At 40.3% G+C, this 121,896-nt stretch overlaps 5 protein-coding genes across 7 annotated transcripts; 4 read left to right on the top strand and 1 right to left on the bottom strand.

Annotated features, from left to right (window-relative positions):
* The first annotated feature begins 395 nt into the window (after positions 1-395).
* On the top strand, positions 396-3,051 carry htr1b (5-hydroxytryptamine (serotonin) receptor 1B). Its single transcript, XM_069152333.1, is given in 2 exon segments — positions 396-1,658; positions 1,660-3,051. Coding segments are annotated over 2 exon segments (1,134 nt in total). The 5' UTR covers positions 396-794; the 3' UTR covers positions 1,930-3,051.
* A 10,797-nt stretch (positions 3,052-13,848) lies between these two features.
* Positions 13,849-35,857, top strand: impg1b (interphotoreceptor matrix proteoglycan 1b). Its single transcript, XM_069152331.1, has 19 exons — positions 13,849-14,144; positions 14,336-14,639; positions 19,462-19,677; positions 20,890-21,056; positions 21,171-21,199; positions 21,430-21,464; positions 21,594-21,640; positions 21,757-21,906; positions 22,555-22,613; positions 22,931-23,130; positions 23,226-23,624; positions 26,043-26,650; positions 27,076-27,165; positions 31,774-31,993; positions 32,456-32,666; positions 33,510-33,695; positions 33,828-34,011; positions 34,570-34,653; positions 35,240-35,857. The coding sequence occupies exons 2-19, from the start codon at positions 14,573-14,575 to the stop codon at positions 35,321-35,323; spliced, it is 3,036 nt and encodes a 1,011-aa protein (XP_069008432.1). The 5' UTR covers positions 13,849-14,144; positions 14,336-14,572; the 3' UTR covers positions 35,324-35,857.
* Positions 35,858-36,543: 686 nt separating this feature from the next.
* myo6b (myosin VIb) lies at positions 36,544-71,771 on the bottom strand. Its single transcript, XM_069152330.1, has 33 exons — positions 71,694-71,771; positions 68,565-68,711; positions 65,922-65,991; positions 65,759-65,832; positions 65,192-65,321; positions 64,702-64,807; positions 64,282-64,337; positions 64,088-64,185; positions 63,838-64,002; positions 63,056-63,136; positions 61,107-61,287; positions 60,078-60,222; positions 58,564-58,721; positions 58,075-58,166; positions 57,511-57,583; positions 56,132-56,259; positions 55,240-55,335; positions 54,588-54,758; positions 52,684-52,722; positions 52,368-52,461; positions 51,751-51,881; positions 51,430-51,507; positions 51,190-51,319; positions 50,066-50,156; positions 49,282-49,432; positions 47,369-47,577; positions 47,158-47,236; positions 44,913-45,073; positions 44,736-44,798; positions 40,614-40,717; positions 39,141-39,275; positions 38,567-38,782; positions 36,544-37,954 (listed from the first exon to the last, which is right to left on the bottom strand). The coding sequence occupies exons 2-33, from the start codon at positions 68,679-68,681 to the stop codon at positions 37,755-37,757; spliced, it is 3,822 nt and encodes a 1,273-aa protein (XP_069008431.1). The 5' UTR covers positions 68,682-68,711; positions 71,694-71,771; the 3' UTR covers positions 36,544-37,754.
* A 2,517-nt stretch (positions 71,772-74,288) lies between these two features.
* Positions 74,289-77,857, top strand: colec11 (collectin sub-family member 11). 3 transcript variants are annotated; one of them, XM_069151806.1, is made up of 7 exons: positions 74,289-74,384; positions 75,022-75,181; positions 75,289-75,360; positions 75,890-75,961; positions 76,069-76,122; positions 76,252-76,347; positions 76,511-77,857. In XM_069151806.1, exons 2-7 carry the CDS (start codon positions 75,052-75,054, stop codon positions 76,918-76,920), a joined length of 834 nt encoding a protein of 277 aa, XP_069007907.1. In that variant the 5' UTR covers positions 74,289-74,384; positions 75,022-75,051; the 3' UTR covers positions 76,921-77,857. The 3 variants fall into 3 exon arrangements, with proteins under 3 accessions (XP_069007907.1, XP_069007909.1, XP_069007908.1); XM_069151808.1 differs by having other exon boundaries at positions 74,310-74,384; positions 76,529-77,857; XM_069151807.1 differs by having other exon boundaries at positions 74,340-74,384; positions 75,027-75,181.
* A 2,383-nt stretch (positions 77,858-80,240) lies between these two features.
* On the top strand, positions 80,241-89,959 carry LOC138199668 (doublecortin domain-containing protein 2). Its single transcript, XM_069151805.1, has 10 exons — positions 80,241-80,524; positions 81,284-81,332; positions 81,642-81,718; positions 81,835-81,966; positions 82,414-82,566; positions 82,710-82,758; positions 86,335-86,467; positions 88,176-88,276; positions 88,842-88,970; positions 89,938-89,959. The coding sequence occupies exons 1-10, from the start codon at positions 80,241-80,243 to the stop codon at positions 89,950-89,952; spliced, it is 1,122 nt and encodes a 373-aa protein (XP_069007906.1). The 3' UTR covers positions 89,953-89,959.
* The last annotated feature ends 31,937 nt before the right edge of the window (positions 89,960-121,896 follow it).

Here is a 121,896-nt window from a genome sequence, read left to right as displayed (position 1 = left end):
TTTATTTATGGTTGCTAAATCATTTTCTAATGCTTTATTGATCACTTAAAAGACCCTAATACTCATGAATAAATCAGATGGGATTTACAACACTCTGGAAAAAGTCCATATCAGTTCAACATCTCACTCCTCATCAAACAGCATCTGTATTTTATAGTGTCAGTAGTACAATTTGCATTTAAAAATGTTATTTTTCCCAATTGAAATAACAATATTTGTGATGCATTGCCTAGGTGACAGATAAGAAACACTGGGCACTATGACCCAGCAGATAGCCTAGTCTTTGAGAGAGAGGGGGGAAAACAAGGCTGTGATCAGTGGTGCTTGTTTGATGTCAGAGTGTGTATAAAACCCAGACTTTGGGTCTGCTCACCATTCAACCACATGGGGCCTGAGGAGGCACAGCTCTGGAGAACTTCTGCCCTACATGCGGATTATCTGTGACTTCTTCCCAGATGTGGGACATCAAGACTCAACGTTCAACCTTCACACAGAGAGCCTTTCTGTGTGATTTATTTACAGTTAAGAAGTTTTCTTTTATGGCTAAAACAACAGGAAAGTTTGAATTCCTGCGATGAATGGATATTTGCTTACATATTTTGGCATCCGCACATTAAAACCTGGTGTAAGACAAGGAAATGAGGAAGAAAGGAGCCCGTTTTTATGTTTCAGACTGATTGTGCCATTCTCTGACCAGATGGCACTGATATGGCGACGTCCATCAAGAGAAAGGGCGCCTTAAATGTAAGACATCAGAAGGTGAAATAAAATATGACAAGAAGTGAGTAAAAGTTATGGAGCAATCCGGTCAAGTCGAGCCAACTCAGCCGGTGAACACCACAAACGACAGTTTTATTGGAGATTCATACACTGTGGATGAGAGCGCAGAGAGTCTCGCTTATCAGATCAGCCTGGCTGTGATTCTCTCCGTTATCACACTCGCCACCACTCTGTCCAATGCCTTTGTCATCGCGACAATCTCCCAGTCGAAGAAACTGCAAATTCCTGCGAACTTCCTGATCGCCTCTTTGGCTGTCACCGACCTGCTGGTGTCCATTCTGGTGATGCCCATCTGCGTCCTGTACACGGTGATCCATACCTGGACGCTCGGGCAAATCGTCTGCGACATCTGGCTCTCCTCGGACATAACGTGCTGCACTGCGTCCATCCTCCACCTGTGCGTAATCGCTTTAGATAGGTACTGGGCCATCACGGATGCGGTGGAGTACTCCAAAAAGCGCACGCCAGGACGCGCGGCCGGAATGGTGGCCACAGCCTGGGTCATCGCTATCTCCATCTCCCTGCCGCCTCTCTTCTGGAGGCAGGTGAAGGCGGAGGAGCTGACCAGCTGCAGCGTCAACACGGATCACATTTTTTACACAATGTATTCCACTTTTGGGGCTTTTTACATCCCCACCTTGCTGCTCATTGTCCTTTACGGACGGATATACGTCGAGGCTCGGAAACGGATCCTGAAGCAGTCCCCCAAGAAGGTTGGAAAAAGACTCACCTCGGCGCACCTGGTCACCAACTCCCCTGGATCCGTGGCGTCCACAGCCTCTCTGCAGTGTGGTAGACACGACACTCCATCCAGCGACACCGGGTCTTCAACAAGCGAGAACCAGGTGAAAGTGACGGTCTCCGATGCGCTTTTGGAAAAAAAAACGGATTTCAGCTGCCCGAGAGAGAAAAGCGACAAAGACTTTGGGGATAATCCTCGGCGCTTATATCGTTTGCTGGCTTCCGTTTTTTATTTACACGTTGCTGGTGGCCACATGTGACACATGTTTCAACCCCGAGTTGTTTGACTTTTTCACCTGGTTGGGATATCTGAATTCCCTGATCAACCCGATCATATACACCATGTCCAATGAGGACTTCAAGAAAGCTTTTCATAAACTTGTGCGCTTCAGATGCTGCAGATCGTGAACTGTCTTCTCAGTTTCCGATAAGATTTGTCTGTTTAATTTTTATTATGAAGTTCTGAACATTTATGACATAATAGAGTTAAAAAAAAAAATAGCGCCATTTCTGAGACTCATAGGCATAATAAGATTAGAAATACCCGTTTTTATTAAACAAACAAAATTTGGAATGAAATTGCACCACAGAACATGAATTAATTTAGAGGTATTTCCCGGACTTCAGTTCATTCAGAATGCTTTCCTATCTGTGATGACACGATGAGAATTAAGCAACAATCTTTACAAAAAAAAGAAGCTTGTTTTATTTCAACAAAAATTACAAAGCATAATTATTTATGAATATGGAAATTTTTCCATTAATGGTGGTGGAGAAGTTAATATTTACCCACTACACTTGATTCCTCGAACCTGTCATATATCAAATGAGTGATGGGTTGTTCCGTATATGGATTTCTACTTGGATGACTTAACGCAGCTTTATATCCCCATTCTGTGACTGACGCATTAATGCAAGTAAGCAGCAGAGGTCATAAACATCCGACAGAAAAGTCATAAATACATTTGGGCCTAAATGAACTATAGTGACATTTTTACATTGTGTACAAACAAGGTAGTTTTGTTTTTCATAGGATAAGGTATATATTTTGATTATGGCCATGCTTGCTGCTAACCTGTATGGTTATCTTTGTGTAGATAGGCAAACTCATGCACTAGGAGATAAAGAGTCAAACGTCTGCATTCTGTACCAGGAACTAAGAGATTCATACCCTATCAGTGTCAAACAAAGAAACTGCAGCTGATATTCACCCAGCAGAGCTAAACACTCATGATAAGTTCAATTTTGCCGAACAAACATCACCTTGTTTTACTGTGTGTGTGTGTGTGTGTGTGTGTGTTTGGGTCTGTTTGCTGCTACATAAAAGCTGTATCTACAGTATGTTATGCTCATGTGTCACATGGGTTGCTGTCTTATGGCTGCAGAGACTGATTTGAATCAGAGTCTGGCCTACAAAATGAATGCAGATGATTTATCAGAATTAAATGGAATAAAAGTACATTGTTCTAAGATTTTTATCTGTTCGCATTCAGAGATGCTGTGCAATAAAGGCTTCAAGTATTTGGTTGGTATGATTGTTCCATGAGTTTTAATGCAGTTTTAAGTCAATATGACCAGTAAATGCAATCTATTTCTTTTCTTTTAGTTGGGATGCTGAAAGATTCACAGATAATGTGGCAAAGGACTTGCAGTTTTATCACTGTTGCAAAATGTTACCTTAAAATCGAATCAACTCATGATGGCCTGAGCACATCACAATGATGTCAAATAATCCAAAAACCTCGCGAGGCTATTGCAGATGTGGCAGAGCATTAAACATGATCAATTTGGAGCAATCCGTGTCATTTCACATCACTTCCTCCTGATTTTCTCAAATGGCTGCATACGATTGTGTTGCAGTTGAGATTCCCCTTATACCGTTTGAACTCCTCACCATCTTCCTGCCCTTTCAGTATCTCCGCTGCCTTCAGGCAAGGGAGGACACATCTATGTGGTCAATAAGTCATGAGAGTGAGAGTGGGTGAGGTTCTTCCGGCGTACTTCACACGCTCAGCGAGGGGGCACTCGTAGTGTCAACACATATGGAAACATGTACGCAGACTTGACTTACCATGAATTTCCATAACGTTCCTCATGCACGAAAAGGGATTGCAGTTGAACAGGCAGGCATTCAACTCATTTTAAAGACTCCTCCATGACAGTTACTGAAATGGTAAAGACGGACAAAAGTGACAACATATGCATTTAGTGACAGTGCCTCGAGTTGACATTTTCCCCTTGTATTTGTGTTTCTGTTCTGTTGGACATAAACAAATAAATCACTGCTGGAGAATGAGCAATGGCAAGTCCCTCTGTGCATATGCGAACTCCACACGCAGCATTCCTACATTTAAAAGGTTTTTTTTCTCCCTTAATCACACCACAAAATTAAAAAAAAAACATGGAAATTTGAAGAGTTTTGATATATTTACTGGGTTCAAAAGGGAATTAACAGAAAAATAACAATGGTAGCTGGGTGTCCTTAACTATAAAGAGTATTTTTTTTTCCCTTGCAATGATGCTGAGGTAGTGTGCACATCCAGGTTGCGCAATGAAATTGTCAATCTCAAAGATAACGCATGAGAAGCCACAAATCAGTGAATGGTGTAGCTGTTACCTCTGAGATACTTTATCTTGTATCCATTTGTATGCCTCTGTGCCCGTGACGGCCACGACCAGAGACATTATATTTTCAGATTGTAAAACGCAATATCCATTCAGATTTGGCACAAACGCTCGAGTAAACGAATTAGATTTTGATGGTCAAAGGCCACTGTGACCTCCGAAAACACGTTAGTGATCATAACTTAAGAATTCATACTTTTCACTGCAGGATTGTCTAAATAACTGATTACATTTTATATCCACAAGGTCAAAGGTCAACTTCACTGTGACATCATATTGTTCTGCAAAAACCCTTCTCGAGTCATTATCCATTAGAGCGCAGGGTAAAATCAATAATGGACGAGATAAACATTTCATGCGGGACGATTATTGATATTTAACAAGCAGAGTTTATGATATTCTGTATCCAAAAATGTATTGCATGACTCATGTAGGTAGCACGGCTGCTGCACACATAATCCATTGTTGACATGGGATGAGCACATTGTGCAAGCAAATGCATTAATTATACAACCACTTTTTTCTCTTGGCTGAATGTGCCGCATTGCTGATCTGCCACAGGTCCGCTGTGGAGTGAAGGACGCTGCTGATGTACCAGCTAGTGAGGCTGAACACTTGGATAATGAAGCCATAAAGTATTCCTCCACTTAATGTAGTTTTGTTAGCAGCTCTATTGTTTCGTCCTTTCTGACTTGCAGGATTCATCACCTGAAAAGTGAAGGCGCAATGGGACATCTGCTATTTATAAATTACCTCACCAAGGTGATAACAATTGACCTTGACAGGAAGGAAAACGAGTCAGCAAGTTACAGACTGTATTAAGCGACACGGAAAGGTAAGGAGATTGAGGGCGAATAACAGTCAGGAGGCAGGTGGTGGTGTTAGATTTCAGCAATCCTCATTCTGAGTCCTGTTACTGACAAACATGACTTCATATCAATTACATCTTTTCTTTAATTAAATTAAAATAAAAGAGCATTATGCCTTACTTTTAGATTTGCATACTCTCTCGGGAACCTCCCCAGTATGGTTAACCCATTGTAGACATGTTATCATATAAAAAAACAATGTAATCGAAACCTATCGGCAGTGCCATAAATCTGGCCTCATCAGTTTCTGGAGATAACAACATAATATTGAGCTAAAATTGGAGAGGGGAGTCAAAGGCGAAGTCATTTATGGCCGTATTCCTACCCAGAAACACTAAACATGTCTCACCTTGTTTAGATGAAGGTGTCACTGAGACACTGTGTGTTAGTGTGTGTGTGTATGTGTGTGTGTGTGTGTGTTAAATCACAGCCTTCGGTCATGTGTGTTCTTTCCTCGTTTCACAGCCGTGAATGGCTACAAGCAATTTCTCTGCCTTTCAACAAAGTGGGTTAGTTTAAAGGTTCATTGCACTTTTCATTAGTTCCCCCTCCAGCTACATGTCTAGTCTGTGTTTCTAAATTAGAAATTGAGATTCTACTGTGGTTCAAATTAGAAGTCAAACTGCATTTGGCTGCTTTTAGTATGAAAGTCTGGGTAATAGAGTAAAATATTCTCAACATACTGGTGATTCAATTGACTGACTGTGTTTACACTCGTGGGACTGTTACTTCTAGAATTTGGTGAATCTATCACACTTAACATCATTTCTGGCCTGACAAGCAATATATCACCAACTTGGGTAGTTAGTGGCAGAGGAAGTGTACTTGGTGCTGAGGATATGGTTGCTATGTGATCCGTCCATCTACACTGTGGGAGCATTACTGGTAATCGCCACTCAATTACCACCAGCAGGAGTGTGTCCTCTGGTTACCTGCATGCAAAAACCTTATAGGTCATGGTGTTTTTAAAAAAAAAAAAAAAAAAAAAAAAAAAAATTATGTTCAATCATGGGTTAATTTGATCTTGCAGTATAATACATTTTTACACAAATACCAGCAGTAGCATATGCATTTTTTGAGTGCCAAAAATATAGTGTAGGGTACAAAGGAAAAACGTGTACGTTCAATTCCTGGCAACTTTTCTCAGTCAGTGAATGATAAATGTACAAGTTTGTTATAAAATGCATATTTTTTTTATGTTTATATTTTAATGAACAAGTCAACATTTTTTGACAATATGCATTGTCACTTTTTTTTAATTTGGAATTAGAACATTAGTTTAGGGTGGATATTGGGATTGAGCCTTGGATATTCCCAAATGGTAACTTTCCCAATTAATGTGCTTGAACACACAATTACCACACCTGCCGTTTAAGAGTCCCCTCTCACTGCCCACATGTGTTTCCCATCGTGGTGATTGCCTCCCCACCCCGATTGGTTCCACCTGTGTCTCATTGTCTTCCCTCCCCTTGTGTATTTACTCTGGGTGCTCCCTGCCCTCTGTGCCAGTTCGTCTTTGCGCTTCAGACTTTTCTCTAGTGTTACTTACTGTACATGGTTTCTGGTATCTCGTTTTGTTTTCCTCAGACTTTGGAGTGTTTTCCCGTATCTTTCTGAACACTTTTGGACTGAACCGTCAAGTCTGCAAAGACCACTGTTTTCTGTGAGCTCTATTCTTCCGAGTAGTGCATTTGAATGAGTTATTTCACCTGTGTCGCATAACCAATCAATGCAGTCCTAAAACTTTTTCAAACAAACTTCTGTTTTACATTTATTAATTTTACCCCCTTTCTTGTAGTAACCTTTGGGTTATTTTAACACCACTGGAATCCCAAACTGAAGCAAATAAAACTAGTAAAATAAAAGAACTTTTAATCCATGATTATATATTACCAGACCTTTACTTTAATGGATAAAATCTTTCCTTGAATTAAGAAAATGTCCCCCCAAAAAAGTTCTGGTGGGCTATTTTTGTTTGTTGAGCTTTATGACCTTTAACAGATTTTGCCACCAATGTTTTTTTGTTTTGTTTTGTTTAGTGTGACTTTCAGGGCACACCGAATTAAAAGTAAGAGGGGAAAGTAAACTGTTGCCTGTTGAAGAACTGGTGTGGGTTTGATGTCTTGTTTTTGGCTGACATTTGTGCTGAACTTGAGATGCCCCTGCTCAGAGGTCAAACTTTATTCTGTCCTCGTTAAGAGGCAGAGAGCGCCACAACAGGGACGATGGCAGTTCATTTGTAAGAGGTTATTTCAATTCTCCTTACAGCCCTCATTCCCCTTTTCCAGCACTATGGTTAATTTATACTTGCATCTAGTGGTACATTAGTTTGGCATTAGAGTCTTCTATAGCATGTACAGTCACACACGAGTACTTTTTTTTGTCTTATACCTAATTGGCTGCATTAATGGATAATTTTGCAGTATAATAGAGAATCAAAATATCCCAAATAGATGGATTTCTGTTTCGTCGAGAGCTTTGAAGAATATAAATTAGGGTTTCCCCTGAGCTCTGGCAGAATTTACATATTGTCTATTAACCTTTTGATATTAAGTATGAGAAGGTGCATTGAGATGGAAACTTGTCTAGCATGTTTGTAATTTCCCATTTTCACAAGAAATAACGATACAAAATGTCACGAGAGCTATTAGCATAAAATTAACTTGACACAATTTCCCCCTTACTTTTTTTTACCTCGTCTATAACCCCCCCCAAGCTTCTTGTCACTCTACTAAGCAACTTTACTCTCATTCAGCCTTTTAAATCAAAGCTTCCTGCTCATGACAGACAGTTTAACACAAGCTCTCTATGTGAATTAAGGGATTTTTTTTCCCCCCCTGAATAAATCTATATTACCCAGAAACATTCATCAACAACCTTTTAGATCCTCTTTTCTGAAGCTGCTGCACAAATCCTTGGATGGCAGGGGAAGTGGGACATTTATGTATCTGAACGCTAGTGGAGGACAGCAAGCTGACCTTTTCCTAGTAATCCTACTCAGGACATCAAATTTTCCTTTGTCCATCATCTATTGGAGTTGGAATTACAATAATTCGAATTCTTACCAAATCATTTTGCAAAAAGGAAATGGTGAACACACTTTATGACTATGACGGGTATACATTTATTTGATATGACTGAAGAAGGAGAAAGATATAGGCAAATGATAAATGACCTCAAATCAAATCAAAGTATTGTTTGAGGTAAACATACTACTCCTTCAGTGATACCTGACTGAACGGTTGCAGTCATCATCCACAGCTAATGGCTGCCAGGATGACGAGGTCAATTTAGTCCAAAGCTATAGTTTAAAAAAAAGTCTTCTCTCACAAAGCTAAAGTCTCGGTGTGGAAAATTTGTACGCTGCAATGAAATGTGACTGTTCAGTTAGAGGTTAACATTTAGGTCACCTTATTTCTTTCTCTTTTGTTCTGCATGTTTTCTTACTTATCTGGAAATTTCCATAAATTAGGAATGCCACGTTGGCCATTTCACCACTCAGGACTCAAATGCAATGAGAAAGCAGAGCGTCTTCAGACAAAGCAGGAGCTCTTTACTTGTTGTAAAGCTTCGCTGACGTGATTAAAAATGTCTGATCCACTTAATCTCAAAGTAAACACGCTCGTGAGCGAATGCACTCACAAACAAGAGCACAAAGAACCTTCGTGGCATTCTCAGATCAGGCCCATGCGTCTGGATTGTGAACTTTGACTGGCATGAAAAGCTGAGAGCGTTGCATCAGTTTTTTTTAAATTTGTTTCATGTTTCTTTGACTTTTTATGCCGTAATCAAGCCTGTCAAACCCACAACACGACAGTGATGTATGTGCTACACTGCGGCTGATGCCATTTTGACAGGTTCATATTCAGTCGTGGACTGAGTGGTGGTTTCCATGCTGCCTCTGTCATGCTGCTGTGGGCTGCAAACGGGTATGGATTAATATGCCGCGACAGAAATGCCTCCTTGATGGGCTGTCAATAGACCCGACCTCCTTATCTGCTTCTACTTTTCCCCTCATTGTTCCCCCTGCCACACAGCGCTGATTCTCCTTAATCCCACTATTTTTCCATCTTCTCCTCCCTTTATGTCGGCTTCACACTCTGCCTCTTACTCCATCACGTCTTTCCTCATTTTCCTCTTTCTTTCTCCCATTTCCACTTCCATTTCTTTATGTCATCTGCCTCGCCATCACTGTCTCTCTCCTACCAGGTCAAATGAAACCTGCCAACAGAGAACATGACAAACAGGCTCCATTTTGCTAGATACCAGGAGTCACAGTTCCATCCTTCCTCTGCCAGCTTGGGATTGCAGCCTTTTAACTCCTTTTCAGCTTGGACAGCTGGAGGAAAGCCTCTTGGGCATCAACACTGGTATCGCTGACGGAGAACAAAGACGTGAGGGGTTTATCTCAAGACTTCCACCTGCCAACTTTAAAGAACATTGAGTAGAATCTCTCGGAAAGCCAGGAGCCCTTTCAAGCTCTCATTACACGTGACATTAATGGGTCTTTTATTTACTGATCTAACAGCGATCTCCCTCAGATATTTTGTCTTCTATGCAGACGTAGATGACTCAATCATTGCTCCTTCAGGAGAGCGTTCCCGGGTGGATGAACTGCCATCATTGTTGTCTTTTCAGACCTGCAGCATGCATCAATATTGAATGTAATCAGTGTTTGAAATAATTGTCTTCTTGCATGATTTGACCTTGTACAGCATTATCATTTAGTGAACAGGCTTTAAATGACTAATGAGGTGGGTCTCTAAAGCGCTTCCTCTGAAGTATTTTATGGTTTACAAGTGAGGTTCAGGTACAACTTGATGAAATTTGTGTTTTTTGAGGCAAAACCAAACTGACTTGAAATCTTAAACAATCAACACTGCATTTGTTCAAGCTCATACATTTAATTTATATCCCCCTCCTTCTTTTTCACTGATTTTGTTGCTCCCCCAAATGAAGACAGTCTTCTCTCTACTTTATTTGACATTTGTTTATGGGACACGTGTTGCAGACCTTACTGTGGACAACTCCAAAGTTTATTAGACTTTTAATCAAACCCGATTTGTTGTTCACCTTTGTTTTCTCTTCCAAATACAATCTTTTTTCTTTGCTGGTCCTTTTTTCTATTGATACTTCCACAATCTCAACAGTTAGTCCCAAAATATTAATAACCTGAGCTATATATATATTTCCAAAACACCAACTAACATAAGTTATAATAACATGTTTTTCATACTACACTACCATAAACTTTGATGCACCCGAGACCATTTTTATATAAGGAGATTACAGTAATTTTCTTTTCTCTGAAGCTGGTGAACATGTGTATTATTTTCCATCTTTTTGAACAATGAGGGCCTTATGTCACAACTGCACACGTTTATCTGTCTTCTCTTCAATTCTATTGAACTCGTCTATTGTAGTAAAAGCAAGAAATTCTCGTTACATGGCTGAAAAGCTCTTGCCATCGAGGTACACAAGTGCAGCCCAATTTTCACCTTGACAGCCACTATCCAAAGTTATTTTCAACTACTTTACATTTTTATAGCTTGAGCATTAAGAGTGAACTTTAATAAATTATTATTTACAAAAACAAATTAGGAGTTTTAAGGGCTAAACCGTGTCCCTGCTGGTTTTAGCCTGTTGGTACAGATAAAATACTCCTATTATTCTCATTTTCCAAATCAAAGCATGTCTTGTTTTACATATTTCAGGGAGAATCTGATTTCCATCTGTTTCTGGAAGAAAATGACTAGCCATTAAAGTTGCACACTTTGTATGCTATTACATTCATATTTCTTCACATTATGCTGTCATTGTTTGTTATTGAAAGTGCCATAATCACAGCAGAGTAATTTAAAATGTCCACAGGTCTCAAAAGATACGAATGTTCACTGTTGTGGGTGAATTAGCTCTAGCATGTTTCAGGTTTCTAAAAGTTAGTTTTTAACACTTTAAGATAATAATAATAAACCAGGAGAAACTTATTTGAAAATTAAACTGTGCCTAAAAATTGCTTTGAGCATCATTTGTGAGCATTATATCTGAATAGATGCTTTTTTTGGCCGTCATGGCAGCTTATGCTTGAAGACACTGACCATGTAATGTAATTGCGGTTTGAGTTGATATGTGGACCTTTGCTCATTTTCTGTCAGCTCTCCTTTTATGAGTGTATTGCTCCAGGTTCCTGATCATTTCAGCAGGTACGATACTTTATTTTCTTTCTTAAACATCACATAATCCATCCAGTTAAAATAATAATAAAAAAAACAACAGAAGTAATTGATTTTTCCACATTGTTCCAAAATATTTCCCTTATGAAGTGCTTAGAAACCAGAGTGGGTCACGATTTTTAAGTAAAAGTAGCTTGAGAAATAAGAGGTTTATTCCTGTATGAATTATTTGTGAATATGCAGAGCTTGAAAATACTTTTCCTTCTCACTAACTTAAAATAGTTGAGGTTTCTCCTCCTGCCAGGGCTGTTCAACATGCTGCCATGTTGGTGTTTCAGCAAACTGGGGCATACTGGTGAATAAAGTCACGAGTGGGAATGTGACATTTGTAGACTACAATATTCTTTCCTTATGAGCAGGGGAATAAGTAATATGCTACTGAGGTCACGAGGCCCCCTAATGCACCTTTAACCCACCTTCTATATTTTTGCAGTTCGTATATTTATTTCAATGATATTTAGCATTCAGTTGTAATTTTTGTAAAGTTTATTTCTCAAAATGAGAGTCAAAGCCTTGTCTCCGAACTGCCAGGAGCGATAGGTATCAAATCTTAATACTTTCTGAGTACTGTCCAAAACTGTGCCTGTACATGAGGTATCAAGTACAAAGTTGGTATGAAATACTTGGCAGATTAGGTAGGGTTGTTTAGCAATGCTTTAATCAGATTATATAGGCTTATTTCTCACTGATGTTTTGTTTTTTTGTGGTCTAAATGTAATCAGATTTAAGTAGAATGAGTAGAATTAAACATACCAAAATTAGTTGATGAAACATCCACAGACAAATTTCCAAAGACATAGAGTGGCCTATAATAGGTACAGCTCTGCTTGAGGATTTAAATGTACAAATGTGTCGGAGTAGAATCTGGAGTATCGAAATAAACATTTATTTCTACAAACAAAAAGGCCTGAAATATAACTTAAAGTAGATTTAAAACAATGTCAGTGTGATGGCAGCAACACATCATACATGCAGGTATATCATAGGTAGTCATATGATTCGAATGATGGATGTAACAGCAGAGGTGTCTTTTGCTGTGCCAGACTCTGCCAGCCAGAGACACCATGGCTCTCTCCCTAATGAAATAACCCCTTCTGACAGATGGCGAGTACCACTTTCCCTCTGCTGCATAATTTAAACTGACCTCTCTAATTGGACAATGATTCAAGTCATCAGCCAGTGGGAGAAGGTCAAGTTTGTCTGAATAAAATCCTGGTTGAGATCAACAAGTATTTGCTGATCTTGGAAAAAAATATTAAAGTGATTCATAAATACAGGTCAAAGCTGAAACTACATTATTTATCTACTGCTTATTCATCTGCTTTCATGCATAAATAATGCTTCAATTCAACACTAATGTTGCATTACTGTCAGTTTATTTTACACCTTCACTTCATCAAATATGTTAAATGAATTCTTAATCCTCACTTTGAACCTAAATTATTTGCCTTAAGCTTGACCAAGACCTGTTTTGTGACCCTGCTAGGAGTCCTGCCATCCACAGTGGGAATGCAGATAAATGTGTACGCAAGTTAAACGTTAAAACGTGGAAGGAAAAGTTCAACCAAACCGAACCAGGAGATTTAAAGCCAAGGAGAGAGAGAGAAAGACAATTAAAAACAAGGCTGGTATTTGTAGCACCGGTAGAGGCCTTCACAGGTACCACCACATTACCTTAACGACCCTCCAGAGGCCACTTGAGCAACAGCAAGCAGAACGGGAGGGGTTGTAGAAGGTGAGATTTAAAACATATAGAAATAAAAAAACAGTGCTTGTGAACGAGTTTGACTTTTGAAAATTGTTTGTCAAGTTTCCAGAGACACATCACCAAATGGGTGTTGTTCCATGTCAGCTGGATGTGTAAAAGGGCTGTTCTTTGCAAAGGCATTATTTATAACAGATGTACAAGGCAGTAACAATCTATAATGTTCATGTTTGCGTGATGTTTATGCTCCAAGCGTGCCCCCAAATGGCCAAAAAGCGGTTTAATACTGCTTTAAAATGTGTCTCATTAAGGTTCTACAACAATCATTAGTTCAGATTACAGTGTCAGAAAACCACCTTGATGGATTACGTGTCTTGAACAGTCTTGTTTACAGCCGAAAATTACTAGTGACCAACGAGGGCAGCTAATCCTCTTTGCAGAAAGAATGATGGGTGGTGCCTGATACACCCTAACGAGAGAGGCCACACATGCCTAACAACAATAACACTTAGAAGAGAAATGTATTTATTTTGCTTTGTGAAATCTTGAGATCAGAGAAGGAGAGAATTATTCACAGTACAAGTGGAATAACTGAGCGACAAAAAGGCACCTCAGGAGTTGATGTGAGGTTCATTTGTCATCTAGCTCACAGTTACCAGAGCAGATAATGGAGGAGGACGGTCAAACAAGTGGCTCTTCAGCAGCCAAAACACAGAAGGAAGGAAGGAAGGAAGGGGCAAGGCTAAATGTGGACACTTGTCTTCACAGCCAGGGGAGTCGCCTCAAAGGCTGAACTCAGCAGGCAAGCTAGAACAAGAATGGAGCACATTGTTTTACCGGTAGCTCAGTGTACAGTCCATGACAAAACTGAAATCCTGACCTCATTTGACACCTAAGTCATTGGTCTGAGAGACACAGATTTCCTGTGGGCACCCAGTGGAAAGGAATCTGGGCAGAGAGAGAGAGAGAAGAGTAAGGGTTCGGCAGACTGACAGTGACATGTACAGGCAGACAAGGACTCACGGAGGCTGGGAGTTAGTGATCAAGCCGCGGCGACTGCGGGGAGTAGTTATTTGGTATCGGCCAGTTGGCAGATCCCCAAGTTTGTTCAGCTGACAGATGAGGGTCCAGAAGGTGACTAACAGGATGAGGCCACGTGGCCCAGCAGGGATTACAAGCAGCAAGAAGAAGGTAAAGAGATTAGACTCAAAACAGAGCCTGCTTTTTTAACCTCGTCACTTTTGTCACACTGACAGCGAAAAAGGAAATTCCCGAGCCAAATATTCTATCCGTTCCCCAACTCTCCATCCACTACCTCTCCTCCCTCCCTCTCTGCTGGTGCTCATCCATCCATGCAGCCACCTCTGTTTTTTTTTTTACAGGGATCCAACAACATCCAGGAACTAACTACTGGGGGGACTGAGCTGGAGCCCAAACACAGGAGTGGACTGGACTCCCTGCTTTGGTGCATGCTAAGAGCTGATCAGCACCGATGAGGAGACTTGTGCACACTTTGCTGACGAACTCGAGATAAAGAGATTCTGGATTTTATTGTTGTTTGCAACAGTCTCTTCACAAATGTTAACTTCGGGCTTGAAAAACACATAAATTAGCCCATCATGCTTTTGAAGTCAGGACTATTCCTCATTTTGTGTCTGTTTACCCTCCAAGCAAGTCAAATCAAAGGTAAGAATCCTGTAGAGCAAGACTGGAATAATGATCGGAGATGTTTTTTGTTATCATAAAGCTGAATTTTGTAGTTGCATTGGTGAGTGCAAGTTCAAATATATTTGTTTTACTAAGCCAAATGTGTATGCACACAGCAGCTTTACAAATGACTTGGAATTTGAACATTTTGAAAATAAAAGAAAACCAAAATCATGGTACACATTACTTTAACTTTGGTTGATGACAAATTATCATTTGATGTGAAGACCTTTCTGCAGGTTATTTTTTTGTCAAATAAGTTCTGCTGTGTGACAGGAAACTTAAGTTTTCTACTTCTAAGTTAATATGACTTTACTTTCTGAAGAACTGAATGCAACCTTCGAAATGCCACCTCAGAAAGGACTATGAATCTTGGATGTCAAGCAAATGTCAAGCAGATAGCAATCCACTTTTAAGGTCATGAATATTCACAGCAAAATTAAATTGGCAATGACATGTAATAGATGTTGACTAAGAAAGATAACATAATTTCACCCGTGATAACATTTGCGTCCGCACTGGTTGTCTTGTTCAGTGTGATGTGCCCGGGTGAGCTCATTATCCTGAAGGAAACAAAAGCCATTCTGTTCCCAGTGTCGCAGGACACTAATCTTTTCTGGCTTGTAATTCTGCTGTGAGGCCTTTTTTTTGCGGCTGCTCCGGGCATTAAGGCCCGCTCTAACACTCCCTCCTCTCGTGCAGGCCCTCGTGTTCGTGCATGTGTGAGTCAGGCTTCGAGCTTACCCATTCAAATGTTGGGGTGTCACTCCTAATGTAAACACACGTTTTGGCAAAGTTTCTGGTCTCTCCCTGACCTTCTGAAATATTTGGAAATTATTGGATGAATGGGTCTTCCTGACAGTCACTAAACTGGGGAATTTTTGCCCACAAAGCAATGGGCTACAAAGTTGATGCCCACACATTCTTTGTTGTTGGTGGTCATGTTAGGCCAAGTTAGGATTTGAGGAAAACAATAATATTCATTGTGGAGGTTATTAGTTATGTGTAATAGATGTTTCTCTGAGGAATAATTGTTTTATTCCACTTCCTCAGTAATGATTAGTTGCACATTCCTACCTCACTTTTACTATGACAGCGTGTAGGAGACGGACACAATGTGAACTACATATACACACTTGCGCAATAACTACCAAAAACTATGACCTCAAAAAGTTAGCTTCTTATAAGTAGTTTTTTTAATATCTGCACTTATTCCATCACCACACATAGTATTCTACGTGAAGTTGTGATTATGATGCAAAGTAAAGCGTGCGAGATCCACAATAGTGTAACATGTTAAACCAGGCAAACATTAGAAAAGATGTATGATATATCATTGTTATTTTCCAGTAGGTCTGCACCCTGAATACAATTTATTTGCTCTGCTTCCCAGAGCTTAAAGTGACCTTTTCAAACTGCTTGATTTGTTAGACCAAGAGTCCAAAACCTGAAATGATCAAGTCTAATAATATATAACGAAGAATTTTTTATTTTGGCTCATTTCCTTTCATTCAACTAGTAATTAATTTGGTTACTATCCATGTAATCAGAACACAGAACATCCGGATCATCAACAGCAGGCTTCATGTTAAATTATGTTTTAAAGGATGATTAAGTGATATTCTGTTTAATATGTTGCAGCTTTTCTCGCTGGGTTTTTCTTCTGCATTGGAAGAAAAAAGTGTGCACTCAGAAAACGTTTCTGCAGGTTGTTGGGGAGTGAAAAATACCAGTACAATACCAAAAATACAATTAAACGAAAACAAGCAAATCTAGTAAATAACTGGGCCGTTCAAGGAGTTCAACAAATCAGAACTCGACCCAAAAATAAGGCCAACAAACCAAGATGTTAACTCAAACAGACATGAGATGCAAGAGAAAGATAGTTGATCGAACCAATAAAAACACAAAGGGAAAAATAACATAGGCAATAACCAAAAGTCAATGCAAAGAAACAGAATTCACCCCACTGCTCTCCCAGCTCATGGTGCAGTCTTTTTCCTGACCATTGGTATGTAACCAGTCTCTACCATCAGCTGTCTTTTGGCCAAACCAGGGAGAAGGAGTGAAGCAGCAAAAATGATGACTTTAAGTCAAATAACATTTAATTATTGCAACCTAGGAAACTAAACAAATGAAAATTATTTCAGATCATTGCAAAAATGTGCGCTTCATTTAGATAATTACAGTTTAGGTCAAATTGTGCTAATGTATGTATGTAGCTTAAGTGACTTCAAATAAAAATGACTAAAACTGTGGTAACGTATTGTTATGCCTCCACGTCAGCGACAGCAAGGAATGAAGGCATGATGTTTTCAGGTTGTCCAGTAGTCGTGACAGCGATATCTCTGGGACAACTTGAGGGAAATTCTTTTAATTTGGCACAACCATTCACTTGGATTCAAGGATGAGTTGATCAGATTTTGGGGTCATAGGTCGAGTTGTACTGGGAACCCCCCCAAAAATCACAAGACCATGATTTAAAACTTCATATAATTGTGACAACATTTGACACAAATGTCTAAAATGACACGTGTTTACATTTTATATCCAAGAGGTCAAAGGTAAACTTCACTGTGATTATAGCATCCTGCAATAACCCTTTTCTGGCCTTTATTCAGCACCATGACTCGGCATATTTCACATTTGGTCAGATACTAAACTGATGGCACTAATTTTGGGCATTAACTTTGAAACTGTGGGAACTGTATAGATCATCTAAATAATCTTTGCATCCATATTTGAAGCATTGTCTACTGTCATACCTACAACTTTAAGTCCTATCAAAATTAACTTCGTTGACCAAGCATGTGAACATACACAAGGACTTTGACTGTGTTTTGTTTTTCTCTTAATTCATTTACAGACAAATAGAATAGCAATACAGCAGTATAAGAACAAATCTTTATAAAGCCGAGACGAATTCTGTTTATTCATATATTCCTATAATACAAATCATGGATGTAAACATCGTGACTGGTTGGCGAAGGGAGGCATACAACTGTGAGGCGGTAATTGTAGTTAATTTATATGCTGAGTGTGGTGAGGCTGGACGAATTACCATATTTGTATTTCATTTGTGTGGCTGTGGATACAACCATCACACAGGTGCGGGACTTAAATAGAAAAATCTTCAAAGCAAGAAAAAGGCCAGAGAGTGCTCCCACAGTGTTACGTTAATAATTTCTGTGCCATATTCCGATCAATAGGACCTTCTTTTGGTACTTTTTTGAGGCCAAACGCTTATGTTCTGCACTTCATTCGCTTTCACATTAATTTATATTATTGTGTCACACACACACACACACACACACACACACACACACACACACACTTGCCACATACGTCAGCACTTAATGTGACTGTAGTGTGACAGTAGTTTAGTCCATATTGCATTGGTGCAACATGCAGATTATCAATTTTCAGCTCAGTTGTATGAAAACTAAAAACAATTACGTGTTGTTTATGTCATCAGAAATGCAACACCCTCAGCTAAATGAATACAATTGTAAGAGTTGTTTTATGTTACCCTGATTCTGTTTTCCTAATCCAGAGGAGTCCCAGTTTATTTGGGTCCAACGACCTCCAGTCTGTGTTTTGGGGCTCATAAATCCTGGCTTATTGTCTTAAGAAGGCCTCTGAGGTTTGCCACCTGGCATCACAATGACTGCCTTTCTTCTCAAATAGTTTTATTCAATAGGGTGACTGTGTTAGTGTTGACTTGCACACTGACTTTTGTAACGGTGCAGAAATACCTTTCTCTAATGATGCACCAGTGTGACTGAGCTTTACAACGTTGCCGCAGTAAGTTGATTGGAAAATTAGGGCAGCTTTCCTCATCCTATGTGCAACATGTCAGTGGTATAATTTATGGAAATAGGCATATCAGTGTTATTGCTCTAATGTTTTCATGTGGCAGGATTGTTTTTGCTCACCACTGAAATACGATGGGTTATCACCTGTATCTTGTTTTAATCTCTTTAAGGTTAAACTGTGCACGCACATCCTTAATCCACATGCGTGCATTTCGGGTCATTCACACCTGGGAGCTGTCCAATACAAACACACCTTTAAACAAATTTGGCCACTGAGCAGCTTCAGTGATGCAACGTGGGGACAAGGGCATCTCATGTTCCTTACAGACAGGAAAGTGTTGCTTGTTCACTTTCTCTACACAGCTTTTTCTAACATTCAAAACAACATCACAAACAGTCACAAAGCAGCACCTCTAAGCAGTGAGCTCCAGACATTTTCACAATACAGGGAACTTAAAAGCTCAAATAAAAAAAAATAAAAAAAACACACACAAACAAAAGCACAGAGAATTTGTTTGTTCCATGGTCCTGAAATAGACTTTCAGGGACCCTCCATGTATAATATACTTTTCACTGCAAATCTATACGCTGTTTATAAGCGGTGGCAAAGCAAGCAGTAGTTAATGCCAAGAAAGAGCTGGACACCTTGTTGAATTAAATATCTATCAAATGAAATACTCCTCAGTGGTCAGCTGCTTGTTTTTGTATCATTTCTGTAATAAGTAATTAAACTGTGAACCTGTAATACTGCACATGATGATGAAACAAGCTCCATTTTAGGATAAGTCCAGTTGGAGTGCAGCTTTGGCTTTGTGTTGTTACCCATCAATTGCTTATTATATACCAATCATTAACACAAACACTTGCTGCTGAATGAGAAATCTTATGCTATCATGACAATCCACAAAATGACAGCTATGTATAATGAAGTGTTTAATTATAAATGTTTACTCTATAAATGTTTAACCTTATAACTTTACTTGCAGACCTTCATGACCACAGTTTTTCGGGACTCAGGGATGTGAAGTACCGTCACTTTCTGGGAGCTTCCAGACAGATCAGACACATAACAAACGTCAAAACCGAGCAAGATGGACATCGAGCGAAGAGGTCGGCCGTCTTGACTACAGGGGTCAAAGTGTGTTCCCAAGAGACAATGACAGCAGTCATTGGCAACCACCGGGCATATTACAAGCTCAGAGGTAATAGGAAAGGATTACTGAGTTTAATGCCAACTTGTACTGTAAATGAACTTTTTAAATTGAAAATGTTATGCATAATCATGACTAAGCATCCTATAATGCAATGAATAAGCCTTTCCTAAAACACTGACATTGTGACAAATGAGACTAAAGCACTGAATCAAACAGGAATACCTTAGCAGTTGAATAAAATGCCGCCTGCTTTGATGGTTTTTGCAGTCAGAACGATTTGCAAAGATGAAAAAAAGCCTTTTAAATCCCCTCAAATATGTACATGCCTCTAAATCTTATAAATCAATGTTCAAACACTCACACATACTGTATTATATAAGGGTTTATTATGCGTTTTAATTGTTTAAAGCCTCCTGTCTTTAACATCATGCCACTGAATGATACACTAAAGATGCTTACTACTGACTGGGGGGTACACATAGGGAGACACCTGATATAATGGATTTAAATGCAAAACATCCCTTGTCCAGTGGAGACAGACTGTGGGTGATTGAAAATGCAAAACTTGTTGTCTTGGCTGACACAAATGGTTTGTAACACAAATAGTTCCACAACAGCTGCAGTTGCATACCATTTGAAAATGACGCAGATTAATTAGATGTGTTGGAGGTAATCGCACCGCTCAAGAAATGAGTTTGTCAGAGATTAAATTTCCCGCAGGCTTCAAGATTTTGGACAATGTGGTGCTCGTTTCACCCACAAAGGCAGATAAAATGTAGTGTAACTCCAGGGGGTCTTTGTGCTCAAGATTTTAATGTTCTCAAAAATGTCACGGACGCGCAATGACTTTTAAATATACAGTTTGACATTTATGAAACAAGAAGCAATACCACCTTTTTGTGCCGTCGTCATTATGTGACATAAAACACATTTTGTGACACATCTGAGGTATTGAAGGCTGTCATGTGCTCTGCATTCATATGTAAAGCTGCAGTTAAATTCTTCACAAAAGGACATAAACCGATTAAAATCTGTAACTCACACACATTCAGAGACGCCAAGATCAACAATCTTCCTGAAAGACCTGCAATCTTCTTTATCTTCAGTTAATTGATTTCTTTGTACTGTAATTTCCATATTTTCTGTCCTTGTTGCCAATTATTAAAACCTTTTTTTTTTTTTTTTCCACATGGATTTTATGGTGTTTCATACTTATTTGTGTTTTGGGTGCATTTTCTGTGTTGTGTGTTTTACCTTCAGTGTGTCAGGAAGCGATTTGGGAAGCGTTTCGGATCTTCTTGGACAGAGTTCCAAACTCCGAGGAGTACGCAGCCTGGGTTTACACCTGTCAGCATGAAAATCTCTGCATGGACGACCTGGCTCAGAATTTCAGCAGCTCTCAGGAGCACCTGGACATGGTGGCCAGAGTGAGTGCAGCACCACCGTCGCAGTACTTCTACAAGCCTGCATTACATAACAACATGTTTGTGCAGCATGGTTTTCTTCAGTGTCAAGATTAAATCTGTGTTTTTTATTACCAGAGAGTTGCCGAGATGGCTGAAAGTGAAGGGTAAGTGCAAACTTCCTTCTGAAATCTGGGTTCAAATGTGAGTTTTCTGTGTGCGTCTGTGTGTGTGTGAAGTCATTTCTTTTAAAAATTTGAATACACCAGCTGTTCATTGTTGTCTATCGGTACCCTGTTCCCTAAATTTTACAGTAAAACTGGCTTGGATTATTTCTGATAACTGGGTACCAGAGGAGAAACCAGATTTCTAACAAGTGATGTTCTTTCGTTTCCAGAATTTTGTCTGAAACCCCAACACCAGGCATCGACTGTGAGTTTGACACATGAACATCATTACTGTTGAATGAAAGTAATTAAACGACCGTATTAACTCAACAGGTGTCAAAACCTTTTCATACCAACGTCATATATCAACTGGTGAGTTGCTGTTTTGTCTCAGGCACCTGGACTCCCCCTCTGATTCTGCTTCCAACCGAGGCCGACGAAGTGAGTTTACTATCAAAGTTTCAACCTCATTTCTCAATACCGTATTCCAATTTTTATTTTACACGGTAAACACGCACACAATCAGCACTAATGCCATCTTGCTTTTTGTTTGACAGACCAAGGAGGACTCCAATTTGATACTAGAGAAGTACGAAGAGTACATTGTTGAGTTCAGCATCACCCTTGTGGACCAGACGTACAGCAAACTGCTCAGCGACCCCAATGCTCCACAGTACGATGACATCACACTAGAGCTTACAGACAAGGTGAGGTTACACACCCACAGCAAATGCTGACTCTCCTCTGAGCTGTCATCTTTCGTTTTTTAACAACACAAAACTGAGGAGGCCGGTGACATTATAACATTAGACACGTGATTGATTTAACAGCTTTAGGATGACAAGCAGGGGACTTAAGGTACAACTTCTAAATGACTGAGCCTGGAATAGTAAAATCGAATCATACAGATTATCTCTGATTTAGAGGGCACTGACTGAGACTCTAATACAGTTCTTAGGAATTGCTGTTCATGGTGAAATGCCACAGGCACAGAGTTTCTTTTGAAAGAAATATATGTTTGCTCTAAATCAGAAAAAATATACAGTCCCTGAATCAGCTCCCAGGAATATACACTGGACACTTTTCTTACTTTTTTTCACCTGCCTGTTGATGATGACCATGTGTTTGGGTCTATTACATGTCTTGACAGTAGCACATGTACAGTAAAAGTCCTATGTTGTTGTTTTTTTAGCAACTCTGTTTCCATTTAAAAAGTGAAGAAAAAAAAAAGAGGATAGCCCATAGTAAGGGATTAGAGGGTTTATAGGCTTATAGTCCTCTTAACCTATACAAAATACCCATATTTCTTTTTCATTTATTTTATCCAGACTTTTTTTTTTTTCTTCTTTCTGCAGATGCTTCATGTGTTTGAGAAAGTTCAAGGATTCAAAGAGATACGTGTTCTGGGATATCGGTGGGTTCAATGAGGTTTTGATAAAAGGTTCCTTTAAAGGTTTGGCACAATTTATTTGCTCTGTATGGTGATTGATTGTGAAACAAACACCAAAAAAGATGGCTCAAAACATACATTTCTTCTGTCTTTCCCCTGAAATGACTTACAGTACATTGCAGCCTTCCGTTGCTCATCACTCAAGAGAAACTAAAACACCCCCCAAAATATCCTCTTATTCTTTGGGATGTGGCTCAGAATTTTCTGCCTGAGCAAAGATCCATTAGCAGTGAAGTCTATCTGTTGTGAGGGGTTGACATGAATTTTGTTGTGTTGATCAGATCGGAGGACTTGTCCATGCGCTACGCTGTGGTCTTTAATGGAGGAACAGATCTCGGTGATGAATCTGAGGGTTTTGATAGGCCTGACACAAAGGCAGGTGAGGATGTCAATGCTCCTAAACTGAAGCGCATCATCATAAAAGCCTTAAAACAGGAGCCATCCCTACCGATGGACATACACACACTCAACTTTGAGACTGGTAAGCATTATATCGTACTCACATTAAAATGAATACAATTCTAAGTTTGTGCACACGAAAGAAGTTTAAAGCTGTTCAGGTGTTTTCCTTTTCAGTAACCACAGTTTATCCAGTTGCGGAGCTCAGCATGAATCCTTTTGACAATGTTGTATCTGGGGACGACATCCCAGAGCCGCCGACGGATACCAACATCCACACCCTAAGTTTCTTTCCCACTGTGGCAGTGACAGAAATCTTGCTAGAAGCTGCTGCTGTCAAACCGGAAACACACACCTTCGTGCCTTTCATGCCCGACGTCCTGCCAGAACCCACTTCTGCCCTCGCTACAGAGACTCCTTTAATGGTGGCAATAGAGGAGGAGTCACCAGAAGATGGTGCTGAGGAGGCCGGTGACATTATAACACCAGACGCTAAACTGGAAACTATCACGGAGCAGGAAGAGGAAACAGAGCCAGAGGTGGAGGAGATACCACAGACTGAACATGACGATGAAGGTGAGGCTGAATCTGAGGAGCAGGTAACAGATGGTGAGGTCTAAAGGTGGATGTTTAGAGGACACGAGTTTAAGAACTCGAACCTTTATTGATGAACCAAACATGTGGCGGGGGCTTCTCTTAGAGCTATGACAGATAACAGGAGGAATCACAGAGGTGAACAACTTAACCAACACATTGGCTATCTGCTTTCTACATCTTGATTCTGTTCTGAGCTGCTTTTATGGCCTTGAGACCCCTGACACATGAACAATTGAAGTGGGAACATGAAAATAACACATCCCACTGGTCCACTGCTGTTTACAGGTCTTGGGGAGTATTTCTGGTTTGGTATTACCAGACAAAAATTCACTCTGAATAGATTGGGTCTGGCCACACTCCATTGAGTTTCATACGAACCTGGCAACCAAGTAGTGATACATTGGTGCTGTGGTCCAAATGACATACTTCCCGCAGTACTCAAACAAATAGTGCTCTTCCATTTTTGGACTCTTACCTGTTTAGAACAGTAATTTTGACACAGTAGTTCAATCTGCCCACTGCAATTCTGCACTGACTGGAAATGACCTCAGCATGTGAACACATCACCCGCCAAAATATCTGCAGCTTTTAAATATTTTACTCAGAAATTAACATGTTGTCGTGCCCTCTGTTTAACACACTTAATAAACACACTGATTCTTCCGTCCAGCAGCAGTAGTGAAAAAGGAACACTGTTGTGTGGTGTTCAGGAACAGCTACAGCTTCCTAAGGGACTTAATTTGAAAATTCTTCATGCCGGCGGCCCTTCTTCTATGGAGACAAGATGGTGACCGTTTAGGGTGGAAAGTGTCCAGCTTTTCACACTTCTTTTTTGGACCGTTTTGATTGCATCATCCTGGTACTTGCAGTGCACTGCATGTTTCGACTTGACAGTGTGAGCGCACTTATGCACTCAAAATACTGAGTGTTAGTGTACGAGTACGCCATTTGGAACACAGCATGGGAGTGCATGTACTGACAGGGCTGGTTGGCAGAGTGGCTGCAGGTGAGTGGATATGATGGAACTGGGAGCAGGTGAGGTGGCTGTGGCAGAAAGGGCAAGAGACAAAGAAAACAAAAGCTAAATTGGGGAAAAGGATGAAATAACTAAGGTAATGAAAAGTATCCCCAACCCTAAGAATAACTTGAATTAGGCAATATAATAAAATTGGTCAGGTTAATTTTACACTGTTAGATGTGTCATGTAAAGCTTTTTTATTTTACTCGTATATCTGTAAAGAACTCTCAAATCTAGTGGGAAACAATACAATTAGATTTGGTGGTTTGGTTTTGAACATGGAGATGCTCCCTGCTGAGGCAATACGTCTATTAAACCCCATTAGCAAGCAGCAACCTGCGGGTGGTCAAATCATTACGAACTCATGCTGTGCAGACAATCTTTGTTAAACCAGCAGAACTATATATGAAATTTTAGTGGAGTTTCCAAAGATACAAAATATGTCAGGGGAGTCCTTGGGCATTGGGTGAAATGTTTGTAAAATTATGCACAACACGTCTACATTATTCAATATAAGTGGTGGAGGCTTCAACCCATGCTGTCTTGGGTTTCATATTTTACTCTGTCATCATCCAATAAAATGTTGCAGAGTAAGAAATTTATTTATTTTACCAACCCTAAAGCAACTGGAAGGAAAAGTTAGACATTTTTGGGGAATGTACCACTTTCTTTCCCCGAGTTTTATATTGATACGAACACATATGGCTGGAACACATTTCAACACGGGTACAGAACAACATATCTTGTTTGTTTAGTTTGTACACGTACAATAATATTAAAACAACAATTTGTGGTTTAAAAGGGATTGTGTGCTATAATGTAGATCTTTGCAGAATCTCAGCTTGTTATTTGGAAAGTAATTAATCTGCTACTGTTAGCCAAGAAAGAATTAAAGTATTTGACCTACCTCCTTGAAAAAACACAAGTTATTTTTACATCGTTGTTTGTGCGTGGATTGAACAAATAAGATATTACCATGCTAATTGGAGGTTGTTTCTCACTGCTTCCAGTCTTTAAGCTAAACTAATTGCTTCTTGACTTAAGCACGAGCTAAAAAGTGTTGGTCAGTCTTCTCACTTAACTCTTGGAAGGCGAAGAACAGTCATACTTTAAAAAGGGGCATGTCAAATGGTTAACATGGAGTGACTTGTAAAATGGGTAAATGAAGGAGGCCTTGGCCGACAAACAAAAACAGTGTATTGAATAAATTCATTCAACTTGCAGTTAAATAGCTTCAGGTAAGCTGCCTTATGGATGAAACAACATACCATGATGCATGAGAGTTCTGCCTGCATGCAACTGGATGTGCAGAAGTTTTTTTTTTTTTTTTTTTTCTCAAACACAAAATAACTCTTTCCTGTCATGTTTTATTTTACAAGAATCTGAACAAGCTGATGAGGAAAATCCAGAGCTACCGAGTGAGGACCTTTCTGTGGCAACTCCAGACTCCCAATCTGGGGAAGGGCTGATTGATGCACCTGCTGAGGTTAACCTTGACCTACAGCCTACAGATCCTACAGTTCCAGAGATACCTGTCACTGAAGCAGCAGCCTCAGTTCGCTCACCCTTATCTCCACAGGATATAGTCCAAGACATTGAACCAGAAACAGATGTGGAGTCCTTGTCACCCCCTGTGGAGAGCAACGGAGCCTCTGGTGATGGTGGAGTGGGTCTGGTCCCATTGGACCTTCCTGCTGAGAATCTAAATGTTCAAGAGGAAGCGGGACCCATTCAGAACGGAACAGAGGCGGAAGTGACAGAGGAAAATGGTAGTGGATTTGCCTCTGAGTCCGATGAACGCCCGTACGAATCCACGGCTGCACCGGCCATGAGACAAGCCATTACACCTCTGATGGCAGCAGTGGATAAGAGCAAAGAGTTAGTGGTTTTCTTTAGCTTGAGGGTCACTAACATGATGTTTTCTGATGACCTGTTCAACAAGAGCTCTCCTGAGTATAAGTCACTGGAGAATACGTTTCTTGAGCTGGTAGGTACACAAGCTTTTGTGCTGGATATCATGCTTCTTCATGCTTTTTTCTCATACTTACTGTCGTAGCTCCAAGAAGAAATCTGTGATGAAACTACATTTGTAAAGTATTTATTGTTAATTTTTAGTCTTAAAAACATTTTAGGGTAGCCCCAAGTTGTTGCTTAATCTGAATTTTGTTGTCATGCACCAGTGGGGATACACTGTGCAGCAAGCCTTATCCTCGCAGTATTTTTTTTACCCTAAAAAACAAAAAACAAACTGTTAAGAATTTATATTTTTTAATCAATACATTTAATTTTTTATAAAATTCTTATGAATAGCATTCAGGCTTTAAATGATCGCCAAATTCTTGGCCAAATCTGCAGTATTCTGATGCTTTAATTGCTGAGGAGCCATTGGTCAAATTATTCTGTTTCACTTAGACACAACACTCTGGGTCCAAGAACTCGCCAAACCCTGGAGCTTCCAGTAAATCTGGGCCTGGGAAACAGACGACTTTAGCCTCCATACCGGTATTTTTGTTTTCCATATTGGAACTACATCTCCAATGCCTCAGCGAGGGCACGACTTTTCTGTTTCTTAACTAATTTTTTTCAAATGCAGTATCTACAAATTCTAACAGCACCTGACATTTCTAACATTTCTTAATTGCACTTTGCTTTAGTTTTCAGCTTTGCTCTCGCTCCAACTTGTAGACTGTCCTGTTGCAGCTAATCATTACTTTTGTTTTTATCTCTGGCTCTAGTTCTAATATTGGCAAGGTTGTCTTTGTGCATTTTGCCTTAATGTTTTGAATTGTGCTATATTTCTGGTTCTGTTTGACTGGTATTCAGCATAGCCCGAGTTTGTGCTGCTAATGTGTTAGCATATGGTTAAAGATATAGCTATCAGTTTCTCTTAAAAATAACTATCTTGAAAGTGATTTTAAAATACTTAAAATGTTACTCTGAAGTTCTTTTCAGAATCCTCAAGACCCTTTTAACACAACTTGGTTGGCAGCCCACTGGCTAACGCTGGGAAGCGAAGTCATGTCTTGATAAAGGTTGAACCATTTTTTGAACTGAACTAAGCTGCTGCTTACGTCTGGGTGTCACGTTATATCAAATGGACAGATAGTGGAATTTTCTTTTTAGTCACAGCAAGAAAGCAAATAAGCATATTGTTTTTAAACTGTTGAACTCTTCCTTTCAAGAGAAACGTTGTAAGCATTTCTTTGTAGAGTCAAGCCCTCTGGTAGGATGTACCATAGATTTGCTGTTAGCAGAAGTTGCTTTGTATCATGATGTGGTGAGCACTGATAAATATGTGTGGGACCAAGTTCATATTTCTGTGCACAATGTATGCTTTTTTTTTTAGGTTTTCACTTTTAAAATGAGAAATTCATTATGCAGCAAAAGTCGAGTTTGTTATATATCAAAAATCGAGCAGTGCGTTTGCACATTTGTCGCCTTAAAGATAAAACTTCCAAAGTGAATGAATAAATCAATTAATTATTAGGGGGCAGAATAATAACATAATAGGCTTAATAAATATAACAGGAATGTTACGCTGCTTTTTGCATTTTTGTATATGAAACTGTATTGCTTTGTACATGGCCGAGAGCAAACTAGCCCAGGGTGTAGTCTGAATCATGGGACCTGGGTCTGCCTTAGTCATTGGTTTGTGACTCGAGGTAAGGAGCTTTATGTAATTCTGGTCAGTTCCAGCACCGCACACACTGTGCTATTAATGGTAAATAAGCTGCTTAGCGTGATGTCAGTGAAGTTTGTGTGGTCATCTGCATGCATGCTGCAGCAGTTTAAATGAACAGGTTACCTGGTAGGGTTAGCGACATGTATCTACGACTATACAGGCAACAAGACAATAGAATAAAATCACTTTTTTTTTTTTGTTTGCTTGTTTTGGAACAGTTGTGTGTTCAAAATACACGTTCCAAATTTATGCAAATGTGTCTTATTTTGTTGCATCTTTAGCGTCTGAAATTTGCATTAGCTGCTGGCATGCAGGTGAGGACGTTGTCTCTTTAAACCTGCACCTGTTAGCAAAGATCAAAGACAGAGGCATCACTTGACATCCCTATTTAGTTTCAAGGCTTTAGCACCAGGTTGACAGAGGTCTGTATTTTTAGGTTTGCTCAGAGGTGTCTTACACTCCGTGTTATGTAAAGACCTCGGCTTCAAACTGAAAAGATCCACCGATACTAATTGGATTATGTGTTTTCTGCAATACCAAGGAGCAGAGGGAAAGTGAGCTACTGGGGCAGGTGTTTTCTGATAGCCTTCAGGGTTTAGCTAAATGGGAAATGGTGCATTGTATTCTGATAATAGATGTTCCCTTATCTATCACAAGAACATGAAAAGTTGTAGGCTTGGTGATTCGTGTCGTGGCCAGGATCGTTTTTGATATGGTAATGCATGTCTGCATCATGGAGTGTATAAATGTGGGCCGCAATGGATCAGGGAATGAAATAGGAAGTGGAAAACTCAGATAAAGGTTACATGCAGAGATATATATTACTGACAAAAAAATGTTTAAGCAATGAAACAAAAATAACACTCCATCTCCAATCTTTAATGGTTGCCCAAACCATGCTTTCTGCAGTTCTCCATGTTAATTAATGCATTTAGCTTCCTGGCAAACTAATGTGGTCAGACGTTTGAACTGGTGAGTACTTACCGTTCTTTGTATTATCTATTGTCAGTAACACATTTGGAATTGTCAACATATCTTCCTTTAAATGGGCTATTTAAGTAAAGAAAGAACCCTCTGAAATACTTATTTCAACCATATCCAAAGTGGTTCACAAATCACTGAAAAATAGCAGAAACAATGAAGAAATGTCAAAAAAATATACATTATGAAGCCCATTTAAATGGACATAGTGTAATGTTTTGCTGGCTATTGGAGCCAATTTGTGACGCTGTATATTCGCTGTCTCATATATACCACTGTAGCTTGCAATTCTCCTGTTTTCATTTGCAACATTACTCCATTACTCCTGTACCTACTGGTTTGTGAAGCAACCACTAAAATTGGACATGGAGGTTGGAATTGCATTATTCACAACAGTAAATCAGAAAATAATATATATTTATGGCAGCATAATATTCCCTGTGACTTTTCATTTCTTGACATCCTCGAAAGGGATGTTTCACTGGGTTTTCCAAAACAAGAACCAGTAGATACATGTGTAACCTCTGAGAAGCAAATGTGTTTGTGTCCAAGTATGAAATTTAGCTTGTGCCATGTTGTTTGCAAAAGTTAAGTGTGTGTATATAGACAACACAGGAATCTTACAGTATCTCTCAGACTCCACTAAGTTTTGTTGTGGGAGAACTTGGCTTTGACCTTGTGTGAAAGGCAATAGGGCCAGATAGGTAATGTCCTGTACAGTGGACATGTATAACTCGCTGACATTGTACTTTGAGACAAATGGATGACCAAACACTGAGCTGTGTGTCCAGTTGTGCTGCAAGCTGCTGCCCATTTGTTCTGGATGTTGGACCTTCGAGTGGTTCCCCTCTTCTCTGAGAGACTATTAGCTACAAGGGAACTAACCCTCTGTGTCTGCCAGTGATAAGTGCAGTAACACGATCAGAGCAGAGCTCCTTAAGGCCTCTTATCTCTCGCTCAACAGCCAGGCCAGCTAAAGCATTGTAATCTCTTCCTCTCACACCGCGGTGGTTTGATGTTTGCCTCGCCTAGTGAACATGGAGAGGCTGGAAGCAGAGCGGTTTGGATCGATGAGCATTGATGCAGGTCCATTACTTGAGCTGGTTGACTTCCTCCTCGCCTTAATAACACCACCGTCACAAGTCCAAAGTCTTAATAGATGGATTTATCAGCCATCTGAGCTCCAAGAGGCTGTTTTTAAATGAAACAATGTGGAAGGTTAAATCAAAGTCAAAAACATGGCTGCATAGGTGTGTTTCTTAGTCTAATAGATTAATTTACTGTATGATTTAATACATTGACTATGTGATTTAAAGGAGGCATTAGGTTAACATGATAAATAATCTAACAATCCTTAGATGGTGCAGACATGGCACGTACTGTGGCTTATTTGGGGTAACTTTTTTCCTCCGTTATTTTTTTTTATTTTGATACTGCTTTTTTTTTTTAAATGGGGTTTAATCAATTACAAAGCTGTTAAGGCATGAACATCAATATATGAATTACAGGTAATATATATAAAAAGAAAAAATATAAAGGTGGGAAAAATAGCTTTAGCTGAAGCTATCTCCCCAGGTAACCTGGGCCTTTTACTCTTTTTTTTTCTCCCCCACTCTTTCACATTTCCACAGCATGTTAATTCTTCTAAAAGTGATGTCAAAAAGTCGAAGGCACTGGTCTGAAATCAGTTTTGACATTGACTTGCACTTTGGCTTTGTATGGCGTAGTAACTCAGAAGAAGTAGGCTGATGCACAGATACCTGATGCATGTTTATGTCACTATGAGCCACTTTAGATAAAAGCTTCCATCAAACAGCGTAGCTATATTTGAGATTTATTTTGGAATCGACATGTCCTGCAAGTCTTTTTTTTGAGCGCCTGATCTTTTCATCACGTGTCCTCTGACTCTCCCATGACTGCAGTGAGCGTGTTCTGCGTGTTCTTAATGCTTATAAACCTAACCCTAATTTTGTTCTGGATCTAATTACACAGTCAGCCCAGTAATGGCAGGATTTCATGCTTGCATCAAAATTTAATTATGAACTATTCATAGCATTCACACTGTAAAATGTGACCTGAATAATTACAAATCAGCCGTGAAATGACAACCTCAGTTCTCTCATGAGGGAGTCAAACCTCAGGATTTTATGTTGTCTCTGCTGCCCCGGTCGTCTTCTCGTGGGGACACACATCATTAATCTGGGATGATTTGATTTAACCTAAATATCAAAGTGAGAATCGTTCTCCTGCTTAGATCAAAAATGAAACTAGTCTTGGTTTTATAGCTGCTTATCAGGAATGCTAGATTCAATGTTCACTGACAAGTACAAGTACACTGATCACTAACTGCACTAATCTTTAAGAAAATAACGATAAAAGGGAGTCGTTGACTGATAAAATGTAAAATTCTTCACAAATGAATCTGCTTTTCCTCTTATTACCCACAGCTTTTGCCATATTTAGAGTCCAATTTGACTGGATTTAAGCAGCTGGAGATACTTAACTTCAGGAATGGAAGTGTTGTGGTAAACAGCAGGATGAAACTGGACAAGCCGGTACCTTATAACGTCACAGAGGCGGTGCACTGTGTGCTCGAGGACTTCTGTAACGCTGCATCTAAACGGCTTGACATCGAGATTGACAGTCGCTCCTTGGAAGTAGAGCCAGGTGAGCTGTCGGGTCCTAAAAACACTCCACTGTTTACATTTAGTTTTATGTTCAGTTTGTGTTTGACCACTTTAAATTTGTGTGTTTTCAAGCAAAAGTGGTCACAGTTTATTCCCCTGTTGTTTGAAGTAAAATACTGAAAGATTTGATCAAAGTATGCTGGCAATGCATGCAGGAAAAAAAAAAAAAAAAAAATCCATAGTCCGTACTTGTAGTGAATTATGCTCATTCATGCCACAAGGTCAGAGTGTCTGTCCGTCACGCATCCTCACTGCTGTCTGTTTGCAGTTAGTAGATAAGGTGCCGTCTAAATCTGATGCATCTTTCCTGGTTGGTCGAGTTCATGACTGCATGTGACCTCACCTTGCCCCTTACGTTTTCTCCCGAATCTGTGGACAGTGAATGATTGCATGTTAATGAGATGTTAACCTTTCTCCTCTTCGTGCTCTCCGGTGGCTTCAGCTGACCAAGCAGATCCGTGCAAGTTCCTGGCCTGCAATGAGTTTTCACGCTGCGTGGTGAACAGTTGGACCGACGAGGCGGAGTGTCTGTGTGATCCGGGCTACATCACAGTGGACGGCTCGCCCTGTCAGAACACCTGCAGTCTGCAGCCAAACTACTGCCTGAATGAAGGCCTGTGCGAAATAATCCCAGGTCATGGAGCAACCTGCAGGTACGCGCGAGCTGACGAATGAAAGGCAGCAAAAACAGCGTGACCTTACGGAAGACGTTATTGCTCACCATTTCAAAAGAAGGGAAGCCATTGCTTTCATTTCACTGTTAAAGCTCATAAACGACTTGAGATTGGAAAAAGCCATCATGTTTTTTGCTTTATCTTGTATTTTATGCAGGTTCAATCATGAGCCAGGATTTTTTGTCAAAATACAATTTGGTTTTTTTTCAGGGGCACTAACTGCTGAAAAACACTGCATTTTCAAACCACGTCATCACACCCAGAACATAAAAATGAAAGAAATGAGTCACAAATCAATGCTGTAAGGAGGAGCAGGTGTATGCATTAGGTTTTTGCTCTTATTGCTGTTAAGCAGCCAACTGTTCCTGGATGTCTTATCATCATTACATCTGTTATTCTGGTCAACATATTGACCCACAGAAATGATCTCAATGTAACTCTTTAAATTGCTTTGTAAATGCTGCCTCACATGCAGCTGATATATATTCATTTTAATATGTTGAATTAATAAATAAGGATGCTGGGGCAAAGCTTAATGCAAGCATCACTCAGCTATTTAATTAGGAACGTGGATTTATTTAAAATAGAAAGCTTAGAATTGTGAAAACAAATCTGTGAGGATGGAACATAATTCTATGCATATTTATGCCTCTGCTATGAGGTATTTATTGAGACACATTCATTTTTGCAGAAGGTGAAAGTAATAATGTAGTTTTTTTTGGGGTACTTCTTAAGAAAAACAAAGTGAAATAGTTGATTTCTTAAGTTTAAGGTATATGGGATGCTTCTCTCTGACGTGTGTATTTTTCACCTCTTTTTTAGATGCCCTGTTGGTAAATACTGGCACTACCATGGAGAACGCTGCAACGAGCTGGTGTCGATGCCGGTGGACCCTCCACTAATTATAATCTGCCTTGTGGGAAGTCTCTGCTTCGTTTGCGCCGTCGTGGGCATTTTAATACTTATCAACAAGAAATGTATAAAAACCAGAAAGGCCGTAACTTTGGTGTAAGTACCAATTTTTCCATTTCCATTTTTTTGGCAGATCATGACACATTATTTTTTTGTCCTTCATAGCACATTTCCTTCTGTTTTGAAGCATTTTTTTTTATTCATCACCTCATCTTCTTTACGTTGTAGGCACACCCTTGCTCCCTATGCGTTTGAGAATACATTGAGAGAGAACCCAGTGTTTGAGAATGATGATGGTGTCTTAACTCAAGTGTCCACATTACCATGTCCTTCAAGCTCTGCTTCTTCCCAATCCCAACTGTCTGAGCAAGAACATTTTGCCTCAATTGAAAATATACATCTGAGTATCGAGGTACACCGTGCTGTGGCACAAATGACTAACCCGATGAAACTACTACCCTTTAGCTAGCATAAGATAACACGCTCTAACAAACTTTGTGCTCATCAGCTTGTTTGTATTAAAGCAAAATGCTTCATCCTCCATTTGTTCATCATTTCTTATTCCGAACGTCATTATCACCACTAACTTGTCTGATATATCTTTAAAATATCCTTTAATATGAAACTACATTACCAAACAATGTTTGAAACTGTTCAGTGTGGCCAAACATCTTTGGGTATCTTCAGTAGTTGTTTAAAGGTGTTAATCCACAGAATCAAATTTAGTTTAAGACCGTTAATGCCCACGTGATCCACAACTCTGAACAGTCTTTGCCCAAATCCAACAAGGATACATGGTTTTAACACTGATATGTGCTGCAGTCGCTGTAGGTAGAGTCTCCTGGAGTAGATTTTTGTAAAGCGCTTGCTTTCATTTGCATTGCTTATCTTGAAGTACCTCCATTGTAATAATACATTAATGAAGCACACTGTAAACACTGAGCCTGTCATGTACTCTCGGTCTCCTCAGATCCCCAGACGACTCTACACAACAAGATCAGAAAAGTTAGTCTCAGAAATGGTAGACTTTCATCACTCTATACCACACAACGAGGTAAGGACCAAACTCGGCCTAGATTTTTTTTTTTTTTTTTTTTTTTTTTTTAAAGATACTCAGAAACTGCGAATGTGAATTTAAGTTTTTAAACTGCAAAACTGGAGGGATTTTAGGTGATAAAGTGAATTCATATTTTGGAAATGTGTAACAAAAAAAACAAAGTAATTGTGAGACAAAAAACACGTTTGAAGTCATTTCCTCTGATTTCACACTCATTGAGGTGTTGCTAATATTTAATAATCTTAACATCAAATGTTTTACAGCTCTATGACGCGTACAAAGGTAATACATCTGTTTATGCAGCTGTGGATGATTTTATACTCACAAACCAAATCATTGTTGAGCTTTGTGCATTGAGTTTAGTTAAGTTTCACTTTAACACCAGAAAAATGGCATCGTAACCTTGTATAAATAGTTTCCAGATAAAAATGGCGTTGATCAATGCTTCCACAATGTTCTTACAGATCTTGTCATAGACATGACGGTGATTTATACAATGCAGACGTACAAGAGTATCCTGTCATTTATCGTGTAACTCATCCTGAAACTTGCCCTTCCTCATTCTCATCCTTGTCTCTTCCAGACATGGCGACTGCCAAATGAATACAGAACGTGTTGTCTCTTGAGGGCATCGGACAACGAAGGTTTTGAAGTGACAGTTCTCTGATGACGCCTTGTTTGTCCGAGGAGCTGCCAGCAAAGCAACACACTGTGAAAATTAAGTACAAGAAAAAAAAAAAAGAAGACTGCCGTTGCTGTTACACTGTATATGGGTTGCAGGTACAGTAGAGCAGTGATTGAGTTTAATTGTTCATAGTGAAGAAAGTGTCTCGTTAGACAGAGCTATGGATATAAAGGTGGACTTAGGCTGTGTTCAAGTGGAATCTAATATTTATTTTAAATATTTAACGGTAGGAATATTTCCTCTATAGCCTTTGCAAAGGTTGGTCTTTCCTCACAATGAGGTATTTATTCTTTACAATCTGATACCCATGGCGGTATCTTCTGTTTAGACTGTATCATATTGTGTACTGAAATGTCATTCTTTAATGTTGTGGTGTCCCAAAAAGAGAATGAATGTATAAGCTGTTGACACATTGTTTATAGAAATATTTGGTGCTGTGCTGTATTCCCATCCATCCGTTCTGCTCATAATAACTTACACCACTAATCATTTGTCTATTAAGATTTGGAATTTTTTTTACACAAGAATAAAATGTTTTTTGCATTGAGAAAATACACGTGCTTGTTTTTGGCTTCTTAGATCTTATTAGATTTGTGTAAATGAGCCACATAATAATCAAATACTAAAATAATCAAAATATATTCATCAGACTAAAAGATGACATCAACCGTGTTGGTGGGAATGAAGTGCAAAAGTTGTTTTTGCACACAAATTAAGGGCAAATCGACTGACAGATTTGTCCTGTAAACTCACATTAATAGCTAAAAATATGAAGAAAATAAACATTGGAGAGGCTCTAAAACAAGTTTGTATCTCAAGTCACGTATACTTATGGCTCATTTGTGTTTTTAATAATATCTATAGCTTGTTGTTGGCATTAATTTAAAAACACAAACAGGAAAACCTAAAATATTGTGAATACTTAAACACTCTTAAGGTTCTGAAAGGAACCTTAAATCCTGCAGTTTTAATCAATTGGCCTCACAAACATTAGCTTTGCGATGGCATATGCACTACATTAGCCTTTGTTGTTAAATTAATCTTCACCCTAATCTTATTAGCCACTATTAGCATTGGGATTTCAGATCTATTTACAGAGCACTGACCACTGACAGCTGTGTTGTGAGTGAACTAAGTCACTCACAGTAACTTCCAAAGAAAGAACAATCAAGAACAATCTGGGAATACGTTTATTTTCTACAGTATTCCAGTGCGAAGGCCGACATACAACAGAGGATCAAAGAGGAAACATTTGATAGTGACGCAGGTACAGGTTTAAGTGAATAACAAGATTTTTCAGTAAATAAGAGTCTAAACAAAGGTTTGACTATCAAATGAGATGACGGATATGTTCCCGGCCAAACCAACAAAGTAGTCAAGTAGTCAACTCAATTAAATATTACATGAAGAAACACACACGACGCACACATAAATTGCATTATTGTCTGTAAAACAACCTCAAACCCACAAAACTGCAAACATGAAAACATTTCCCTTTCGCATAACAAATGAGCGTGCACAAACTTCGAGCGTCGACATAGCCGTATTACGCTGTGAGAAAATAACAAATGAGTAAAAAGACTTTCTTAAAAAGTGTTTCCGCAAGAAAAATGCACTAGACTTCATGAAGCTATTTTGCGAGTGAAAAAGATCTAATAATTAGCCATCACATGATTTTTGTTGCAACTGCCGCAGTCAAATTTGTAACATAAGATTAAAATAGGGTGTATTTTACATTAGACATCAAAGCTTACACCTATTCTTTCTCTTTATATGAACTTCTATTCACTCCATGTAAATCTGAGAAAAATCCGCAGTTTTTTTTTCTTGACATCTCATATAAACTGCCTCTGTGTAGAAATTCAATTATTTCCTAATCCCATCAGATATATTTATAGACACTAGATGGTAATTATAGTCTCAGTATTCAGAAAAACCCCAAAGCATGGAAATATAAGACAGTTGCACACCATTAAAAAGCGCCTCTACGCAGTTTGTCATGTTTCTCTGACTAATATATTGTTCCTTTTGCAGAGCATTAAGGTTTCAGGTTCATTGCTACAAAGGCTGTGCATCATTTAAGACTTAAGTGGTGTAATGATATTGCAATTTAAGGCCTCACAGTGGGAGACTCAACCCAAGCATGGATTGAGGAAAAACACTAAACACAAATGCTAACGCTACGCACGTGAGGTGTTACACTACAAAAGGTAAAGATATATATAAGAAAAATTAAAGACCATACAGGGAATAAAAAGAGAATGTTTACAGAGTGCCTACAGATTGTGTAGGGAGCATCTTTGACTGTGGCCGCATCCCACACACCACAAGTACGCTGTGCTCCTCTTGCATGTTTGTGTGTGTACCAGTGGTTCACAAGTTCGGTCTGCACCCTTATCTTGCTCGCTCTGGTTCACTTGAGGAGACTCTGAAGCATGGCGGTAGCGTGCGTTGGGCGCGCCTGCTTGTTCTCGATGGCTTTCTTCAGGTACTGAATTCCATCGCAGCGCTCCCAGATCTCCTCAAACTGCCTGGGCAGGATCTCGGCCCCTCTCTTCCTCGTCAAACCCGTCTCCTCCAGACTCAGCTCACACATCTCCATGTCGTCTTTGCCTGAGCGGTGGTGAAGCAAGAAGGTTTACTGGGAATACATACCCTTGTGTACAAGTACCTTGATCACAGACGTGGTTAGAGTCATCCATTTACTGTATATTGATTGACCAAACATCATTACATACAGCAAATTAAATAGTGCTAAAAATAATTCTTTGACAAAGTCTGCTTCCCATTTATTTATATCTTGATCAATTAGTTGATATCTTTGTGTTTTGAACTGTCTCTTAGAAAAAAAAACAGCATTAGAAGATTTCACTTTGAGCTTGGAGTAACTCAGAGGGCATTTCTTCTTCTTTTCTGACATTGTGTGGAGTAAATCAGCAGTGCCTAAAGATCAAGAACCCTTCCATGATGGATGGATTAAAGGATAATTTAAAAAACAAAACAAAACAAAAAACAATTCAGACTTTTCTCTGATTTTGTTCTGTTTGTGTGGCATACTGGATACTTTTACCAATGAAGCCTCCACAACTACTTAAACCTGAGCTGTAAGAGCCAAAAGGATTAACCCCATCTAGGGTTGGAGGGGATGAACCGTTGGGAGATAAGGGGCGGGTGAAGCGACCTGAGGGGGGCGGACAAAGCAAAATTAAAAAGCTGTTGACTCACCTGCGACCAGCACAATGGGCCGTTTGTCTGGGTGAAGCTCCATCTGTCTGGCTATCCAGGGCCCGTCAAAGTGAGCATACCACCAGCCCTTCTTTTTATTCTGGGGGTCCTTGTACTGGTCAGCAGGCCGGATAAAAGGAATGCGGAAGTATCGCTGTTGGCGGTTCATGGCCACCTCCTGATGCTGCGCCGTTATCGGAGCTGGGTTCTGTTCAGCTGCAGTGAAACAAAGTGTGAGTTGCTTATTTCCAGTGTTGGCAATATTTTAAATAAAGTAGCTGTCATTGCTGGCAGTCACCTGCTAATTGCAACAAATTGGCTGAATTTTTTAGGCTTGGGTGTTTTATCAGCGAATTGAATGTAGCCAAATACATTTGTGCAGATTACTAATTCCTGCCCATGAAAAGCGAGAGGTGAAAGTGGAGAAAACTTGTCACCTTTAACCTAATGTGTGCGCAATGAGGTATGCATGTGTTAATGTGCTGAATACTGTATGAGAGTGAGTGCTCATATTCACAGGTGTAACATTACAGTAAAGAAATGGATACTACAGGGAACACAGTTCTTTACTAACCATAGTCAGTGACAGATTTAGGAGCCCTCTGATCGCTCCCGTCGTCGTTACGTTTCTTGTTCTTGGACTTCCATGCATGATAGACCTTTAGACGACGGTGGAACTCCTCTCTGCAGGCAGCCAGGAGCTCAATGTCTGTCCACAAAGCTTTAAATTAGTGAGAACTCACAAAATCACAATTTTTGTTCTTGCTGAGCATTACATAAGAAGTTTGCCACCACTCTCACATCTTTATTTTGAATATGAAGCTACACAAAAAAACACTATAAAACCACAACTTAAAGTTTCCACACTACAAACAACATGTACCATGTTAAACAATGAGATTCATATTTGTATATTGGCAGAGTCTGGACAGAACCAGGCAACATGTCTATATGCTAAGCAAAGCTAACATAAAGAAATGAGAGTAACACCAAGCTTCTCTTGAGAATAAAGTAAGTGAGCGTGTTTCCCAAAATCTCATAATATACCTGATGAAATATTGTATGTAAGAGATATTTTGAATTTGATGAAATGCCATAAGTCTTCAATTTACTCGCTATTACCATTTGGAAGATAAATGAAACCCAGAACAACCTCCAATACCACCCAAATAAGGACAAAATAGCCAAAAACATTTCGAGAATAAAGTGCAACATATTGAATTGATGGAATGGATATTTTAATCTCTATTAAAGCTCAAAATATACAATGAAATATTATAAGGAGTTTGTGGGATTTTCTTCCCACTGCTGAAAAAAAGAACATTCACAACATTCAGTACTTTTTGTGAACATATGGCTGTAATCAGTTAGACTTCAAACACATTTTTTGGTAAGACCACCAACACTATCAAAGCAAATGGATTCCACAAATTAACCAGATGTCCTTGGAATCCCAAAGGGGATATCAGAGTGCTGATCAGAGTACTATATACAGTGGCAATTACGGAGGCATCGGTGGGGGAGCCAGCAGAAAGGCATCTGCCTTTCATGCTGACTGAGGAGAGGGTTGGCTGGGAATGACTAGGAAGAGCAAAAGTCAGCCATCTTCCATAATGGTTATAATTTCCTTTCTCCACCACTAAAACACAAGCTGATGAGCCATAGCAGCTGTGGGAACATCCTCACATGGGTCTTTTGATTTTTTTTTAGGCAAGACATCGTGTTTCCGTACTGTGTACAGCTGCAGTCTCAACTTTTTAACAGCCGCTCTGGCAACTCAAAAAAATTACTGAGTGAAATGTGGAGCTGAAAAGCTTGTGCAGAGAGATGTTTTCAGGCATCCAAAATGCCAAAACATGAGCTTGATGGTGAATGTTTTAATGTTGGGGCTGAAAACTGTAAATAAATTGGGATAAAAGGGAGGAAAGAGATGTATCATGAATTTTATTACGTGCTGTAACACCTAAATCTGTTTGTAATGGCTGCTTCAGAGCACACACACTCAGGGAGCATCATGCTGAAGCTGGGTGTGTTCAGGATCTCTCACCACAGGAAGTGTTGATGACATCTCGCAGCTCAGCATACTTCCACTTGCTGAGGTCATACTTTTTCACACCGGCAGCAGCTTTGGTCGCCTGCACCTGAGGACCTCTGTGGCAAGGAACAGATGCATGTGGGTGTGAGGGAGAGACAAAAGAAGGTAAGCGTGCCATAGGTAAGTGTGAAGAGGTGGGAGTAACACAGATGAAGGGCTTGACTTTCCTTTTTTTGAACTTTTTAACACTGACAATGATTCAAGTTTCAGGGAGGTGTCAGTTCCCAGAAGAACATCAGAAATCCGGAATTTACATAGTAAATTACTGTGAATTAAATTAACACTTGAAGAGGAATAATACTGGATGTATTCATTTTCAAGCATAGTGGGATATGGGATTTCAATGGCAGAAAATTAATATTGGATAAAAGTCAGATTTTTTAAATATACCTGCCACAAAAAGAAACCAACGCCTCACTTCTTTCAAGCCCTCTTCATTGTCTCAGCCAATGAAATTAATTAAAAGCCAGTCAGCAGGGGAGCTCAGGACCACAGTTTGTCCACATGCTTGCTGCTTTAAGTTTCAACTCCACTTAAAATAATACAAAGCTCTTCTAAAGCTACAACCTGCCGCTTACTTCTCTGAGTGTTTCTTTTTCAAGCTTATGTTAACAGTGACTGAAAAACAAGGTATAACCATGCAGTGTTTTATTATATAAATCATTAATTACAATTGATTGAGTTTCAATTGCTTAACAGTGTGCTGCAGAGCTCTGAGCTCCTGTCTTCTGCTTCCCTGCTGAGTCGAGGCTGCTAATTCAATAAGACACAGGATTTGCCTCTTCTATTTACAGTTGGCATCGCTGCTAATGTCTCTGAGTAGAGGGCGGCTGATCTACAAATCATTAGCGAGATTACAATTCATAATTCATACTGACTGCAAAGATTAAACTGATTCAGGATCATTGTCATTCTGGCTGAGACATGTGCCAGTGTGTGCTAGTGATAAAGCAGACACCAATCTTTTTTCTTTTGTTGCAGGAAGGGAATAAAGAAGTGGAAGCAAAGCAATGGCTGGGGCTTTGCTTCTGGCAGTAGGTAAAGGAGAAATGAAAGGCTGGAGGAAAATGAAAATGGAGGGTCGTCCTTTAGCTACTAGTACTGTATACTTCTACAGCACGAAAGCTTTCTCATGTTTAAGCTCTGCGTTGTGCACATGCAACACACGCAGCTTTCTTTCTTGCAACAGATCTTCTGCTGGCTTTCAGCTGAGTCAGAGTAATAGTTAGAGACACCTGCGACGAGGCCCCTGCAACCAACACTGACAAGATAACATTGGGTCAAATGTAATTTTGTGCCGACTGGACTTACAGATAAGGCCTCTATCAGCTTCGGGAGGACTTCTCTTGCCTTTAAACACAGAATGATTGTAGACATACTGCGTTTCAAATGTTATCTAAAATAGCTGAGTTCAAATTAGGACTAATGTTTAGTGGTATGAGGTGGGCCGACACTGAAAGTTCTGTGGTTTCAGTAAACTTTTTAAATACTGTTTTCAATCAGTGGCTCTGTCTGTCATCCCAGTCACTCCTGATTAGCTTCACAGTGCACTATATCTACCCACTGCCGTTTTTTTTTTTTTATTTTCCACAATGGAAGGAAAAAAGTATTGTCCATGGCATGTGCAATACTTTCTGCCAACAATCTGCCACAATACAATGAACTTCCAGTTCACGATAGAGAAAGCTACTGAGTGTCTATTACATAGGGAATAGTGAATGAGTAAATTAGTGAATGAGAGAAAGAATAAGTGATTTTGGAAACAGGATACTAAAGGTTCTTAGTAAGGAAATTACATTTTGAATACAGATATTCTGTCTCCAAGGTAAATGGTCATATCATTCATTTATAATGTACCCATTGGTGTCCTGAGGGGTGTAAGTTAAGACTCGTGAAATTAAATCATAAACTATACATGTATGGTGGTGCTTCACAGTTTGTGAAGCCTTTGTAATTTTCTATATTTCTTTATGAATTTGATCTAAAACAACATGTTTTCACACAATTCTTAAAATAAATGAAGAGCACCTAATTAAACACACGAGGCAAACATTGGTCATTTATTCATTGAGGAAAATGATCTACAAAATGTGTGGCAAAAGTATGTGAACCTGTAGGATTATCAGTTAATTTGAAGGTGAAATTAGAGTCAGGTGTTTTCAATCAATGGAATGACAATCAGGTGTGTGAGTGGGTGTCCTGTTTTATTTAAAGAACAGGGATCCATCAAAGTCTGAGCTTTACAGTTTATGTTTGTATATAATGGCACGAACAGAGGACATTTCCCAGAGAGCTCAGAAAAAGTTATTGATCGTCATCTAGCTTGAAAAGTGTTCAAAACCGTATCAAAAGACTTCCACCGATCCACAGTCAAATAGATTGTGTAGAAATGGAGGACATTCAAGACCACTGTTACCCTCCCTAAAGGTGATCAACCACAAAGCTCCCTCCAAGAGGAAGGCATGTAATAATCTGCAAGGTCATAAATAACTTCCTCCACCCAGCAGAGGTCCCTAGTGTCTCTGTGTGCCCAGTCTCCTGCCGGCCACGCCCACCACTTCCCCATTCTGTTCACCTGCAGCCACTCTGCAACCAGCCCAGTATATTTACTCCCAGTTGGCCAATACCAGGCTGCTGGATAATGCATTTCTGTCTGTCTGAGCTTACACCTTACTTTTCCCGAGACTTTGGTGTCTTTTTATTTTGTGAGCTCTCACCTGCCTGGCCCTTTGTAATTTCAACAAGCAAAGTTCTCCATTTGCTTCACAATCAGTTGTGTGTTTGGGTCCCTTGTGAAGATGTGATAACTGCTCGCCCAAAAGAACATTGCTTGCTGCCTGTCTGCAGTTTGCAAAAGGTCACATGGACAAGCCAGAAGGCTACTTGAATAATGATCTGTGGACAGGTGAGATCAACATATAACTTTTTGGTTTAAATCAGAAGTGTCATGTTTGAAGAAAGGAAAGCACAGTATTCAAGCATAAGAATTCCATCCCATCTGTGAAGCATGGTGGTGGTAGTATCATGGTTTACACCTGTTTCGCTTCCTCTGGGCCAGTTCGGCTAACTGTCATTACTGGCACAACGAATTCTGAATTATACGACAGAATTCTAAAGGAAAATATCTGTCAGCAAACTAAATTTGGACAAAAAAACCCAAAACATGCTGCTAGACCCAAACACAAGTCCCTTTATCAAAGAATGGTCAAAATTCAAAGTCCTGACCTTAATCCAATAGAAATGTTGTAGAAGGACTTGAAGCAAACAGCTTAGCTGTGGACACTCGGCAACATCACAAAGTTGAAGTTGTACTGTACAGAAGAATGGACTAAAATTCTTCCAAACTGAGGTGCATGAATGATGAACAGTTACCGGAAAGGTTTAGTTCCACTTATTGTTGCACAAGGGGGGTTACATCAGATAATGAAAGTCAAGGGTACCATACTTTGTCACTCCCAGATATGTAATTTTGGATCATTTTCCTCAATAAATAAATAAGTACAATATTTCTCATTGATTGAATTTAGTTCTCTTTGACTTAAGTCAAAATCTAATCTTTTAGGTGATATTTATGCAAAAATAGAATAGAAGAATAGAATTCCAAAGGGTTTGCACCTGGAGCTGGAGATCAATAACATTTGTCAAGTTATATAAAATATGTACATTTAAATTTTCAGTTTAGGAGACAGGGGAGACCAAGAGATAATAAAGCTGGAGTTTGTGCTGTGCACCAAAGGCTGCAGACACGGTTTTAACCACTGCAGACTCATGCAGAGCCAGTTAAGATCAGAGAAAGAACAAGACCACATACTGCACTTTATCATCCACCTCTTATTTATAGTTGGGTTTGGCATCTTTATGCTATAAATTATTTAGTATGCTACAAAAGATACAAAAACCTGATAGGGGATGTCTTGAGAAGGAGAATCAGAGACCTTGTGTTGGTATAATCTGACATCCATGTAGTTTGGAGATTAAGGACTACAATAGGGATTAAGACAGAGTGAGTTACTACTGTTGGTGTTGGGTATATTTGGAAATTGGCAGTTATAGAAGGCTCTACTGATATCTTACATGGCTCTGGCTGAGGATGAAGAGATAGGAAGATCTGAAAAAGAGTCATCACTGGAGAAAACACTGCAACAGGAGAAAGGCAGTTACACATGCACGCTGAGGTCAGCATTGCTCATTTACAACACACTGCACACAAGTATCATGCAAAGGTGTGCAACATATTTGCATATACTTTACCTGCGAAGGCCTGCATCCATCTGGCCTTCCTCAGTAATGAGCTCTGCCTCACTCTGAGCGATTCTCATGGCTAACTCCCTGTCTCGTCTCTCCTGCTCCAGGACGGTAGCCCGCTGGACCTGCTCCTCACGCTCTTGAGCCAACTGGATGTCCAGCTCCGCCTGTAAACACAGACACACACACACACACACACACACACACACACACACACACACACACACACACACACACACACACACACACACACACACACACACACGCCACATACGTTAGGACTTAATGTGACTGTATAAAGTCCACACAAACCTAGTTCCTATCAAAATACTAATGCCTTGTGTGCCAGACAATTCATAACAATTAGAGCTCTGCTGTGTGCCCAAGCCTGATTAGACCTATTTACCCAGTTTCTTGGGCTGCTAATACAGCTTTACTGGTTTATTTGTGTCGACACAATAGAGCATACACAAGCAGTATCAAAAATCAACAAATTAAAAAGACAAATCTCCCAATATATGCATTTATATATAATATATCGACCTGTCCAGGGTGTACCCTGCCTTGTGACCCTGTTCAGGATAAAGCGGGTATAGATAATGGATGGTTGGATGGATATAATGTATATCCATCTGCTATCTTATTATAGAAAGCCACTAATGAAGTCCACAATGTAAATTTTTCTCAGAGGAGCTTTAAATATGAAAACCTCTGCAGGTGAGAATACACTGCATTATTCATGCTGTGGGACAGTCTCATCAGCTGCTGTTACATGACCGGAGTGAAGTATGAGAACCTAAATTATGCTTAAAACAGCATATACTCTCTGTGGTACTGTCCTTGTGGTTTTGACAGTCTTTCCCATTAAATTTAACATACTGTTTGCAGAATAAGGCCCTCGACTGAATCCCTCAGTAACATTTCACCAGTTCCAGAAGTTAGAGATGTCCTTTGGTTATGCAAATGTTCGTCATACTCCTGTGAACTATAGGAATAACACACGGAAAGTTTTTATTTTGACACAGCAGAAAATAGAAGAGCGCATCAGGCAAATGCCATTAAAGCCCCAGCAGACACCCATAGAAAGTTTACTGGTGCAGTTTGAGCCTCAGAGCTGCGTAGAAACAAACTTTGCAATGGGTTTCCTGAGACATGTGGCGTTGTGACAGCCTGATGTCATCTGCCTCACGACTCAAAATAAAATAACAACATGCAAATATCCAACTAGTCTGAGGTGAATAAAAGGGGACGGTGGGGGGAGACTGTAGATATAAAGGGGACATGATGTGGTAGGAACAGGTGGATGAATGAATGGTAAGGTAAGGTGAGACAAATGCAGAACTGAGGAGGAACAGATGAGTGTCATGAAGAGGGCAGAGGAGAAAAATCAAAGAAGTAAATAGTAATGAAACAAAACAAGTGACAAATTAAAGTGAGTGAGTGAAACAGACAGAGCTGAACAAAAGTGACAAAGTGTAGATGTGATTAAAGGGGAGATAGTAAAAACACAGGACAGCGTCTGGAGGACTAAAGTAGTTTTGTTTGGAGAAACTTGGCAGGAAGTGGAGTCATCAATCAAGATGCAGTGGGTAGTCCACTGGGAGTATGACTAACGTCATGATCCAGCTGCTGCTGTGGGAGACCAAAGAGCAAACGGATGTCCCACTTGCAGGCAGAGTTTGCTTTTTTATGCTTGGAAGTATATCCTTCATTTGTCAGGTCAGAATGGTACTGCATAAAATTAACTTCAAAAACTTGTGGGTTCCAAGAAAACAAATGCTCAAGGGAAATTTACAATTCATGTTTGCTCATGGTTTACCATCTAAGATTGAAAGGTCGAAAGACGGTAAAAATGCCCATCAAAAGTTTAATGAGACGAAGGTGACGTTTTCAAAACTGCTTGATTTGTTGGACATAAACTTGAGTCCAAAACCTTGTGCGATTCAGTCAAAGCTACCAAATGTTCAAGAAGCTGGAACCACAACATTTTTGGTAGGTTTCTGTGGTCAACAAAATATTGCTCAGTTTATTGTATGCGTGTGAAATAGGGGAGACACCATGAATAAATGAAAACTAATTCAATGTACTTAACATAGAAATTTGTAACCACATCATGCACCTTTTCAAATTGAGACAAAGGTGTGGAAATTGTTAGTTTCCCCAAATTTCTGTCATGTGCTTCACAACTTTTCAACATACAAGTATAATAGCGTTAAATGGAAAAAATATCACATTTATTGGGGGTCCAAACCTGCATAACCTTCTCTTCCTCCTTTCTCTTTTTTCTGTCCTCCTCCTCCTGCTTCCTTTTCAGCTCCATCTCTGCTTTCCTGCATTTTGAAAAGACAAGGAAACAAGGATTCACAAAGAGCTTGACAGATGGCTCATTAGTCTCAAACCATTTGTCATTACAACTAATATTTAACAAATCCACGAGTAATGTTGCCCTCATTGTCACGTACAATCTTCTGTCCTCTTCCTCCTGTTGGCGTCGTTGCTCTTCCTTCTCCCTCCTCTTCCTCTCTTTATCCATCTCTTTCTCGATGTGTTTCAGCCTCTCACCCTCTTCTTCTTCCTGCTTCTTCTTTTGCATGGAGGAGAGCAGCTGCTCGGAGCGTTTCACCAGTCCCTGATACTCTGTGTCGATCTCCTTCCAGGTCATCACCGTGGCCTAGTGATCAAAGTACGAAGAGTGGCAAGCCGAGGTCAAAAAGGAGGAAGAAGTACATTTCTTCATCCAACTGTCCATGGGTTGCCTGAACCCCATTACTACTGGCAAAGTACAAAGATTTAGTTGTCATGCAGTTTAGACAGGGAGAGTGTAAACCAATTTGTTTTCTGTAGCTACAATTTACAGATGTTCCATGAATGCCTCACACGTAGACCATTAGTAGACACTACAATTAACATATGTCCCCTAAACGCTTCATGGTCAGGATATCAGTAGATGCTACAGGCAGGTATGAGAGCAAAAATTAGTTTGAAAAGACTGAAATAAGGCATTTCATGTCAGATTTATTAAGCTGAAACTGAGTGATATTATCTACATGCAAAAAACAAGTTATGCATTTTAAAACTAAACTATGTGGACGTAACCTTGGTATCCAAATTTGATATTGAATAAGCAGGCATTTTTCAATGCTATTAAAAATAATTTGGTTGGTTGCGTACAAGTTCAGTACCGTGCCCTACTCATTTCTCAAAGGTGTGTATTACCAATAAAAACTGATGAGATGCCCACACAAGATGCAACCATGCTATTCTGAGTTTGTTGGAAGAAAATTCTGCCCTGTGTTGACTTTGTCAGCGAAGAGTCAGGGAAATAGAAATGATCAGGAAGTGTCTCAGAGCACAGATACCCTGACTCGGCACACAGTTCTGTTCCCGTGGCACAACCTTCCCATGCGGCAACAAGTAAGACACTGACTGACACTGTGTCTGTCACCGGCACGCTGCACTCACAATGTTCAATTCTCCCCTCACTTGTCACATAATAAGCTGGGGGAGAGCAGGTCACTGTATTGTGAAGATTCATTACTGTGAGTCAACAGTGACACGGGGAGGGAAGATGACAAGGGCTTGTCCCCGACGTATAGAGGTCTGAATGACAGCCATTGGCATCTTATGCATTATTCATTCACAGATGCCATGCCAGGAGCAATTTCTAAGCACTCACGACGCCAAGAGTGTCGACGGTGGGGATGCTAATAGGCTAACAGATGAACATCGGGGAGGTGGAGATGCTGATTGGGGCAGAGGGTGGAGAAATGGCCAGGGGTCACTGCTTCTGTACAGTCAATCATAATACCTCGAGGAACATATGAGCACACTAATCATACTTGTTGATTGTGCACAGGTAACTGGAGGATAGAAAGAAAATCAACCCGACTGGAGAATTCAGGCTGCCTAGCATATGAATATGTTTGTGATGATTTTCTGTACCTAGAGGGTCTAATAAGATAGGTACTTATTGCTCAGGGAGAGCTGGGATTTCACTAAGAAAGTTTGATAACTTAGCAAAACAGCCTCACTAAATTGAATTATTGGAGAGGAAAGGATTCTTCTTCACTGAGGTCTTCTTTTTATCCTGAGTTAATGAAAATATTGATTCTGAGACAAAGAATGAGAAAAGGGAACAGCACACTTAGGAAAGGCCAGAGTGCGCAACGCAAGGAGAAGGTCACACAAGACTGGTTGTTGTGAAGAGCTGCAGGTGTGAACGCAGGTAACCATATAAATATGAGGCTTAAAGAAAAGTATGTTCTACAAATTATTCCCTGGATAAATACATATAAAACAGAGTGTAAACCTAATAACTGAATCTCTAAGTGAGCCATAATCCTTGGGTGATAAAAAAAAGAAGTGGACCCATCACCTTTATCTTTGCTAACAGAGCATCTATGGAGGCAGCCAGCTCCTGAACTTGTTTGGCCATCTCCTGTTTGCCCTCCTTCAGCCCGTTCACCACCTCGTTGAACCGTTCCATGTGTTTCTTCAGGTTTCGAACTTTCACCATGCCATCAATTCTACAAGGGAAGAGAAAAATGCAAACGCACACATGAACATGTAATAAATGCATTAGAGAATATGGAGAGCTCAATTCAAATAATAAAATAAGTAATATTGCCCTTGTAGACATTTTTATTCAGTTCAGAGACACCTCCACTTTTTTTTTTTTTCCATTTTTAGTTTTTTACTGAGAACAGATACTGTTCAGAAGAGCAATACTTGAACTACACGAGTGCTGGTATAACATATTTTAAGTGCACATATCACCACTCACAATCAAAATCTGCCTCTAAAACACAGTCTAAAAGATCCATCATTTGTATAACTGCTTATAATGGCACCATTTTTCCAAATGCAACTCACTACAGCAGGACATGCAGTATTTACCAAAGCACTACAGTGAGACTTTATTTCTCCACAGATGACTTTTTAGATTCATCGGTACTCATAAATGCATGATGGGGGGGAAAAAGCCATCAAAACCCACCAAGCGTAAATCCGTTTAAATAAAAACACAGAGAGAACAGGGATGAATAAAAAAAAAAAAGGAAGCAAAGGCCACAGACAAACAGGAAAATGGTCAAATGGATACATGAGAGAAAGTGTGCATGCGTTTCTGTGCTCGAGGGTCGGTTGAGTAGAAGACTCACCGTGGCTTGTGCTTCTTCTTACACAACCACATGCGGACAGTCTTTTGAATCTTAATGCAGGCCAAAGCTCTGTACCTCATCTTGTTCCTAACTGTTGTTGGGGAGAAGAATGTTGACGCAAACAAAGATGTACAAAAATACTGAATCATGAAGGGCAGATACACATTTGCACTACTTGAAATTATTACATTCCTCAATTCTAAATTATTTGTATATTTGTTTGTTGTTAAAGGCATAAAATCCTGCTCTGCAAATAGGTAGTACATGGACAAAGTTCAACAGTTCACAGTTAAGATATACATCAAATCAATCGAAATATGATACGAATGCTAATAAATCCATGCATGAACTGCTATTATGGGTACTATAGAAAAGGTATGTACTGAACTCTCTCTCTCTCTCTCTCTCTCTCTCTCTCTCTCTCTCTCACACACTTGCTCACACTAGTGAAACGGTGATAATAAGTTGAAGTGTTCAAATAACAGGAAGGAATATAATAAATGACCAGGGCCAGGGACATAAATTTCCTCGGGCCACTTATGCAAAGAATGTGTGGTCAAACCAGAGGCAGCGCTCTGTTATAACCGTAATGTAATTTCATTTCATGCTTCTACAGAAATAAGCAGAAGGCAGCCTGCACTTTGTTAAATGACGGAAACCAATAGCTTGGCACTGAGTGTAATGGTACAAGGAACTGCTTTTAGACGACTATTCCATATTGCTAGAGGCTGCTGCTTTCAATATTCAGAAAGAAGGGAAAAGTGTGACTCAGGCTGTGTGGCATATGGTGGCACAATGAAATGATACATATACTATATAAATAAAGAACTAAAACCTAAATAGGAAGTCGAACACTGGCTTTTTAGATAGTCTTTTTTTAAAACAGACATAACCTTAGTAAATACAGAAAGATGTTGGATAGTTATTCTTCTTTGCAAAAAGTGGTAAATTATTTAATCTAAAACGCATCAAAGGTAGACAAATAATGCCGTTAGAGGAATGACAAAACAGAAATCCTAATTAATTCAACTATATTATACAGTAGATAAATATTCATGTTGGTGTGTTTGAGGCTGCTTGATTTACTCGTTATGACTTCTGTTGTGATGGTGCATTTAACCTACGTTTGATGACAGACAGGCAGCACCACTGGACCTTCTTCCAGAGGCTGCACGACAACCACTTGTTGACTTTCTGGAGCAGCTCTGCGAGGTGGTCTGGATCAGACTTCATGATCTGGTCAAACTCTGCAAACTGATACAGAACACGCAAAACAAGCCATGAGCCTCGTACTGTAGTTTTAAGGTAATGGTATTCTGTGAAGCTGGAGTTACAGATGATGACCTTCTAGATTAACGTCTTACCTTACCAGGACGGAAAAACACTCTCGTCAATCCAAACTTGAAGTCTTTATCATTTAGTCCAAGAGCTTTGAACAATGCCTGCAGAGGATTCGTATACGGTGACACAGCAATCATGTATATGTGGTAAGCATTTACCACTAAACTGTGTATGTTCTTTAATCATTTCAATAAAATAGGGCAGTGTGGCTTTCGGCATTTTTTTGTTGTTGTGTTTTATTACACAACTAATTAGGCTTTATGTTCCAAAGATGAGCAGCACACAGCAGTACACACTGGATTTCTCCAGTAAAGGAGGAAACTATTCCAATTATATAAGTCTACCTTGCAGAAGAGTCGTGGATTCAGCCGTGTAAGTTTTTCTGGCATATACTGTTTATACATGTTGTAGAGCTCGTGGAACGGGGCCCTGGAGGGGAACCCCCCCTGCATCAGATCCAACACCGACACCATGCCTGATCAAGAAAAACACACACGGAAACAGAATGGTCTTGATGAATAACTGCTACTGGAAAGAAACATCCTCCCTCACAAGTGGCATATCGGTGTGTATTGTGTGCACACATAAATGTATGTGAGAGAGGGAAAGAACATTGTTTACTTTCATGTAATTACCAACACAAACCTTGCTCTAAGATCAAATTAACTTCTACATGAAGAGCAATGTAGAAAGAGCATTTATAAAACTATTCTATTTTACATGTTTTTGTAAGCAATCTGAAGTAAATACCAGTCTTTGGAAAAAAACATTTTATTGTCCGTGTCCAAAGTGGAGGTGCAGCAGCTACAAAATCATCAACATATTGTCATATTGACATATTAAAATATACAATAAGCTGTATCAGTATTGTGGTCTTTACTCTGTATTCGATATATTTACCTCAGTTTAAGTGAGTTCAACCTGTGTATTTACTATACTAACAATACTGTTTTGGTCATACCTGAGCATTGCAGCTGGGACAGAATCAGAGCCCCTTCGAACTGGTGGCTGACCATCTTCAGGTTGGGTTTAACACAGCGGATGAAACTTGAGCCCTGTAAACATGAAGATTAATCAGGAGAAAAATGGTCTGACTCAGCATGATACTTCTCAGTTTGAACCTGCCGTCTTTAAACATCTGAGAAGAAGTGCAGTGCAGTCATAATTCAACAAATTCAGTGCATACTTTTCTGTGATTTGTTTTGTATTGTTCCGATTCTGAATGAATATCTTTTGTGCAAAATACACAATGAAACTTGGATGTCAAATCTACTCACAGTGCTGCGAAGCTTCTCCAGCAGCAGGTTCAGTTGGGTCTGTGTGTGAGCAGACAAAGGGAACTATTTATTTATTTGTTTTAAACATAGATTGTAAATAAAAGGGTTTTAAATATTCGTGATGAAGCTGTTTGAAACGAGGTATGAGTTTTAGACATCCTGGTGGACATGTGAGGATTCTGGGAAAACAGTCAACAGTCATGCTAGAAAAAACGCAATGTATACAGAAAATACTGTGCCGGAGGACTTATTGAATAAATGATGAAACAAATCATGATTTACAGGCCTAAAGGAGCTTAATACTGCGAGAAAACACATCATACATCCCCATCTCCATAACGACAGCTGATTATGACAATATATTTAAATGAGTTTCAAACTATAGAAAATGAAGCCAAATAGTCACACGTTTCCTCTACTTAAACCTGCTGTAACGGGGTCTACTTTCTCCAATATGTCATTTTTTTTATTGACTGTGTTGTTCTGTATGCTGGACATTCCTCTCGCTCATTTGATCAACATTTGAATGAGTTTAGAACTTGTGATGTTTGTGAAATGCTTGTTAATGGTGTTTAGTCTTTTTACTCATAGAGGTTTTCTGAGGACTTCAATTCCCTGACCTGCCTGAGCTTTTAAGGAGGAGTACACTTTCCCCTTTTAAGAAGTCTATCTGGGTTTTTTGTTGTTGTTTTCTGTTGTCATGTTAATCACTTCCAAAGAAGGACATGTTTAAGTTTTGAGAATTCCTCTTGAGAAGGTAAATTTGATTGACAGATTGATTCTACCTTGGTCAAATTGGCACTTATCCCACAGATCCTCCCTGATTGGCCACAGAAAGAAGGTGACAGGGTATAAAAGGTTATGACAGACAGAAAACTGGTTGGGCTGTTTTGTATTGTTTACTCTCTGGAAAAAGAAGGAGAGCAATATTTTGTGCATCTGTGGCTTTTTTTTTTGTGGCCTGTCTGAAGACATTTGATTTACTAAAAAACAAAACAAAATCAATGTGGCATGCTGGTCCATTCTTCCAACTCATGTTTCCAACCATCTTCCAGTGCAGCACACACACAATCTTTGTACTTGAGTGCATGTCTGGAGAATCAGATATGACAGCAAAGAAGCTACATTAGTAAATAAGAAACCCCCGAAACTGTTGATAATGATGGTGCAGTTGATGGAAATGACAAAGTCCAACACAGAGGAAAAAGAGTCAGATTTCTTTGGCTCTGTTGATGCGTCAAACATGCAGCTGGCTTATTCAACGCACTTCTGTGAGAAAGCCTGAGTGTCTCATCCTTTCTTTTATGTTTTACTACCTCTGTTGTCCACCTCCTTTATGTTATACTTCAAGCTGACTTTATCCAGCTTTATCCACCAAGGAAAGGTTTCTCAGGGGAAAAAGGTGGGAGACTGGAGGAAATCTAAGAGAGGACGCTTGAATAAGGAAGGGAAGCAGGGATGGGAAGAAGAGTGGGGAGAAGAAAAGTCCCAGAGAACAGGTCTGGAGATTAAAGTTTACTTTTTACGATGAGGAGCTGAGAAATATAATGGAGCACTTAACAAAGTACTGCAGCCTAAAAATGTTAGAATTTAGTGGATGCTCATTAATATGAAAAAAAATACTATTTTATTTTCTGATTTCTTTTTGCCCGCCGTTTCATTCATTCATTCATTCATTCATTCCTCCCCAGATATCAGTTTGTATCAGTGTCCCATTGTTTTAATAATGACAGAGGAGCCAATTAAAACCTTGTACATGTGATCTCTGTTTATGTTCATGGTTCAACCTCAATTTGCAATAATGGTAAAAATGTTTCCAAATAAATATCAAATCTATTTTTGCCAGACGTGATGATCTCTGGTGAAGTTGTGTCCAAAAATGACAAGCTTTATCGGTTACTGACCTTGAACTTGTTGCCAACGCTGATGAAGCCAAGTTTGCCCGCCTTCTGTTTGGAGTCCTTGGAGGTGTTGGAGTTCTCAAACAGCTCTCGAACAAATTGGTCTTTTGATTCACACACTAAGCTCTCCAAGGACATGTGGAGGGCATCGTTATTCTTCTCCACGAAGCGAGTCTGTGAGCACACACATGCATACACGCACAGTTAATGCAGACTTTTATATATATTTGCAAAATGCAAAACCAAATAAAGAAGATGTCAGCCTTATACCCAACTTTTGTAACTTAAAAGTGATGTACTGTTGTAAAATTTGTACGAGGACAACAAATGAATGTGTTAAAGTTAAGAGTATAGTAAACTGATAATACTGAGGCTAATGCAACAACTGCTTGCTGGCCAAAGCAAACAATTTAAAGATGTAACCTTTCATTCATTTCATTTTTTTCAGTATTCTCTGAGTCTATAGATCAAACAAAGAAAAGATTGATCAAGAAATCAACTCAACAATGACAATTATCATGAGCTCAACATGATTTGCTTCACTCCTGACTGGCCAAAAATAGAAGTATTTGATGGAAGATTTTCTTCTACTGAATTCTACGAGTACCATTCAGCCCCAACAGCTCTGTGTAACGAGATCAGTGTTACGAATTACCGTTTCATAGCAGACTGCTCCCGCAAAGTGCCTGATGATAAAGCCTTCGTCATCCCGGAGATTCCTGTGAATGGTCAACTTCGACTTCCTGGGAACCTGAGTGGGAGAGTCAAAAAGAAAATCATAGTGTTAAAACACATATTGATTTCCCCCAAACCCTATCCATCATTTCTACAGTAGAATATTGTTTATCCATGCCACTATTGAATGAGGAGGGCTACTTTGGAGAATGAAATATACGGCCCATTGAGGTCCAGTGAGAGTCAACCAAAAAAAAAACCCCAGATATAATGTATTAATACAGGTAAAATCCTTTTAACATATTTATGTTGAGGTTTTTTGAAATGCCTTCTTGTGTTCCTCACATGTTATATCGGACCCCCATGAATCAATTATTCTTCAGAATAAATATATATATATAAAAGTTGAAGCTTCATTAGTTTGATCAGTGACTGTAAAGCAGACAAGTTAGCTCACAGCATATTAAAGCACTTTAGATGAATTTTTCACCCTATTAAACATATAGAAAAGTCTTTATTCGAGTGATACAGTACACCACAGTAAACTGTAGCTGCAGCCTGCTATACCATAAAGCCTGAACTGGTGCCAAGGCTACATTTCTAAAAGCATTCCATGCTTGCAGAGACGCAGGCAGAGTGATCAACAATAGTGACAAAAGCAGCGACAGGGGGCGGGACCGGGACTGTGCGTGGAAGAGTAAAAATGATCACAATGACGAACAAAAACAACAACAACGTGCTGTTACACATATCCAGGCTGACAAAAGAACTTAGTACACAAAGAAAGAGAATGATAGCAGAGAGAAGGTAAAGAAAGAAGGCGAGACGAAGAATAAGAAACAGTGAAAGGAGAGAGCGTTGAGAGGTCTGACCGTCAGTCTGAAGTGGTCTTTATGCTTGCTGTGAACAGCCAGTGCAAAGTGTTGGTCGCTGGGCTGAGGAAGACGGTTCTCTTCATCCAAAATGTCCAGGACTCCCACCAGCTTTGCTTCCACTAGATCTAGAAATGACAAACATTTATCCATCAGCCACCATATTATAATTTATGTTTAAGTCCAGCTCTCCAATGCTCAGTGAAGCACCTGTATGAATAATAATATCCTTATGCCTCTGACGCCAAATGTTGAAGTAATTTGTCCTAACACGTCCAAAGTGGAAATATCTATTCATCCAAAAGTTTCAAATGTTTACAGACGTTTGAGAAACAACAAAACAAATCATTTGCTCCTAAATGTTTTGTTTGTGAATATGAGATTTATTGGAAATTTCCACTGTTTAATGTTTCTGGATGTGAATATTCAACACACAAAACATGTTCATCAGGATGCTCATTTAGCCATATATCTGAATTATTCATACGACGTGCTGTGTTTGGAAAATAATCTGATAGCCAAGGACCTCAGAAAAGAATTTGCATGTACAAGCACCTGTGCATAAATCCTGAAGATTGATGAGTGAATTAATGGCCAACCCAAACGGTCATTTGCAAGTCATAAATGTTATTCACGGCTGTCAGTTAACCTCGCACCTGAATAATCACAGTTTTTGAAATACAAATCAAACTGCTTCACCTTGATGCACTGAGTACTTCATCCCATTAATTCGAGGATACATTTGAGGACGGAGACAAGCAAAACAAGGGGGTATCATTTCTACGGCTTCTCGCAGCACAATAGAGGCCATAAAACCCACATATACTCATTATGCTTGTTCCCTTCAGACACACAGATATGCCAGCCTCGAGGATAATAATGAGAAGTCGGTATTTTTGTCCCCCTGGCAGGTGCATTTTCGCTGCTCTGACGTGGAGCCCAGAGGAATGGGCCCAAATGAATGTTAGGCGGGTGAGCTGATATGACACTTGAACCAGCCTCAGTACGTTTGTGGCGTGTGGGTCTCCACACACAGCCACATCTCTGTCAGTAAATTTTGTATTTTACGGCACAAGCCTCTCAAAGGCAACACTTTATCATAATGATGAGAGTCAGTTCCTGGACCTGTTTTAACTGAGGAGGACCATCCAAGGTACAGACAGAAGATCAAAGATATCAGTACACCCCATACACATAAACCTTTGATCTTCATCATTTCAAACCAGGACAAGTCAGCCATTTTAACAGCATCAAAGTCCTGAGTCATGTTCTTTACTATTGAGCTGAGATATTCTTTTTTTTTTCATTGAGATGTCGCTGTGCGCACAGGGAAGTAGTAAAATCTGAAAAGAGTGTGAGATCTTGACACAGAGACTTACCTATGCAGTCCTGGTTGTCAACATAATGCACCTCATTCACTCCAAGCCCTTCCTTTTGATAGAGTTCTTGTTCCTGCAAAAATATCATCAAATATCACAAATCAACACCGACAACTTAGTTTTGAAAATGTCCTGATATAAAAGTTTGTTTTGATTTTTCTGGGTGGCCTCAGAGCATCATCCCCGGTTTAAAAAAAAAAAAAAAAACAAGCAAAAAATCCCATCAAACCGACAACATGCGACTCAGATAATGAGAAAGGGGCATAAACCCAGAATTGTGGCGCATTAATTGTAGACCTTGGAAGAGAATAGCATTGAGAGATCACAGGAGAGAAACAAGCCTCATCATGTCCCTTGAGAAATTAGCATTGTAATGAGAGCGCACGGGAGAGATGGAGGGAAAATATAAATGAGAAAACAGAGAAGCTTTGCATGCCAACCACTTCCTCCAGGCTCATGAAAGAGTCAGTACATTTGGGTTGTCTGTGACATGATGTGGCAGGTTTCCCAGGATCAAGAAGTAAACCACACCAAATCACCTTAATCCACACGCTGCTCACCCACCTCCTTGAGAATACGCTCGTTGAAGAACTGCTGCAGTTTCTCATTGCAGTAATTGATACAGAACTGCTCAAAGCTGTTATGCTCAAAATACTCTGAGAGGAGGAAAAAAAACAGTGGAGGAAGAAAAAAACATAAATTTCAATTAATTCCCAAAATGAATTTTTTTTTTTTTTTTTTTTTTTGCAAAGCCTGTATTAATTATTGCAGTGGGGGAAATCATTTTTCAAGCAGCAGCCTCGGTAATGAAGTGTATATGCATTAGGGTACTTAAATTAAGAGACATGCTGCACAGACAAGTGTCTCTTCATTAGACTGGATTTTTAACACAGCAATGAAATAAATCACACCTAGGCAAGAGCAAATTGCAATTAATCTGGGGAGCGGCACAAACACAGATTTACAGTATGTTTGTTATGTGATCAGTTGTAAAAAACTAAAGCTAATCTGAAACTTCCAACACTGTGTCGGACACTAACGGCATTTCATTACCAAACCCAGCGATGTCCAACACGCCAATAAAGTTGTTTGAAGTCTCAAAAGGGAAACATTGATTGACTCGTTTGACCACATGGTCAAAGAGGCGGCTGTACACCGCTTTAGCCAGGGCATCTCGGGCATTGTTTGCTTGTTCCACCTTTAGAGGCACCCTGGAGGGACACACAAAGTGGGACAGTGAGAGACAGCTTGAAACTGGGACGTTCTAGTCTCTTATTAAACCTCTCTCTTTTTTCCTTTTTTTTTTTCTAATTAACCTAATTATCATGTGGCAGCAAAAGTTTAGTTGTGTTGATGTGACACATTTTGCCAGATAGGGTCTTTTTTATCTCTACAGTCAAGCAAGGTGATTGTTTTAAGATGAGGGTTACTGAGCCAAAGGGAAGGTATTAAAACTGAAATGTGAACCTTGAACTCTACTAGGCTCTCTAATGGCGCTTCAACACCATTTATGTTTAAATTATTTAATGGGGTTGAAGAAGAGCAGCTCCACGGAGGCCAAGAGTTCAACTCAGCTGTCCCAGCTGGGAAACAGTGGAATTTAAAATGAAAAGGTCTCTCTTTCCCTGTAATATATCTTTACCTTCTATTTTCTTTTAATATTCAACCCATCCAACCCTTCAAAAACCTTCATCCATTACAAACAGTTAACAGTCCACCTATGCCGCGGCTAAGGCAGTCTATTCAGACAGAGAATTCCCGAACTTAAATGCATTGAAAACACGAGATTCTTGCAGTTTATCTCAGTGACAGGCATTTCTATATGTTGCAATGTTTCATATGCACACCAGTTAAGATAGTCAGTCATCCCTGATACCGCTGCATCCATGCACCCCCCCCCCCCCCCCCCCACACACACACACACACACACACACACACACACACACACATCCTCCCAGGGGTAGGGTGGATTTGTCTGGGGCTTAATGACAAAGCCAGAGTCCCCTCTGCTCCACCTGCTCCCCAGACACAGGGCCTTTACTGTACTGCAGCCATGCTCCCCTGCCTCCTCAGATACAGGCTGCATTATTTATGTGGAGAAAACACTTCCAGGCCCGGCCAGCATCTGGCCCTGTTGAAATATTAATCTACCAAACCTGGCCCCATCACTCAAACACCACATAACCACCACAGGAGCAGTGCCAATACCATATTCTCCTCTGAACATGTTTAACTTGCAAGAAATTATCATTCATGTCGAGGTAAAGGCAACATATTCCAAAAATACACCTGCATTTGTGTCGCTTTTACACTGAAATGCAGGATTGTACAAGCTGTGAGTCACCTAGCATTTGTAATCATAACACAAGTGCCTCGCCACAGACTGTGCCATATTTGAATTTGAATTGGTTGTCGATTTACTTCACTCAGTTCAGTGAGTTCACATGCCAGGTTGTTAGGCAGTTAACAATGATTGTAGCCTCTCTCATTCCTTCTTTCCTCCTTTAAAATAGTTTCAAAAGAAATTGCACAGATGTTTTGAGGCTCAGTGTTGCCGTTGTTCTTACTTGATAACTGTTCCTTTAGCGCCCCCTGCTGTAGTGAGCATGACCCTTGTTGTGAGGCTGACACGCAGGTCGTCCTGGTCCAGGCCCAAGAGATCAGCACAGTACTCCAAAGTCTGGTCCGACTGATTCTTAAGGATACAGCCACCTGAAACAAATAAAAACACAAACACAGGCCTTAAAAATTACATTGTACAACAAGCTGTGGTTCTGTTTGAGCCAGATACTCTTCTGTCAACATACTTCCTGCTAATTGATGTTAAGTATTCATCAAGTTTTAACGGAGGTTTTGCTATTGTGCCCGGCAGTGGAACACATGCAACGAGGTATTTGGAACGAACCAAAAGCAAGTGTTCTATAAGTAAGACGTGTAAAAGTAGGGGCACCTCCCAAAGTCAGACTGGGGGAATAAGTGGTCTAATAAGAGGTCTGTGTGATTGGGAGATTTGAAAACTTCCCCAAAGAAAAGTTTAAGGGTATACTTATTTCACAGAGGCTTTGATTAGAGACACAGTCAGAGAAAGAATGAGCAAGGAAAATAAAGGGAACAAGAGCTCATGGTTGCCAGGGTAACTGAGGTCCTTTATCAGCAATTCAGACTAAACTGTGGTCATACCCAAGGACATAGCTCTGCTCTGATGTTATATCCAATAGCACAAATATTGGATTCTATGTCCTACCCTTTTGTGGGAATTTTTTTTTCTTTAACTTGTTTTGTATTTTAATTAGGTGTATATTTAGTTAATAAAATATTCTACAAAAGGAAATATCTATTTTCTACTTTGAGGCAGCGGAACAGAAAGAAAAGATAGATGATCTCGTGGTTTGCATAAATAGTGAAAACCGCCGTGCGTAAAAAGTTTAAACAAAAAAAGCAAGCTCCAAAAAAGTACAGGTAAAAAGACGTCACATCATGGTGACATAATCAAAACAACCTTCACTGCATCATTCAACAATCCCCCTGTAATGAAAAATTCTCACAGATGATCTTAAAATGATAGCAAACATCTGTAATTATAACTTCTGTCAAACCGGAAGAGCTCCCCGTTTCTTCAAAGTCAATGTTGCCCAGATGCAGAACGCCAGCGACGACCCTGAACAGGTCCAGCTTCTCGGTGTCATTCAGACCGATCTTCTTCATGGCCACACACATCCTGTTGAAGTCACCCATGTCGTCAAGAAGAAGGTCCTTGAGAGCACCCGTCTTTAGATGCTGCAAATGAAACAAGGGAGTTTTACACGGTAAAGACAAAGGCAGTGTTTCAAAATTCACCAACACCTCCACCACCAGCACACAGCAAGCACGCCATCCTATGATATGAAGCTGTTCTGCTATAGTATTTGTGTCTCCAAAAGTCCTGACAACTACTGTATCTATACATTTTATAGGAGAGAGCCAATTTAATATTCAGAAATATGTGATGAAAGCATAAATGATGGAATCGGAAAGAACAGGAATACAGTGTGAAATGTCACTAGAACAGAACACTAATGAATCCATGAGGAGGCAAGATTGAAGATTGAAGATTAGAATACGCAATTACTGTTTAATATGTAAAGACAAAGTGATAATTTACGAGGGCTGCACAATTATGACTAAATTCATACTCTAAATTCATACATTCAAAGTGTCCTTAATAAACATTGATTGCACACTACGGAGAATATGCAATAATTATGCAGCCCTGCACTGTCTGGCTGAAAGAAAAGCTGAATAATCGAACAGTCTTTGGATGTTTCTATTCAAGAACCACGTACTTCCCCCCCCAAAAAACCAACCCTGACATGCACAATCAGACAAAGAGGAAGCATGCACTCTTTTTCCTGTTTGCACTACAAACAGAAGTCGTCAAACCCAGGAGTCCCAGTGTTTGGTTAAGGATAAAAAGTAGGGAGCACAGAGCCCTGAATAGAAAAGACACATCACCTTATTGTCCTATATATAAGACAGACATGTGGTGGGACAGATAGATGTACAACAACTTAACTTGCAGCATATTAGTGTCACACGCTTTTAATTACAGTAGCAGAGCTCACGGGGTTTCCATTATTTAATTACTACATGTTGGGAGCATAAACTACACTATGCATGTTAAATACAGACACTTTGACAAGTCATATATATTTGACACCTACATAATAAAATCCCTTTAATTTACTGAAATTCTAGTTTAAAATAAACTGGGGCACAAGAAAAAAAAAAATGTAATACGCAATTACTGTTTAATATGTAAAGACAAAATGATACATAGAGCCGTTCAAAAGCTGGACAGTTGGGTTGACACTGCTGCCCCTGAACTATTAGAAACAAAACATTTATTTTGATTACAATCGTTCAATTCAAGGGCATGAATAAGCATTTCATAACAACAACATATACATGTTGTGATTGGCCTTTTGTTTATTGTCCTTTCACCTGATTTTTCCTCAAACTTTGAATATCACAAAAGAAGATAGTATTCCATGTTACAAAGGAAGAAGTGAAATGAACGTGTATAATTAGTCCCTGAGAGAGCAACACGTCACACTCACTCTTCTAATTGTTTCATGATATTAATTACACGTCTCCTGCAGGCTTTGCTACTCAATAAGGTGTTGCTATTTAGTGTCATCCATAATTCATCAAATACACAAACCTGAATTAATTTCTGAGCAAAAAATATTGTTAATGAACAATTCCTGCATATCATTCCACCTTGGCAGCCGATCTCCTTGAATCTGATCTGGCTTTGTTTTTTAGTCTAGTGCTTCCTCGTTATTGTTAGGAAGACAATATTGAATATATCAATATCTGACTGCTTTTTGCACAATTCAAAGGTGTTACATTACAATAAATTGTCATATTGCATTACCACGTATAAGATACCCTGATGAAAGGTAAGCAAAGATCATTTTCAAAATTAAACTGTAACTAATAGCTGAAGTAAAATCCTCATGTATTTGGGTTAGAGGGATTAAACCAGAACAGAGCGGGACATTACCTCAGGACTCTTGCGGTTCTGCAGGATTTGTTTATCAGAGTCCTTAGTGGCAAAGTATCTGGTACATCCTCGGTTCAGGTACTGCAACAGAGGAAAAACAACCAAGAAACATTTTAACATATTTAATATTCTGATAAATTTAATTCACTCCTGCTGGCAAATCTCCTGGGGATGTTTGTATTGATTTTCATCATCGAAAAATATTAATATGTTGTCTTCTAATATTGCTCCACAGCTGACTAGTAGTCAGTTGCAGAAAGTAATTACCTCTGTTGATGTGGGTGTCACCTCAGGGACTTGATACCACGATAAACATCTAAAGGAACCGTTTGAGCTGCTTGTTGTTCTGTTAAGTGTTGTTTTTTAGAGCATGCAGTGGAAAATAAACGTTGGGGTAAACACCTTTATGCTCTCTGACTGTGCCCCCGCTGAGCTGATAATTGCATTCAAAAGAGACAGAATTCAATTAAGAAATATGTTGTGACTGATTTCACTTGGGAGAGTTTTGGATTTGTGTAAAGACATCACTAAAACGAAGCTCATGTGACATCTAGTGGGCGTCCAGAGAACTGCCAAGCCAAGCCAAGAAAAAAAAAAAAAAAATCCAGTTCAATGACATACAAAGTCAATTTAAATATATAAAAATGATCATTTCTGCTCTCTTACAAAAAGAAGATCACAACTTCTTTTCATTTGAGAATGGCAAAATTGAAATGATCCTAATTTCATTTCGGCTCAACATACAGAGAAATGCGTTCACTGCCGGTTCTAAGCCCACTGACCCTGAAACTGTCTGGAGAGTCAAGGTGTAATTTCTTCTTTAGATCCTCAGTCGCTCCGGCACACAGCCTGTAGAAGATGTGGTAGTTCCTCTCGTCGTTACTTTGCATGCAAATCCTCGACTTCTCCAACAAGTAATGGGAGACGAATCCACCCACAACTGCATTCTGGTGGCACCGGAGACAAATTAAGAATTAAATGAAGAAATATCATAAAATACAAATGAGATCATAATCAGGCATCGTTCCTTACTTTGTCATTGAAGTGGATTTCTACGAACTTCCCAAAACGACTGCTGTTATTATTCCGGACTGTTTTTGCATTTCCAAAGGCCTCAAGGAGGGGATTTGCTGGTTTGAAATGCAGAAAGAAAAACACACTGAAGATCACCCTGTCCCAAACATTGCATACACAGTTGATACATGTTTATTTTGTTCGTGTATTACCTTCTACAATTCTCTCATCGATATCTTGACCACTTCCATATGTTGTGGTCAGATATCTGCAGGATGTGGATGAAATGACAGTTTAAAAGAATCAAAACACAATCCACAGCTGACGTAACAATCAAAACAGAAGCGTTCCCTTCCAAAGCCGCTATAGTTGCTGGATATACAGCTGCAGAAACAATGATAAAGCACTTCACTTTGACTGTCCTACTCATTTTTACATTGTTTGGAATAGCCTTTTAAAAAAGTCATTAAAAACTTATAAGAGATCAGCAGCAGAAAGGAAATTATGTATACAGAGAACGAATACAGTATTTTGAATTTAACCGAATTATATCAAAGTGAAGCGGAAGGGAGAGGATCGAAGGTGAAGAGACGGTGGGGATGGGATGCAGAATGATTCATCTGTACTCATACCTGAGAACAAACTTGGTGTTTTCAGTCTTTCCAGCCCCAGATTCACCAGAAACGATGATGGACTGGCTCATCTTTAAAACCTTCATGTCCCTGTAGGCTTTGTCCGCTAAATAAAAATAAATTAAAAAAAAACATGGGTTGCTTAACTTTCTGGCATAATCATGAGTCAAATCATTACCATCAAAGTATAGCTATCAAGCTGTCTTAAGAAATATAATGAGGGGGTGGCGGCTTCCAAAGGAGGAGCATGAAAAGTACTGTACACTCCTTATTAAGTGTGTATTATGTGTATAGTATAATTACTTTCACAATTAGGATCATGAAACAACAAAAGATGCATTACAATGCATTCCCCCCTATGAACTATTCTGGTAAAGGGTAATGAGGTCATTTTAAGAAGTTACCTTCCAGTGTCTCACCAGTTTGAAAACGTAATGTATTTCAAACATACCCTCTTACTTAAAATTGACAAGCCGATGTGAGTTCTCACCTATTGCATAGACATGAGGTGGCAGAGTGCCCAGTGACTTCCCTCGGTACGACTTGATGGCATCTGGGCCGTACAGTTTTGGTATGTCATAGTAAGGGTTAACAGCTATCAAGATATTAGCCACATAAGTCTGCAAGAGAAATAAATACAAGCATGATGAGGGTCAGTGCATTTGAATAAGTTCCTAAATATCAAAAACGCATACAGCCTACATTACTGAACAATGAAAGACCACAGAGGTGAAAAGAATAAAAACAGCGAAGGCTGGTGAGACACACCTTAACTTGTTTCAGTGTCTCTCATCGAGCAGCTGTACCTCATTTCCTAAGTGAGTGACTGGGGTCAGGATTGGGTTTGCCAGTCTGACCCTTTTCTAGCTTCCCTTCCCTCTTTACCACCTGGTACTTCTCCCAAGGGAAACAAGGACAGGGATCCTTTCTTTCTGCCCTCCAACCTGCTGCTGTATCTCCTTATGATGCAACTGATAGTAATGTCTTCAGGGCATTGCAAGAGCATACGTGTAAATTATGCTAAGGCAGATAAATATGGAGATAAACAAAAACCTACATAGATGTGGTCTTTACTGTACCGCACTCTGACATTGTTGAGAAGAGTGGCTTCATTCAAGTACATAAGGGAACCTGAAAAAAGAAAATACAATTAGAGGTTAATTCTTAGAGAATAACTCCTGTTAATAATGATAATATTTTTTATTCCAGTAAAGACTTACAGTTGTCATCTACATATTTGTTGACATCATCCTCTGCTGGGAACACTTGGCTCATCGGAGCAAGAAAAGTCTGCAACACAGTTTTACTTATTGTAACATTTATATGATGTCATTTCCAGGGCAGACAGACATGCTACAAGTGGCACTGCCTCTACTCATCCCTGTCAACATTATTTACAATATTATTCATGATTTACTTCTTGTTGTTTGGCAAGCTTATGACACAAAACAAATGCTTATTAGGATCCTAAAACAGAGAGACATACTAAACATCATAAACTGCTCAGCAAGCATGCATAACATGAAACATTCATCATGCTTAAAGATCACAGTAATCATGTTTGGTGCGACATGCTCCCGGGCTAAATTAGTTACTGATATTTTCACTCTATTGTTTAAGAGTCTGAGTTAATGGAAATAAACTCAATAGAACAAGTCGGCTGTGAGAGAAACAAGGGAGACATGGCAGGATGATGAATAATTTGGTGGGAGAGCAACAGGATATGAACACCTGACTGAGTAAGTGAGCAGCGGGTATGTGGTAGAGAGGAGGTGATGCTAGAGCTCCGTGCTGCTATTGTAGAAGCCAATCAAGAAGCCTGATGATGCCACCAATAACAAAGCAACCGCACATGAGTCAGTAGCTTTGTTCCCGACAGTATATATCAATAAAATAAACTGTCCTCTTCTGCATTTACATTTAATGTTCATTACACACTCCCTGTATAAGTACCGCTGCTTGTCTGTGGGAGTAGATCCACTCTGTGCTATGATGCATGGTTTATTACCACAAACAGCCTGTAAGCATAAACAGAATGTGCTTTGTGTGTCCGCTCCGGGATCTTGGCACAAATCGGACAAGGTCCTCCGACAATGGCAGCCATGTGAGAAATGTCTAAGCAATAAAATTGACAGAGAAAAAGAGGCAGCCGGGCAGAGGGTCTATACAGGGCTGAGGCACTAACGAGCTCGACACTGCAGCAAAAAAAAAAAAAAAGAACTCAATGGGCCTTTCATTCACTCTCTGAGTGGGACAGAGTTTATGCTTTGCAATAAGGCATAAACGGAGGATGACCATTCAAAAGTCGCAGCTATTTAAAAAGGCATTCAATTTCAACTTCGTGAAATCTCCAGCTCCAAAATTTTCCTGGTGGTGCACAGAGTCAATCCTGTTTATGTCAACCAAACTCATTAATCCCAAATTTGCCTCAAATGGCAGTACAATCTGTGCAGCATACAACACATCCACAATCCTCAGGAAAAACTTCCAAAAAAAAAATGCAAGTGGTCAAAAATGCAGGCCAAGGACTTGGAGTACATTTTTTTTTTTTCATTGCAAGAAATTCATACTGATAATTTACCAAAGGAAGGGTTGCTTAAGCTATCAAACTTAGTAAAATACCCTTGTTATAGTGGACAGTTTGCATTAATAATAATCACATTCCAATCTGACAAGTCACAGTAAGAAAACCGCACATGCAAAAGATAAAATTGTCAAAGGCCAAGTTCCATTTAGCTGATTCATGGTCATGATATTGTGCATGCTGGTTCATAGCCACACTGTCATGGCTTTGTCGTGGAATATACGCTGCCTTCAAATGACCTTAGACCTTAGAATTTTGTTCACGAGTTGTGAGGCCATTGAAGATAATTTTTTGTTGGATGGTGGGTTAATAGTGTCATCTTAGTTGTAGTTTTTCTTCATCATTTAATAATATGCATAAGGAAAATGTTTACGTTTCAAATAGCCTATTTTTTTCCATCTGTTATTTGCCTTTGCTGCATTATGTTACACACCTGCTAGCTTGCTAAATTGTTAGCCTCTGTGGCTTCTAGACGCTGTCCATGTTGCTTAGCAACGGAGTACTCACTTCTTAACACCAAATATACTGTGCACATGAATTTTCATGCTGTAACCACAAGCTTATGAGTTCCATTTTAAGTGATTATTAATGCTCTTAAGAACATCAGTGACTTCCATACTATGTAGTCAAAATGTTCTGCAGTGCATGCTGGTACACTAACTAGCTCGTTGGCACACCTAAATGGAACAGAGCCATCAATAATGTTCGTTTACACGCTTGTACTAAGCCTGTAATAACAAGCCTGATTTGAGACCACTTCAAAAACACAAAAGCAGATACAGTACCGTACATGTGTTGTAAACATCAGAGGCCTGCTTGCTGGGGACACGTAATGGCTCAGGTGTAACAGGTGGCCTTTACCTCCTAATGAGCAGCGCTCCCTCCGGGCCACGCTATCAGCACACCTGCTGCTACTCTTTATTTATTCATGCCTCTGTACATGTGGTCTCTCGTGTTTCTCACATTTTACACATTGTTGTGCTAACGCCTCTCTCGCTGAAATCACACTTAAGACAGACTGAAACAAATTTACAAAATGTCTTCGACGTATGAATGTATGCATTTGTGTACATGGGGATTTGCCTCCTGGGATTGAGGTCTAAAACAACCCATGAATGTGCAATTCTCACCTCAATTTACAGAGCCACATGGAAGATAAACAAGCATCAATTTTTCCAAATGCAGCTCTTCACCCATTTTCCCACTTGGACCTACACTTTGCTTGTAATTGTAAAGTTTGTGTGTGTACGTACATGCTTGTGCTTGTGTGGTGACCCACCTTGCCCTTCTGGTTCAGTGGTTCTATGGTGAGCGTGTCGGCTCCTATGTCAACGATCATGCCCAGCTGGAACCCGTCGGTGGGGTGGGGTGCCCACACTGGCTTCCCATCCTCCATGGCTTACCTCCAGATGGAACAGTGACACAACTGTGAGAAGGAGAGAGTAGGAAAGGTGAAGAAAGGTGACATTGATGCAGAAGAGCACATTTGGGAAATAAAGTACAATACGCCATTTTTTAATTTCAAACAAACTGAGCGCCTCTAAGGTGCTCCCATTGCCTTTTGCCCAAATCTTGTATGTATGGCGACACAAAAAGCACTTTAACTTTTCTTTAAAGCTGCACAGCTTGCAAACAGAAGTTGATGTCATCATTGCTAATGTAAAGAGAGAACTGTAATCCCCTGCAATGGTAATTTCTCATTGTCACTGTACCATTTTTTTTTTTGTTTAAGTTCATTTGTCCCTTCAAATTGTCAGAGTCGTCGCTAAACCCCACAGTTCATGAAAAGCCTTGGCAACAGTAACATTTTGCAGTAACAGGATCATCTTTTACTAAACATGCGGACTATATTACAGTAGTTAGGCAGAACTAATACAACCTGAATGAATTACTGATCAAACTGATCTGTAGTGACATTCCTCAGTCATTTGCATTGTGAGACTGGGACCTGACCACCTGCTTTGCTTTCCACGAACAGGTAGTTCCTCCTACTGATCTTGTAAGAGAGGATTTCCCACTCTGAAATGACTGCAATCTCTTGTGAGGGACAACATTACCCCACAGGACCTGACGCACAGTAAGTGGCCAGACGACCAATCCTGTTTGGACTGTGTGGCGCCCAGGCTGAAGCAGCTACACATGAGACGATGTAATTCCATATTGAAGGCACTGCAGATTGAAAATGGAGGTTTTTTTGAAGTAACAATCTGTGGATTTGTACGCTATTTTGTGAATAACTGCGCACATAATCACAATAAGCCCATTTCAAAGGTTGAGCAACAAATATTTGAACATTCTGCTCAGTGGTTACTTTAAGAGCAGTTAGATCCTGTTGGATCATCTTCAGTTAAACGTGAAACCTTGGTTTTCGTAAGCGTGTCGTTAACCTCCGTTAATCTGACAATTGCAGAGTTCCTCTACGCAAAAGTGCTTTATGCTTGAGTATCCAATAAATTTCAGGGATTAAGGTCAAATGTCAGAGAGGGTAGGTGATAGAAACTGCTGATGCAGCCTCCGGCGAGGATTCGAAGTTCACCACGACTCAGCATTGAATTGGATCCAAGTAAAGTATCTGTTTCTTTTCTTTCTTTCTTTTTTACCTATATTTATCAAAATAACATGAATTGTACATTTATACAACACTTTTTTACATTACATTAATAATTCTGACACTGTTGTTACTCCTGCATCCATGTGAAAAGTACAGAAACAAGGGATGCAATCTGCTGGGTTCGGAGTAGCAAAAGATTCAATGGGATACTAGAAACTTAGGAACCAAGGTGGATGAATGTCTTCAAAAAGACAAAATCTGAGTTTCAATCATGTGAGGTCAGTACACAAATCTAAAACCAATGATTAAAGTTGAGTGCAACAAGTCAAAAGGCAAATCTGTAAATGTCACAGGTTGTATGTTCAGTACTCGTTGTCAGTTGCAAATTTGCAGCGTTAATCACTTGACTATTGAACATTTCAACTGTAATGTTACTGGTGAATTTACACAACACACACTTGAACTGAAACCACATTCAAACATAAGCAGGAGGAGAAAAAAAGCACCAGAAGGAAGGTCGGTAAGATTACATTCCCATTCTGTTATCTTCAACATTCAAGCGTGAGATCAAGGCCGGAGGGGATCCTTGAGACTGTATTTGTTAGATGACTGATAACTGCAAAGCTATTCCACAGTTCCCTACTGCACTCCAAGTTTCAAATACAGTTATTCAAAATTGGCAATACGTTCAAGACCTTCAGTGACTACACACATCTGCTATAAAGCAAATATTCCGCTGCATGATGCACACTGAAAACAAGATTTCTGCCTATTTGTCATGGCCGTCCGTGTTAGTCTGCTGGAAAGGCCGGTCCATACACAACACATCTGTCTTCATATGCAGCACCCCTAAATGTACCCAGAGCTCTGGAATTATCATGCTATCCTTTCAAAACGAACCTTCAAAATGATTCTGGTATATCACTTATTGTGATGACCAGCAACCTAAAAGTCTACATAACAAACCAAATGCGTCACTGACTGCTCTCAAAAAAACTGAGGCCTGTCCCTCGTGGGTAACTTTGACTCTGCGACCTTAAATCCTCTTAGCATTTGACCCTAATCCAAACAGAGAGGTGAGCCCGAGTGAGATCTAAGCCTTCCAAATAAAAGTCAGTGATCAGTTATGGGGCAATGCAAATCAGAAGGGTGTGATATGTCCAGTGAAACACAGAGACACGTACATCACGGGGCAGAGGACACATAAACACACAAACAGGCACACACACACATCAATGGACACTGGCTCACAGTTTAAGCAGGACACACAAAGGTACGCCTCTGGTTTCCTGCCTCCTGTTTCCTGTTCTCTACCAGGCAAAGGGGACATGGGAAATGCATTAGACATTTAACACAGGGCAGCAGGATGAGGGATGTACACAGAGGTAAAAAAAAAAAAAGAAAAAAAAAAAAAAAAATGTCCCGAAAAGACAGTAATGGGTTTAAGTGAGCTAGGAAAACTTGACCAAAGTGTGACAAAATGTTGGACACAGGAGAGGGGACGGTGTCATGGAAAATATATGAAAATAATAATAATCAAATACTTTAGTGATGTCACTCTTGTTGAAAAAAAAGCAGAGTGCTGCTGTGTCGTGACAGCTCAAGGCAACATTATAATTAAGAGAGTTTGTACTATCACTTTAAGTAACTGTTAGAAGAGACTATAACTTTACAAAGCCCCTTAGAAATAAGTCATAATGACTCCAGCACGAGAATAATGCAAGTAAGGCAAAATTGTAGACAGTCAGCACAGACAGAGGACTTCTGCAAATGCACTCACTCAATTACTGTTAATATAAAAAATAATACACCCTTGCTTATTCGGATAAAAAGTTAGACCAAACTCGGCACACTTACGACTTGTATCCTTCTATCAGTCAAATGTGCGTTCAGGGCGCCAGATCTGACTTTTATGCTCCTCATGCGGGTGTATGTCTGCAGCACTGGTCCAGCTTTCTCGCTCTTTCCTCCCGCTGCAGGACACAGGACGGATGAGGGAGCAGCAGGCTGTGCTCGGGCTCCGGTGAGCACCCGTGACGTCACCCTCGCTGTGAAGTGTTGAAGGTGCGTTGAGGTGTTGCTCGTAAGATCCTGTGTCAGGTAGCTTTTTCTGGTACTTGTGTTTTATCCATCTACAGAACCCCGCTGTATTCCACTGGAACAAAACAATAGCCTAAATGCAAAAAAAACCAGTCGAGTTCAGTGATCAAAATATTTCACTAGGTGATCAAAATAATTCGTTTTCTCTCAGAAACACTGCAGTTGGCTTCGTACAGAGTGAACTATGACTTCAACTGATCTTGCATGCTTTTTTCAAAACATGTTTTGAGTAAAATCTGGTAAATGAGATGGGGGGAAGAAAAGATATCAAAAGCAACATGTTGCTGACCGATGATCCTGGACAGATAGTCCTCCAGTTGTAGTTTGTAGCTGCTGCAGGTGGAGCTACTTTGAACCAGATAAATCTAAGGCCTCATCAGGTGAATATTGGGAGAGAAAAGAAGAAGAAACAAAGTTCTGATACACAAATGTGTTTTCAGTTTTTTCCCTAATCATTGATTTTTGGCACGATATTGAATCAGTTGAACATTTGAAGAAAGGACGTCAGAGGTTTTGAAAGCTTGTTATAACCTCCGTTGTGTTTAATCTTCTTTATAAAAGTAACTATAGCTTTCAGATAAATGTAGTGGAGAAAATACAATATTTCTCTCTGAAATGTAGCCGAGTGGAAGTATAAAGAAGCATCAAATAGAAATTCTTAAGTACAAGTACCAAAATTGCACAGTAACTCCTTGAGTAAACGTACTTAGTTACTTTCCATCACTGCTTGTTTTATTACTTGATATATTGATTGTTTTGCGTTTCATCATTATAAAACTGAACTGAGAGGACAAACAGAGAACACCTGACCACTTCGCTGGCTCCAGTGAAAAGACTGCAAATGTTGCCTTGAGAGTCATGAATATTTGAGAGGAAGGTGATCTAAAACCTTTGGGGGGATTTTTGAAGGAGACACCGAATCCACAATTGAAACACTGGCTGCCACTGGGTTTGCAAATCTAATTAGGACATCTGATAGGCATGTATTAGCCCGTATCAGATTACTGATACCAGATGACAGCATGTAAGCACTAACATGACATTTTTTGTTGAAGTTAAAAGTCCAAGTTAGTAATTGCAAGACATTCTCAATAATGCACAACAAAAGACAACCACTATATCACCATATGTATCAGGTGCTGACGTAATTTTTTTTTTTATGAGGATCCTCCTAAAAATTATTCGTAAAAATAATTAAACATTTTGATCATGTGCTGTGTGAGTCAATGTTTTACTTTTGAATTGCAAATAAATAAAGGTTGATACATTTTACATTTAATACCCAGACCAATAGTTTATCTGAAGAGTCCCTGTTGTGCTTGCATGGACAATAGCTCCCTCGTGTGGTCTCATAGGGAAGTTAGCATGTCTGAAACCAAAACCCAAACCAATTACTAAACAGTAGAAACTGACTTACAGGAAGAACGAGAAGTATTTAGTGCACAGAAAGGATGTTCTGGAGAGTTGATCATCAGAAGGAACCAATGCACTCTGGGAAATCACATGTGGCAAAGACAGTTCACGAGTAAACAATGAATTAGGCAAAACTTGCAATCATGCCAGGAAATATTAACATTGTAGATTCGAAATCTGTGACATGTTACAGAAGAAAGGTACATTAATTACACATTAAACATTTTTTTCCTTAGAAACACACCCCAGACGACAACTTAATCTTTACTGATAGAAAAAAAATAACTCCATGATTGAAGCCTCGGTGACGGTTTTGTATAAGTTTTGGGAACAACTTCTCATCAGAGAAAAAGCCGTGCTTTTATCTCTATATTGATGTCTACTGTATGATTAATCTCGTGCATTGTCTATTTGTGGGTATCTATGCTATATTAATTTTTGATTTGAAATAAATCATATGACATGGTGGACATGGTGGACATGGCAGGCACTCTACAAAACACAGAGTAAATTCATTTATAATCATATTACATTGGACCACAGAATACATTAAGTTAAGTAGACACTATTTAGCATCTACAATGAAATGCATTAGCCACCATCATACAATCCATTTCAAAATGTTGTTTTTATTAAAGAATTCAGGCACCCTAAACAAAGTGAAGCACATGTAATCCTACAGTCATTTGTTTTGATAAATGTTACATTGTTATTAAATTAATATTTGAACCAGAAATCTTTTGGAAATTCATTTACTCTTCTAATGATCTGATAGCAGTATGAAGTTGAGTAAGTGTATTTATCAGGCCCCTCTACTGTCAATCACTCCACTGCTTTCCCAGCCAATTATCTGCAGGGCCCCAACTGCTTTGGACTTTATCTGTGAACTGTTTATAAATGTCCTATCGCACACATTCTGTGGTGCCTGTGGAGGAACATGAAATGTTTCTGTAGGACATCCAGCGTTCAAAGCTGCTGCAAATCTGTACAAGTTGGCAGTTACTCTTTACCGCTGTCTGGAAAATACTTCAACAGGTAGGCAATTCAGATTTTGAAATACTATATATGTTTGATCTATAATGAAATTGATTTTTTTTTTTTTAAATGTAATATTGCAGAAATATATGCTGCCAGGTTTATTACAAAACTGAGTGTATCTGTTATTAATCCAAGGACAATTCTGGATGTGGCTTTAACGTCTTTATATTAAGCCTTATTTCATAAAAAGGAAATATATGAGTTGGTTCAAAACAATGTTGTCATCTTAATCTCATTAAACTAGTTACAGCTTCAAATGTGGTGAAAGTTTTTGGAACTTCAAATATTTCCAAGAATAAGAAAATGTTGGATCTGGTTCTTATTTGATATTTATGAAATAAATGAATACATGCTGTATGTACTGAATAGCTCCTTAGTAAAAGAGTAAGTTGACTAATAACAGGGAGTGGTTGCTCTCTCCAGAATTTAGGAGCCCACTTGCTTTAAAAAACTGGATGTTGACATGTTGAGAGTTGCAGGATAAACATTTAGAATTACTTTTTTGCTGTTAAAATGGCTCTTCTACATTGTAGTTGTTCTTAAACATTGTATTTCCTTGGATATATCAAACTGTATTTATACTGTAAATAATTCTTAATCATTCGTTTTCTCATGATTTGCTCTGTTTGTGCAGTATAGCCCACCAACCTGCCCATGCGGAAGAATGAGAGGAGAGAAACTATTCCTGCCAATGATACTGATGTCTGCCATGATGACTTTACTACAGACATCGTACGGACAACACTTAACAGAAGAGCCTTGCACTGTTCAGATCCTGGTCCCTGGACTCAAAGGCATCTCGATTTTTATGCTTTTTTTTTTTGCATGCACATCAAACACGTTTAAAGTGAACTAACTGAACAAAAAAAAAAATGTATCTTCTTTTCTTCTTTTGAAACAGGAGAACCAGGAGACAAAGGACAAAAAGGAGCCCCTGGGAGACCAGGACGAGTCGGCCCTCCAGGAGAGATTGGTACCGTTTTTTCGCTTGCAACAAAGACCCGGGATTGGGGACTGGTTTTGTTCAGTTTATTGATGTGTATTTCTTTAAAATGTTATTCTTTATGAAGAACATACTTAATGATGGTGGTAAAAACATTTGCCATGGGCCCAGATGTGTACATCTACTAATTTTCTCATGGCTAACACAACAAGAACAGGGGTAAAGATCACATTTCTTGAGCTGATAATGTGCTGTTACATCACTACCAGGCCGTCCAGAGATGACCAAGTGTTTACATTTGGGTGAGAGGTTGGAGGAGAAATGATTTGTGGAATCCAGTGCTGTGGACAAGTGTTTACTGAAGACCTTAATGAGGAGTGGATGATGTTCTCGAAAGCAGTTATTCATCATTGTAATGAATGTACCTTCAGAGTTTTTCTCATTTTTTCTTTAACTTGTGGTTTCTTTAGGTGCAGGGATTTTGTCTAGACTGAGACATGTGTGGATTTATAAACTATTTGCACATAAAAAAAAAAAATATCATTGACACTCTCTACAGGCCAACCCGGTTTTAAAGGACAGAAAGGCATTATGGGACGTTATGGAAAAGTTGGCCCGAGTGGAATGAAAGGTGCAACAATTAGCAGAGATGCACTTCATGCGTATTCGGTTGGAAATGCATTAATTATATGGATAAGTATGTTGTACGGTTGATGAGTAATTACATTTCTGTCTCAGGGGTCAAGGGAGACATGGGTGACCCTGGTCCAAAGGGCCCTAACGGAGAGCCAGGTGAGATATCAAATCATCTTATTCAGTTTGTCAAACAGATTATTGCAGGATTAGAGAGACACATTTGGTGGAATCTGTAAATTAATTAAGCCAGCCGTGTGGTAATCCTCTACATTTCTGCCTTAGCAGGTGTTCCATGTGAGTGCACACCAATGAGAAAGATGATTGGAGAAATGGACATCCTTGTGGCCCAGCTCTCCTCAGAACTGAAATTCATTAAAAATGGTATGATCTTAGCATTCATTACAGAAATATGTTTTGAAAACATTTTTACATTTCATTTTCCAAATTAGTATTTTTTTTAATCAATGCTATTTTCACTTATAATACTGCAAATGGTGGGCATGTCACTGTGAAATTTATAGAAATACAAGTGCTCATTTTTCAGCACTGCCCTCCCCTGCAGCTGTTGCTGGCATAAAAGAGACAGACAGTAAGGTCTATCTGTTGGTGAAGGAGGAGAAGCGCTACGCTGACGCCGAGGTCTACTGCCAGACGAGGGGAGGGCACCTGGCCATGCCCAAGGATGAGGGAGCCAACGCGGCCATTGCAGGGTACATAACGGAAGCAGGCCTGAGCAGAGTCTACATCGGCATACATGACCTCGACCGTGAGGGCGTGTTCACCTACGTGGATCGCTCTCCCATGACCACGTTCAGCAAATGGAGAAAAGGAGAGCCCAATAACGCCTACGATGATGAGGACTGTACTGAGATGGTGGGCACTGGAGAGTGGACAGACGTTGCCTGTCATCCCACCATGTTCTTCATTTGTGAATTTGACAAGGACAGTGCCTGAGTTCAGTCTGAACAGACCGCTAAAAGCATGGACAAACATATTGGAGCAACAGTTCATTTATTCGTATTGTTTGAGATGTATCTCCCATCTGTAAATATGATGACCAAATGGCATGGACGTTGTGCAACTATATTTTCCACTATTTTCATTTTCCTTATGAGTTTATAAGCTATTTATTTTCTGAACTCACAAAACAGCCAGACTTCTGTTGGAATTTTACTAACAGTGTGATTTTTTTTCATGTTATGCAAACTATGCAATTAGCTATGTTTCTAACAATGCCACAGACAATTACGGAAAATACAGAGGGTTGTAGATTGTGCAGAAACATATACAATAAAAATACAGATTCTGGTTCCAGTTGGGTGCTTTTAATCAGAGAAATAGAATACAGCATGCATTTTACATTCATATTAATGTAATAAGTAATGTGGTGGTTGCTGTACAATAAACATTCACAGAACATTTTTATAAAACAGAGATATTGTCTGGACATTATTTTCTGCCCCTGAGCTGTTTGCATTTATTTACTGCTGCAGTGGAATCAAATCCAGCAGTGAAAGACAGCCTCACCCGGTGGAGAAAATCTGTACTGCATTGTAAATATTACTGCTGCTCCAGCAGACATTTTGACTTGTCATGAATGCAAAAGATAAAGCATTAACACTATCATTAACAACACCTCTGATGAAACTGCAGCAGCTAAATGCAATTTCATTTCTTTTTTTTTTGTTAAAACTGTGCTTTTTCTATATTGACACATGTCGAAGCTGTTATGTGACACCACACAAATACTATCGAATGGTAGATCTGCTTAAGGATGTTAAATATGTACAGCATTGAAGTCAAAGCAGCTCTGAAAATATGCCTTTTTTTTTTTCCAAACACAAGCCCACCACCAACAGAAAAGGTGTCTGTCTGCAGTATTCAAATGTCCCTTGGCAATATATATAAAAAAAAATCATATGGATGAACAAAGTCTGTGTCTCGTGTTATCTTGGGAGCAGTGCAATTATATCCAAGTCACCTTACATCCTCCCAACAGTCACTCTCCAGCTTCATCTGGCTTTAAACACAGCATGCTCACAAGTATTATCTGAGGCACCACAGCAGTGTGATTACATAGCTACTGTAACACATGTGAGTTTTAAAAACTGTTATCACTGACTTTTAAGAGTGTCAAAGGCAACTCATAAAAAAAGCTTCTCCCTGTTTCTACACTTGACAAGGCTGTCATGGTTTGCATCTCCCCCCTTCTCTTACTTCCTTTGTACCTCGTGTCACTGTGTCACTCTACCCACCAGAGGTCTCTTCCTGGTCTCCTGCTGGCCACACCCACCTCACCTGCACACAGCTCCTCAATCAGCCCCAGCTGCACACTGCTGGATTGTGAATTTCAGAATTTCAGAAAAGTCTGGTTCCTTGTATCAAAGCACTTGTGTGTAGTCATGTATTTGGAACAAACATTTTTCTCTGGACTCTCAATTGCCCCGAGTGTTTTCAAGTTCCTGGACCATTCGTTTGTAAAACCTCTTTAGTAAGTAACGTTCTTTTGTTTGGCTCACCCTCGTGTCTTTGTGTCATGCCTTTTGGACCTCATTCCTGATTAAGATTGTGACAACAGCAGTCTTTGGCCAACCACAGTTTGTGTTATTGTTATATTGGAAGATCACCTGTGTTATACCTTAAGGGGTATTTACTTAAACTTTAAGGTTGGGCAGCTGTGGGGTTGCCATATTCATATTGCTTTGAATACAATTTTGAAATCTATGTTAGGGGCGTGATGGAGTGTAACACTGTCGACTAAACACACTGGAATAGTGTTGATTTTCATACTACATCAAATTAACACTGACAGTTTTCCTGTGACATGACTCTTATTCAAAGATAGTGTATTGTCTACACACAAGAGAGTTTGAAATAACAGATTACATTTAGTAAAAATGTGACAGCATAATTTTTGCTGAATGACAAAACAAAGACATTATATACCTTTAAATTACTTTGACATTTTCATTTTTGAAAGACCTCTGTGGTTTAGTAGTGTGATTAATAGAAGATGTCTTACAGTCCTGGCATCTATTGTTTTTAGGATGGGCATCCCAGCTGAGATGATATCCTATTGCGTCCCTCTAAGAAGAGGAATTTGAATATGCATGATGCATTTCCTAATAAAGCACAGCGCAGCACCAGTCCCTTAAGAAATGAATAATTAATGCTGAGATGAATTATGCATTTAATTGACCAGGAGTTGTCTGGCATAAACCAATTAGGTGCCATTGTTGGTGCAATCTCTGGTTACCTTTGTGGTAAACAGTTTGGACAGCTCTGTCTAACAGTGAATGGGCAGACGGTCTGTGGTGAAAAAAAGATATGCAAATGGGAGATATGTCTGCAGTGCATGAAATGGAAAAACACCCTGTACCTGATGTCATAGTCTCTTCTATGTCCTCCATGGAAATATAATTTGTACTGTAGTAATGAGTACGAGTTCGAGCTCGTAATAGATTAACTAGAATTTGGCTTAAAGCAACAATTTGGAAAGAAATACTTCTGTTTTTTGACAAATGTGCAAAACAAAGTATTGTCTATCATCCGCAATGAAAGATTGTAGAGGAGGGGATGGAAAAAGAGGATGGTGAAAAGTGTTGTTTAGGTGTAAGGTAGCCTAACTGGAACCATGTTAGTTCGGCTTTGTTGGTTAACATGGGTGTTTATTACCGGCTCTCATCAACATCTGCATTCATTATCCAGACAATAAAGCAAGGAAAGTTTTACTTCTAAAAAAAAAAATTCTATCCGAATTCTATATGAAGTTTTATATGTATTTCTACATTGGTGGGCCAAAACCAGGCTAAAGGTGAGCCAATAGAGTTGTTGCAGAATGTGCCCCACTTTATTTGAAGCAGGAAGCTGTTTACTTAATAGGACAGTAGTTGTTTGTAGCGTATCAAAGCTTTTACTGCAGAGTAGTTTTGAAGTCTTTCACTTTCCAAATGTGTCAAAATGATCTATTGCCACTTAAAAACGTAATACGTTTATGTTGCAATGTAATGTTGGCTAACTAAGGATATAACCATTTGGTTTCCCTCCACTGGTTGCCTGGTTGTTGGCTACACAAAAGAGCGACTTGGCAAACAACAACAACAGAGACGGTGGATACGTTTCTTGATGCTACTCCCCTCATGTGGAAGATTTGGTTTCCATATCAGATGCTATCTCCAGTTACGACTGTGGAGGCTCAACACAGCTCACCACGACACATTTTACTTTTGACACCAAATGACACCCCTCTTTGTTTTTAAAACAGCTTCCGCAGTATGCCGAGCCCAACGGGGAGAGGTGACCTGCCACCGACAAAAACAATAATCGTCTTCCGGAACGGAGACGCTTTCTCTCTCGGAAGAAAAATAGTTGTGAAACCGGGGCAGGTGTCGACCTTTGACATTTTCTTGACCTCTTTGACCGGAGGGATTCAGGCTCCGTTTGGCGCCGTGAGGAAGCTGTACACTCCCAGAGAGGGCCACAAAATTCAATGTCTGGAAGACTTGAAGCATGGGAGTGCTTATGTTGCAGCCGGAAATGAGCAGTTCAAAAGGCTGGAGTAAGTATCATGTTGAAAGATGTGTGTGTGTGCGTGTACATGTTTTTATATCCTGGTGTGGACTTAAACCTGAATGCACACCAACCCATGAGGACATGGGTCACTGTGGGGACAAAAAGTGAAGTCCCCAAAGAAGAGTCTGCTTTTTGAGACTGAAGACTTAGTTATTGGGTTAGGGTTAGAATTAGGTCAAGGTTAGGATGAGGGTTAAGGTTAGACTAAAGGGCTAGGGAAGGCATTATGTCAATGACAATCACAATGGGGATATTGAAACAAGTGTTAGTAATATAGCTTGGAGGTCAGCTCACTTTACCTGAGGACAAACTCCTCCCTGAGCCAAGACGGTGCATGAACAATCAACCTGTTTTAGTGCACACATACAGTGATTTTGTGACATGTTTTCTCCTTTTGTTACGTAGGCATTTGAATAAATTGGCACGCTATAGTGCATAAAATCTGTTTAGTATTTCAGCTTCTTTAATGTAAGTGCTTAAAGGTTGAATATCTCACTTTTACAGATAAGTCTAAATTCAAGATTACAGTGTACCGTAGTGGTTTAATGTGACCCAATATTTTACTACTCTAGTTAGAATAATAACGACCTGGAGCTGTAAAAGCAGTCTCTTATATTTTAATTAGTTTTAGCTGATCCATTGGTGGCTTCTGTATATATTCATCACCTTTCAGTAGCTGTCTAGGTTTCTTTTTTACATCTGAAGCCTGGTTTCAGTCACACATGATATTTTTAATGCTTTCCAGCTATTGTGAGATAACAACCAAGAGGCCAGAAAAGAAGAAAAAACAACAGGTAAGACCAGTGTTCATCCTGTTATGACACATTTTAAGATGAAATTAGTTAACCGATCAGCTGATTGACATTAAATTGCCCCTCAACTATTTTGATAATCCCATTGAGTTATTATTTTAATGAAAAAAAAAATGCAAAAATATGTTATTTCCAGCTTCTTAAATGTGCTTTTTTTTATGATTCCTTTAGTCCTCCATGCTGCATTGGACTTTGGGGAATCACTGGTCTACATTTTCCCCCATTTTCTAATATCAACTTGGAGAGACACGCTGAAAAAACACTTCATTCATTCTTTATGTGAATTTTCAGATTCGACCTGTTGTTCACAGCAGAATAATGGTTTCTGCTCGGTGGCAGATATATACTGATGAGTCCTGCACAATAAAGTGAGTATTGATTTCAAACACAATGTCAAACTAATAATGTTCTCTGACGTATTGTGCAATGACAGATACTATTTTATTTTTCCAGTGATCTCTGTGTCTCATGCATTGTCTCACAGTGTCTTCACCAACGGAGAAGTGCTGGTTCCTCCAGCTCGAGTGCGCATCCCAAAGTATACTCTGAGGAGCTGGGACAATGTTTTAGCCATGGTGACAGAGAAAGTGTGCCTTCGCACTGGTGCTGTTTTCAGGTAATGTCCTACATCAGTACATGAGGAGTTTTCAGCATCATGTGTACAGGAAAGATGATCAGATTCCAATGAATACATGTTTTTTATCCTTTTGATATAAAACATGATTCTTGATTCTCAGCAGAGTATCAGCTTCCCTCACATGGAGGGAAATATGATAAGTGGAGACTTTCAGGTCGATTTAAATGCAGCAAAATGTTGCGTGGGAAGGAGAGTGGAAGGATTTTTCTAATTAATTCGTGATTGGGACCGTGTCGGGTTGTGATGTATTCAGTGGAAATCATCCAGAACTGCTCATTATGCAGACGCTGCTTTGATGGATTTAAAAAATAAATAAATAAATAATAAAAGGCCCAAGTATTTACTTAGGCCTATATTAAGCACAGTTGAAACAATTGGTAAACATTGCTCCAGTTTGTGATATTTCTTTTTTTTTTGGCTTCTCAGGCTCTGCACATTAGATGGACGGCCTGTCTGCGGTCCCACTGAACTGCACAACAACCAGCACTACGTTGCGGTTGGTGCAGAGAAGTTTAAAGCTCTGCCATATGACCAATGTGTCCCCTGGAGGGACTTTGAGCGGAGACATATCATTAAAGAGTATGAGACATGTAATCTTTGGACAATCAAATATGTTTTTTTTTTTTTTTTTATATGAGAATAAGCTCTGGAACATTATTTTCTTGTGAAAAAGAAAGGGGAAAGGTGTTTGTCAATATCGGTTTTCCTTCTCTTCCCTGCAGCCTAGACATCTTGCCTGCCATTAGAAACAAAAGACGTGCAAAGGATACGGTGAGTACTATAGCTTTAGAGTTGGATGCAGTTTACCATCTGGTTGTTCACTTTCTTGCAGCCTGCTAAGTTGTTACACTTTTTTTCCTCCTAAATTCCCTCTGGTTTATTGCTGTAGAACCTCGCTAGAATCACAGTTGAAAAGCGTATCTTTGCACACACAGCATTTCAATTAACATTTCCCACGTGCGAGTCTTGTTGTGGGGGCGCAATTCGTTATGAAACAGCACTATCATCAATCACTGTCTGCAGGAGGCATTGAGTTACCGTTGCTTTCCACTTTGATGGGTAATCCCTACAGAGACAGACTGGCCCACTTGATCAAGTGCAGTGAGCCTCATAGACAGATCATATGCACCGGGGGGACTTCACTCACTGAAAACAACCCCAAAAAAATATCTCTTATTCAAACCAGAACCGGGACAATTTGTATTGTGATTAAGTAGACAGTGAAATGCTTTGAATCCATATGAGGATTGCGCTGCTGCGGGCTCGAGATGAACACCAAATCACATGGTGAAGATGAGAACATGCCCACTCAGCAGGTTGAGGTGGAGATGGGGGGGCTCCCCTGTGAGAAATGTGTCTGGCACCTGATTTTTCTAACCATGAAAGATGACAATACTGTGGCACATGCCAATTGTTTTAGATGGAGAAAAATGCCCTTCGCCTTACCTCTAGTATGTATGTGTGGTTGACTAACTTTATATTCATAACCAAGATGAATATTTATTAGTAATATATTAGTTTATAGGAGTTTATAAGATCTTTTCATCACATTAACACTCATCCAGGGCGACAACAATAGATACAAAAGATATTGTTATCAATCTTTGTATTAGTGATGCGTTAGGTAATGAATGAGGAGCTAAGACCGGAGCCTTTGCTATTTCACTTAGTACCATGAGGTGGAGACAGAGACAGAGCTATGGCTGTGTTTTGCATCCACCAGCTCGCTGTAGTTATAATCATTCACTAGACATGATGCTGCCGCATTTTACTTTTCTCGCCTCTCTCTCTCTGATCCCTCATGAATTTGTAAACATGATCTGACCAGTTAATAAGGACCTTTCAGAGAGGAAAGACACGCGACAAACAAATGACCAGCTCTCTTCTGATCTGTCAGCTGTTTAGCCTGCTGATTACACATACATTTATAGGGTCGTGTCCATCATTAATTTCAGTTTGACCTCACAAAACAACAGCAGTCTGGTTTGAAATGCCTGTAAAATAATCCTTTTAAACGTGCCCACTGAGGCTGTGTAAAATGTAACCTTGCTCGTGCAACCTCACTGTAAGAGACCGGTGTCTGTCCTGTCCTGTCTGCACCGGCGGTAGAGCGTTTCTTCGCTGCTGAATGGGACATCTGGTCTGAAGCAGCCACCGACTAAACTGACGGCTCTGCAGAGTGGGATACTGAAACTCTACTGCACACCGCACTCCCATTGGAAGCAAGCATATATGCTGAGTGTGATGTTTACAGACATGATGAGGTGGAAACTTTTGAGGTAGACATAGCATAAAGAGAAGATTAATGGGGGAGGGAGGATTGTAAAGACACAAAAGGAAAGGAGAATAATGGTGTGCATCAAGCAAAGCACTTTGATATAATAGTAATCATAATGAGCAAGTTAAGCTGTGCTTTACATGTCACACGATGCATCCTGTGAAAACAGCCCAGAAGGGCTGACTAGACCTTTAATCGCTGCGCTCCCTGACATCAGCGATGATTTGCTGCTGCTCACTATTTCGTTGCTTTCCATGTATGATGTCACTGGTTGTAGCAATGCCCCGAGGAAAACTCTACCCCCCCTCACTGCTGCCAGCATGTCTACTCACCGAGGAACTGGCCCTGGGAGTGGCTCCTACTGATACCGCAGTCAGTATGGCTGGAGGCCGGTCAGTCCGAGTGTTTGGGACCCCCGTTTTCCCCTGGCTATCATATCACAGTGTCCCCTTGTTGACTCCTGTTCTCTGCCATTTGAGAGGGCCACATATTACTCACAGCTCAGCCCCCACCCGAGACCCCTTCACACTAACTGTAGCACTCTCTTTCTCACTGTCTCTCTGTCTGGGGCCCCCCTGATACACACAGTTGTCTGCTCCCACAGGACACGGTACTGTAGATATGTAATGCAGAGCGAGAGGCTCGATGACCTCAGCTTTTCCACTGCCGTGTTTCCAGTTGTGCTGCTGCTTGTACTGTACTCTCCCGGCTCTGCAGCACCCCTCGTCCTCTGCCTTTTCCTCCCCCTGCGCCCTCCCCACCGCTCTCCCCGAGTGAGGCAGTCTTGATACAACTTTGTTGATTTAAATATCCTCTATTTACATCTCACCACTGGGGTGTCAACATGGAAAACAAGCCGTTACATTTTTGATTGGCCAGATGCAATTTGATTTTGAACTTTATTGCAAACTTGTTTCACATCACTCACAGATGAGTTGAGGCTACAAAACTGAATTAAGAGCTCACCACTGCGACAGTGCCACCGCTCTTTTTTTGTGTGTCTTTGATCTCGTGGTTGTGGACACCACAGCGCTGGAGTGTGAACTCTATTTCAACTCCCTTTCGCTGAATATACCAGGCAAACTTCACTCTCCTTTTGTTGCTTTATTTTTCTCCCTCGGCCCACTAACGGCTGTAGAAATTCAAAAGAATATCAACAGACTTTGTCTCTGTATTAAAGAAAGCAAACAAGTGAAGAAACAACGCTGCTATTCCCCAGACTCCATGTTAGTGAGCTTGCAAACACCACTGCCAGAAGTGTATTCTGGTGGAAGCCTGAGATCACTACACTATCCCCCGAGCCAGCCCAGGGATCCTGCAGTAAAGAGCACTGTAGCTGAAAAGAAACATTAAGTCTGCTCCCTCTCCTGCTCTGTGTCTCATTCTCTATAAGGGAGACATACCTCACCTTGCTACCTACAGAGGGGATGAGGAGCCTGTGAGGAGAAAATTGCCTTTTGTGGAAGCATTAATTCAGATGTGTACCCTGCTGTCTGAACATCACTCTGAACTCTCCCCACTGCTCTCTCTCTCTCTCTCTCTTTTTCTTCTTTTCCTCCTTCGCTCTCCCACCATGAGAGTCGCAGCCCTCTTTTTTTTTTTTCCCTCCCCTCTCCATCAATAACCTTCTGCTGTCTACTGCTGAAGAATAAGTTATTCCCTACGACTCCCTCCCTTTCCCTTTAAGCTTGTTTGGATTTTCATTGTTTGATCTGGCTTGATAAATAAGACAAATGCAGTTAGAAATTCATGGCTGCCCCCATTTCATCAATAAATGATTAGTTTACCACGCTCCCCAGTGATTGATAGGTTGTGCATGGGATGTATTGGAACCAGATGAATTCAATACAGTAGGAGTAACAGGGGAGCTGCAAAACGTATCAGCTCATGAAAAATTGAGGTCAATGGAACATGTAAAAAAGAGGAAAGAGAGGAGAAACAAGTTTCCCCATTTGTGTTTTGTCTTCTCTCCTCTTTGCACAACAAGCAAAAAGTCAATGATGAATCACAGACAAAATATGCCTTAATCTGTGCCCCTGTTTTGCTTTGCCTTTTGTCTCCCCGTGTAGTTTGCTCATGCAGGCTTTAGAGAGGACCTTGAGCACACAGCCAGGGGCCAGATGAAGAAGCACACAGCCAAGCCGGAGAGAACCAAACAGCAGAGGCAGGTTTCCAGAAACCCTGTTCTCTTCTCGACGGGGGGTAAGCAGAGCACTTCCATAGAAATGTCTCTCCCTCCAGCCTATCCTCTGAGTGGTTTTCCCCTTGAACACCTTCTCCATCACTATGATGACAGGAAGAAACCTGTTGGCTTTTGAAGACAGATTTAGATACAGTGTATGGGTGTGCATGTGAAAGGCTCCATTTGGGCACCCGTGCGGGGGAGTGCAGAATTCTGCATTCCTCTGTGCGTGTGCAAGTAAGGACATACGAGCCCAGTGAGTGTTGGGGATACAGAAAATCTCCCATTTGGCAGGTGAAGGAGCTTCTCTTTTGATTTTCAACCTGTTCTCAAAAGTCCAAACACAACACAGCTCCGTGCTCTTTGAAAGTAACGCGAGTCTTTTCGGTGAATATTAAACAGAACAAGACTTCAAACACCGTCCAGGAGGCTTAAATCATACATGAATTCAATCAGGCCATTTTGTTGAATATGTATCTAGAAAGCCTTGATAATATGTGGGGGCGAAACAAAATACTCTGACTTTCTCTTGATGTGGGAATCAAATTAAGTTATTAATCATATTGACAAATGATCATAAAGTGACAAAAACTCCTTGTGCTGTTTAAAAGTGATACTCAGCATGAGTAATAAATAAAAAAATGTAAAACTTAGTTGTTGTTTCAGGGGTGTTTGCGTTACCATCTGTGTACTTTTATTACAGTGGCTTGACTTGAAAAACACATCAAGTCCCACATAGCTTATAATATAACATGACATGTTTGAAACATGCCATCCTTTCATATGTTGCAACTAAGACAGCTGACATTGTTGAATTGAAGGGACTTTTTGACCTTCACCTGTTGACCTTGTGATGCTGTTGTTTGTAGAGTAGTGTAAGAGTGCAGATCCCCTGCCACATTTTAAACACGTGATCATATTTATACCATGGTTTCCTCCCATAAGCCATTATTCCAAAGTCCCCAGAGTTAAATAGGGCAATTTCAATTTTTTTTTTTAACTAAATCACCTCTTGGAACCCTTTGTAACTTTGATTAGTGCTCACAAGCATCATCTGATAAAGCACCACACTTTCCTTTCATCGTTTTTGCCTCTTTGTAACAGACGTGAATCTAGAAATAGATCCAAAAATAATGCTTGGCTGGAAAACAATAACAACTAAAGTCAACATAAAGCTGTGTAATTGCCTCTTTGAGTTAAACATATGAACCGAATGTATTTTTCTACATTGTCCCTTAATTCTTATCACTGATTAATCTGCTATGCGTGGTTATTTATTATTGAAATCAAATTACTGAAGGCAATTGAATGGATCCATGCTCAGTAGTGTGTTTCATTATTCACATTCCACCCCGTATCAGATCCCGCAGCTGCAGACAAAAAGGAATTTGTTTACAAGGAGAAAAAACAGTGTGACGTTGCCCTATGAGCTATTCCTCACATGCATCAAGGGGAAGCCTGTCACTGTCGACATCTAACCCCGGACTGAAAGTTCACGCTGGCTGGCCATATTTGTGGCAGGGCAGCTGTGGCTTTCTGTGGCCCTTTCGTCTGTGGGACCACTCTAAATAAATAAATGGCTTGACAGCAACATTGATCTCTTGTGAAGTTGAACAGGAGAGGAAAAGGCAGAGGGCAGTGAGGGATGGAGGGAGAAGGAGAGTGTGCAGAGGAATGAGATGGCGACTGCCAGCGGATGATGTAATTGTGATTAATCCCTTTTCGCAGAGGGCAGCGTGTTCAATGCACAAAACGAACGAAGCGAGATGGCAGGGGCAGCGGAAGTGCAGGAAGACCGCAAGTTGAAGGTGGATCTACCAATTGATCAGGTGAAACACAATCCCATACAGCACTGCAGCCTGAGGAGGTCTTTAGCATACAGCCTTTGAACAGCTGTTTATCAGACAGGATGTACAAACTGATTCCAATCTAAAAATGCAATATTACCATAGATAAACATGCAGGTCTCGGGAACACGAATAAGCATGACGGCCTCATGTGGATTCCATTTACTTTAACAGTATGCCGCTAACTATATTAATCAGTTCACACACTTTTTCCAGCTTGTCATTGGAAAGGAACAAACGTATAAAAGTTGATCATCACAACAAGGTGTTTGTTTACCTTTGATGTAAAATGAAAGTTTGCAGCAGCATCCTCTCCCCCTATTTTCCTCCCATCAAGCGTTACCTTTCTGTATGTTTTTTTTAAGCTTCAAACAGAATCTAGAATATACTTCTCGCACATCATAATATAATTTTCTGTTCACAATAAGCCTTGTGAATGCTCAGTAAAACAAGCTGCATAAATATATAAATATTGCAAAATCAATACAGCAGCTCAGTACAGTGCTAGCCAAGGGGGATCTTGTGTTTTTTTTCTCCCTCCCCGCAGGTTGAGGCCAAGATAGTTGAAGAGGAGTATGAAGATGGGAGTTGTTCTGTGAGTCCCCGCAAGGCCTTACTCCATGATTCAGATGACTCGTGCCTGCACAGGTCTTCGTCTGCAAGTTCCTGGAAGGATGTAAGCACCCTTATTATAAGTTTTCATGCAGTTAATATTTCACATTCAGTTCATTTTCACTTTATTATTATGTCCAATTTTCTCATTTGCTTCTGGATTAGGTCACATAAAAATGGTCTAACCAGCAATTATGGTAATCATCATCTCCATAATTGTAAGAGGGTCACATTAGACCTGTTTCCAGCCACTATACTTTCATCTAATGTGTGTGTAACCTGTTTCTATGTCTCTGTGTGTATTAAACTGGAGCCACACATTATAAAAAATATCCCGGTCTCAAACTTAAAGAAATCATAGAAGTGTTAAAAGTGGAGGCCCATAATAACGTGTGTTTGTATTTGATATCTGTCCTTTACTCAGGTTATTGTGCACGTTCACAGTGATGAAGTACGACTGAGCTGTGTATACAGATGTTCCCGCATGGATTTGTGGTTCCTAGAAATTACACTCATTTAAATACACTTATTTTGCTATAATAATCCTCGAGGGACAGCAATATGAAGCCGTGGAACTGTGATGAATGCACACAATAGTTGGGTGATATTACTATTCCAAGCAATTTCATTCGGCTTTGAAATGAGAAGATATTGAGTCTTATTTAAGCAATCAATAACCTTGAACATTTCGTTTTAATGAAAACTATAATTTCCAGCACTGGCAATTACACCATAGGGGAATGTTTTGGTGTGGGGATGATTTTGCTGCCGTATGCACTTTTGCAATAAAGATATTCTTATTGGGATAATTATTGACTTCTGGGGGCCAGTTGTGACCCTGGCTAAAGACCTCATCAATAGTTTAATTCATTACTTATCGCTTTTAGTCATACAGGAATGTTGCTGATTCAGATTGGCTATGGATTGCAGGGAATGACCATTAGATAATAGAAAATAATAATAATAATCCCTGTACAGACTCAGCTACTTTTTGCAGTAATCATGTTGCCGAGCATTTTCTGATTTTTCAGCTAATGGGAGACTGACATAACGAAGAAGGTAGGATATTTGTTGAAGGCCACCGCTTGAAAACCTCGCTCCTGAACACATATGAAGCAGAAGCAATTACAGTTTAAGGTAAAATTATCCAAATTGTGTCAGCACTTTTAACCAGATCAACCTCTGCCTTTCTAAAATGCGGATTTGTTTTATGTTCATTCGTGTTTTATCAAGGATTACAGTCATTGTCAAACCAGAAGTAATAGTTCTCCAGGTGAGACTTGCCCAACTTAAAGTCTAATCATCTTTCATGCATGCTCTCTTTTCCCTTTGAGGCCAAACAGACTGTCGCTGTCTCGTTGTCGGCAACCTCATCATTTAGAAGGCTGTGAATAATAATGAGGGATAACTGCGCTGCTATGACTCATACTTTCAGCTGAGTTCAGACAGATTTCCTCCCACTCCGGTGCACATATACGCTTGTGAAATGCCCCGTGTACTCTGTATACGTGCATGTATATAGTAGATATTGATGACCAAATTCAATTACATGATTACATTTTCAGCTGAAGCTTTAAATGATTTATTGCATTGAATTTAAATGGAGAATGCGTTTACACGCAGCACACCAGTGAGGCGGTGGCGAGCATGTGATATTGACCTGTGTGGTCCAGGCCAAATAAAGAATAACGAGATTCAGCATCTCTGCCAAGTGGAGATGTCCGCTGAGAGCAAAAGCAGGTTTTTATCTCGGTGGTAGAGAGCGAAGGATGATGGGCCGGAGCTTGATGCACATTTATCAAAGCTTTTCTTATAATCACTCCGCTGACTTTTGTTGGGCTCTCTGAAGGTTGGGTTTTCCTATAGAGGGCTCTCTGTTAAGGAGCTGATTGATTTCATGACGCCGTACTCTGTCTGTGTTGTAGATGTCATACACTTTGAGGAAATGTGGACGAGGGTAGATTTGTACTCACTGGAGTGGTATTGTGTTTACAACTATCATTTGTTTTGATTTAACAGTATTGACTGATTTATCAAGCAGTCAGCTAAGCATTTTTTCTTAATTAATATTGTTAGAAATGCCAATACAGCTGTGGATGTTTGATCAATTGTCTTCCTCTTCTTAAGAATTTTGTGATAAAAAAAATCGAATCATTATTGACCACCACATTGATCCATTCCTTTTCTTTTCCAATGCAAGTCAATTTCATTTGCCTTTCATCTGTTTTTCCATGCTCTTATTCCCCGAAGCTCAAGTTAGCCATTTCAAAGGCCTCGGTCTCCCCATGCAAGGTCAACTATAATCAACTCTAGACAATGTCACCGCCTTGTTTTTCCAGAGAGCTCGGCAGAGGAAGACGACTCCTCTGGGCTTTTAAGGACCCGCTGCATTATACCATTCAATTACTGCTCATTAGACAGTGCACAGCCATTAATCAGACTGAGATGTCCTGCTACTTCTCAGCGGGGACAATGAGCAGGGGGAATTTATTCTGGTTTCCTGTTTGGGCCACTGTTTAGTGGTAAGAAAAGAGAAGACACTTTGGAGTGCACCGACGCTTTCAGTGCAGGGAGATCTTAAACTGAACTGGTACTCCACTCTCTGCATCTGTTTTCAGGTTAACTTCTTCACTTCATGCAGCCCCGTCTTTGAATTTTTAAGAAACATAGGCTTTGTCAGAGATTTACTGCATATGTGGGAGAGTATTACGAATCTGATATATCACCGAAAGGGGAGAAAGCTGACAGATTTACTGATTAGAGCTGCATATGCATTGAATATGACTAGATGATGATATGAGAAACTGATTTATGTTTTCCAGGAGGCTAAAGAGACGGCGGCGTCTTCCAGGCTCTGCAGAATACGGTCACGGATGTTCCAGTCTTTCAAGGGTAGGTTCATCAAAGCATAAAGCCCTGGTTGTAGCTCACTGGCAGCACCAATGGCGGCTCCCCGCGTTCCCCTCCACAGCACCTAATGCACCCATAAAGAGACCACTAATACACTCTGCATTACCAGTCCCTCCCTCACATTGCATGTCACCGAATCCGCAACCACCTCTCAACATCTGGGAGAGCTTTACACCATGCTTTATGGAGACCATCTGGTTGAGTGGGTTTTTTTGCTTCCCCAATCTCAGATGACTTATTCTAGTATTAAAGGCACCTGCACATCAAGGTGTGCCACGCTGAGCCTTGGATTGTTCACCACTCTTTTTATTTCTCACGTTGTTCGCAATTTGGAACCACTCAGACAGAATAAGAGGGATACTTTGTGACAATAAAAATACTTTTTTTTTTTTTCTCCCATGACTTATTTTATGTAGAATTTGATCTAGAGAAGGGCGCATCTGAAAAAAAAATACAAAATAAGTGCTATAAATTTTCGATTACAGCAGGAGAAGATAACATAGTGTTAAAACACAAACCAAAGCAACAATGTAAACTTGACACTCGCCTTTGTTAGGGAATGTGCCTTTCACTTGGTTCAGGCAATTTCATTCTAATTGCCCACAAAACATAGGCTGCGTTAGTGAGGCCCATTCAGTGCTTTCCCAGCATCCTATATTGTCCTTTGTGAAAATTCCAAAGGTGGCTAAATGGAACTGAATGTGAATCCCTGTAGGTGATTATCACCGTCTGCCCTTCAATCTCAGGTTGGCTCTGTCAGTGTGACACCAGGAAAATCACTGCATCCTGTGCTAACAGCAGGGGCCCTGCCTCACTCACCTGTCAAGAAAGTACATACATACACATTCATGTATATGTACATTGGCATGGAGTTATCTAACTGTTTATATTAAATCTCTCTCTCTCATACAAGAGCGCATTATTTTTGTTTACACACCTGTATATGTATTCTCTTTCAATTATCTTCTTATTGATGGCACCAGAGGTCGAGATACAGCCTTGCACACTCCAGTCCTCGCTATGATTTCCCTGCAGAATATCAATGGGCACTGCAGGGGGCATTTGAAATAACTCTCAGCACATCATTGCTCGCTGACTCAAGAACCACATACTCATTTCTCTGTCCCTATCACATTATATTGTTGTTGCTGTTTATGGATGGTTCTGCATCATTCATACCTCATATTCTCTCGCTGTCACAGTGGATCTGCAGATGACACGGATGCAAAGCATAACTGGAGACTCTGAGCCGTAGTGGAGGGAAGTGGGATGTGAAAGGAAACGCAAGTTATCTCTAACTGAATCAAACCTGCCTGCAACCTGCTTTGCATCAAAATGTCAATATCTGGGACAGTTTTTTTTTTTCTTTTCCTTGAATGGAATTTTTTAGCCAAGTGAAAATATGAAGGCCTTTTTAGCAAATCTACCATCAAAGTATTTTCCTTTTTCATATGCTTTACCAGGGGTATTCTATCTTGACTTTCCATGTATAAAAGCCAGAGATACTATTGGGTTAAGTTTGGCTGAGATTCTCCTTCAAAACTTATTGGCACCACGTACAATGGCCTTGTAATTTATGAGAACTGTTAGGGCCTCTGACAGAAGTTGTAAAGCATCTTGACTGATTGGGTAGATATGAGATGTGTGCAGTCATGGCATATTGTTGCCTGTACGTGTGCACGACATGCAGAGTTGCATGGCTTGGTCTGTCACAGATAAATTACTCCTCACAGTCAAATTAAATTGTTGTAAATCACCCTGTGGACCTGAGACTAGTCCAGAGTGACGACCTTTACGCCTATTTGACTTTAACTCTTATTTATGTTAATCACATCTGTATTATACCGACAGTAAAACTGTGTCATATTCTAAAAGGTCATTGTTTTGCAGAACATTCGAGTGATGGGGACTAAAAACACACTGGTTTTGTTTGTTAGCAAGTATTATTAGATGATGGTATGACTATTGAATGTTTATATTTACCTTTTAGCTGTTCTTTTTGACACAAAAAAAATTAAATATAAATATTGCTTTTTTTTTTATTTGCGAGGTATTCATTCAAAATGTATGTACTGCACAAATCTCATTAAATATCTCATTTATTAAACTTGTTATCTCGCATAATGCAACATAGTAGGACTCTATACACAGTGGTGTTCATTAATCATATGGGTATACAGCATGTTCCATGTTATTGCAACACGTTATAACAACTTGTGAGCAGTGCAAATGCTTGGTGAAGATGTCAAAAGCTCATGAAATCTCTCCACAAAGAGCTTCGTGATGGTTACGACACTTCAGTTATCACGTTCTCTGGATGTTAGTCCACCACAGTGTATCTTATGATACAGACTGTACACTATATTTTTCCTCCTCTGCTTCAGTCACTCAGCCTTGTAGAGTTTTAATCCAGGAGCAAATCCATCGCTGAGGGAGGATGAGAGCCTTTGTTAACGACAGTAAAGTCGAAGGAAAATGTAGGCTTTTCTTCTCATTCATCATATACATGTCATGAGAGGCCTTCAAGAGGCTGCAGCTCCCAATGGTAATAAGCTTTTCTTTTTGTTTTTGTTACATTTACATGGTGAAAAATAATATGTTCCAAAGGCCGTGTGTTGAAAATCAGCCATTGTGATGTGAAAGAGGCATCTGCGTGTGATCTCCGCTTCACTTGAGATGACAGGCTCTGCGAAGTGCACCACTGCCCAGTCACACATTAGCTTTGATTGCCAGTTTGTGCTGTGCGTAGCCCGTAGCTTTGAACTGCGTCTCGAGATGAAAGCCAACCTTGTCCACAGTGTGTCCACTGTAGACTGCTGCTGTTGCTTATTTGCTTCAGGCACCATCAAGGGCTCTGGGACTATTTATTTTATATATAATTCTTTACCATGCTGGGATGAGCATTATGTATAATTTATCATACAGCGCATCCTGAGACAGCACCCTGTCTCCACTCCATTTTAATTTAATGCCTCTTCGCTCTCTTTGCGTCTTGTGTTGACTGTGGTCAGTGTGTAATACCACTACGGTTGTCTTTGTTGTGTCCAGATAGACTTTGATATAAGTTGTTCCCATGGAGAGAGCGTCACCACTCAGCACGTTATTCCCTCCTTCTAACCCCTTTCTCTTTCTCTCTTTCTCAGAGTCATAGACTAGTGTCAGACTGCTAAGGACCAGACGTCCTCGCTCTTTTCTGTCTCCACCAGCCAGCTGCTCATGTATAAGATGAAACAGTGTTATAAACCAAATAAAAATGTCTTGCCTCTTGACAGCCCCACCGTGAATATATGGCCTCTTATTTCAGTGAATATATTGCATAATTATGTATGGTTATGAATATTACATGGAGCCTCACACTGAGCGCATGGTAAGATGCCTAATTGCAGAGTTTAATTATTAAGAAGCAAAGGTCCTGAGCGGGTTTTGTGAGAAGCACTTTTGATAAATTATTTTTTGCAGTTTTCTGATGAATTATTTTGGGGGAGCTTGTGTCTAATCAGCAGGCATAGTGGACAGCGTAACTGCTCTTGAGAGAGACTTATCTCTCCATGGAGGAGAATTACTATGCTGATTAAATCCAAGGAAATCAACTAATAACTTAATGATATTGGAGTGGATCAAAAAAAAAAAAAAAGAATCATTGCCTCTCATAGTGGTGGCTATGAAGAACACAAGGGCACAGTGCTGGGTAGAGGGAGGGCCCTTGCTGTTGACCTAGGGGCACCACTTTAATATTTCTGTGTAGCATGAGGGAGGGAAAAGCGTGTGATGGTATGTACTAAAGCAAACCTCATTCTAAACACAGTGTCGTAGTGCTTTACTTTATACTTCATATGAAGCAGTTCAAGGAAAAAAGTCCAGAGAGGCTGACTAAACAAGGAATAATAAACTAGATCTCCCTCAAGTACTGCCTGAGCCACGAGGCACAGCTGCTTGTATAACTACAGTACTTTTGCTACTGCCATATCTTCCTCACCAGCATAACTGAGACACCCACACAAAAATGTTCCTCCCTCGTTATATATTCAGCTCAAATGCACTTAGTATGCAGAAAAGTTTAAGGTTGACCTCGGTTTTTATTTCGAGCGATATTTCCAAATGAATAAAACCGGCCTCTCTGCATGTTACTTCAAATGTGGAACTGTTGCACATGATGTATGCTTCCATAAAAGCTAATGGCTGTAATGCAGACAATAAGAATCATTGACCCACTTAATCGCAGTTCTATGTCACGCTGTGACAGTGCGAAATTTAGTTCACCCCAACCGTAGGATAAAACGTAGGGTAATAACTGGGCTCCTTTCATTCCACTCCTACAAAATGCATGTGGGTCTAGCACTTATGAAATGCTGTCAAACTGCTTTTCGCGAGCTAGCACAAATATGTGAATAATTGATTGATATTGACTTGAAGATCACCTTAGTCTATTCGGAAGCTGTTTGTTTGGAAGTCTCCCGTGGAGGGCAGGAGCCCGGCCATCTGTCAATAACATGTCAGTGGTCTGACACTCTGACCAGCTCCAGCGCTTTAGTAGGCAGCTGAACAATTGCTCTCAGGGTGATGTTACTTTAACTCAACTACTCTGCTCTGAGTGGAGGCTTGGAGGTAGCAATGAAGGGTTTCAGTCAGGGATCCAGAAAGTTGTCCAGAAGTAATGGGCATTTATCAGTTCGGTTCTGTTGTTGTGATGGATTGGTGTGGAGTGTAGATAACTTCACAGCACTCTGATTAGCAAGTGATGCATATAAGCATCTGGTATCACAGCAGTCCACTGGAGGCAAGCATCAGTGTCATGTGCTTTAGGAAAACAAAACCATTTGGAAACCCACGTGGTTAGGAATAACAATCGTTGGTTTGGGTTTGGAAAAAACATGTGGTTACCATTCAAAAAAAAAAATCTCCAAAAAACACTTTGTTGCCTCTTGGACTCGCCACCAAGCCACCCCTACCAGCCGCCTCACACGGCCTTGTACTTCCTCCCCTGACCTCTGTCGCATGACCTGCCTCTATTTACCTACATTGTCTTCTCACGTCTAGATTTGTGTGTCAAAGTCTTGCTTCTCTTTTGTGGACGAGCGTGTGTATTAAGCGACGTGTTTTGCTGTGATACTGTTATACATAATGCATTTTTAACCTTTAAATTAACCCCAAAAACCTCTTCTACAGCAGAAATGTAAAAAATAGAAATATTGTAGGTGGTTTGGTAGCTGCCCCAACTTTGCAACAATCTTGTTTCACAAGGTATTAGGCAACTTTTGTGCAGTTGAACAGCTTTAGTTGCAGTGCTTCGCTCAAGGACACATGGTGGCTCTTGTAGAAGTTTTATAGCACTTTCCAGTCACAGGCCAAATAAGACAAAAGGGTCTATGAGTGTTTGTGTCTCTAAACGCAATGAAAATTGTCGAAGGTCATTTTGTACAGCGGCTCCATGTGTCTTGAGACATGTATTGAGCCTTCTATCGGACAAAGACGGACAGGTGGTGTTATAAAAAGATCTTTTCGCAATTGACATCATCCAGAGCCACCAGGAGGCCACTTTCCCCTCCCTCTCCGTTCCAGCCGGGTAGCTACCTACTGTCTGAAGCTAATGGCTGGAAGCACAGCTAAAAGCTCTCAGTGTGATAAGGTAATATGGAGTCAGAGAGAGAGAGGGTGAAAGAGTGCTATATCAGTGGGACCATATATTCTGATTATACAGGGATGAGGAAATGGTCTAAAAATAAAAACAAATGGAGAACGCTAGATGATATCACTGAACCCAGATTGCTGACGGCGGTGTTTCGAGTCATATCCAGATGGTTATGAAGCATGGACGGCGGCGGGAGCTGAGACTTACTGCTGTCCTCTCAACTGATGTAATGCTTAATAAAATAAGAGAGAATGACATCCTGTTTTGCAAATACATTAATGAATTATGAATATTTCATAAAAAAAAAAAAAAAAAAAAAAAAACATTGCTTAGCTGTGATTTTCTGCTCATGAGGTTTACAGTTTTGGCCTCCAGTAATTCTACCTAAAGCTAATTTAGGGACATTTCCGACTCACTTCCTATTCTGTTAATGTCCACCTCAGACATTTGTAAGCCTGTCCATGACGCAGATGATGCTACCAGTCTAGATTACTGTTATCAAACCTTCCCCTATGTCTCCTTTTCTGAACTCACTTGCTCCTTTGCAACTCTCATCCATCAACAACATTGAGCACATACATATGTATAGAGGCTTGTTTTTTCAATTTCTATTAATCCTTTTAGTTTCCCTACAGCTTCTTTTTCTGTTCCTCTCCCTCGCTTTCTCTCTCCCCTTTATCTCATCCCAGACTGGCTGTCCTTAGTAAGATGGATGTGTGCATTCCCAGGGCAGATGGCCGTGTTGTTACTCCGTATACCCGGCTCACACTTTAACACCCGGCCTCCTTGTCTGGCCTGACGGGCCATTGCCTGGGGAAAGAACTCTACTACTTCACCGTGCAGCAAACATGTGTGTTGTGCAGCTCACTGCATGGATGCTCACATCTTTTTTTTGTCAGGGAGGAGACCCGAGCAGACGGTGCGCCAAAAACACAGATGGGTTTGTTCTTTGAGGATCACAGTTTTTGTTCAACGAAAGCTTCGGTATACGCAAATACACATTAATTTACAATATGATAGTTACATATACTTTGGTATATTTTCAACATAGTTATTTCCTAAGTGTAAAAGATCTTCAGTCAACTGTCTGATTACCAAACATTCTTTCTTTGGGTTGCACGTATGTGTGTTTTCACATGTTGATTCTGTAAAGTAGCCTACATTAGCAACCACTGATCTCTTTTGTTGTTTACTGTGTTGTTTAGCTGTGAACATTATAATTTAGTATATCTGAAACGCTTCTTTGAACTGTCACTGTCTGAAATGTCCTGTTAAATAGTGCTTGCTTGCACTTTTGCATACTTTACAGTATATGCTTATTCTGAATGATTGAAAGAACTGTGTTGCTCTGTACATATGCTTCATGTGTTCGGTCTTTTTTCTTTTGGAACACGGATAACTACCGTTGATTGGTCATCTTTTTGCATGATGGCAACCTGTGCCTTTTTGATTGATTCATTCCATTTCATTGCCATGATAAACTTTTATAACAGCTATCATTTATTGGCAGCATGTGTGGACATCTTTAGGATATCTGTGCTTGATTTCTACCTGGTGATCTAAGGATAATAAATCAATGGGTGCACGGTATAGGCCTTTTGTGTGCACATATGTAAATCCAGTCAGGGATGTTCAGCTGTGCGAAATTGCAGTCTTTGTCTACCCTCTAACCATACAATTTCTTTCATTTCAATCTCAGCACGCAATAGGAATATTGTCCCGTAGCTGCTCCTATCATATGTAATGAATGTGCTGCCCCAAAGGTGAGAGCCATAATTGATTAAAAACCATAATGCTTTTCCATTTTCATGTAGTCTGTGATAAGAATATGTGCGATGTGCGCGTGTATGTATGCAAGTGTCCTGTTTGTGTGTGTATCAGTATGGCTACTGGCCTGTGTGAGTAGGACAGGACATCAAAGTCGTGTGTGCTGTGGCTCTATTTCATCCTGGCTAATGAAGAAGCTGTGAGTGTGCTTCTGGGTCACAGTGGGAACGTGCACAGTGAGGTCACTTCAAAGGCGGGATAATGACGGATTAAGTCTAAATCATGGCCATGCTTTAGTCGCTGTCTCACATCTTGCCTGTCGCTTTGCATTTTATTAACAAATCATTGTAATATGATCTGGTAAAATGTGCCTGCCTTAATTTCCCTTGTCCATCTTACTCTGCGCAAATCCTCTACATCCAGATTAGTGGATCATGGTGGGCAGAGTGGTGGGCCTTTTTATAAACCCTTGATGGTGATGAAATATTCTTTCATTAGTGTCCATATATGTCCACATGTATTCATGTTTTAATGAACTGCTCTCTCTGCAGTTCCTTATTGCTTCATGTTGTGTCCATGACAGTGATGCCGCTCTTCATTCATTGCATGCAAGCAGGATTTTTCATCCTCGACTTGTTCAGTTCTGCATTCAAAATTAAAAACAACGCACCCACAGATCTGAGCTCCGAGCTGATGAACGCAGGTAAAGACTAAATTTCTGTATCATAAACCAAAGAGTCATAATGCTGCAGCCCTTCGAACTGTGTGTGAACTAGAAATGGTGTGGAGGAGGGCGGTACTCCAAGATTATTGAGCTCTTAGCACTCTTATGTGTTAGAGGATGGCACATGAATAGGCTGTTTCACTGCGATTCATCTTGTTCAGCGTACAGCCTTTACAATCTTTGACCCCAAACCTCCTGTTCTTGTGGAGTTACAGGTATGTAGGAAGCACTCAGGGTAGTCTAAATGTGGCTGGAGTGATTTATCCTCCTCTAGACCCTCCAAGAGCGCTCCAACACTCAGATACTCGCATCAACGAGGCACCCCAGCAGCAATAATTAAGGGGCACCCACTGCAGGTTTAGCCACCAAAATGCTTGTTTGTGATGGAGAGGTGCAATGTCAGGATATATTTGATAAATTCCAGCAGTAATTTGGGTGAATCAAGTGTGGTGATGTTCAAGGTTCGAGTGACAGACTGCATAACACTTTGTCAGAATGGATTTAGACAAGCTCCAAAACAATTCCTTGATTAATTGGATGATTGTAAATGATTTAACATCAACTTTTTAATAATCAATTTGTCTGTCCACCTTGGGGGCAATCACAAAAACGGAAATATACAAATCTCTCTGCGAAATAACCAAAATGCGTCTGACTTTAGCTGTTTATTTTGTGTTCAATGCTGGTCCGTGTTCCTCATCCTAAGATGTCTCAAACAAATATCCTGTTTAATATATTTTTGGACTCTTGGTCTAACAAAACCAGCAATTTGGTGGATATTGCGGTGGACTTTTTTTCTTTCTTTTTTTGTACTTTACTAATCGCAAATTATCATTACATGAAAAATCCACAAGAAAACGAAGATAATATATATAATTGTCTGTATCGGCCTTAATCCATTCTGCCCTGTATGTTAATGCCCACATCCATCTTAATTAATTCACCCTATAAGACATTGAGGAATTCCGCTACCTGAGTTATAGAGACGTTTTTTTGCATAAAGTTGAATAATGTACGACTGAGTTTTTTTTTTTATTCTTTCAAAGCTTCATTCAAAACAAAGATAAGCCGTCAATACAACAGTAAGAAATGAAGACACCAGGGGGTGGAGAGAAAACAAAACAAGACTAGGTCAAAACGTAAAAAGTGACTGTATGAAATGCTAGATGGGCTATTAATTGGAAATAGATATGGGAAGTCATAGCTATGGCCCACCAATAGGGAGATCTTTATCAGTCTGGTTTTTAAGGGTGGTGCTGCGATTTAGCCATAAATCAGGCATTAAATAGATAAGATAGATAAATAGAGAAAATGATAAGATAGGCAAGAATGCAAATAAATAAATAATAACATTAACAAACATTTTCTTGAAAAAAAAACAAAAAACCTCTAAATTCTCACTTTCTGTCTGTGCACCTGGATAACTGGAAGATGACGTTTACCTGCTACATTCACCCGCATCCATGGAAAAGAAAACGCGGCTCTATTAACTGGTAAGAAGGATATTTATTTAAATGTGTTGCTTTGCTACTTACTGGGAGTTAACCCCAATGTTTGTATTATGTTTGGTGCTGTTGGGCCGCCGTGCCCTATTTTGTGTTGGCTCCCTGTTGTTCTCAGATTTGTATGTGTCCATAATCTTTCCAAAGCAAGTGTTTAACTTTGTATTTGGGGAACAAAATATTGCTTTGTGTCAGGTTCTTGGCTCAAACTAAACCGTGCATTTACAGGATACTCCATAAAATATGTGGAAGTGAATATTTAGAATATTATTAGAGCTGAAACTGGGTTGTGCAGCTCCTGTCCAGAGAGAGAATCAGCTGAGCCGCAGAGCCTCATTTGCTGGAGGCTCAATGGCAGCTCCGATTTCACCTGAGTTCTCCCATGTTTAATTGGCCTCATTATGTGATTAACTTAGCAAATTTACCCCTTACCCTCAAGGCAAATCTTTGAACGCTGGCAGACCGCAAACCTTCCCAAAGTCACTCCATCACTGAAACCACAATGTCAGCATTTAGACCGGCCATCACATTCCACTGGGAAGTTTTCATTTTCCAGCAGAGATGCCTGTTTGCTTATATTAACCTCCCCACCTTTGACTCAACTCACTGCTTTTAAAAACGCAGTGATTCATCCAAGGATGATTAGTTATATATCATTGTTTCCTCAGAAATGCTCAGTATGCATATTATGTTGCTTATCACGCTTTATACAGCAGTGGGATTTCTGCAAGCTTTGTAAATTGTGTTGTGCATGACCCGTGTTGGATGTTTGCATTCAGACAGCAGCCTCAAATTGTGTGAAGTTTTGATATAAATCTATTTTATCTCAGCGTACACAAAGTGAGCGTTGTAACGCGGCAGTCTGTTCATCTTCAGTGTATTAGATGGATTTTGGTGTTGCCTATCAAATCAAAGCCCAACGGTGGGGTTGCGTGGAGAGAAACAGCAGATTGTCCAATCCAGCAAACAAAATCTCAAAATATTTGGAGAGCTCCACTTGTTTGCTTGTGCTTTCGTAGATTTTGTCGATATTGGTTTCATTTTGTGGACGTCCTCGGAGTGTAGTGTGGCAAATGAAAGGAAGATGAAAAACTAAATCTATGATGTTAATCTATCCTGTCATCGCTGAAATCTCCCAGGTCTTCTGTGGGCTTTCTGACAGTCAGATGAAATGGCCGGTAAAGTGCCAATTTTGCCAGTCCATTTGTTATTCGCCTGCAAAGTCATAGGTTCGCTTCCGTGTTTAATATCCAGTGGCGGGGAAGGTGATGATGGTGTGTGTGTGTGTGTGTGTGTGTGTGTGTGTGTGTGTGTGTGTGTGTGTGTGTGTGTGTGTCCCTGTCCCTGTGTGGAAGTGTAGAGGAGGAGAGGAGGGAAGAAGAGAAGTTTACAAATGAGATCCATCATTTTTCATGCACAGGGGTGACATCCCTCAGTCAGCCAATTTCGCTCCAATAGCTGAGTCCCTTGGTTCATTGATATCTGCATTAGGGACCTTTGTTAAAGGTCTCATCTAAATGCATTGAAAAACGCCTTGCTCCCTTTGTGTACGTCCTACTGCTAGGAGTGTGTGCGCGCGCGCTTGTTGCCTGTGCAAAGATTTGCCGACTTGGCTTTGTATACATTAAGGTTAGTCTTTGTGGCAAAGCGATGTGGTGTCACTGAACCTGGAAAGGGGGGAAAAAAACAACTCGTGAGAAAACCATCAACAAAGCCACTAAAGCCAGCTGCCCGGAGTGCTCTCAGAGCTGCAGCCACGAGTGTTTTCTCGCTCTTTTGTTGCTGCGTAACTCTTCAGTCTGCATTCACGTTCCGTGTGTAATGACTTTTAACAAATATATTCAAGTTAACGGCAAAGACTGAAACATGACCTGTGAACTCGTTTCAAGAACGGGGCACAAAGCATTGTGAAGGAGCTCATTTCAAATTGATATAAATATGACAGAGCCTTCTGGATGAAGTTGGTTGGAGTAGGCCCATTAACCAAAACACTTCAGAGCCACTTCATTTCATGCCACTAAAAACATCCCGCACTCGTCCTACAGTTCAAACCCAACCTGACTCTACATCCCTCGCCACTATTAAGAAGCTTTAATTTGCTATTCCTGTCCATCTATTTTACAGAGCCATAGTGCGATACGGCAGGGGTGCCGAGGGGCTAATGTCGCTGTCAATCCGCCGTCCCCTCTGCTACAATCTCATGGCTTAATTTCCACACAGATCCAAGTACCCTCGAGCTGTAAGAGGTCTCATTCACACACTTGAATCCAAATTGCCCCCAAACTCTCTCGTCCAGCAATTTCGCAACACTTTGGTTATAAGCAATGTTGCACTTCGAACAATTTCAGCAGGTTGCTGAACTGACAACTAAAAGGCGAGATCGCACATGCAGCCAATCTAGTATTTCATTAATACATTTAGTGTAAATGTATGTCGAGCATTTCATTTGCAGCCTGTAGGTAGTTAGGCTATATCTCCTGGCACTCTCATAAGATATATTAAGAATAGTAATTAATAAACTTGATAATCTGAAATTGACTAATAATGTGGTGCTTGAGGACATCCCTGCAGTGTGGTCTCATAGGGATTCCATTAAAAGTCCTGCTCACTCTAATCTATAGTTGTGCAGTTGTTCTATAGGATTCGACCAGGTTGCCCTTGCAACAATATTTAAATCCACTTTGAAATGACTTTGAAATGAATCATTTAAGTTGAGTTTTGTAGACCTCGTTGTACGTCACAGGAACAGCTCGAACATGAGTGATATTGTGTCCCAGAATGTTTACAAAGAGAATTGCACTGGGAGCATCTGTCACTGCCTGTCACTAGTTTGAAGAGACAATAGAAGTGTTTGACACATGCTATTACTGTTTTGTTCGTGTCCTCATTTTCAGATATGGATGTACTTCAAGGAGAGAGAGAGAGAGAGAGAGAAAGAGAGAGAGAGAGAGAAAGAAAGAGAGGTCTGCGGGATTCCTCTTTAGTCAGAGCTGTTTAGCTTTCTTTAGTTGAATTAAAGTGCAGTTAACGGCACTGAGGCCTCGACCCTCTCTTGAATAATACTCTGGGAATGGAAAAAAAGATGCTCGCGGTGATGTACTCGGTGCCCGAAAAACTTAGTGCCGCCGTTCTTTTTTTATCGTGTGAGGCGGAAATGTCAGTGCCAGCTCCAACAGGCCCGGCAAATCCTCCCAAACATGGTGAGATTGGATGAGAAATCGGTGCAAGGGTCACTGACAAAAGAAATTGGGTTTTATGCAGAGCGTGCCTCAATACACAACACTCCCGAACCAAAGGTAAAAGCAAAGCCCATACCAGCTATTTTCGACCCATCATTATTTCTCATAAATCCCAAACTAGCCAGGACCAGTGCCTTTGACAGCATGACTGATGAGTTTGCCGTCGTGAATGTCAAAAGAAATGGTCTCCTGCACCTTATCTCCCCTATTTCTCATTGTGAGTGAGACTTGGAGGGTGGGTGGGTTTATGGAGAAAAGCCACGGCCGTTGTGATGAGCATCACCACGTGATAATGAAGGGCACGCTGCTGTAACCGTCAGCCTCTCCAGACAGACAGACAGACAGACAGGCAGGGGGAAGCAGCCCCGCCGGCCTGCTGCTGAGAGACGTCCATTCAGGCGTTCATGTGCCCTTATGTCTTTATCTGGAGCCCAGTATAAATGAGCATATTTATATATTTACACTGTGTCAGCGCCATGATTGCCTTATCTACTGCATGCCTTCATTCACGGAGGGAAATGTCAAGAGGTAATCAAGTCAAATGTGCCTTTTGTCGCAATGCTATTTACGGACCTCAAATTGTGTATGGAAAATATTTGGGTGGTGTGTCTGTGAAATGCTCCTTTCTGACGAATCTGATTGAACTGGAGTTGCTGCCGTACCCTTTGGTTATTCATGTGATCCACCTTTAAGCCACATACAGTTCCATACATAATGGAAAAAAAATAGAAATCATACCTACTTAGTGTTTTGGTTTCCACTCATAAAGTCTTACTGCTCGGTGAACCATTATGGTTTGTTTGAGTGCAAATCGAAATGTAACCAAATCTACTATGGATATATATATATATTTATTTTTTTTACTTCAACACAGCTCGCTGTGTGTTTTTAAAATGGAAAACCTCCTCTGATGTGATGAGCTTGTTTTCAAGTCCCAGCGGTGAGCCACATGTCCCACTGAGGCTTACGTTAAGGGGGTGTTTCAGTGATCCTGCCTGTAACTTGGCATGCAAACCTGCCAGCACGGACGGAGGATAATGAGGTCGGACCCGGGTCTGAGCGGTTGCTGTTAGGCAGGAAGCTGCATATTTATGACGGCTTTAAGAAGCATTTATTGCCTCGTTTCCATCAGAACATTGTCTGCAGAGACCTGACAGCTTTCCTCAGAGATTAGTCTCGGATACCCCCTGTTAGGTGGTGGCAGTGTGGCCAGATCGCTCTCCCTGTTGGCCTGCTAACTCTCTCGCTCTGTTTTTTCTCTTAGCCTTATCCTCTCCCTCTTTTCTCCCCATGTACTCACTTTTCCTCCCTTTATCTGTTACTCTTCCCCTTTTCTCTCTCTCTCTCTCTCTCTCTCTCTCTCTCTCTCTCTCTCCCCTCTCAACAGTTTTCCTCACTCTTGTCACTGCGTGTCCTCTGGTTACGCTGATACAAATCAGGGTTAAAACATTTGTTTACTGTGCAGAAGGGAAGAGGGAGCGAGAGGCAGCGCCGCGCTAAATGTCAGGGATGATGAGGTGGGTCAGGCTGGCAGTGCTGCTGCGATTACGGCTGTCTTCGCACGGCATCATCACAAACTCTGACAACCGCACATCGACTGCGCAATTTATGCTCGGGAGGGCTAAGTCTTACAGTGCAGGCTGTTTTGCCAAGAAATTAAATTCACACGTTATCTTTGAGAACATCCTTCCTCCTTTCCTTGCAAAGAAATGTGTGGTGTCAAACTGCAACGTTCAAACCAAGGAATCATGGATTCTGGCATAAGAAATCATTCCTGTCTTTCTGGGCAAAACCACTTCCACAAATGTATTCTTATCTGCTCGCTGTTGACGGCTGCTTCTTTTAATAGTTAACCATATATCTATATCTATATCTATATATATATATAGGATTTCAGAATGCATGAGAACAGTTTGATGTAATTTTTTAATGACTTTTAACCACAGAAAACCAAGCAGCCTGTCAACTATTTGTTCTGCGATATGACGAGCCTGAACGTGCTCACGCCTTCACGCCACGCCTGTATGTTTGCTGAGCGCCTCGTGTATGAGCTATATGATTCTTTCATGAGCTGTGTGGTGGCTGGCCTTTCATAGGCGTGCTCTCATTGAGCACTTAATCAATACCTGTCATCTCGAACTCATCTTCTAAAGTGGGCCCCTGTTCTTTGTCTGCCCCGTAATCCATCTCCATACAGCTATTTGAATTTGTATTGCAGACCAAGAGGACCTTCTTCACTATCAGAAGACTTAACAGATAGTTTAAAGGACCCTCAGTACTATTTTCATAAGCACAACTCCTGGTTTATAAAAATCTATACAAGGGCCTGAGGACCTGGGGCACTGTGGCGAGCAGGGTAAGCCAGGAACGTGTACAGAATTTGAGATTTGGAGGAAGGCAATTTCAGTGTCTCTCGTTCTTTTTTTTCTTTTTTTTTTTTTCTTTTTCTGATTGTTTTGTTAAAGCTGGTTTTATTGCTGTTGTTCAGCTCCTTCTGTCTGTCTATTTGCTTTGGGTTTAAGGAGTCGCCAAAGGTAATTTATAGTATTTTCGCCCCCTAGGAGAGCATTTGATGAGGCACTTCTAAAGCTGCCCGACTACAGGCTCAAGAAAGGGGAGACTCGCTTTGGATTCTGCATGAGTACAGCTTCTAAATCACTGGCAGCTTCTGGTGATTGTACTTTTGCGAGTCTATCTGTACTAAAGACTGATAGTACTCTGGGTGCAACGCTGGGGCGCTTGTAGTTTGTGAGTTTATCAGAAGTAAACATTGATAGTATTGGAAGCACAAAGACACTATAGATTTAAGTGATTTGTTTTTTTCCTTTTCTCAACTTCTGTGTTTCAGTATTGTAACTCAGCCTTCTCGAAAACAAATGTGCACTGATCCATGCTCTTAACACAGTTAAGAAAATAGTTTTTGAAAATTGGACCTTGAAGAATTCAGAGTGGGTGAGTAATTGGAGGTCAATAGAAAGCAATGCTCCACGACAGAGAGAGAGCGAGAGAGAGAGAGAGCGAGAGAGAGCGAGAGAGCACTGTCAATCAGCCGGCGTTTTGCCTGCATTGCCCCTTAATTTAATCACTGTTTAATTACTGCTGTCCCCTGAGGGGCGCTCTGCTCGGCTCAGTTACTGAGCTCTTTCCTTTCCTCTGCCTCCGTCTCTGGGTGCGTATTTAGCCCACGGACAGTCTCTCTAAAGCAGGCCACTCTCTCAGAAGCCTCAGCAGCATTTCAACCTTACCTCGGGGCCCCTTTGCACAAATCTGCTGATGATAATGTCAAGGGCAAGCACATATGCATATGTGTGATGAAAGGTGCCTGCAGGAGGAGAGACACCACAAACACACAAGTTTATCCAGCAGAGCAAGGGCAGCAGAAGCCCTGGTCGTCTTGAAGCAGCTAACTACCCACAAACCCACTCCTGTAGTAGGACCACCCTTTCCTCATGTTAGGGTCTGCACTCAGAGTTGGGTGCAATGGGAAATCCAAGAGCTGTGCAAACTCGCCGTTAAAGAAAAACAACAACACTGCTGGAAGGGATGTACAGGTTTACATAAATGCTCCCTGCAACTACATAATGTGTGCAGCCGTATCTGTGGCCAAACAGTGCACATGTTGTGGTTTCTCTGGATTAACCAGCAGCCGGCCACCGCGGATCCTACACATGGACCGCGTCGGGGGAATAACTCACAGTTTAGCGCTTAAGCTACAGCAATCAATATAAATTTAGCATGGTAATGATCAGGTGTGTGTGTGTGTGTGTGTGTGTGTGTGTGTGTGTGTGTGTGTGTGTGTGTGTGTGTTTTGCTCTGGCGTTCTCTCTCTCTCTCTCCCTGGTACATGCCACGGCTCCCAGAGGCCTATGGCTAACACGGCTAAGGCTCCGCGCTGCACGTCAAACCTCAGCCGAGGATTACGGCGGTGGGGAAACAAACAAACAAACAAACAAACAAACAAGGCTGTCTCGGAGTCTTAGCGACAGACATAGCCAATAGCCCGTGCTAGTAATGAAGCCACTGACGGCACACACTTTTTATGCACGCACATACACAAGCTTTAACAGCCCTCGACTCTGGACCATTCCCTTCCTGGATGTATTTTGGACTGTTAAGGATATAATGGGACAAATAGATGTGATGAGGGTGTGTGTGTGTGTGTGTGTGTGTGTGTGTGTGTGTGAGAGAGAGAGAGAGAGAGAGAGAGAGAGACTGACTGACTGATAGATGAGATCCTGTCTCTCAGTTGTGTCTATGTTGATGACTATTTCCAGGGGAGGAGAGTTGAGACAGTTGTGACTCCTGGGTATTCAGATTGGAGTGTTGACAGGTTTATTATTGAAGTTTGTTTTTTCCATGTTTTATTTTATTTTTTTTCTGAACCAGAGGTGTCAGAGTGTGATAGTCACTGTCTTCTTCTGTGGGTTCTTTTTGACATATAACAAGTCGGTGTTTCTACACCAGCCATCGTGGCAGCCATTTCCAGACATCAGGAGGAGACTCATTGAGACGACAACAACATCGATGAAGTAAACGGCATAACACTTAATCGTTTTTACACTCAAACTTGTAAATAATTTGACTCTGTGAGGTGCAGTGTTGATGCTAAAACCAAATTGAACGTGGCAGGGTTGCATTGTGCCAAATGTAATCTCTTTGAGCTGGCTTTTGTGGCCACGTTCGTGTCAAGCAGGAGGCCTAGCCAGAGTGCCATGGCCCGCACTGCTGCCTCTGACATTAATAAAGATGGAACATGTACGGGAAATTAAACTCTCACATTCCTGTTGTAATGAGATCTTATCCATCATGATACTGTTTACCTCACAATCAGATAGAATGATCAAAACGGAGCTCAATCAAGGGCCTCATGCAACGGCATCGCTGTAACCTGCTGGCATTACTCTTCTAAACGGATGGAAAAGTGAATTGGATTTAAATAAAGACTCTATATGTTAATGGACAGGGTTTAGCTCCTGTGGTGATCCACTTCCTACCAGGGAAGAGGTGGTGTGAGGAGGAGGAGGAGCAGGGAACTTGGCACTGGAGACGAATGTCAGCAGACGGTTGTTGTGTGCTACACACATTTTTAATCTCCGTCTTCTTTGCTATTAATAAATGCAAACAGGAGGAAAATGAACACGTTGACCTCTGCAAGTGTGTCAGGCATCTCTGTGTCCTGGTCGGCCACAAGGGGGAAGCAGCTAGTTACACAGACAGAAGATAGGCCACAGGTTCATAATGGCACTGGAGAGATGTGAGATATATGAACTAAAAGGTCTTATCAGCTGCCTTACTTTTATAGATCACTGGATATATTTTTTTTTCATTACATGAGCCTATGATCTTTGCTGTGGAAGAAAGGGGAAAGCTCTATGGACAAGGAGGTGAGGCAATGCTAAATTTAATAGTATTGGCTTTTATAGGTAATAAGGGGGCACTGATCAAAGGTTCACAATACTGAAAAGCAGCTAGGTTGCACTCAGGAGGGGGACCAAGTGCTCTCTAGCCAGGCTGAGTAAATTACCAGATCAGCTCATCAGAATTCAACTGGAAGATGTAAGTTAGCGAAGACTAATTGAAGACAGATTTAAGGGGCCTCCATCTGGATATAGCATCACTCCTCTCTTGCTCTCCTTAGTAATTTCTGGTAAATATTACTCGTGTTTTTTATGTAATAGTGTGAATGTGTGGAGTGGCGAGGGGTCTCTGAATGAGGCCCCTAAAAAGCCTCGAATGCACATGGAGGAATTACTCAAAGGATATCTCAAGCACACTATCCATTTACTTGCCCTCTTCGTTTCTCTCGGGCGATGCTGGAGGAGCCTCACACTTGTGGCAAAAAAAACACGGTGCAACGTGGGACGTTATCAGCACCTGCGCAACACGGCTGTATGAGCCAATTAAACACGTATGGGTGCATGTTGTCCTTCTCTTAACGATTAGAATCACAATCCCCCGGCTGTGTGGTCCTGCTTGACCCGACTCGCGTTACGATTGAATATTCTCTGGAAAAAAGGTTCAGTTAATGAGCAGCCTAATGTACAGACTGATCAAGTAGTAGGGCAGGATGGATGCAACCGCAGATTAATGAAGTCGCAGAGATAAGAGTGGATTGAATTTGCATAAGACTCTCAACAAGAATTAATGGTATTATATAGGCAGTGTAAATGCTTCGGAATAAATGATCCGCGACTGTATATAGTTGTAGGCTCTTCTACTAAAGTGTGCATTAAATACATTTTACTCTACATTTTTGACAAGCTAATGTAGTTGTCGGCAGAGTGGCATCAAGTTGGTTAGGTTAAACTCGTACTTTACGGCGGATCCCAAACTGGCAGTGAACACACTGGGGACAAGAACATCGTCAATATGGGATTCACAACTGCTTTTATTTCCCTCAAGACCTGGAATCACACATTTGAAGCACTAGTCTGGGGACATATTTAGAAAACGGACCGATCAAAACTGCTTGTATCTCAAACTTCACTTTGACACCGCTGCTTTTAATAGACTTAAAAAAAGGGAAGAAAAGAAAGATAAAGAGAAGCAAATAAGTAGATCATGGTAGAAGTCCAAGATGTACAAAAGTGTGTCTGTCTGTTGAAGAACCTTTGGTCATCTGAGAAGACCTAAGTTTGCTTTGGTTGCATCACTCAGGGATGCATATTCCTTTTCACGACTCCACCGATGTGATCCGTTTTACCTGATAGAGACTGAAAGAGTAATATAGAAGTCTTTCGAGAAAAATGATGAATCCAAAAAGCTGTCATCACTGTAGTTGAGTCCGTTTAAGGTATGATTACTTTCCCAGATGTCAGTGGTGATGGAAGCAACAAGGAGGAGTGGTATAATAATCCCTAAAGCCTGACAACCATAACACGTATCCTATTTTACAACCTTACTTCCTCTTAGGAGACATTTTCACTCTGCTGCTTTGATATGCCTGGCTGCTTGGTAGCTAAAGAGGGGAGAACAAAAAAAACAAAAAAAACCCTTTCCTGTCCCATCGTCAGGTGTCTGATTTCTATTCCCACGGCAAACACACGCCGCAGGTAGATGCAGATTGCCTGTGGAGATTCACCGTATGTGCAGAATAATAGCGTATCTGGAAAATACCGGCCCTGGGACAGTCTCCAGGCCCTCAGATGAGGCGTGTGTTTGAGGAGAAATGATACAACGGTGAGAGTGATTGCCATAATGATAGATCCCTAACCAGACATTTTTCATAAATGGAAACTTGGATATGGGCCCGAAAAGCATCAAGAAAGGGTATGAGGGACGTGTGAAACAATTTTCGAGAAAATGTTTTTCTGCTAAATTGCTGCATCATGGATGCTTTAAGGTAATAGAGTTCACGTCTGGGTAGAATCAGTAAATCCATTAAAGTTTAGAAAGATTCTTATTGACATACAAGAAGTTTGAGCAAGTTTTTATCTGGCTTGATTTAAATGTTTTTTTTTTTTGATTGATGGGTTTACATTTTGGTGTAATGCACTGCTAAGGAAGCAATAAATGGACTACTTTATATATTTGACACTAAGTGTATATCAAGGCGCTCTTTCAATGCCATTTTCTTCTGGTATGCAAAATGGAGGGTCTAACCTGAGGGTATGACAATATGATTAGAATGGGAAGTCATTCCCCCTCCACCCTCACGGCCACAGTGATAAAAATACAAGAAAGTGATTAGAGGGGTAGAAAAAGCTTTGGTTCATTTATATTTCATACCATATGAAAAAGTAATCTGACCTATAGACACTGTGGCTCATGCTGGATGTGGAAGTAAGGAAGCCTACATCTGTATAAGTCTGCTTAATTTCAACAGAATCCCCCTGCATTATTTACGTCATTAAAAAAACAGGCTCACTGTACAACCCATCTTCAGGGGACAAATGCACTGATACAAGGTTGGAGATGAAAATAAGGTGACAGCATGGGCACATTCCGAAAAGACATCTTAAATCAGCCTGATCAGTCGAGCATAATGTGATTACATGAGGCGGTATATATGTCTCGGGGAATACGGCGTGCTGTTAGTGTGGCATTAAATGCAGCCTGAGAGTCAGAGTGACTCCATACATTATGAGTGTTGGGATGTGTCTGTTTCCTCTGCAATACTCTTGTAATTAATAATTAGATGCTTTGCGAACTCTTTTTTTCCCCTATTCAGTTATGAGATACACTCAACAATTATGTCCTTGATTTGTAATTATTATTCTTGCATTCACTGATTTATTTTGGCCACTTAGGGGCAGCAGAAACAAGCTGTAAACAAAAGACTGACTTATTGTCAACCTTTAAAGTTTATATGCCAATTTTTTTTAGCAAACTATTTACACGTTTAGCAGATTTGGAGCAATATTGGCATTCATTTGGAGTTGTTTCTGTCTAACACGTCGACCTAGAAGATATGGTGAGGTGTTCAGGCACAGGGCTAAGTTTTTGGTCAGTTTAATAATGACTCTCCTTTTAGCTCTGTTTTTGGTCTCAACCAACTAAAAGGGAAATATCTGGCTTTTTGGTTGCTTGGTGTTCTGTTATGTGCACCAGGTAGTTGCTAACTTTATCTGCGTGGTATTTGTTAATGTTTATTTGTATTGATTTGGGGTTCCGAGTTTTTGTATTGTGGAAAAAAAACAAAGAAAAAAAACTTAAGAAAACACATGAAAATAGACAAAACACAAGCAAATTAAGACCATACCGTCATCAGTTTGACAGCACATGGGAAGCATTTAGAAATTATGCTGCAAATTCAGGCAACATAACACATTACAGACTGTGGTGCTTTTTAATGCAACATTATATTGCAGTGTTCGGTATTCAGTTTTAGTGTCACCACCCCCTGTGCACATTTTGCTCTGCATCACCAAGCCAAGGTGAAGTTGGATACTGACATGCATTAACTTTGACCCTGGCCAAACAAGTACATACACAAAACACAAACCACCTCTGTTGATGCCCCCGTAAACATGACACATATGTGATGTGCCTGTCACACACCAGCCATGTCACTGTGACCACGTGACACTGTGACAGAGCTTGTGTGCGCGCCGATGTGCAATTTTGTGTACGTGTGCGGGGCGGGAGTGGGGGGGGGGGTGGCTTTTTGGGGTTTGTGATGAGTGTGATTGCGTGGGCGCATTTATGCTGCCTCACTTTGACAGCGCTGGTCTCGCTCCATCCTGCAGGTCAGCTGGGGTTTAATTGTCATCCTTAAATATTCATGGGCAGATTGAGTAGATAAATGAAGGTATAAGCACACTGTAAAATTTTCAATAGGTCAGGTGTCACTGACTTCACCGGATACAATTTACTGTTTGATCTGACATTCGCTGTAATGCCAATTAATATGTTAAGAGCATGAAAAGAAACCCTAATGGCATTTTCCATTTATGCATTATGAAGTAATCCACACTGAGATGGATACCGTTAGGACTAAAGGTGCACAGCAGTAAAAAGGTGTGCTTTATGAGGGTGTTTTATATAGATATGAATCTATATAATTCTAACATAGGCTCTCACCTTTGATGCGTCCAGCCATTACTTTTTACCTGAGCATGTGTTCCCTCTTGATAACCTGAGCGTAGTGGTCAAATTATTTTAGAGTATATCATTAGACTCGACAAAAGTGATCAAAGCAGCTGGACTGTAGCAGAAGCTGGTTTTACCATCTCTTTGTAAGTTCACATGGCTACTCATGTATTTAAGTGAAGTTGAGCTTATCAGTAGATTAAAATCATTTGAAGCACTGTAGTTCTTACATACTGATGAGTTGTGGTTACTGTGTACTGAGTTTTACATGCATTTACTCACTGTAACTGTAATTCACTCTTAAATGACAAAACTAATATGAGTTTTCTGATTGATTTAACAATATAATTAAATATGGACTATGGTTGATATGTCGTATTTGATCTGACAGGTGATTTAAAGCCTGTTTAACAATGACATGTCACAAAAATAACACAGTATACCTCAAATCCATCAAATACGTTAGATTCAATGACTGAATGTAATTGGTAAGGTTTATTTATTTAAAAAGTCTCTCTTTCTTCTAAACAGTACGAACAGTTCTAACTTGGAAACACGTATATTTCTCCATGTAGGAATCTGTACACGAGACAGACTCTTACCTACATTTAAAAAGTATTGATTAGTTTCATATATGATTCAGCCTCCTTTGATAGTTTATGATATAGCTCGTGATGTTATAATGATTTCCTATTTGTGTAGTTGATGTTTTTGATTGGACGGCAAAGCAAATGTATCCTTGCAACTTCTCTATGTCTAATACAAAAAGTATTTACTACACAAGACAGTCTAAACATTTTAATATAGAAAATCACTAGTTTGAAAATGTTTTGTCGCTACGAACAACTTGGCACTGCTACAGAAGTTGTTTTTCCAGAAACGCGTTACCTTAGCAACGCAATCAAAAGCCAACTTAACCTAACCCAGCCACCCAGCTGTCCCCCTCTTGCCAAGGTTAGCATCCCCTCATACCCTGTGCTTCCATCCTTCTCCTTAATGGCTTATTTGATGATAATTAACCCTGAATCCTACAGAGACAGGCCGGTGAGAGATTGATGGTCTCGTCGGCCTGCAACACCTGTTCTGCTATACGGCTCACAGTTACCAAACCATGGCCAAATATGACTGCCCCGGAGCCCTGCATGTTAATGTCAAAGACAAACACAGGTCCTCCCCAGTGGCCTGGGTGTTCTGTATAGGGCAACATTGTGACCACAACCTCTGATTACACTCATTATTCCACTCAAGTCTGCCTGCTCTAAGGGGGCATCCTGCGGTCCCTTTTGTCCCAATTAGCTACAGTGTCCCTTAAAATGTCCATTCATCTGCAGATACGTGTCTCCTTGCATACAGATGCTCTGACTTACTGGGAAGCATTTTTCACCAGGCCCGTCCTTTCATCACTGCATCCATTTAGGAAGGGAAACAAGTGCACATTTGGGAATTTTGCAGCACATAGGAAGTGTATAATTGACAGTTGGAGTGAAATAGAGTGCAAGTTCTTTCAGTTTAACTGTGGCTGCTGTTTTGCAGTTTGCCCCGTGCATTATCTACTGAGTTAATATGAACATTGTTGTGCCCTTTCTCCATTTTGTTTTTCAAACATGCCCATGGAACCACAGATAAATATACCAACATATGTAGCACATTTGATTTTGTTGTCAGTTTTTATCAAACTGTTTTGTGCTGCTGTGAAAGCACATCATACCAGGGCTGAATGACATTTCCAAGCTTCACACATGTGCTTCCTATTACCATGAACAGATGTTAAATCCTTTTTTTTTTTTTTTTTTTTTCTCTTTTTTTTTTTTTTTTTTTTGCTTTACTCGAGATGTTGCTCCCTCCTGTAGGTGGAAGCCCTGGTCTTCTTCTCAACATGTTGGGGTGAAGCATGGGCCTCTTGTCATGTTTGCTGCAGAGGGGCTTTCGGGACTGTGGGAATAATCGAATGCAGAAAAGTGTTTAATTTTTCATAAACAGAGGAACCACTGAATGCACACAACTAACAATGTACCCCAAAGCAGATGTAGAGCCTTTTTAATTTATGGAGAACTGAGCGAAATGGGCAGATGGAGCAAGAGGAGGTGGAGGCATGCTGAGGGACTCCACTTTTCTCTCTTCTCACCTCACAAACAAGAGAAGCCTGTGAGCGTGTGCCACAACACACACAAACACACTCCCACACACCGCTCCAGAACACGAGCACCGTGCACAAATGCAGACATGTACCACCCCCAACATTACACATTTCCCAACCGCCGCCATCCTTTCCAAGCATGCACGCACGCACACACACACACTCACACACACACACACACACACACACACACACACACACACACACACACACACACACACACTTATACCCCCTTTTTCAACGCAATCCCACTTTCCCTTGCATCCCACAACAAAAGTCACATGGATACATCCTCCTCCCACACACACACACACACACACACACACACACACACACACACACACACACACACACACGCATGCACGCATGCACGCACGCACACACGCACGCACGCTCGCATACATCCAAAAATTATTCCACCACCATCAGGCCCTCCGCAGACACACACAGACAAATCCTCTGGGTTTGACTGGACCCGATTGAGAACACCCAGTAATGAACTGCCTCATGCGCTCTGCAGAGTCTGCAGCAAGTAGACAGACTTCATTCTGGCTGGCCATATGTAGGAATGAATATGCATGGGAATCTGTCATACAGGCAACAGGCACATATATATGATGCCAAAGGTCACCAGTGTGAGGAGTGAAATTAGCTCTCTGTTGGGCATTTGGAGACATGTAAGACTGTGTTTGGAAGGCGTGGGTAGACTGTGAATCATGCTAATGTGCGAGTGTCGTCCTTGGATCCTTTTTTTAGAGGACAACATTGATTGAGAAGTTTGGCCACTAAGTATTATGTTTTCTTTAGAGGAAGAGGAAAAATGGTGAAGCCATGTAATAGATCCACCAAGGCCTCACTCGAGCTATAATAGTGCACTATGGGTATATTTTGTCTGTCAGCAACAGTTGCAAGTATTTTAAAAGCCAGGAAGAGCCTTGGTTCAACTAAGGTTTATCTATATAACACTTTACACACAGCGTAGTTGATCCAAAAGGTTTCACAGCACACAGAGGCATGAAAACAGAACAAAATAATGTCAACAATATCATAACTTGAAAGGCACTTGGAAACTTTGAATATATTTGCCAAAATGTAAGAATGATGTCAAAGTACACTTGTGCCCCTGAAGCCTTATCTCTGTTGTACTGGTTCCGGTTCTACCCAATGAAACTACTGTCCTCGAGTGCTCCATAACAACTGCTTTCTGTATGACGTTTGAGCAAGAACATGTGCATCCCAGAGGATTACTTGTGCCCCTGGTGTGGATCGTATTTCGAGAATGGCCTATGTTTTGTCACGATTGAACATTTCTGCCATCTAATGGATTTTAAGATGTATTACAACAAGAAGGCCAAATGGCCCTTTTCATATTGTTGACAAAGTGCAAAAATAGTTTGTGGATGCTTGTGATTTGGATCCACTCAAAATTAAATGGTTTGTTCCTTAGCCCATGACACAGCATTTCACTCAGTGTCATAATGGTGGGGGCCAGTTGTTGTTCAGTAATCCTGCCGACAAACAAGCAAACAAAATGACGCGGAACATCAATAATAATAGTAAATAGTAAATCCTCATCACCGCCGTAAAAGCACATTGCACTTATAGACAATACTTATTTACAGAGACTTCAAAAGAAATACTTTACAATTAGGGACAGTTAAAAGCTATGAGTGAAAGTATATTTAAGTTGCCTTTTAAAAGTCTCAGTAGATGAAGGGGATCGTGCAGTCAGCTGAATTAAATTCAAAATTTTTGTCCCTGTTCATTTAGCAGGTAATAGTGCTGGATCTTATGGACAGAAGATCTCAGGTTGCTGATCTCAGGTCTCACCTGGCCACATAGTATGACGGGAGTTCTCCTCGGTGTGTGCGTCCATGATTAACATCCGAGAGCATTCAGTTTTCTTGATTGCAGCAGTGCTGTTAAATGTGTCTGTATCTTGGTCAAAATTCTACAATAGACGCATTTTAGATTTGTTTTTTCTTTCTTAAGTAAAGGATAATTGATGGGACGTGGTTTCTAATCTTACGCCTACTACGTTACTTGAAAAAATATAAACTAAGAAACATTTATTGCTTTTATTCTGAAACAAATGTCCGTGTACAATATCTGCACTGCCCTGACATGTTGCCAGTCCTACTGCAGGAGCCTTAGTAGTTTGGCTTTATCTCAGAATCTTTTTGGCTTTTATGATTGGAATTTGATTTCCACAACTTCTCTCCCGGGCTTTGCTTCTTGACATGACTCGGATTCAGCCTTACAGTAGATGTTTTTTCATCTCTCCCCACTGACTTGTCACTTCAACTCTAAACCCAAAATGCTTCGAGTAAAAAATAAAGAAGGAAGATATGTTTGCGAGGCAGGCTGCAGCTCCAACAAGCACAACTATCTCGGGCTTGTTAACTATTTATTTGCAGCGACATTAGACCAGCATTACGCTTCACCAAAACACATGTGTCCCCAGGCATGGCCCAGACGGCCTCACTGTCCCGCAGTCTTTCTGCTGTAAATTCCCCACTTAAAATTTCATGATCTCCGCTCGGCAGGATACCACTTCCATCATGAAAGAGTTCTCAAACCTAATAACCGTTACTACTCTGGCGGAGCCATCAAAAACCTATTTGTTTCAACAAAAGCCCTCTCCCCCATGCAATGCTGCTGGGTAATAATGCCAGATAGGTTTTAAGGGCAATGAATTGTGGAATTACCATTTTCTCCTTTCTCTCTCCGTCTCTCTTTTTTAGTCTCTCTCTCTCTCTCTCAAGATCATTATATTAAACACTTAATTATTCATTGGTAATGCCTGTCATAGTGAAATATTGTCTTCTGCCAATCTGAATGCATCATACTGCCTGGGCCTGCCTCTCTTCCCGAGGTTAATGGCACAGCCCTCACTTGCATTAGCTTGGCTAAATGCAGTGCACCTCATAAGTCAAAGTTCCCTAAGTGAGTGGAGAAGTCATCACCTCGAGCGCTCTCTTTTTCTTTCTCCTTCAGCATGTGGGTCAGTGAGATCATCCTCGCACAGGAACAGGCGTCGTATGCGCACACGTGCGTGCGCGTGCACGTACGCACACTTGTCCACATCGCATCTTTATTGTTTTCTCTGAAGGATGGTTTGGGCTTGATAGAGAGGGTTGCATCTGGATGGTGCTTGCCATCAGGGCTTTTAAAGGTGAGGGGTGAATGGATCACTATTCATGCAGTGTACTCGTAGACTGCGCATCCATCCAAGGCCCCTATAGGATACAGACTGTTATGACTAAATTATGAGACGGACATTAGTCATTCCATACCACATGTTCAATTTGGATGGACATAAACAGTATTAAACAGATTACAGGGGATAGTGGTGACAAGGATCTCTCAGGTCTGATTCGGAGACAAGGCATCCTCCTTGTGTTAATACACTCTGGCATGCAATATTTCTTCAGCAAATATGCAGCGCTAACAAAAATGATAGTTTTGTGCACTTAAGCAGATTGCATGTTGATTATATCTGCTTGATATCGCTAAAATGAAATTAATTTTTATCACTGGTAAACAGAGTATTACAAGTAATAAGAAATCCTTCCGGACTAAGGGGGAAAAAAAGAAGCAAACATTTGCGTGCCAATAACAGGAAATGCTGACTTATGGATAAACATTTGACCAGCATTGCAGCTTTTCTCTGTGGCAAATAAAATGAATACCAAAAACAATTAATTTTATTTGAAGGGAGGTCAATCTACTTTAACCCCAGCTGAATGAAGTGACAGAGAAATGGGGCAAAAACGATGGCGGAGATTAATACTTTGTCTTAAAAGCAAATATGGATCATTACTTTACACCCTTCTATTACCTGGTTAAACATGTATGACTTGATGTCAGCACTTTATTAAAGGTGCCAGCGGAAAAAGCTCCTCTGCTGCCTTGATGCTTACCTCACCACCGGGGCATCTGGTAAAGATCGCAAATAGAGGGGAAAAAAACAAAAAAACAAAAAACAGCTATTGGGAAAGGTTGAGGTCTTTCTCAGCAGATTGTGTCCCTTCTCAAAGGGCTCTAATGAACACAATGTGCTTACATTTGTGATTTGATCTGAATCTGCAGGATATCTGTATCGTTTTGTACACGTTTGGCTTCCTATAGAAAAAGCATTTGACATCAGGAATTAGACCGAACACGTCTTTCCAAATCATTTCCATCTGCGAAGCGGAGCTACTCAATGGTTTTTTTTTCCCCTCTTACTTTCATACTTTATGATGCTCATTAAAACAGAGAGAGTAGGAGAGCGAAAGTCTCGCGGGGCCAACGAAAATACCATAGCTGGTTCCTTTAAATCATTTGTTTGTTATTAGTTAATGACTCCTGAAGTCCAACAGCACATTTGAGTGATGAAATTTCTGACCTTCGCTTCACAGTTGACTCTCCTCACTGTAGAGCTCATTAGTGAACCATCTAATCTCATTAGACGATGCCGGGCTAAGATGGCACAGCCTCTCTTCCTCTCTCTCGTTCTCTCTCTTTGGTTTGGACCAGGCGCAGAAACAGGTGTGGGAGCAGGCGTGTGAGGCTGGGACAGGCGGAGTCCTCGCTAACCCTTCTCTTCTAATTGCCGCGGATGCCAGTATGCTCGCTATCCGCTGCCTTTCATGACAGTTGGTGTTTGGCAAGCGGCTTTTATGTTGATTTTAGCTGATGCTCTGCTACTCATTGTGTCTTTGTCAAAGGAATACTTTTGCATTCTTAGTTGAACTGAAATGCGCGCGTCCCTGGTGGATATGGATGCCAACAGCCCGAGGCACATTACAGCGAAACGGCCACTTTTGAAACTTCCAGCAACAATCTGATGTTGATTTAGTATTTTTCTACTATTTGAGACAAACTTCTGCACATGGAGAGGGAGATGGAGGCACTGCAGCACAGCTGTGGGGATAAAAACGATGTGTGAGAAGCCTTACAGGTCCCGCCAACTCCTCAGGCCTTGGGCATATAGGGCTAGTAATTTTCATGTTGACAACAAGGATAATCAAATTTTCGCTTGCTGTACCACGTTGAAGTCTTAAATCACTCATCAGTCATTTTCTGTCACATTATACTTGAGCTTTGTTCTGCAGTCTAATCTTAATATGTTTTTTCTGATATACCTCATTGATATTTTCCACTCTCTCCGTCTGATAATCTCCGCTCTAAACTTAGATTTCGCTCTCCCTTCTGCACATTTTCTCTGCGAGGCTCACATTACCGATCATGTGGTGCCGTATTTATTGTCGCAGCTTATTTAAATAATCACCGGCATGTCAACGCACATTATGGCCCTCTGTCAAGGTAATAACACATTGTCATTGCTGTTGGGAAGCAAATATTAAACCATAGATCAACGTTTAACAATGCATAATGGACTGGATCTGCATGTTCCCATTTCCATTTCAGTTGGCCTTTGGCTATATTAAAATAATTTAATGCTCCAAATAATACAAAAACGCTGTTGTTATTATTGCTTTTTTGATAAATAGTTAAGGGAATCAGTGCTACATGTATTATAGAGTATGAGGGTGTTTGCATGTGG

The sequence above is a fragment of the Embiotoca jacksoni genome, unplaced genomic scaffold (genome assembly GCF_022577435.1).
Source record: "Embiotoca jacksoni isolate LCO1_2020_lvr unplaced genomic scaffold, fEmbJac1.0.p SCAF_18, whole genome shotgun sequence".
Classification (NCBI taxonomy): domain Eukaryota; kingdom Metazoa; phylum Chordata; class Actinopteri; family Embiotocidae; genus Embiotoca; species Embiotoca jacksoni.
This window is presented reverse-complemented; position numbering and strand designations above follow the sequence as displayed.

Coding starts and splice junctions, on each gene's coding strand:
- colec11 (XM_069151806.1), top strand. CDS start 75,052: ATGAGAGGAGAGAAACTATTCCTGCCAATGATACTGATGTCTGCCATG. Junction 75,361..75,889: donor CGGCCCTCCAGGAGAGATTG/GTACCGTTTTTT, acceptor CACTCTCTACAG/GCCAACCCGGTTTTAAAGGA. Junction 75,962..76,068: donor TGGCCCGAGTGGAATGAAAG/GTGCAACAATTA, acceptor TTTCTGTCTCAG/GGGTCAAGGGAGACATGGGT.
- impg1b (XM_069152331.1), top strand. CDS start 14,573: ATGCTTTTGAAGTCAGGACTATTCCTCATTTTGTGTCTGTTTACCCTC. Junction 14,640..19,461: donor CCAAGCAAGTCAAATCAAAG/GTAAGAATCCTG, acceptor CTTTACTTGCAG/ACCTTCATGACCACAGTTTT. Junction 19,678..20,889: donor GGCATATTACAAGCTCAGAG/GTAATAGGAAAG, acceptor TTTTACCTTCAG/TGTGTCAGGAAGCGATTTGG.
- LOC138199668 (XM_069151805.1), top strand. CDS start 80,241: ATGCCGAGCCCAACGGGGAGAGGTGACCTGCCACCGACAAAAACAATA. Junction 82,567..82,709: donor CGGAGACATATCATTAAAGA/GTATGAGACATG, acceptor TCTTCCCTGCAG/CCTAGACATCTTGCCTGCCA. Junction 88,277..88,841: donor TGGATCTACCAATTGATCAG/GTGAAACACAAT, acceptor CCCTCCCCGCAG/GTTGAGGCCAAGATAGTTGA.
- myo6b (XM_069152330.1), bottom strand. CDS start 68,681: ATGGAGGATGGGAAGCCAGTGTGGGCACCCCACCCCACCGACGGGTTC. Junction 52,462..52,683: donor TGGAGAAGCTTCGCAGCACT/GTGAGTAGATTT, acceptor TCATGTTTACAG/GGCTCAAGTTTCATCCGCTG. Junction 51,320..51,429: donor TGTTTTTCCGTCCTGGTAAG/GTAAGACGTTAA, acceptor GTTCTGTATCAG/TTTGCAGAGTTTGACCAGAT.